Source organism: Spermophilus citellus (assembly GCF_964194105.1).
Source record: "Spermophilus citellus genome assembly, chromosome: 18".
Classification (NCBI taxonomy): domain Eukaryota; kingdom Metazoa; phylum Chordata; class Mammalia; order Rodentia; family Sciuridae; genus Spermophilus; species Spermophilus citellus.
Window position 1 is genome coordinate 33,695,283 of NC_138200.1, and position 144,179 is coordinate 33,839,461.

The window sequence follows — 144,179 nt, forward strand, 5'->3', positions numbered from 1 at the left end:
CTCAGACACATTCTTTTTGTCTCTGAATTTGATTGGGTACTTCATATAAGGTATTTCTTTGAGATTGATTTATTTTACTTAGCATAATGTCTTTAAGATTCATCCATATTGTAGCATGTCAGAATATCCTTCCTTTTCAAAGTTGAATAGTTAGTCCATTTACTTTTTCCCCATCTATTCATGAGTCAATGGGATGCATGTGTTGCTTCCTCTTGGTGGTTATGACTAATGCTGCTGTGAACATGGATTTATAGATACTTCTTGGCAATACTGGTTTCAGTTCTTCTGGCTATGTACCCAGAAGTGGTGTTATTGAAACGTGGTTATTCTATTTTTAAATTTTTGAGGAGCCATCATATTGTCCATTTTACATTTCCATCATTAGTTCCCATCAGTAGTCCCTACGTGCTCACCAATGCCGATTATTTTTCTTTTATTTTCCTGTGTTGGTTTCGGTTTTATGTTTTTTTCATAGTTGCCTTCTTAGTAGATGTGAGGTATTATCTCATTGTGATTTTAATTTGCATTTCCTAATGATTATGTGAAGCATATTTTCATGTGTTTAGTAACTCTTCATATTTTCTTTGTAGAAATGTCTATTCAAGTCCTTTGCCCTTTTTTCAGTAGGGTTGTTTAGTTTTTGTTGTTGGGTTGTAGTTCGTTATATATTATAAATACTAACCTTTATATATTGGGGAAATTGGAAAATGTTTTATCTTGTTCCTTAGATTGTCTTTTCACTCTGTTATCTCTCTCATGCAGTTTTTAATTTTGATATAATCTACTTGGTCTATTTTTACTTTTGTTGCCTGTGCATTTTGCTCATGTTCCAAAGAAATCATTGCCAAATCCAATGTTATGAAGTTTTTCCCATTTTCTTCTAAGAGTTTTATAGTTTTGACTCTTACTATTAGATATTTCATTCATTTTGAGTTTATTAGCACATCTACTTTGAAATTACACTATTAAGATGAGATTCTGGTAAATCTGAAATTTCTGAGCCTTATTTATGATTGAGAATAAATTTTCTTTAAAGGCAGGTATTAGTAATTATTTTGATTATTTAGAATGTAGCAGGGGGAGTGGGGAATTGCTGAAAGCAGTCTTGGTCCAAATGCCCTTTTAGGGCAGGAGTCCTTTTTACAATTTTCCAATACATTCACACCCCAGTGATGGAAGATTACACCCCAGTAATGGAAGATTACTAATTAGTAAATCCATCTGTTTCAGTACTGTTTTTGTATAAAAAACTTTTGGAGGCTCAGCTCTATCAAATGTGAAACTTACAATTAAATTCCCTCAATGACTCTGAATTATCTTTTTACTTTTATTCAAATAAAAGTCCAAACAAAGTCCATACTTAATATTAGGTTGCTAATTTTTAGTTGTAAAAGCAATACATACATGTTCATTGCTTAAAAAAGGAAAAATTCAAATGATTCAGAAAGTTATGAAGTAAAAAGTAGAATATCCCTTCCCACTCATCCATTTTTTGGACCATATTGTGAAGTTTTTTGCATATCCTTGAATTTTTAATGCACATATAAGCATATGTCTCTTCAAATGGGTTGATGCCATACATATGTTCTATAATTTAATAATTACATATACATATATATGTATATATATATATAATTTTTTTTAACTGTAGGTGGAATCAATACCTTTATTTTATTTATTTGTACATGGTGCTGAGGATTGAACCCAGGGCCTGACACAGGTTAGGCGAGTGCTCTACCACTGAGCCACACCCCCATCCCATGTTCTATAATTTTTTAAATGAGAAGATGACTTTTAGTAGATCTAGATCTATCTTTAATAGCTGTGAATTATTCTATATGATTATGGCAAAATTTATTTAACTAAACTCAAACTTTCATTGAGTCATTAGCAACAGTGCTATAGTAAAAAAAAAAAATTGTATAAACCTCTGCATATTTGTTCAAGTACTAAGAGATAAATTTCCAAAAATAGAATTGCTACATAAAGTGTGGGTAAAGGTGGAGAAATGACATTTTTCCCACACCCTTACAAACTTTTCACCAGCCTTATAAATGAATAAGGTAGACCCTGATACCTTTTAGTTTCTCTGCCCAAGAATTTCCAATGACTATTTATCAAATGATTAAAGTCCCATTAGAAATAGTTGATACTAGCACTGTTCTAATCTAAAATATTTTGAGGTAAGTACACACCGGCAAGTAGAGAACTAAAAATATCCATAAATCCAAGCTTCATAAAAGCTCCTTTTTTTAATATTTATTTTTTAGTTATAGGTGGACACAATATTTTATTTTTACGTGGTACTGAGGATCGAACCCAGTCCCTCATGCATGGGCAAGTGCACCACAGCTGAGCCACAACCCCAGCCCTTATAAAAGCTCCTTTGAGTTTCAAATTGGGGGCTAAATGTCATATTACCTCTTATACTTGTGTGGATTCATATTATTTCCCAAGGATCATATGTCCTAGAGATAAGAACTGTTGTACAAAGGGAAACTACAAAATATTCTAATTCCTTCTTATAGGCTGCCCTCAGAAAACTTTTTCCAGAAAAATAACTGATACTTAAAAAATAAAACATTTTACCAAATTGCTAGTATTGTCTCAGATAGTTTCTGATGTTTACTTATTAATTGGCCAAGTTGGAGCAGGCCTAGAGGTGCTGACACTGAAAATCTGACCTTCCCTAAGAGGGTTAGCTTCCCAGAGGAAAGGTACAACTTGAGAACTGCAGCATCAGGATAACCTCTCCATCTTTTGTTTCCTTCTCTATACCAAGAAAATTCTTTATTCTGGGCGGGGAGAATCCTGGAAAGGCTGTGAAACTGCTGCATGTCTGATTAAAAATGAAAAATCACTACACCAACTAAACTTGAGAAGGTATTGATAACTTGAGAAGGTATTGGGAATAGCACAAGAATCAAAACCAAAAAAATTAAAAAGAATGTTTCAAATAATAAAGTGTTCCTTTTAATCGCTATAAGTTGGGAAACTGTTAAAATATACACAGTTTAGAAGTTAGTAAATATATTGCTTGCTACATTGAGAATAGTGTTATTTCAGTGAATGGATGATTTCATAAATGCTTACAATAGTGTTTAAAAATGCCCCTACATTTTTTGTCTGTTTACAGTATGAAGTGAAATGTCTTTCTGCCCTTTTCACATGAATTGTCTGTTTAAAGAATGACAACACTGAAAGTAGTATGTCCTTACTACAGCAGTAAGAGAGCAGTTTTCCTTTATTGCTTCATAATGTAACATTCCCTTGTTTCTCTCAGCTGAACATCATTACACTATATTTTGTAGATCAGCTTCCAGGCTTACAAAACCAGAGATTCATACCCAAGAAAAGGGAGTCAGGACGGGACAAAATTAGAAAAGAATGAAGGTATGTAGAGTTTAAAAAACACATTCCAAATTATCAGATTTAGCTGTAACAGTTGATATATTTCAAGATTGCAAATGATACTAAAGAATACACATCCATGTTGATTCTCAAAGGGAGCATAAATTAAAACAAATTTGAGGATTACTGTCCTAAGCCCACATAGTTTGACACTAGAGCAGGAAGTTCAAGATAGATCAAACTTCTAGAAATTCTTGTTTTGGCATTCTTTGTACTGGAAGAGATAATAATAATATATCTTTGTGTCTACTGAGTTCTTTAATCACATTAAGTTTAGAATTTAATTTGATTCTATGCAAAGTAGGACCTTTCCTACCTACCTAAGCATGCCTACGCTTATTGTCAAAAGGAGGAATACTTGAAAAGTAAACACAGCATTTCAAACCTAGTGATCTTACAAGGCAGAAACAAACCTCCTAAGATATTTTCTTTTTAGCCACTTTTGTCCATAAGGCAATAGCCAGAACTTTTTTTTACAAAATAAGAGGAATCAATAATAGTAGAAGGTCAGATTACTTAAAATCTTGAGTCATCTCTTCACATCACCACTGGCCTCAATAATTTCTGGGCCCACTGGAGCAGCAGAGTTGAAGATTAGGGACAAGTTGGAAATTTCCTTAACCTGTTCGCAGCAGCCACCACGTAGAAATGTTTCTTGAGGGAAGAAGTTAAAAAAATAAAAAGAGAAAGCATATTTTTAGACCAATGGCTTTAAGAAGATATAATGACTTAAACAAATCTACTACTTGGGTTTGTTCAGAACAAATTTCCAGAATAATTATAGTCAAATAGTTATATGACCTTAAATGGCATGTTTCAAGTAAGTATGAAGTGAGATGTCTTTCTGCCCTTTTCACATGAAAAGGGGAGCACCCTAGAGCAGTGTTTTTCAAACTGAATCACAACTCACCAGTAGATTGTGTAATCAAATTCACGGGTTGTGGGGCTGGGATTGTAGCTCAGTTGGTAGAGCATTTGCCTAGCATGTGTGAGGCACTGGGTTTGATCCTCAGCACCACATAAGAATAAATAAATAAGATGAAGGTATTGTGTCTGTCTACAACTAAAAAACATAAAAAAAAAAAAAGTTCATGGTTGTGAACAGTTTTTTTCCTTATGAAACCAAATGACAACCAAAAATATAAGCATGTGTCACACTGTTACAGTAAATGAAATAATATTTTGCTTCATCTGTGTCTACATGTGCTGGATCCCTAGATAAAGATTTGGGATTTATTTTGTTTTATTATATTTGTGCTGGGGATCAAACTAGGGCCTTGCACATACTAAGCAAGCATCCTACTAATGAGCCCTGCTTTAGTTTTTTTGCAAGGATCTGAGTCCGTACCAAAATGTTGGAAAGCTACTTGTTTTTGATATATTCTATGTCTATGGTATGAATGAGTTCTGTTATAAACAAATTATAAAATTAGGACTTTCTCAACCCCCATTTCAGTAGCTTGAAAAGTAGGCCTCAAGCTACAACCAGTTAGTTCAGGAGCTTCACTACTATTACCACTGAGAACCTATGCTCAACTTCATTCTGCCATTTCAAGTGTCCATATAACTACAAACTAAAAGTCACATTTATTCCAGTTAGTTTTGGTGTGTAGTTTTGTCTTGTTTTGGTGCTGGGGATCAATCCTCAGTGCTTTACCACTGAGCTATATCCCCAGTCCTAAGTTGCTGAGGTCTTACCAAGTTGCCAAGGCTGGCCTCAAACTTGTGATCCTCTTGCCTTGCCTCCCAAATCCTTGGGACTCCAGGCATGCACCACTGCACCCAGTTAGTGTGTGGTATATTTTAATCAAGTAATGGCTTTTGATATGAATAGATTTTTTCCCCTAAATTATTCAAAATCAAAATATAAGTAAAAACTTAGCTAAAACTCTTACAAAGTACAGAAGATAAATGTTGCCTTTACTGAAAGAAAAAAATACCTTCCATTTTCTCTGGGCCATGTATTTCTGCAGCAATAGTTGGGATTTGAGACGAACTTTGGATTTTGAGGCTTTGGCGGGCAAATTATTCAACCATTCGTGTTTCAGGCATTGTGTGGCACTCATTCTGCAGCTGTGAAATCAAATAGGAGTCAAAACTTTTAGTTGAGGTTACCCTTTCTAGTTGTCCAAAACTTCCATTGGATGGAAGCCTGAGTCAGTGGAACAAATTAATGATTCAGACAGATTTGTGCCATATACCAAAAAGGGAACTCCTTGTTATCTAAAATTTTGCTCCTTAAAATTGCCAGTAAGTTGCCATCAGAATGTTCCCTGACCTCTACAGAAGTGATTAATTTCCACCACCCAGAGAGGGCTAGGAAAATTAGAAGGCCATCTGTACCTCAGATTGCTCTTAATAGGTCAAAGAACCTGACACTTAAAGGAAGATTATTTTTCCTTCCAGAGGATAATGTCAAGTGATTCTTTTGAATTAGAATTATTTTTATTCTCACATAGCCTTTCACCATCAGGAAAAAAACTGAAGATCACAGAACAATAAGCTGCCTTAGAGACCAGATTCTTGAGCCTTACTCCTGGGTCACTAATACTTTTGGTTATTTTCAGTTACTATTTTGTCTGAGTATCAAAAAACACAATGGTTCAACCCATGACTTTAATAAGAGCTGAAGAAGTCAGCGTAGGTTTCCATCACTAAGAAATTAGATATTCAGACCTTTATTCTGGAGAATGATGATTTTTTTCTTGACTTTTTTTTTAGTTATAACTTGGAAATGTGACCCATTTGTAAATAATGCATTTTTATAAAACTCTCCTAGAGCTTATGCTTCTAGTTGTTTTAAAATTGATTTCTTTTGTCCCTTCCTCTGCTCCCTTTATTGTTCTGAAGAAATACAGACTAAGAAATCCTAAAGAAAGAAAGGACTCAACAAGCCAGAACAGCACCCAGATTAGGGTAACCATCAGAATGGTCCATGACAATCAGTAAAGGGTACCTCTTCTCTTTGACAAGTAGCCGGGAAACAAAGTCCTTGGCCTCCTCTGACAGCCCTTCAAAGGTGTCAGCATCGAAATCCCAGCTACAGTTCACAATAAAATTCATGGTTTCTGCATCTGTTTCCCCTAGAAATGGGGACAAACCACTGAGTCTATAAAGGAGAGAAAGAACCATCAGTTTATGGAAGCCACATTTGCTGACACTTCAAAAGAATAGAGAAGAAACATGAGGGTCAAGCAGACCTAACCAGAATCAAAAGGCTTCAAAAGAAAAATACTCCTATTATTTCTTCATAGGATACAGTTCAGCGTGTTTGTTAAGAGAAGGAGACAGAAGGTTTAAAACTTTAGAGGTAGGAATGGTATTTGGAATAAGTTCCCTATCATTCTCACCTCTTTTGTCAACTCAGTACATCCAGAACATAATAATTTTTAAAAATTTTTTATTCTAATTTGTTATATATGAAAGCAGAATGTATTACAATTCACGTCACACATATAGACACAATTTTTCATATCTCTGTATACATAGTATATTCACACCATTCATGTCTTTATACATATACTTAGGGTAATGATGTCCATCTCATTCCACCATCTTTTTTACCCTTTTGCCCCCCCCCTTTCACTCCCTCCCCTTTGCCCTTTCTAGAGTTCATCTAATCTTCCCATACACCCACTCCCAACCCCACTATGAATCAGCCTCCTTATATCAGAGAAAACATTTGGCATGTGGTTTTTTGGAATTGGCTAATTTCACTTGGCATTATATTCTCCAACTCCATCCATTTACCTTCAAATGACATGATTTTATTCTCTTTTATTGCTGAATAATATTCCAATGTGTATATATACCACATTTTCTGTATCCATTCATCTACTGAAGGGCATCTATGTTGGTTCCACAGTTTAGCTATTGTGAATTGTGCTGCAGTAAACATTGATGTGGCTGTGTCCCTACAGTATGCTGTTTTTAAGACCTTTGGGTATAGACCAAGGAGTGGGATAGCTGGGTCAAAAGGTGGTTCCATTCCCAGTTTTCTAAGGAATCCCCATATTGCTTTCCATACTGGCTACAGAATACATTAATTTAATTTAAAAATAGTTTTCCATGTCTCTTCAACAAGCAGGGTCATTCAGATACTACCCTCACCTTGAGCCAGAGGGAAATTGGCTTTGTTAGGCTCCTGCTAAATTCAGGACTGAGTGGCAGGGCAACCTAAGTGTCTGACTCTAAAATTCCCCAGCCTGATGCAGCAGACACAAAGTGCAGGGATGTAGGTAGCAGTAACACAATAATGATGAGAATAAGAAGTAAAACATGACTTTTGCCTCTAAAAAAAATAGCAAAGGGGAGTCCACAGTTGTAGAGAAGAAACAAGGAGACAGAGTCAGAAGTGACAAAGTAAGATGACACAATAGTGTCCAACCTGCCCATCCCCTTGCCTTAGCCTCTGATACATTTCAGCCCCCGCTGACAAAGTACCCGCATTTCTTTTCTGAAGCTTTTCCAATTAAATCTTGCTTTACTAACCAGGAAATTAATTCTACCCTCACATACATACCTGGGATCAACCCGCAAACAAGAACAAATAAAAATTGGTATATAAATAACTCAGTAAGTACTCCACAATGATTCCGGAGTTCCCTGGTAGAATTAAATTTCAATTGCCTGAAGATGGGCCTTACCGCATTGGTTATTTTCAGTTATTATTTTATGTCTTGAGTCTCAAAAACTCAGTGGCTCAACCCATGACTATTAATCCATGACTTTGATAGAGTGCTAAATCCTAAGTAAGCCTTCATTATGAAGAAATGAGGTATTCAGACTTTTATTTTGGGGAATGACAACTTTATATCTTAACTTTTTTCCCCCATATTAGCCTATTATAATTGGTAATTTTTGGGGCTGGGGCTCAGCAGTAGAGCACTCGTCTAGCACGTGTGAGGCGCTGGGTTCTATCCTCAGCACCACATAAAAATAAATGAATAAAATAAAGATATTGTGTCCAACTACAACTAAAAAAAAAAAAGAAATAGGATCCATTAGTAAATATGGTTAACTGACTTGATTCACTCCCTTAACTGGCTATCTTCCCATCTCTCTACCCTACTCTTGTATTTGTGTTTCCTGGGAACACTTCCCAAATAAACTACTTGTGTTCAAGTTTTTGCTGCTCCAAAGGATACCCAGAGTAAAACAGGTGGTCTCCAGCCCCACCTCGGAGCCCCTAAGCACTCACAGCATGTAGGTGATGACTCCCACACTCCACATGTCCGTGGGGAATGAAACAAACTCATAGTTGACAACTTCTGGGGCCAGGAACTCAGGAGTACCAAAATTCACCTTCAGCTTTTCCCGAGGCTTGTACCTGAGAATGAAGAGAAACATGGAAAAAGATGTGAATACTGGGACTAATTCCTGGTGGGAGGAAACATTGTTTGACCCTCTGTCCAGCATATTGCCTGGACCTCACACACCACACATGTGGCTTACAGAAAACCACAATCCTTTTCTAGGCACTTACAGCCAAAAAAGGAGAGAATATCAATACATCTTATTGGGCTATTCAGCTATACGAGTGAGTACAAATGGGATAGAAGATGTTGGGAAGGGACTGCTCTGTCAATGTGCACAAAGTGACTTGAGGGATGATGGTAAGAATTAGAAAAAGAAAGAAGCTAGGCATGGTGGTGCACGCCTGTAATCCCAACAGCTCAGAAAGCTGAGGCAGGAGGATTCCAAGTTCAAAGTCAGCTTCAGCATCTTAGACCTTGTCTCAAAATATAAAAAGGGAGGGGGATATGCCTCAGTGGTTAAGTGCCCCTGCGTTCAATCCCTAGTACCAAAAAAAAGAAGAAGAAGAAGAAGAAGAAAATATTTTGTTACTTATCATTAGGGAATGTAAATCAAAACAACAAAGTGATACCACTTTACTGAACCCCCATAAGTATGTATACCTCATAGAAGGTAGAAAGGAAGGAAGGGAATTTCAACTAGATTGTAGAAGTACTAGAAAATTTATGTTGGGAATGTAAAACAGGGCAGCCCTATGGAAAATAGGAAGGGAGTTACCCAAAAAGTTAAAAAATAGAATTACCATGTGATGTAGCAATTCCACTTCTGGGTAAGTAGATCTGCAATAATTGAAAGTAGGGTTTCCAAAAGATATGTATATACCCATGTTCATAGTAGCATTATTTACAATAGCAAAAAGGTAGAAGCCACCCAAGTGATCATTGGCAGATGAATGAATAAAGAAAACAGAATATTATTCTGCCTTAAAAAGGAAGAAAATTCTGGGCTGGGGATGTGGTTCAAGTGGTAACGCGCTCACCTGGCATGCGCGGGGCACTGGGTTTGATCCTCAGCACCACATAAAAATAAAATAAAGATGTGTGTCCACCGAAAACTGAAAAATAAATATTAAAAAAAAAATTTCTCTCTCTCAAAAAAAAAAAAAAAAGGAAGAAATTTCTGATACAGGCTTCAACATGGATGAATGTAAAGACATGCTAAGTGAAATAAACTAGTCATAAATACCATGTGATTCCACTGATGGGAGGTAACTAGAGCAGTCAAATTTATAGAAACAAAATAAAATGGTGGTTACCAAGGGTTGGAGGCAGGGGAAAAATGGGAAGTTATTATTTAATGAATATAGAGTTTCAGTTTTAAAAGATGAGAGAGTTCTAGAGGCTGAATGCACAATAATGCACTACTACAGTTGTACTACTGTACACTTAAAATTAAGATGGTAATTTTGGGCTGGAGATGTGGCTCAAGCGGTAGCGCGCTCGCCTGGCATGCGTGCGGCCCGGGTTCGATCCTCAGCACCACATACAAACAAAGATGTTGTGTCCGCCGAGAACTAAGAAAAAATAAATAAATATTAAAATTCTCTCTCTCTCTCTCTCTCTCTCTCTCTCTCTGTCCCCCTCTCTCTCACTCTCTTTAAAAAAAAAAGGTAATGTTTTCAATTATCTTATCCTAAATGGCAAAAATTGTATATTTATTTATGATGTATAGCATGGTGTTTTTGGTATATGTATAGCTTTAAAATAGCTAAATCAAGCTAATTAACATGTACCTCACTTATTTTTATGTGGTGATAACACTTGGAATCTATTTTCTTAGCAATTTCAAATACACAACATATGTTATTAATTATAGTCACCATGTTGTTCTATGAATCTCTTTAACTTATTTTTCTTCTCTCAAATTTTGTTATCTTTTTTTTCCCCCTGTACCGGGGATTGAACTCGTGCACTCAACCATTGAGCCACATCCCCAGCCCTATTTTGTTCTTTATTTAGAGACAGATCTCACAGAGTTGCTTGCTTTTGCTGAGGCTGGCTTTAAACTCACGATCCTCCTGTCTTTAGTCTCCTGAGCTGCTGGGATTATAGGCATAAGCCTCCATGCCCAGCTGAAATTTTGTATTCTTTATCCAATATCTCCCCAATGCCACTAACTCTCCCCCTAGTAACCACCATTCTATTCTGCTTCTATAATATCATCCTTTTTAGAGTCCACATATTAGTGAGCTTATGCTATATTTGTTTTTCTATGCCTGACTTATTTTACTTAATATAATGTCCTCCAGGTTCATATATTTTCAAATAATACTTCCTTTTTTTAAGGTGAAATAGTATTTTATTTCATATATATTCTACATTTCCTTTATTCACTCATCCAATTATGGACATTGGGTGGTAAATTTTATATTATGTGAGTTTTTAAAATCATGATTCCCAAAACAAAGAATTAGAAGATGTTATGGGCAAGAAGTTTAAGCAAAGCTCGAAAGAGAGTTGATGGCTGAGTGGAAGAGGGTGGCAAACTGTGCTTTTTAGAATCATTCTAAAAGGAAAAGAAAATCTCTAGTTAAAATTTAGTGGGTACTTTCTGTCAGGTACTGTGCTAAAATTTTTACATACCAATATTATACCTTTCATTTCACAATAGCCCTATGAAATAGGTAAGGTAAGGTTATTGTCTTCATCTTATAGATGAGTCAATTAAGAATAAAATGAGGGCTGGGGATGTGGCTCAAGCGGTAGCGCGCTCGCCTGGCATGCGTGCGGCCCGGGTTCGATCCTCAGCACCACATACCAACAAAGATGTTGTGTCCGCCGAGAATTAAAAAATAAAATAAATATTAAAAATTCTCTCTCTCTCTTTCTCTCTCTCTCCTCTCTCACTCTCTCTTTAAAAAAAAAAAAAAAGAATAAAATGAATCAAATAATTATTCTGCCAAAATACCCTGTTTCCTTCAAACCACTTTCTAAAGAATCTTCTCTTCCAATTTACTGGGATCCAGGTAAATACAGACCTAGGGCCAATACAACCTACATTCATCCAGGGAAAGAACAATAAGGGGGTTGATGGGATTTCTACCAAGAAGCTTAGAGAGCATGTAAACCCTCCTCTGGCAATCCAATCTTCCCCTGTACTAGCAACTGGCCCAATACTTTCGGTAAAGGAGGAAAAATGAGAGGACCAGCCTTCCTCTCAAGAAGAGAAGGCCTATTCTCTCAACCCCTAGAACTCACCTTCCCAGATGGCATTATCATTCCCAATGCCTCATTGTGTCCCTTTCACTAAAAGTATAATATATTCAATGACTCCTCCCCATAATGTTGGGGTTGGCCATATGAGTTCCACCCAACAGAATATGGGTGGAAGTGACATTGGACCAATTCTTATCTAGGCCATGAGAGCTTGTCCTCTTGCTCCTCTACCATTATTAATATGAGAAGTGAATGAAATACACATGGAGCTGATGTGACCTCACTGATCACATCTTGGATCTAAGCTCAGCCTAGATCAACTGACTCTCAGCCAGTGGTGTGGAGATAAATGTTTAACAATTAGCTATTAGTTTATACACACACACACAAAAAAAAAAAAAAAAAAAAGCCCTGATTTGTAGCATTTGCCAATTACTGGGGTGTAAATACTAATTTCCTATGGCTGATTTCAAGGTACTATGATAAAGTCAATAATTGAAGACTTGGGAAGAGCTGCTTAATTGCTCACCATTCTGGAGTATTTCTACCATACTGCTATAAGAGACATAAATAACCTCAGGAGCATAGACTGTAGTAAAACAATTAGGTAGGATTTTTTTTAGTACATGTATCTTAGTTTTTAATGTAATTTCTTTAATTATAAAGAAATTTAATTTATAGTTTTCGTTTTAATAATAGCTGTGTTTAACAGCTGAATTACAAAATTCCAACTAGTACAATAGGTTTCAACTGAGTTAGGTTTAGTATACCATTACCTGAAGTAACTCACAAATGTGTATATGAGAATACATCATCAGGGGATGTGGAGAATAAGAAAAATAGTAGAATGAAACAGACATTATTATTGTATATATGTATGTGACTATATGACCAATGTGATTCTATAATATGTATACTCAGAAAAAAGAGAAATTATATCCTATCTATGTATGATACATCAAAGTATATAAGTGCATTCTACTGTCATGTATAACTAATTAAAACAAATTTAAAAAAAGAATACATCATTGTTGTTTTAAGAATACATCATTGTTCTCTGGCTATTCAGAGAAGACTTCCCTGACTCCAGAGGTGGTTGCTTCTTACTCTCAGTTCACAGGGTTTTGGGGTGGTTTGTAATACAGCAGTATTGTGACAAGAGTTAATCTATGCATTCACCCCAAAACTGTGTCAAAATATCCAACAAAACCCTCCCTCCAGATTCCTCTATGACCATAGTCTGATATAGGAAGTCTCATAGCACTTGGAGTAAGCACCCCCTTGCCCTGCTCAGGACCTGATAAAAATGATTTTGTGTTCTAATTCCAATTTGAACCCTGGTCTGGGAGCTGGGAGACTTCCAACATGATGGAGATCCAGCTTAAACAAGATATCTCCCATCCTGTTCTCATCCTTTACCCTTAACAAGTCATTACTTAGATCCACTGATGGCTTCATTGTCCAGCTTGGGTTACCCTGGTTTCCTCTTTCTGAATGCTGGGGCCTCTGAAGATTTCTGTATACCTCTACTCTGCCAGGGACTGTAAATCTAAGCATCTTTCAAATCCCCATCCAAAAGTACAACAGCTTTTTTATAGTTCGTATTGTCTTTATAAACATTTCGTTATTCTGAAGTATAGAACATGCTTTCTGAACCTGCATGCTCTCCCCACAGAGCTTTTGACTAATTTTTGGTAAGTTGACCTTCAGCCCTTTTCACTTCCCTACCAGGTTCAACTCAATAGCCTATAGGATAACATGTAAATTTGTGAACCTAACATTCATTACTCCTCATTTAGCACCCTCATTTTCTACCATATCTCTCTCAGACCAGCCTGCTCATACACAGCATATACACTTTTCTGGTCCCATAACTCACATTGTCTCCCCTGCCTCCACCAACTCTCGAAGCTGCACCAAAGTCTATTATGTGCACCTCCTCCCAACTATTCAGTGATGTTATATTGGTTGCTTGAAATTAGCAAAAATTGGTAAACATTACAAATCAACCTTACATCCTCTCACTTTCCACCTCTTCAGCTGGTGGTTAAACATTTGCCAGCACACCATTGCTCACTGTTAACAAATCCTATCCATCCATGCCTTCTGGCTATTCAGAGAAGCCTTCCCTGACTCCAGAGGTGGTTGCTTCTTACTCTCAGTTCACAGTGTGTCACTGTAAATACCCATGTGGTAAATGGTATCTGACATTCTTTTTTCATTGTAGTTGGACACAATACCCTTATTTTTTAATTTTTTTATTTTTATATGGTGCCGGGGATCGAACCCAGCATCTCATTCATCGCACATTCTAGGCGAGTGCACTACGGCTAAGCCACAATCCAAGCCCAGTATCTGACATTTTGAGGAGTTTTGTCAAAGTATCAAAATAAAATCATCCCCTTACCTTCTGGCCAGCCCAAAGTCAATGATCTTAATTTGGTGTCCTGTCTGATTTACACACAGTATATTCTCTGGCTGAAAAAGAAAAGAGAAGTCTGCTTAGCTCAATCAGCAGCTAAGGAGGTCCACAGCTCCCATTTACTTGTCTATAGGCCTCAGTTTCCCAGCCTTCAAGAGAAATTAATGATTTGGGGCAGCCCTACAAGGGTTATATAATGAAAATAAATGAAAGGGGCTGATGAGCCAAAAGGATTGGTTGTAGAGTATGAGAAACTGGAAGACTTCTGCCTATACAAAAGGCCAGCCACTGCTCAGCTCCAGCCACTGGCCACTGGGCAGACACAACTGTTAATCCTTAGAAGGAGCCAAAAACATGGGGTTTTATATGAAAATTCCATGTTTTTAAATGTCTACAACCAAATCAAACTTAAACACATTCATTATGGGTGGGAACCAAACAGAACACTTCTGTGATACAGATTTGGGTCACATGCTGCTTGTTTGAGACTGTTGGTTTGAAGTAATGGTTCCCAGCCCCAGTTGCCCATTAGAATCAAGGAGTTTTGAAAGTCCCAGTGGCAGGCCCCAGCCCTGGCCCATGACAATGGCATCTCAGGGATGAGACTACAACATCACTCAAGGAAAACAGAGCTGCTAAATGTCAACCTGCCATTTGGTGGCCTTGACATGCTTTTACTTTTAGGTCTTTCTGATCAGCTCCTAGACGCTTAGGTAGCCTGAAACAATGCTTGCTGCTTGAACATGACAAATTTGGGATGGTGGAAGAGCTGAGTAAAGATGGAGGGCTTAAGATAGAAAGGACATAGAGACTTAGGGTCCAGTGCCTGAGGTCCAGGCACCCATTATCTGATTCTGTAGCCCTAAATGAGTCCCTTCCCATTCCTGAACCTCAGTATCTTCATCTTTAAAATGGGAACAAGGGCTGGGGATGTGGCTCAAGCGGTAGCGCACTCGCCTGGCATGCGTGCGGCCCGGGTTCGATCCTCAGCACCACATACCAACAAAGATGTTGTGTCCGCCGAGAACTAAAAATAAATATTAAAAATTCTCTCTCTCTCTCTCTCTCTCTCTCTCTCTCTCCTCTCTCCTCCCTCCTCTCTCCTCTCTCACTCTCTCTTTAAAAAAAAAAATGGGAACAATACCACTTCCTGCCTATATTCCTGGGAGAGTCAGAGGATCAAATGACATGCAGGAACACTTCACATCTTCTAAAGCAAATGTCAGGTATTGACTTTCTCAGCAAAAGAATCAACTGTTTTCTGTTATAAAGTGTGCAATTCCCCAGAAAGGTACAGAAGATTGATATTTTAAAAATCTCTGTCTTCTGGATCTCGGTCTAGAATACCACCATCCAATATAAATATAACATAAGCCACATTATTGAAAGTTTTCTGTAAAAACAGCCAGTCGCAGTGTAATCCCAGCAGTTTGGGAGGCTGAGGCAGGAAGATCTTGAGTACAAAGCCAGCCTCAGCAAAAGCGAGGTGCTAAGCAACTCAGTGAGACCTTGTCTCTAAATAAAATACAAAACAGGGCTAGGGATGTGGCTTAGTGGTTAAGTGCCCTTGGGTTCACTCCCCAGTACCAAAAAAAAGTAAAAAGTAAAAATCCCAGGGGCACTTAACACTGAGCCACATCGCAAGCCTTTTGTTATTTTTTATTTTGAGACACTGTCTTACTGAGTTGCTTAGAGCCTAAGTTGCTGAGACTGGCTTTGACTTGTGAGCCTCCAGTCTCAGCCCCCTGAACCAAAATTCACCACTTTAAAATATATAACTCAGTGACTTTTAGTATAGTCACAGAATTGTGCAATTATTACCACTAATTCTAGAACATTTTCATCACTTCAAAAAATAAAACAAGGGCTAGGGTTGTAGTTCAGTTGTGGAGCGCTTGCCTCACATACATGAGGTACTAGATTCTATCCTCAGCACCACATAAAAATAATTAAATAAAAATAAAATATTGTATCGATCTACAGCTAAAAAATATCTCAAGAAAATTAAAATAAAAATCATTCCCATCATAAGACACTGTCTATTCTTTCCTCCCCCTCAAATACTGGCAACCACTAGTGTTGTTTCTTTGGATTTGCCTATACTGGACATCTCACCTACATGGAATCATATAATATATATGTGGCCTTGGACATCCAGTTTCTTTCACTTGCTATAATTTTTCAAGGTTCATCATGTTGTAATATATATCAGTACCTCATTTCTTTTCATGGCTAAATAGTATTTGCTATATGGATGTGTGCTACATTTTATCTCTTCATTGGTTAATAAACATCCAGGTTGTTTGTACTTTTTGGCTATTAAAAATAAGACTGCTAAAAACATTTGTTTACAAGTTTTCATGCTGACTGTGTTTCAATTCTCTGAGACATATAACTAGGAGTAAAACTGCATAGTCATAAGGTAATTCTATTTTTTAACATTCTTAGGTACTGTCCACCCAGCTCTTTTTTAAAAGTAGATGCACAATTTTATAACCCACCAGTAATGTATGAGTTTTCCAATTTTTCCACACCTAACCATCACTTCTTATTGTCATTTCAATTTTCTATTTTAGTCAGTTTAGTGGATATGAGGTAGTACCTCATTGTGGTTTTGATTTACATTTCCCTAATGACTAATGGTATTGAGAATCTTTTCACATACTTCTTGACCATTATATGTCTTCATTGGATAAGTGTCTATTTAAATACGTTCTTCATTTTTAAAGGTTTATTTGCTTTTCTATTATTGAGTTGTAGGAGTTATTTTTATATTCTAGGTATAAGTCACTTATCAGATATATGATTTGGAAATATTTTCTCCCATTCTGTGAGCTTTCATTTTACTTTCTTTTTTAAAAAATTTGTTCTAGTCAGTATACATGACACTATAATGCTCTTCAATTCATTGTACACAAATGGAGCACAATTTTCCACTTATCTGGTTGTACACGAAGTAGGGTCACTCCATTCGTGCAATCATACATGTACCTAGGATAATGATGTCCATCTCATTGCCCCATATCCCCTCCCATCCTTCCCTTTTGCCCAATCCAAAGTTTCTCCACTTGTCCCCTGCACCCCACCCCCCATTATGGATTAGCATCCACTTATTAGAGAAAATATTAGGCCTTTGGTTTTGGGGGATTGGCTTACTTCTCTTAGCATGATATTCTCCAACTCCATCCATTTACCTGTAAGTGCCATGATTTTATTCTCTTTTAATGCTGAGTAATATTCCATTGTGTATATATACCACAGTTTCTTTATCCATTCATCTATAGAACGGCATCTAGGTTGGTTCCACTGTTTGGCTATTGTGAATTGTGCTATTATAAACATTAATGTGGCTGTGTCCCTGTAGTATGCTGTTTTTAAGTCCTTTGAGTATAGACCAAGGAGTGGGATAGCTGGGTCAAATGGTGGTTCTATTCTAAGTTTTTAAAGGAATCTCCATACTACTTTCCAGATTGGTTGCACCAACTTGAAGTCCTACCAGCAATGTTTGAGTGTGCCTTTTCCCCCACATCCTCGCCAGCACTTATTTCATTTCACTTTCTTGATGGTATCCTTTAAAGCACATTTAAGGTTTTTTCCTTAGATGAAGTCTAATTTGCCCTTTTTTTCCTTTGCTTATGCTTTTTTAAAAAATATTTATTTTTTAGTTTCAGGTGGACACAATATCTTTATTTTATATTTATGTGGTACAGAGGATCAAACCCAGTGCCTCATGCATGCTACATGAGCACTCTACCACTAAGCCACAACCCCAGCCCCTCTTTGCTTATGCTTTTGATGTCATATCTAAGTAACCATTGCCTAATCCAAGATCATAAAAGATTTATTCCTGTTTTCTTCTAATAATTTTGTAGTATTAACTCTTACATTTATATCTATGGCCCATTTTGAGTTAATCTTGTTGTGAAATAAGGTTATAACTTCATTTGTTTTGCACATGGATAATCTAGCATGGTATCCCAGCACTTTTTGATAAGACTTTTTCCCACTATCATGGCACCATAGTCAAATCAATTAGCCATAAATGAAAGGGTTTATTTCCAGACTCTCTGCTGAGTTGCATTGATCTATATGTTTAACCTTACTCCAGTCTTGATGTCTCTAGCTTTGCAGAAAGTTTGGAAACCAGAAAATATGAGTCCTCCAAACCTGGTCTTTTTCAAGACTGTTTCTGCTATTTTGAGTCCCTTGAATTCCATCTGAATCTTAGGATCCATCCATGATTTTTAGGATTATGTTGAATCTGTAGATGAATTTGGGGAGTATTGCCACCTTAACAGTATTAAATCTTCCAACTTATGACAATGGAGTACCTTTACATTTATTTAGGTCTTCTTTACATTCTTTCAACATTTTTTTGTAGTTTTTGGAGTATAAGTCTTACATTTATTTTTTGTAACTTGTTCCTAAGTATTTGATTCTTTTGATACTATTGCAAATGGAATTGTTTTCTTAAGTTGACTTCTACATTATTCATTGCTACTATAGAAATACAATTGTTTTTTTATATATCCTGCAACATTGCTGAGTTTATTAATTTTCCAGTCTTTTCTCTTTAGGATTTTTCCATATACAAGACCATGTCATCTGTGAATATAAATATTTTATTCTGTTCCAATAAAAATGACTTTTATTTATTTTCTTCCCTAATTGCTCTTGTTAGAACTTCTAGTAAATTATTTAATAGAAATGGTAAGAAGAGAAATCCTTGTCTTGATATGAACTTAGAGGGGAAAGCATTCAGTCTTCTACCATTAAATATAATGTTAGCTATAAAGTTTTTCAGAGATGGTCTCTACCAAATTAAGGAAGTTCCCTTCTGTTCCTATTTTATCATGAAAAAAATGTTGATTCATCAAGTGTTTTTCTGAATCTATATAAATGATCATATGTTTTTGTCTTTTATTCTATTTTGATTTTTATATGTTAAACCAACCTTGAATTCTTGGGACAAATTCCACTCCATTATGCGTATTCATTCTTTTCATATGTTGATATATTCCATTTGTTAATATCTTATCTAGAAATTTTTATATCAATCTTCATAAAGGTATAGGTTCTTTTCTTGTGATGTGTTTGGTTTTGGAATCAGGTTACTGACCTCATAAAATGAGTAATAATAATTTTTATTCCTCTTTCATATTTTAAGTTTGTGAAAGCTTGGTATTGATTTTTCTATAAGCATTTAGTAAAATTCACCAGTGAAGTTATATAAGCCTGGTCTTTTCTTTGTGGGTAGTTTTTGATTACTTATTAAATCTCTTTAACTAGTTATAGGCCTATTTCTATTTCTTTTTCTTTTTTAAAATATTTTTTTATTTGTAGATGGACACAATATCTGTATTTTTATTTGTTTATTTTTATATGGTGCTGGGGACCGAACCCAGGGCCTCAGGCATGTGAGGCAAGCATTCTACCACTGAGCTACAACCCTCATCTATTTCTATTTCTTCTTGAGTCAGCTTCATTACTTTGTATCGTCCTAGGAATTTGTCCATTTCATCTAGGTCATCCTTTTTATTTTTCTAAGGCCAGTAGTGATAGCCTATTTTATTTCTGATTTTAGTCATTGGGTGTTCTCTTTTTTCCCCACCTCAGTCATATAACTAAAGATTTGCTAATCTATTGACTTTACAAAGAACCAACTTTTGGTTTCATTAATTTTCTCTCGTTTTTCTATTTCATTTATTTATGCTGTAATTTTCATTATTCCCTCACACTGCTTGCTTTGAATTAACTTGACTTTTTTTTCCTAGTTTCTTAAGGTGGTAGGTTAGCTTATTGATTTGAGATCTTTCTTCCTTTGATTGTTTTCTTTTTTAAAATTTTTTTATAGTTATAGATGGACAGTATGCCTTTATTTTATTTGTTTATTTTTATGTGGTGTCGAGGATCAAACGCAGTGCCTCATGCATGCTAGGCAAGCATTTGCCACTGAGCTACAGCCCCAACTCCTGTTTTCTTTTTTTTAATAGAGTCCTGACGTCAAGCAATCCTCCTGGCTCAGCCTCCCAAGAAGCTGAGACTACAGGTGGTTGACACTATATCCAGCTATTTCTTTCTTTTTAATACTGATATTTACAACTATAAATTTCCTTCCTGGTTTAGATATATCCCATCAGTTTTGCTATGCTGGTGGGGTTTTTTTTCCATTTTCATTCATCTCCAAATGTTTTCTAGAATTTATTTATTTGAATAAAATATTTTATTTAATTCAATACATCCAAAATAGTAACATTTCAATAGGTTATAAATACTAAAATATCAAGGAAATATTTTCCATTCTTTTTTCACATTAGTTCCCTGAAATTCAGTATTTTTTAAAGACAAATATGTTTGTTAATTTTTAATACCTTTATTTTGTTTATTTTTATGTAGTGCTGAGGATTGAACCCAGTGCCTCACATGTGTGAGGCAAGCACTCTACTGCTGAGCCACAATCCCAGCCCCTGGAATTCAGTATTTTAAACCAAAGAATTCATCTCAATTCAGATCCTAAGTTTTCATCAGAGCTATTTTATTTGTATTTAGAGTCCATGAACTTTGTAGATAAAAAATAAACCCAAGTTGTTCCAGACATACTACTAAAAATTTTCCAATAACTGAATCAAGTATCAGTTTTTAAATTAAAATTAATAAACTTAAAATCTTATTCCTCAGTTAAACTAGCCACATTTCAAGTGCTTGATAGCCACTGTATTGGACAGTGCAGCTCAGAAACTCTTCCACCATTTTTAATCCACACAATACTCCTAAGAAATAGTTATTCTTTTTTAAAAAATATTTACTTATTTATTTTAGTTTTAGGTGGACACGATATCTTTGTTTTATTTTATATGGTGCTGAGAAATGAACCCAGTGCCTCATGCATGCTAAGCAAGCACGCTACCACTTGAGCCACATCTCCAGCCCCGGAAATAGGTATTCTTATTCAGGTATTCTTATTCCCCATCTTGCAATTGGTGAGCTCAAGGAACTTTCCCAAGTTTCACAACCAGTCAGGAGAAAAACCAATGTGTCCCATCTTGTCACTGGGAAATGGGCCTTGGTAATTAACTATATTATTGGGGTCACAGAAATTGCCCCCAAAGCTGGTTGGTCTTTGACACAGAACTACAGAGCATATTCCTAAGCTTTCTGTAATTTTTTACCCCACAGAGAAAGATGGACCCAGAAGCCTTGGCATTAGTACTAATGAGCAGAAGAAGACTGAGGCCAGTTCCCCAGCATCTCTGTTATTTTTCTGAGTATCCTAACCTAACAGTTAGATGCCAATTAGGAAAAATGGTCAGAAGGAGCAAAGCACAGCCCTACAGATGCATCAAACCACTTCCCATCTTCTACATTGAAATTCTTTCCCTTCTTGAAATGAGTTGTAGAGAAACACCCTCATGTTTGTCCAATGGAATGGAAAATCACAGAAATTTATCTAACTACCATCCAGGGACTTTGCCTGGGACTTTATGTACATGTCACACCAAGAACACTCCTCAGGGGACAAATGAAAGTGTAATATGTTTATTCAATGGAATATCACATGGCCCTTAAAAAGAATGGGGAAAGATGTCTACTCTGTATTGTTGAATTTAAGTAAGCTTAAGCCAGGCATGGTGGCACATGCGTATAATCCCCATGACTTGGGAGGCTAAAGCAGGAAGATTCCAAGTTCAAGGTGAGCCTCAGAAATTTAGTGAGACCCTGTCTCAAAATTACAAAACAAAAAAATTTAAAAGGCTGGTGATATAGCTCTGTGATAGGGGTAGAATACCCCTGGATTTAGTCCCCAATACCACCTCTGCAAAAAAAAAAAAAAGGAAGCTCAAAACCAAGATACATATATATATGATCCTTTTTGTGTATATTTATAGGTTTGTGTATCATGCTATGTTGCTCATAGAGAGCTCTCAGTGTGGAATGGGAAGAACTTCTATACTGTGTATTTGATATACATTTAGAATATGTAACCTTTTGAACTTTTAAAAAATTAATCTTAAAGATATTTTTAAAGAAAAAAGTTATTGTCTCATTTAATCTTCAAATAATACTTAAAAAGATACAACTATCCACAAGTTACAGATGGAAAAACAGAGGCTCAGGAAGTTGACATGACTAGTCTGCTCTAGGCTCTAGAACTAGAAAATATGGGAGCCAGAAAGGGAAACCAGGATTATCTATTAACAGAGCTCTCAGTGATGGGATGGGAGTACATCAGAGGCTCAAAACTGGGCTCCCACCTACCACATCCCTAGAACTTACCTTGAGGTCTAGGTGCAGAATGTAGTGCTGGTGGAGGTGATGCACACCCTCGCAGATCTGCTTGATGAACAAGACCACGTCCAGTTCCGTCAGATGGTACTTTTCATCTGTGATCCGGTCAAAAAGTTCACCCCCATCCACACTAACAGAGGAAAGGGAGAGGCAGGCAGCTAAATAAGCAAAGTTCTCAAAGGATTTGCCCACCGTTTTTGCCAAGGACCAAAAGACAATGGCCTAAGAGAACACAAAGTTGTCTGTATCCCATGGGTCACAGGGCTACTGCCACTGCCATCTGAGTTTTCTGGAATACCTGTGTTCTAGCCCATTCCTGGCAAAAAGTATGGGATGGTCTTCCAGATTGATAATCCCTGACTCTGAATAATCTAAATCAGGGCTGCAAACTCTTCTACTTAGTGGGGAGCCAACTAGTTCCTAAGTGGCAAGAAGCCTTAATGGGCAAATTTGACCGTATGTGAGATAAAAATTTTATGAAAACACACAATCCTTAGTCTTTTGTTTTTCTTTTGATAGAGACACCATATGACAAATGATTTGCTCTCCTCAGCCCTGCCGAAAGCAAAACAACCACATGAGCCTAATTCTAAATGGCCTCTGAGACCATAACTTCAATGCCCAGGGTAGTGGGAAATGGTAGGCATTGCGGCAAATGAGTGGCTGTCCTGTCCACAAATGGCAGTCACTGAGAGCTCCAGCTCACCGTTTCTAGCAAGGAATGCAGGCCAAGCATTACTAGACTCTTTTCGTTTTCAAGAAAAGCCAGATATCTAGATTTTCCAATTTCTATTACCTAAATTTCCCAATGTAAACAACTCATTCAAAATCAGCAAAAATTCTTTAGGTCAAACTAACAAAATATCTGCAAGTTAAATCAGGCTCAGTAGCCACTTGTTTGTAACAAAATGGCTTTGTCCTCCATGCCCCACACTGGGGTTCAAGCAGCCAAGCCAGAAAAAAAGGGGGATTGCATGGTTGTCTGTGTTCCAGTGAGGGGAGGAGAGACAAAGAGCTTTGCTTAGAATAAACAAAGGCTCTAAGATCCAACCTTGCACCTAACCTGAGGAGAAGCCACTGCCCCGTGTCTATGACACTCACTACTCCATGACCAGAGTAAAGCTGTTCTTGCTCTCAAAGGCATCATAGAGCTGGATTAGGTTCACATGGCTGAGCTGGTTCATGATGTTGATCTCATTCTTCACATCCTCCTTGTAGAACCAGAGGAGAAAGAATTTGCAAGCAAATAGGTCAGAAAGAGGAGAGAGCTGTACCTCCCAAGACAGACAGACAGACACCCCTCATCCTTTTTGAAAAATATCCTATTGTCACACCAGGTCTCCTTGCCTCACCACCCAAACCAGGGTTTTGCAATAGGAAGGACCTAAATTTGATTCACCCATTTCAAAAGATACTAAACCCAAGGCCCAAGAATTAATGAGCCTTATTGCCCAGGGTCCCACAGGCCTCTTGGCAGAAGCCATGCCATGACCCCCACATGTAGGCAGGTGTGTCTGAACTGAGGAGTGTGAGGTGACTGCTGAGTGGAGTATAGGAGTCATGGGAAAGAGGCAAGAAAGTTAGCAGCTTCCCTACTCAGTATGGAGGGGCAATGTGGGTGCAGGGGGCTGTGAAGGAAGTGAGGGAGTCCTGAGCTTGGCTAGAAGGATCTGCTGGCAGATGCCTTACCCGGTCTTTAGCACTCTTCACTTTGATGATCTTGGCGGCCAGTGGGAGATCTGTGGACTTCTCTGTGCACTTGTGAACCTGGCCAAACCGGCCCCTACAGACACATGAACACAGCAGGCTGAGAGTACAAGAAGCTCACCCCACATGTGGTAAGCCATCTGTCCCCTGAGCTTCCTGGTCCTACTCCTTCCCCCCCCCACACACACATACCATTTGCACTATCCTAGTCATAGGCCCCACACCACATGGGCTACCCTGACATCTAGAAAATAACCTGATGATCCCCACTATATGATCTACTCTACACCCTAAGGGAAACCCTCCCTGCCCTACTCCAGTACTGCACCCCAGGGAACATGCCTCTCACCACTCCACACCACATGAGCTATCCTGCACCAGAGAGGGCATACTCACTGCACCTATGTTGGATCTCCTTCCATCTCCAAGATGCTCCCATATCGTACCACATGGGTCCCCCTTCACTTCCCCTCATCCATACAATGTGGGCATCCTGCACTCTAGGGATAGTCTCTTCACCCCATTCTCATGCTCTAAAGGATATCCCATTCCTGGCTTTGGTTCAATTAACCAGTTCCTGAGAATTACCTAGCAGTGCCCCAGTTCATTCTTCAAGTGGTTCTGCCCTGCTATTCCTCCTCCCACCCCTTATCAAGGCAGACAGCCTACCTACCCTCCCAAGACTTCATGCTGGCACACCATGTAACCTGCTGAGATGGAGGTCTCCTTGACACTCACCACCCGGTGTTCAAAAGGGGCTGGTGGAGCTGGGCTGTCATCTGTTTAGGAAACAAGAGATCGGTGAGTTTCCTATATGCAGCCACCCATCCCAGACCCACTCAATTACATTTGGTTTACCAGGTAACAAGCCCTTTGCCTTTCCTACAACCCAAGGATTTGAAAGCCCCTTCTCAAGAATAATCTTACTTGAGCCACCCATTTGGCAGAGAAGGAAGCTGAGTCTCAAAGAGGTGAGGGGACTGGTCCAAGATTACATAGGGTGACAGTGATAGGAGGCAAACCCAAGTCTCCTGGCCACTAGGACAGTGCTGTTTGCAAGGTCAAGACATTTTGGCAGCCTGCTCATGAGGTCTAGAAGGGGAATCCTGGATGGGTTAGTGCAAGCCTGCAGGAAACAGTGCATACTGGAAAGGTTGAGCGAGCAGAGTTTAAGGAGGAGACTATTTTTAAAGGCAAAAGAGGGCTACAGAGATCAGAAAAGATGATGTGATAGGGAGGCAGCTGTAGAAATAAACACCCCATCCTTTCTCTTCTCTCACCTTCAGCTGATTCTAACCAAAGGCCAGACAGCCTGCAATGGAGCCCCTAAGAGGCAGCTCCAAGGGCACAGGTGGATCTGGAGGAGAAATAAAGGATAGCCTATACTTGGAAAGATCAAAACTAATGACTTAGGGTTTTCTTGTCCTTCAGAGGTGACAGGAATTCCTAGAAATGTTTCATGAAATAGAGTAAAGAAATAAAACAGAATCCAGAATATGCATCAAACACAATAACATAAACCAATTTGTACATGAAGGGCTGGAAGATGCTGAGGCAGGAGATCAGGGGCTTGGATTGGCATTTGTTCAGAGCTTGTCATAGGAGAATGCTGCTGGCTCTCTGGCTGCAGGGATCACTCACAATGTTCTGCAAACTCTGACAAAGGAAGATAACCCCAGGGATGGAGGGGTTTAGAGCCTCGGGATCACAAGAACACAAGGATGCCTCCCACCACCCTGGGATGGTAAGCAGGTTAGCAGTCCTAGTACCTCCTCCTTGTCCTGAAGAAAATCAGCTTCCTGGTCACAAATGGCCAATGATGGTTATATATACCAGTTAATGTCATCTTTTTTTTTTTTTTTTTTTGACAGGAGTCTTCCCTGTCTCAAACCAAAGTAATACCAATGGTGAAAGCTCAGGCAGCAGGTGGTTTTGAGAAATATACCCAGATGGGCCACATGGGTCCCTCCTACCCTAATACCAAGCTGATCAGAGTTTTCAGTCTTTCTGTCTCTGTGCCTTGGTGTCCAACCCCAGGATGTATAAGTAGGCTGTTCTCAAGTCTTGGACTCTCCCAGACCTGCTTAACCAACCCTGAAAGCCGCAGAAAGCAGCCCCAGGAATATAGCCTCCCAATCCACTCACTTCTGGCCTTGTGTCAAGTCAGGCAGCAGCCTCACTTACCCAGAACCAGGCTGCCAGCCCCATCATCTGGGGGTGTCCTCCTTCCTGTTTCAGTTCTTGGAGTGACCCCAGCTGCACAGTCATTCCCAGGTTCAGGATGTCCTGCTCCTAAGCTTTTGTCCTGCTGCAGGGCTGAGGTCCCAGCAGGGTCATCTCCCTTGTCCCTCCTGGTGAAGCTTGGTCCTGTGGCAGGCTCAGCCACAGGCCCTTGCTTCTCCTCAGCATCTGCTCCCGCCTCGATGCTTCTCTTCTGCAGTGGGGTAAACTCTTTGGCTTCTTTGGGGTTTTGTTCTCCCAGCTCAGTCCCAGGAGCTTCGGAGCAGCACCTGGGCCCAGGCAAGTCCTGCTCACTGGGATGAGCAGCTGCTGGAACCTCTGCAGAAGGAGTGGGTCTGAGGCTGCCCCGTCGTGTCACAAGAAGTTCCCCGGGAGTATCCATCTCTTGCACATGGATGGAGATTCTGAAGCAGAGAGAAATATGGCCCTGAGATTAAAAGCAAAGACTCCATAGTTAGTACAGACCTGGGTTCAAAGGCCTACTGCTGCCACTTACTGACAGTGGCCTCTTGGCTTCAATTTTCTCATCTGTAAAATTAGAAATTTAGGGCTTATGGTGGGAGACTCCAACTCCTGTCTCCTTGGAGACCTGACCACCACTGTCCCCCACAGGACATCAGGAGAAATAAAAATAGAATTACTCTATGTTCCAGCAGTTCCACTTTGGGGTATATATCCAAAAGAATTGAAACCCATATTTATAGCAATTTTATTCACAACAATCAAAAAGTGGCACAACCCAAATGTCCACTGATGGGTCAAAGGATAAACAAAATGTGGGAAAGACAAACAGTGGAATATTATTCAGCCTTTTAAAAAGGAAGGAAATTCTGACACCTGGTACAAAACAAATGAACCTTGAGGACAATATATGAAGTAAAATAAGCCAGTCACACAAGGACAAATAATGCATGATGTCACTGATATGAGATAAATAGAGTAGTCAAGTATATAGAGATAGGAAGTAGAATAGCAGTTGCCAGGGGCAGGGGAAATGGGAGTGGGAAATGGGGAGTTGTTTAATGGGTACAGAACTTCAGTTTGCAAGAAAGAAATGTTCTGGAGCTCTATTTCCCAACACTGTGAACACATACAACACTATGGAACTGTACACTTAAAATTAGTCAAGATGGGCTGGGAGTGTAGCTCAGTGTTAGAGCACCTGACTGGCATGTGCAAGGTTCTGGGTTCCATTCCCAACACTGGGGGGAAAAAAGTTAAAATGGTAAATTTTTTGGTATATATTTTTCTCACAATGAAAAATAAATAATGAGGCCTTTCTCTAGCAGCTGCAGGCCTACCTCCACTGAGCTGCTGGTCCTCTGAGGGCAGTGCCTGACCTGGGTGGGTTGTCTGAGAAACTTGGCAGCCTGTTCACAGCGAAGCACTGGGCAGGAGGTATAGAAATCCTTCTAAAACTGTGCCCTGTGAGACTATGTGTGGGTCAGTGATGAAGGGTAGGTTGGGAAGGATGGCATCTAAGCTAAGCCACCCCAAACCTAGCCTAGGTCAAGGGACATGGGAACCTGTGACTAGTCAGTTGCAAGAGGAATATCCAGGTAGTCAGTCGACAAGGTCAGCAATCACCACTCCCTCTTATGTCTTCCCTTACAGAAGGACAGAGGATGACCCTAAAACCACTGCCATGCAGTGCCAGGTCATTTTGAGTGTCCCAAACTTTCTCATCTACTGTCTGGCACACCCATGGCAGGCATTTTTAATTAACTGCAACATTCTGTACCACCAAGTTCAGATACTGCCTCAGGATGTACTGCATGCACGACTACAGAGCAGCCCCTACAAATCACAGTTGATGCTTGACTTCCAATCCATTGTCCTCAAAATATATTCTTGTGCTAGGGGAGGAAGGACAGGTAGTGACCTCCCCACTACCCAGACCCGCTGTAAATCCAGTATGCTTGAAGTTCAGCTCAGGGCTGAAACTGAGATACAGATCTTTTCAGAATCGCTTTGGGCCTCTACCGAGTTCATGGAAAGTTCACCCCCAGCCCCAGATACCATATTTACGGCCCTGGCCTGAATCCAGGAATGCCTGCCTGGAATCCCTCCCTGGGGCTGTCAGGTCTCCTGGGAAGCTCCCATTTCCTTCCAGAACAAAAGCAGACAGATGATCTGGACTTCTCTGCCAGTCACCACAGCAAACACAAACCAGGCTTCCTCCCTGAGCCAGGCCTTGGGGTCTCAGTTTTAGGTCAGGGCAGCCCAGGGCAATCACAAAGGGATGAAGTTCATCTGAGAGAAACTTTCAATGCCCAGAAGAGGCTGCTGGGGGATGTGAATGTGCCATCCCACAAAGGTGACAAATACAGGCCTGGGGACAGGGGTTGGGAGTCAGCAGGTTCTTCATTCTCCCACACTGACTGCTGAGCATGGTCAGAGGCCATGTTCTAAGGGTCAGGGTGGCTGCCATAACTCCACCTATAAAACCCCTGCCATAATCCTCCTGAAAGCCTCTGGGTTGACAGCCTGCTATGATAGACTTTTCAACATCTGAAAAGATAGATAGACTTTTCAACATTTTTTCAACATTTTTTAATGGTGCTGCAAAAACTGGAAATCCATATGTAACAAAATTAAATTAAACCCCTCTCTCTCACCCTGTACAAAACTCAACTCAAAGTGGATCAAGGACCTAGTTATTAGACCAGAGACTCTGCAACTACTAGAAGAAAATGTATGCCTAAATCTCCATTATGTCAGCTTAGGAAGTGAAATCCTCAATGATACTCCTAAAGTGCAAGAAGTAAAATCAAGAAATCAATAAATGTGATGGTATCAAAATAAAAAGCTTCTCAATAGCAAAGGAAACAATCAAGAACATGAAGAGAGAACCTACAGAATGGGAGAAAATCTTTGCCACCTGTACCTCAGGGCATTAATCTCCAGGACATATAAAGAACTCAAGCCAGCAGCTCTGGAGGCTGAGGCAGGAGGATTGAGAGTTCAAAGCCAACCTCAGCAAAAGCAAGGTGCTAAGCAACTCAGGGAGACTCTGTCTCTAAATAAAATACAAAATAGGGCTGGGGATGTGGCTCAGTGGTCATGAGTTCAATCCCCAGTACCAAAAAAAAAAAAAAAAAAGAACTCAAAAAACCTAACACCAAAGAAACAAATAACCCAATTAATAAATGGACAAAGGAACTGAATAGGCACTTCACAAAAGAAGAAATACGATCAGTTAATATATGAAAAAAATGTTAAACATCCCCAGCAATTAGAGAAATGCAAATTAAAACTACATTGAGATTTAATCTCACTCCAGTCAGAATGGCCAACAATAAATGTTGGCAAGGATGTGGGGGAAAAGGTACACTCATACATTGCTGGTGGGACTGCAAAATGGTGCAACCACTTTGGAAAGTAGTATGGAGATTCCTCAGAAAACTTGGAATGGAACCACTATTTGACCCAGTTATCCCACTCCTTGGTAGATACCCAAAGGACTTGAAATCAGCATACTACAATGACACAGCCACTTCGATGTTTATAGCAGCTCAATTCACAACAGCTAAGCTATGGAACCAACCTAGGTGCCCTTAAACAGATGAATGGATAAATAATGTCTCTCTCTCTCACACACAAACACACACACACACACACACTGGAATATTACTCAGCCATAAAGAAGAATGAAATTATGGCATTTGTCGGTAAATGAATGGATCTGGAGACTATCGTGCTAAGTGAAATAAACTAATCCAAAAAAACACAAAGCCGAAAGTGCTTTCTGATATGTAGATGCTAACACACAATAAGGAAGGGGAGAGAGAAATCAAAGTTCACTGGATTAGACAAAGGAGACTGAAAGGAAGGGAGGGAGTGGGAACAGGAAAGACAGAATGAATTGGACTTAACTTTCATATGTTCATATATGAATACACAACTAGTTTAACTCCACACCATGTACAACCATAAGAATGGGATCCTAATTAGAATAAGTTATGCTCCATGTATGAATAATAATATGTAAAAGAAAAAACACTCTACTGTCATGTATAGCTAAAAAGAACAAATTAAAACAAAAACCATGTCTAAGACTCATTCCAGAATCATTGACTCAGAATGTCTGGGCGTTGGTATTTTTTAAATCTCCAGATAACTGTAGGGGGCAGCAGGTGACAACCGGTGCTTTAATCTTCAAAAAAACACAGGGTCTTCCCCTCAGCAAGCTAGTCTAGCTCTAGGCATACAGTGGTCATTCAGCATGTGTCACTGGCCCATTGCCATGCTGCCTCTGAGGGACTGTAGTTAATTCTACCCGCTGCCCAGCACAGAAGAGCAACCCTTACCTTAGCGGAGATTCTCCACCACTGTAAGCTGCCCTGGAGAGAGCTGGTGCCCTTGGGGGCTCAGAACTGGGCCCTGAAGTCAACCATAAGACTTCTTCTGAGGACTGAGGATCAAACTTGCTGGATGATGTTCCTTGTCTTGTACTTGGTGTAACATCCTGGCTGGTGGGGGCCTCGATGACCCTGTTAGATGCTGCAGACAATTCCAGGCGAGTCCCAGGGTTCTCACTGGATGTCTCAGGATCTTTGGCTTCAACCTCTGTGGGCAGCAGCAGGTGGCCAAGAGGTACCTGGCCTGGGCCAAGAACCCCATCCACCTGCCCAGGTGAGGCCCCTGCCTGGGAGATGAGGTCAGCACCCATTCCTGAAGTGCTGAAGGAGGGCAGCCTCTCCACTGTCCCCTCTGACAGGTCAGCCTTCTGGCTCTCTACAGGAAAACAGGCAGGGTAAAGATATAGTCCCATTTGGAGGTGTCTGTCACAAAGACATTGCAAAGTATGTGCACCAGGCCATTCGGTCTAGCCGAAGGCTGGAGATAAAGACCATCAGGAGGTTGTGTGAACCATGGAACATCCACACAATGGAGTGTTGCACCACCACCACCAACAACAAAAAGCTAGGGAGTAATCTCAGGATGTTCTGAAAGTAAAAAGAAGCAAGGTGGAGAACAGTGTATAGGGAAGTCTCTTTACCCCAGGGAGAATGTGTTTGTGTATGGGTGATTGTGTGTGTGTGTGTGTGTATGGGTGATTGTGTGTGTGTATGTGCGCACTTGCAATGTGGTCTAAGTAAACCCGAGTTCAAAAGAAAAAAAGATTTTTAAAAAATATTTAGTTAGTTAGTTGTAATTGGACACAATACCTTTATTTTATTTATTTATTTCTATGCGGTGCTGAGGATTGAGCCCAGGGCTTCGCACATGCCAGGTGAGCACTATACCACTGAGCCACAACCCCAGCCCAAGATAAAAGATTTTTAAACAATTATGTATAGAGGAAGAAAACAATGTTTAAGAATAAAAGTAAAGGGCTGGGGATGTGGCTCAAGCGGTAGCGCGCTCGCCTGGCATGCGTGCGGCCCGGGTTCGATCCTCAGCACCACATACCAACAAAGATGTTGTGTCTGCCGAAAACTAAAAAATAAATATTAAAAAAAAATTCTCTCTCTCCTCTCTCTCTCTCTCTTTAAAAAAAAAAAAAAGAATAAAAGTAAAAACCAAAATTCTCTTAATATACCTTGTTATGTTGATTCGACTTTGAAACCATGTAAATATTATGGGATTTTCTAAAGAAAATGGAACTTTTAAAAAAGCAATCCATAAAAATTTAATGCAAAATGAAATTTTAAAAACCTGATTATCAAGTTGGTGGTACAGTACACAGATAGGAGTGATTTCAATTTTTAAAAAGTGATTTCATTTTTATTTTGCTTATTTTACCCAGTCTGATCCCAAACTTCTGGGCACAAGCCTCTCCTTCTGCCTCAGCTACCCAAGTAGCTGGGACAACAGGCAAGTGCCACCACACCCAGCTCCAAGTCAAAACATTACAATTGAGCTGGGTGTGGTAGCACACGCCTATACATCCAGCGTCTTGGTAGGCTGAAGCAGGGGGATAGCAAGTTCAAGACCCTAAGCAAACTTGGCAACACACTGTTTCAAAATAAAAAGATAAAAAATAGCCTGGGGACATGTGAATATGGATCTGTGGTTGAACACGCCTGGGTTTAATCCCTGGCACCAACAAAAATAAAACCTATCTCAATTGACTGTATCCATCTGTAGTGGGATGTGTGTGTGTGTGTGTGTGTGTGTGTGTGTGTGTGTGTGTATAAATTACATATATATATATATATATATATATATATATATATATATATATGAACAACAAAGAACTGTGAATAAGACAAAACAGCTTCAACAGTTTCTCAGGAATCACAATGTGGGTGATACTGTCAATATTTTCATTATGAACGCACTGTGTGTTCAATGTGGGAGGAAGCAAATGGGCCCACTTACCTTCCCAAGGCCCCCTGATGTCAGCTTGCACACCTCTGGTACTCAATGCATGCTTTGGTTTTGTTCCCTTCTCTTCCACTTGCTCTTTGTTCTAAAATGATAATCATAAAAACCATCATCATTATCATCAACATCCTCATTCAGGCCACAAACTTTTATTAACCACCTACCATGTACTTAAGATAAAGTACAGGGTACTAAGGTTATTTGGCATAGTCTCACAGTAATCTTAGAATACTGCTTATCATCATTTTAGAGATAAGGACACTGAAGCCTTCCCAAGGTCATGAAATTTAAAAGAGGAGGAGTTTAGTTTCAAATCCAGAACTGAAGTCTTTTTTTAAGACTTCGCTATATTGGTAGTGAGGGGTGGGCCCAACCCCCAACCCTTGGCCAAGGGTTTTAAATAGACCAAACCTCAAAGGACTTAGACCAAGGATAGAAATAAACTTAAAACATCAATTCAGATCAGTTGTTTCTGGCTAGTACAATGTTGGTTTAGGTTGGGTTCTAAAGTCAAACCCATGCTTAGTGGTGGGGGGGGGGGGGAGGGGGGGGGAGTGGGGGAGTGGGGAAGCACCACAGTGAATCTGCCTGGGGACTGGGTGGTTAAGTCCCATGGTCATCCCCATCCCCCTCTCTAGGAGCAGGAACACAGACTCTCAAAGTAGATTTGCTGGATTTGAACCCCATCTTCACCACTTGGCTGTGCTCCTTAACTTCTCTGCATCTCACTTTTCTCATCTGTAAAATGGGGATATTATCTGCTTCAGAGAGTCAGGGAGGATTAGGGGAGTTAATTTGTGGAATATTGGAGAAGTGTGATCAATACATAGCATTGCTCAGTAGTTCTAGTGATTCCGTCCTGCCTGAGCCAAAGAGCCATCATGTCAAATGACACATTGTATAAGGATGGTTGGTCCTGGCCCAGAAGCACTCCCTGCAGCTTTTCCTTATATCTGAAGTCTGCCCAAGACCAGTGCATGGGGCCCCTATGTTTGCAGTTCTGAAACAGCCTGCAGCACAGTCCAGCCATGAGCTCTCAAGCGAATATTTCTACATGCTCTGACCTCTTGACAGGCCCCCCTGGTGCTTTCAGGAAATTGGAACCACTGATTGACAAGTCCCTAATATGACTCCTGGTACAGGTCACAGCCCTGGTCATAGCCTGGGTTGTGCCATGAGGCACAAGACACTCTAGTAAAGGGTCTTCCCTGCCTTGGAGGTTCTTAACTGGAAGCTCAGAGGCCAAAAACAGCTCAGGATACATTTGGCTTGTGCAGCATTTAAATTTTTTTAATTTAAGCCAAGTGCGGTGCTACATGCCTATAATCCCCGGGACTTGGGAAGCTAAGGCAGGAGGATCTCAAGTTCAAGGCCAATATCAGCAACTTAAAGAGACCCTCACCAGGGGCTGGGGTTGTGGCTCAGTGGTACCCCTCACCTGCGAGGCCCTGGATTCGATCTTCAATACCACATAAACATAAATAAATAAATAAATAAATAAATAAATAAACATAAATAAATAAAATAAAATAAAACTACAACTAAAACATAAATGTTAAAAAAAAAAAAAGAGGCCCTCACCAATTTAGCAAGACCCTTTCTCAAAATAAAGAGGACTGGGGATGTGGGTTCAATTCCTGATTTTAAAAAATTCTTTTTGTTTCTAACATTTAATCTAATTAAAATTATGTAGGATTCCTTTAGAGTTGATAAAATTGTTTCACATACATATACACGTACATGCACACTGTTTTATTCATTTATTTTTCTCCCACAGTGCTAGATTTGAACCCAGGACCTTATACATGCTAGGTAAGCTTTCTACCACTGAGCTATAATCAGCCCAACTGGTCTATATTTTGATAGTAGAGGTGGTTTCCTTGGTAGATATATTTGTTGAACTGTATATTTAAACTGTGCATAGTTTGTGTGTGTAAGTTTATTCTACCCTAATAAAATAATTATTATTTAATTATTATGCCTTAATAAAACTGATTAGGAAAAAATTCTAGGTTTCCAGCTTCTTTTAAAAAATATTGGAAGATCTGGCAACTCTAGGCCCAAAGGGCAAAAACTGGCACAGGCAATTCCCTCTAACTCTTCCAAATGTCTCCCTGCTCTTAGGCTAAGTGTTGGTTCCACTGTTTTTCCTATACTGAACCCACTTCTCTCAATTCTGTTACCTGTTCATCCCTTCAGGATTTCAGGACACCAAGTTTTGTCCTTTTAATGGTAAGCACATAGCCCAGCACCTGACATGTGGTAAGCACTTAATAAAAAAATTGCTAAGCTGCTATTACAATCATCACCAATGTCATCAATGTGGCCCAGAACCTCTGCTGAGCAGATAACTCTCCTTATCCCTTTTCTACAGACTCTGTCCTAACACCCATGTAGCTGGGGAAACTAGAGGCATTATCACAGATCTCCTCTTGTTTCACCCCACCAATAGAAAGAGACCTGTACACACTGTCCTTTGGCAGACCTTGTTGGGCTCAAATCGTCCTCCTTCCCTCCGTCTTTAGCGTAGGCAAACATGTGCGCATGCATCTGCACCCACACACAGACAACCACAGCCGGCTTCTGTCTTTAGGACTCAACCTTCTGGTCCCTACCTTGTCTGTTCAACCAGAAAAAAACATTAGCGACCTCAGGTACCATTCTAGGGGACTGAAGCATATGAACAGCTTGACCATGTGATTCAGGAATACTTCTGGCTGAGCCTGAAGCTGTCTTCCCTGAGAGAGCACCTGGCTTCTAGTAATAATCTAATTCATTGCTACAATCAAATGAAGTGCTACTGAGAACTTCAAAAGATTTGTGGAAGACCATTACAAAGTCCTGGCATAATTTTCAAATTTAACAGCCAATGCCAGGATTTAATTCAATTCCACATATGATTACTATGCTCCTAGGCTCTTAGGAAACACAAAGAGGGTCTTCAGAAAGTCTCCATAATGCAGTTGTCAGCACTGACAATAGCTATATGTCTCTGTTCACTGTCCAAACACTTCCTGTACCCCTGGTAAGTAGAAGCTTCAGGGCAATGGACTGATTAGTAGCTGACATTCCCATTGGGAGGCTGGACCTACATTTGTAGATAGTTATTAATATGTGTATTAAATACAAGGATCAGAGAGAGATCAATCTAGAGCCAATGGGGCAATAAAGACAAATGTTGCAAGAAGTTAGAAAAAAATTCTGTGACATCCCCCCATCCAGAAATGACTAAATATTTACAACATGTAAATCAATAATAAAAAGGCAGAAAAACAAAAGAGAAAAGAAGGAAAAGGACATGAACAGGCATTTCACTGAAAATACTAGGTTTTTAAACATAAGAACAATGTTCACTCTTTTAGTAAAAAAAATATAGAATAAAACCACAAGATAAAACATTCTACTTTTGGTTATGTTTGAAATTCTTCTTAATAAAAAGTTTGAAATCATTTTATGAATTCAAAAAGAACAGTTAGCTTTAAGAGACATATAACCAATTACTTTTCTTGAATATGCTTCAAATAAACCACTAAAAATTTAAAATTGTAATATAATCTGGGTTGGGGTTATTCAGTGGTAGAGTGCTCGCCTATCATGTGCCAGGCCCTGGGTTCGATCCTCAGCAACACATAAAAATAAATAAATAAAATAAAGGTATTATGTTCAACTACAACTAAAAAATAAAATATTTTTTAAAAATTGTAATGTAATCAGGGGTCTTTGAATACTGACTTTGGTAATATTACCAAAGCCAGTATTCAAAGTATAGTATTGTAAGTATGCTTTTAAAATAGTCCTTACCTTTTAGATATAAATGCTGAAACATTTATGAAAGACATCGTTCAATGTCTCATATTTGCTTCAAAAGTAATCTGGAGGGGCTGGGGTTGTGGCTCAGTGGTAGAGCGCTTGCCTAGTATGTGTAAGGCACTGGGTTTGATTCTCAGCACCACATAAAAATAAATAAATAAAATTAAAGGTTTATCCACAACCAAAAATATAAAAACTAAAAAAGAGAAAAAAGTAATCTGGAGAGATAAAATGGGTGGGGAATCCATGAACTAACACTGATTTCCTATTGATGGCTGAAGCCAAGAGATGAACTCACAGGTCTTCTGTATCCATGGGTTCTACTATGAACACTTAACCAAACTCATATTGAAAATATTCAGGAAAAATTTGCATCTGTACTTAACAGGTACAGATATTTTTTTCTTGTCATTATTATTAACTGGTCCTATATCCTTGTTTCTTTCAACCAGATAGTATAACAACTAAACCAGATAGTATAACAACTATTTAAATAGCACTTATTAAGTATTATAAGTAATCTTGAGATGATTTAAAGAATACAAGAGGATATACATAGATTATATGCAAATATTATGTTATTTTATATAAGAGAGTTGAGCATCTGAAGATTTTGGTTTCCAAGAGGTTCCTGGAACCAATCCCTCATGGATACTAAGAGATGACTATAATAATCTCTATTTTTATAAATACCTGAAGTTTTTCATACTAAAATATCCAAAAACATGTGCACAGTAAGATCTCATTTTGGGGGCTGGGGGTTGTGGCTCAGTGGTACAGCATTTTCCTGGCAGGTTCAATCCTCAGCACAATAAATAAATAAACAAACAAACAAATAAATAAATAAATGTATTGTGTCCATCTTCAACAAAAAAATATTTTAAAAATCTGATTTTTTTATTCATCAGAAAAACAATCAAAAAGTTGGGTAATATGCTGTATTAGCCAATGTAGCATCAATAAGCATTCCCATATGTTATGGGAAAAGACTAAATTGTTGGTTTTTGTTTGTTTTTTGGTGGTGCTGGGGATTGAACCCACGTCCTTGTGCATGTGAGATAAGCACTCTACCAACTGAACTATATCCCCAGACCTAAGACTAAATTAGAATAAATTCTTTGAAGATCAGTTTGACTTTATTGATACAAATTTACCCTTCACTACTAGCAGTGTATCATACCAATAAACTCACACCACTTGTGTTCAAAGACATACATCTATGGATAGTCACTACATCATTATTTATCATATTTAAAAATCAGAAAAAAGGATATAGGACCAGTTAACAAATTAAGATATATCCCTCCAAAATGGAGTACTCTGCAACTTTAAGAAATAAGCACAAGGAAATTTTCTAGGCTTAGATACAAAACAATGCCCCAATTACATTAAGATTTAATGTGAACATTACATTAAATAAAATACATTAAGATTTAATGTATTTAATATATCAAGGCCAGAACAAAGTGAATAACATTTGGGAGAAAATAAAACAAAAAACTAAAGGTGAGGTTTTAGGCAGATCCCATATCTAAAAGGATTCAAAAGAAACTGGTACTTGTGATTGCTTACAGAGGTGAGAGGAGTTGTTCTGGGGACTAGGGGATTGAATAGGAGGTAAATATACATTCTTTATACTATATGAGTTGTCTCCAGTTTTTGTTATGTTTGTCTGGTTTGTTGGTTGGTTCGTTGGTTGGTTTGGTTTGGCTTGGATTTTGAGGGGGTGGGGAGTTGGTGTGCTGGGGATTGAACCCAGGGACTTGAATATCGTGTTTTGCTTACCATGTACATAGTAATTTTCCTTTTGAAACTATTAATAAAGTTTATTTTATTAGATTAATGGATTTTCTTTTTTAAAGCCAAGGTTGGTTATCAGTGGCAAGGGCCACTGCAGGGATCTGATCTCCCCTACAGGTCAGGCTCTCAGGGAAAGTCCAGGGCAGACAGCAGAAAGCTGGGGGATGGGCAAACTCTGGGAGGGACTGCAGGGTACAGAGGGGAAGGTATCAGCAGGATGAGCCCTGGCCTGGCTGGGCTGTGAAGGAAGGTACCTTCCTATCCTCCTGTGTCAGCCTCAGTAGCCAACAGGGTCAAGCGCAAACCCTTTTAGACCCCAACTCATCCCCTGGCTCCAGGCTGTCTGAGTGCTACTAAGTGGCTGATCCTCATGTGCCCAAATAGGGTGTCCCCTCTGCACACCTCACCCCTCCACTCCCTCCCACACCCCCCACCAGAAACCGAGCTTCCATTAACCAGCAGGTTTGATTACGCAACCCTTGGGAACAGCCACTCCCAGAAATGCCACCCTCCACCCCCAGGCTCCAGCTCCTGCCTGTTGTCCCCCATAGGTCACTGTCAACACTCATCTCCCCACAGGCAGCTGCACACTCCACCTACTCTGGGACAAAACACACAGTTGGGGACAGGAAGGGGGGATGGGTTTTTGAGTAGGGCCTGTCATAGGAAACTAAGCACTACCCACCTGTTTCCATCCCAGGTGAGGAGCAGAAAGAGGCCCAAAGAGAAAATAAGTGCATGAGAAAGTACAGAAGCTTAATGACCTTCACTCCCTAACTGCCAATTTGTCCCTGACCTCTGGATTGCTTGGAACTGCTCAAGGTCCCACAGTCTTGGCTAGGGCGCTGCTTCTGCCTTTCCCTGGGAGAGCAGCACTCAGTAGTCTGACCAGAAATCTATCCATGACCTCTATGGTTCTAACTCTCCTTTCCCCAGTCAATGCAACACACATGAGGCACAAGAAAGGGACACCATATCTCCAACTCTCCAAACCCTAGCTGCCTGGCCAGTCTCCCCACCAGTGCCCAGGCTTCCCTTTCAGCCAGGGAAAGGAAGCAGGAACCAACCTCCTCATGGATGTCAACCAGGCTGCCTTTTCTCCAAGGAACGCTCCCTTGCATGATGAAATCCACCACCTTTGAGTTCTGGAACACAGCTCCCACCAAAGCGATGGCCCTGTCCACAGCCACCACCATTCTGAAGAGAGCTTCAAGTTTGGCACCATGCTGGGCACCATCCTGTCGCACAGCCCTCACCAGCTCTAGGACCTCAGTCCACCCAGCCTGAGTGTCAGCTGGAGGGGCACTATCAGCTGCCCCTGGGCCCAACCCTTGGAAGGCCTCCAGCCGGTGCAGGCCTTGCTCTAGGTGGCCCATGCCTTGGCATACACACTGTAGCTTCTCTGTGACATCTTCTTGGAAATGCAGGAGTTTGTCGACCTTCTCATTCAGCATGTTAAGCTTTTTGTCCATGGTGGTTAAGCAGGCCTTGCCCAACACTGGTCCCAAACTCTCCTTGGAGGCTCCTGACATCCCAACTCAGGCTTGACAAGGGCAAGGATGAGGAAATGGAAGGGCCACAGACCTCTAGTTCTCACTTCAGCAGTAGTTTCTGGAAGTTCATTGTCCTTGGTAGCTGACAGCCTTACCCTGTAGCACCAACCTGCTTGGACTGCCTGGGCTGTTTGGGGAGCCCAGAGGACCAGGTTTTCTCTGTGCTTTTGCCTTGCTTATCTCCCACTCAGCCTTGGGCTGTGACAGGCTGAGTTTGGCAGAGGCCTTTCTCCTTGGGGCCCCTTTGACATCATGGCAGTGTTTAACATTCCTCTCTGAGAGGCTGCTGACGGGCAAATATTTTAAGAATCTGCCCAGAGCAGGCAGGGGTTTGTGTAACTGAAGCTAAAGACTGAAAGGATCCTTTAGGTAATGTACCTGTCAGATGAACTTGACAAGAGAGCTTTAGGGATTCCAGGCCCTGAGGAGATGGGGTCCCACCTGCCACACATATATCTAACTCACAGTAAAAAGCAAGATCAAAACAGAAAGAAATCTGAGACCATTCAAGCAAGTTCTGACTCTTACCATGATGAAAATTTTGATGATTTTGCAAATTAAAAACATTTTTGGTGTTCCTACTTCACTAATGCCTAAAACATGTACTTAGACTGCTCGTAGGATGAATTTGCAGGTTCCTCCCTACATGGGGCTCTTAGTCACTAGTCATTTGTATCTAAAAATAGAAGTGAGGGAAAATGGCCTCGGCTCCTCACCCAAGTGCAAACCTATAGGTTGTGTTCCTCAGGTGACATTTATCAGTGATCTCCCTGACATCCCAATAAAAACGATGTGGTACCAGGTACCAATTTCTAACTGACAAAGATTCAGTAGGGCCCTATAGAGCAATGAGGACTATGTTCCCTCTGGTTTCCAAATCTTTTAGCCTCAGAAACCCTTGGTTTGAATGAAATTCTTACAGAAGCATCAACAAATAAAGCAGACACGTAGAGTTGCTCAGGATGTCACTGAGAAGGGGCACAAGGTACCAATTCACTGTCTAAAGGACACCACAGAGGAGTCTGAGTTATACCTTTTTCATCTAGAGAGGGAAATATGTACAAGGTCACCCAAGCACAAGGCCTCCTTGAGCATAGGTCAGCCATGGTCAGTGAAGCACCAAGGGAGAGAGGGGCTTTAGTGTTCTTCACAACTTCCCGCTCTTGAATAAAAGCCAAGATGATATACTCTGACCTGGAAATGTGATTTACAAAAGCACCATCAGATGATTTTGCTATTTTAAGCCACAAGTTACCTATCAATACCATGTTCTTGCTATAAAGATGCAGCTTGACCACAACTCCCTCTCTATTCATCCTTCTCCTCAGATAACTGCCTGGAAGCAGCCTACAAAGAAGTCCAAATCCATTTCTGGGGGCAGATCTCAATGTCATTTGTGGAATGACTCTGGAGCACACTCAAAAGAGTGTTGGTCTGCTCTATTTGCTGTGATTAAAAACACACACACAGCCAAGTGTGATGGCTTAATCCCAGTGACTCAAGCAATTTAGTGAGAACTGGTCTCAATTTTTAAAAATAAATAAAAAGGGCTGAGGATGTGGCTTCATGGAAAGCACCCCTAAGTTCAATCCCTAGTACCAAAAATAATAATAATAATTTAAAAAAACATAAACAAAGTGTCCTTGAAAAATGAAATTTGGAGAATACCATGCTCTAGCCCCTCTAAGACCTCTGTTTCCAGAGAAAGGCATCGGTATTGGACCAGGGACCACTATTTTCCTCCATAATTTAGACTTACTACTTCTCTGTGGAACCAGTGTTCTCTAAATCTAACTTTGGGAAATGGCTGCCTAAAGAAATCTTTGGAAGTCCATCTCCCCAGGCCTCCCCATTGCTTCTTTCTAAGTTGGTGACACTAATTTTTATGAAATAAAGTTCTCACCAGTCTACACAGAGAGTTTCCACCAACACATACCACAGGCTGCTGCATCATTATCTCTGCTTTGGAAATCTTTGGAATAACCTGCAAGTCCAGGGTTAATAAAACCTGGAAAGATGAAACCAAACAATCCCAAAGGAAACAAGCAAATTCGATATAGAGGTAGATAGATAGATGATTGATAGATAGATAGATAGATAGATAGATAGATAGATAGATAGATATCATTCAAGTTACAAAAGAATTCACCCCAGGTCTCCCATAAGCAGCAGTTTTACATAGTAGTGTATTTACTAGAAAGGGGCCTCAGCCATCATCCACTGTTCCAGACCACCTTGAAGCTCCCTGAGGGCAGAATGGCACTTCTTCAGCTTGCCTTGTATCCTCAGACATGCCAGTGTGCCTGATGTATGGCAGGTATTCAATACAACTGTAAAGAAGGAATGAATTAACAGGGCCACAGCAGGAAGCACCAGGTTTAGCTGACCATGGGAGATTTCTGTGGGAGGGGGCAGCAGCTGGACTTTGCTAGAACAAACAAAAAAGTACTTGGCAGGGTACCCTGGCAATTCCCAGAAGCAAGCTCTGGGACCTTCTGGGAGGAAGCTTAAAATACACCAACAGAAGCTCTTAAGCCCTCTTTGATGAGAAGGAGTAGCCAAGACAACCAGCTCTGAATCCCTTTCAGAGCTCAGCCTACAAGGAGAAATGAGTGTGTGCACACTGGGTTCCCTGAGGGTTAATGCACGGCTTCTTTCCAACTCTCACTGATGTATAGGACACACCAAGTACTCTGACAATGGTGCCTGCCTGGATAAAAGAGGGATTCTACCCTCTAGGCAAGAGAAAGACCAAAGAAGCAACTGTGCTGGATTTATACAGAGTATCAAATCCACTAACACTTAGTCCCTCCAGGGTGAAGGCAGGCCTGCTGATCCACTCCTGGAAAAAAGGCTGACCTCTCCTTGCCCCAGGGTTGGGTTAGTGTGAACCCCAAGATTCTTGCCTGCTCTTTTGTTGACCTATCTCGAGGCTGCAGAAGTGAAAGAGAATGCAACATTTTCATTTTAAAGTGATATTAAGACTAACTCGGGTAAAAGACTGATTTCCCATATTTATCTCCTTCCCTTGAAGAGATCTGATTTAAGTGGTAGTAAAGCAAGACAATAAATACAGGTCCCCAGTGAGAAAGAATGGAAGCGGAGTTCTTGTTGAATGAGTGTTATTTGTGAATTTCTGGAAGATTGAAAGCTGTTAGGGGAGAGGTAACTGGAAAAACCAGAAAAAGAAAATCACAGCCTCACTGGGCACATGGCAAATACAGACAAATGTAGAGCCAGCTTGCCATGTAAAACCCCAGAGAAGTCTGTGAACCTTGAGAACCCGGGTGGAGTAAACAGGAGCAAAAATGCAACTCTGAGACATATTCCTCTAGTCCCTTCCTCCTTCCCAACTCCTCTGTACAGAAGGGGCATTGCCAGGAATCACTCCCACCCACCCCACTCCCCCTGAGGACCAGACTCTGTTTCTGGAGGAGCTCAGTGGCCCAATGTACAATACCTGGCACTGGGGGGTCCCTCTGGAGTTCCCTACTTGATCAAGCTCAATAAAGCCAAGCAATCAACAAGCCTCAACTAACCATCCAGTTTTTAGTACCTTATTCTGAAATATGCAGAGATAAAAAAATTCACAATTATTAAAAGAAAGACACCAAGATGTAAGATTCCAAGACAACAGAACCATAATCCTGGAGGAAACAAAAAAAAATGAGAAATAGAAGTTTCAAAAAGGTCATCATTTATAGTTACAGAAAAATATGAAAGGCTATTCCATCCAGTAAAAGAGGATGCTATTGGCAGGGGGTGTGGCTCAGTGGTACAGCACTCACACAAAAGAGCACTGGGTTTGAATATCAGCACCACATAAAAACAAACAAATAAAATAAAGATATTGTGTCCATCTATAATAATTTTTTTAAATATTAAAAAAGAGGATGCTACAGAAGAAAGAAGAACCATGGAATGAATATAAGAGAGGTCTTAGAAATTAAATATGAGTCATAAATCCCAAATATGGATTGGGAAATAACCTAATATCCCAGAAAATAGAACAAAAAGTTAAGATATAAACATAAGAAAATATGTTAGATTATGGATCCAGCTGGTCTCACTTCTAATAAGTTAGAGTTTCAGGAATAAAAATAAGAGAGAGGAAGAGGGCATTTATCAAGGAGATACTACAGTAATTTTAGAATATATAATTTTAGAATAAGGGATAAAGAAAAGATCATAAAAACTTCCCTAAAACTAATATAAAAGAACTGAAATCAGAATAATATCAGACTTCTTATCAAAATATTTCCCCTCTGAATTTTAAAGACATTGCACCACTGTCAGAGGACAGAATGATTTGAAAAGATGCATAAAAATGCTGGGCATGCCTGTAATCCTAGCAACTCAGGAGACTGAGACAGGAAGATCCCAAGTTTGAGGCCAGCCTCAGCAAATGAGCAAGGCCCTTCCCAACTTAGTGAGATCCTGCCAAAAAATAAAAAGTAAAAAAGGCCTGGAGATGTAGCAACCCTGGGTTAAACTCCCAGTAAAAAGAAAAAAAAAGGCATAAAAATGTGACTTTTTCTTTCTTCTTTTTTAATGCACCCTAAGGAAGCTGCTTTGAGGATGTGCTCTAGCAAAAGAAGGAAGTAAGAAAAAAATCAGTATACAATGTAACTAAAGATATATGTAGTAAATGTTAAGATCAAGGGGCCTAGAATAAGACTGTCTGAATTTAACTCCTGCCCCTGCCTCACTAGAATTATGACCAGGATTTACTTAACTTCTTCCAAGTCTGCTCTTCCTATTCTGTAACATGAAAATAATAATGATAAATACACTTCACAGAGTTGGCAAGAGAGTTACATGAGAATGCTAAGCCATCAGCATGGTGATGGCAGAAAGGGCAAAAGAGGAATATAAGGAATTAGAAATTCCAAGAAAATCAGAGTTTTTACAAGAGAAAATAAGATTAAAGCACAATAATTCATTTTGCAATGAATATTTGTACCATAATAAAGTAAATGGCTTATTAAGTGAAAACAATAGCATATCTATTGTGAGTTGGGAAGTATGAAAAAGGTTAAGTCTTCATTTATCTGAATAGGAAATCCACAGATTGCATACAGAATTAATATGAAAAATATGGGTATCAAAAGAAGGAACAGCTAAAAGACTCCATGTTGCCTCTGGGGATCAGGAACCAGGAGAATATCTAACTACTAAACATACAGTACACTTTGTTGATTTGTATATTTAATACTATGAGAAATTTCCAAGAGAGGGAAGCCAGGTGTCTAGAAGAAAGGTGCCCTGGCCTACATTATATAAATGCTGTATGAGCTAGATGCATACCTGGAAATTCCTTCACCTCTGCACACAGCCATCTTGATCCACACAGAGGGTTCCTAACAGTGTAATATCCACAGGGCTGAGTGCAAATGTAAGTAAAACCTTTAACACAGTGCCTGAAAATAGTACAGATTAGAGCTGCTGTTCTTAAAATCAATCTCACCTTCTCTCCACCTCCCATTCCACACGGCCAGCCCAATAAGACAGCAATGTGCTCAGTCACCTTATTGAGGAAGGGGGACAGTACCCCAGTCCTAAACAAGCACACCCCTCCTCACCATCCAGCACCTGGCCCAGTAAACAGTGGCCACATCAACTAATGGTGCATGCAGGGAACGTCTGACCCCCCTGCATCCCCTTTAGCTGATGTGCACTCTGAAGGTGCCAATGTGTCCTCCATTGAGCTGAGCTTATTTAAAAAAGGAAAACAGAAATGAAAAAGATCTCGAGAGCCTCAGAGTTCAATGCAGACAACTTTGGGGTTAGCTGCCACTGGGCATTGTCTGCCCAGTATGTCCTGAATCCATGGGGAAAGGCCCCAGCTGACCACCCCCAAACTATATCCGTCAACCAAAGTTTTCTGCTGACTTTCTTGGTTTGAGGGGACCTTAGGTCTGGGGGACAATTGTCACCAGGGCTCCTTTAGTCCCATGACCTTACCAATTGTTTCTCAGCCTTCTACTTCAAAGCATGCTAGCTTAGAGCTGCCCTTACCGCAAATATCTGGGTGCAATCTGATGCCCGCTGCTGGCCTCTGGTGCTGGGACTGTGCAGTGCTGGAGTGGGGCATAGAGTCCCCATCCTGTAGGCCCCAGAGCTGTGCCAACTCAATGTTTACTCTGCCTGAGATGGATGCTACCCAACTGCCTGGAGCTCTGGGAATGAGGTGGGCTGGCCGGCCAGGATGATTTCTCTGGAAGAACTCAGGCAGTAGCGATAAGCCTGGCATTTCCACTTATCTCTGACCCTGTCCCAGGCCCCAGAGGCATCCAGAGGTTTCACTTGGTTATCTGCTTTGTTGGTCTCTATCTGCCTCTTTGGAGGCCTACTTCCTGCATCACTTAGCAGAGTGTCTAGTTGTGAAACAAACACTGTGTGGTCCAAGAAAGAAAGGGAAGGAGTCCTGGTGCAGAGCTGACTTGAGTTCAAGACTCAGAATTCTGGGACAGGGAACCGGATGAGGTAGGAATCCTTTATTTTAAGACAGAAGTCCTGATTGGCAGCAGAAAGGGCAGGAGGGCTATGTTTTTTCAATGGGGCTGCTCACACTCTGGCTAAAGTCAGCCATCTCCAGGCTGCAAGAGTTTAGCTACTGCCTCCCCAAATAAAACTACTCAGGAAGCTACCAAGGAGTACAGAGTCCCTAGGACTGGGACACAAATTAGAAGTCAGGGAGAGTCCTCTGGCTAGATCTTCCCAGAGTGCCCTGAGAGAGGCTAAGCTCTACACACACAGACAGATGACAGGCAGAAACACATCATTTTGGGACCACAGCTTACCTAGTATGGCTGACAAGAACCAGGGAAGTGGCTGGCCCAGTAAACAGGCAGTTGTCAGGCTGTTGATATCAGCTCACTTTTCTAAGCCTAACCATGGCCAGACTCTGTGCTAAGCACTGTAGTAGGCATACCTTATTTAAAACCCGCCGCAGCCCTAAGGGGCAGATAAACCATTCTGCCACTTTAGGAGGGATCTCAGAGACTCTAAGGGTAATTTCCCTTACCATGTACATAGAGAGCCTAAGGACCAGAGAGAAGAGACTTTATGAAGGTCACACAGGAAGGCAGTGGCAAAGATAAAACTGTCGTCCTCATTGAGACCATAGATTCATCCCCCTGTTCTGTGGGTTGAGAGGTCAGGAGGTAAGTAGAGGGAAGAAGATTGGCCTCTGCCCCATAGGCTCAGTTCTGACAGTTATCTAAGGATAATAGGAAGGGGCTTATATCGAGGATAAAGCAAACAAGGTCCCTCAGGGGCAGGGACTCTCAGATATTAGGCTGCTTTTTTCACAGTAAAATGTCTACAACTTCTCTCATGCTGGCCACCCAGAAAGAGAATTAAAACAACAGCTACAGTCCTACTAAGGACAAATCCAGGAACTGTGCTCAGGAATAAAAAACAAAGTTGGCTTCTCTGAAGCAGAGAGGGAGATGACAGCTGTACAGAATCCTATTTCCTGCCATCCCTCAGGTGCTGGTGAGTTTGTTCCCAGAATCTCCTTGTCTTCTGTATTCAGCAGTCCTATCCCTTGCAACCTTTTAATTTCATCTCCTCTTTCCTTACATACCTAGTCAAACTTCTCCCTGACCAAGCAAAGCAAGGTAAAATTGACCTTAAAATACTAGGAAAGAACAAAAAGCACCATTAGGAGCCAAAATCCAGACCAACATTCATTCATTCATTCATTAGTTCTTTACTGAACAACACCACTTATTAGGTAGTAAATACTTAAAAAGCACATTTATATGCCAGGCACTATGCTACATCTTTTACATAAATTATTTATTTGCTCCTCACAACAGTTCTTAGAGGCTTAGAGTGATGAAGGCACTTTACAAAGTAAGAACCTGGATTGATTGGTTGATTGATTTTGTGGCACTGGGGATTGAATCCATGAGATTTCAACCACTGAGCTATACCCTCAGCCCTTTTTATTTTGAGACAGGGTCTCACTAAGTTGCCCCGGCTGGTCTTGAACTTGAGACTTTCCTGCCTCAACCTCCCAAGTAGCTTAGATTTCAGGAGTCTACCACTGCACCCTGCAAGAAAGGAACTTGGATTTAAATGTGGGCAGCCAGACTCCAGTGTCTGCTTACAATTAAAAGCAATCTAACTTAGGGGATGGAGTTGTAGCTCAGTGGTAGAGCACTTGCCTAGCACATGTGAGGTCCTGCATTTGATTCTCAGCACTGAATATAAATAAATAAAATAAAGGTCTATTGACAACTAAAAGAAATATTAAAAAAGAAAAAAATTTAAATAAATAAAATAAAAGTTAAAAAAGAATCTATTTAAACAAAAGCAATCTAACTGAAACTTTCTATTTTCTAAAACTTGAATCTGTCTCTAGAAAGCTACATTTTCCAACTGCCAATTCAGAAAACTCAACTCCATTTGCAAGCTAGAACAAGGCCAATAAGTTTCATGCCAACACAATGCCTCGATTTTCTACCAGCGCACACTGGCAAGGTGTTTCCACCTGTAATGTGCTTTGACATGTGTCCTCACAGTTGCTATTCATCTGAGGAGGGTGGGTTATGGTCCCCATCTGACTAATGAAGAGACTGAGGCTCACAGTGAGTCAGTGGGGAGCTGGAAACTTGTGTCTAGCTCTATATAGTTCACTATGTTCACTCCAAAAAGGGGAGGGTTTCTGGAAGACCCCCTTACCCCCAACACACATACTGCTACAGGACACTACCCCACCTGTCCTGCCTGACAGGAATCAAGGAGATTGGGGGTTTCTGATAATAGGTTGCTTTTTTTTTTTTCTCAGACTGACTATGAGCAAACCTTGTGCTAAGCACTTTACCTGCAATCTCATTTAAACCTCTTGACTCTGTTAACTCTTGTGGGTTTCGAGCTCTGCTATGTTGTGAGAAATACCAAAAGTCTGGATGAGAGGGAGGTTAATATATCAGAACAACAGAGAAAGTGGGACCATCACTAACTGCAAAGGACATGACTGGGGCAAAACTGTAAACCTAGAAGTGTGTCTAGCCCCATTACATTTGATTAAAAGAATTTTATTTTCATTACTCTACTTCTCTCCTTTCCATTTACCCACCTACTTTCTGAGAAGAGCCCAATCCCAAGATATTTTGGTGTTAAATCTGAACAACTGATAGCAGAGGTGGAATATAGTATCATATATATAAGAGGTCTTTGCTGATCTGGGTGACAAAGTCTCAAGAACAGGGAAGCAAAAAGGGGAGAGAGACAAGATACCCAACAGGGTCTGGGGTTTGGAGACAAACAGGTCCTCAAGCAGCCTCAGGATGTGAGACAATGGAGGGGGACGGGAATTTGTAAAAATGTCTGCTGCAGGGTATAAATGGTCATCAGGAATCATGAGCAACAATGGCACTGCAGTTGGGCTTGGCTTGCATGAACTCAAGTCTTTGTAGAAACAGCCACATGGTGCAGGTAATTCAGGATATAAGAGGAGACAAATAAGTTGGGGAAGACTTCTTGGAGGAAATAAAACTTGAGCTGAGCGTTGAATAATGAGTGAGACTTGGGGAGGCCAAGGAAGGGCAGTTTCAGGGAGGACAGAGCAAACAAAGCTCCAGGTAGAGCATGACAGGTGGGTAAGATGGTGCAGGGGCTGTGCTCAGATAAGAATGTTTTAGTGGAGGCACAACTGATTTAGCAGGCATGATCCTTAAAAGAGTGAAGGGATAAAATTAGGGAGTAACATAATAAAGTCAGTTAGGAAATGGAAAGAAATGATTACCTGGGGAAGGGGATTGTGACTTAGAAGGAACACAAAGCTATTTCTGGGATGCTGGAGATGTTTTCTGTCTCTGGTGGTTGTTGCATGGGGGTATTCATATTTAAATTCTATAGGCTGGCGGGCTAGGGTTGTGGCTCAGTGGTAGAGTGCTTGCCTAGCATATGTAAGGCACTGAGCTTGGTTCTCAGCACCACATATAAATAAATGAATAAAGGTCCATCAACAACTAAAAATATACATACATATATATAATTTTTTAATTCCATAGGTTTTAATATGTGTGCATTACACCGCCTACGAGTCATGCCTTGTGTCCTGTTAGCATAAACTAAAAAAGCAAAGGGGGATAGATGAGCCTGGCAGCAGAGTGCTCACGGATTATGAGAGCTGGGACCAGCACTGAGGCAAAGCCAAAATCAGCAAGTGTTTATCACTTCCAGGATGTGTGCTACCATGTTGCCAAAACACATGAGTGCTAAGGAAGTGGAGAAACATCTAAGAGAACAAGTCTTTGAAAGTTCTACTACAAATGGGGCATGAAGTTCAGAGGCTCTCATCCACCACCACACAGCTGGCAACAGAAGCATGACCCCTCCCTGTTGTGGCAGAAGATTCTAAAGATCTGTGATACTCTTCCTAGATCTAGTGGGTGAAGACTTCATCCCAAAAGCAGGACGGTAACAGCAAATACAGAGTTACGTTTTTGTTTACAGCGTACATGGATGCCAATATGGTTAGTTCTGCATTAAGGATTAACTTTTATTTTCTATTTATCTTTTTTTCTAATAAAAAAAATGAAGTGTATAATTTGTGTTACTCGCAAGGTTTGTTTTTTTTTTTTTTTTCTGTAACAGTCATTATTCACCTAGACCCACAAGAATTATTCTAGGCAGATAATTCACACCAGAGAATAGTGATAAGACTCCCTCAGGAACCTTGCTGACGGAAAATAATAATAATATTACAGAAACGTCTCAGGGCAATTGTTTAGTCTCAAATGATCAGAAAATACCCACATTTAGGTATTAGCTTAAGAGACTTTTCAGAAATAGCAAATCCCATGGGCAAAGAGCAACTGTTTGTGTTTTTTTAAGTAGATTCTCCACCCAACTTGGAGAAAAAAATGTTCCAAACTCCACACACAACTCATAAACTATGGAGTTAAATGGGGATTTTTTGAGAAAGCAAATTGGCAAACATTTGGGGAAAATCACCAGTTACAACATTTCCAGTTGATTTAAGCACCGATATTACTAACCACAGTGATAGTTTTGGAAAACACTTCTGAAGTCTGAATTACACATGCAATTCCCCTCAAACCTGTATAAACCAAAGACAGATCCATGCACCCAAAAACAAGAAGCTGTTCATTTTTATTTGTGAGCAGACTCAGAAAGTGTTTTCTGGAGGGTCTACATGTCCCTCATGTGCTGCTAAAAACAAACACACAGCAAATTGATCACCTGCACTTACATACCACCTTCCATCCATGGATCCCAAGTGGTCTGCCAGAAATGCTGTCTTCATAAGTCTCCGGTGAGATGTGTAAATATTGTTACCTCCATCTTATATACAGATAAACTTAAACTCGGGAGCAGTTAAGTGGCTTGTCAACAGTTAGAACCCAAGACAAGATCTGTGCAAGCTGTCCTCTGGTTTCCCTTCCTTGGCTGAGTGTCCCTTTGAGCTTTCTTGTTGGCCCCTGTATAAATCATGTACGCAGACCATTGTTTCCCTAGTGATGGAGGTGGCATTCTATTTCCTGCCCTGAAGCTGGCCTGGAGCCCTGACTGAACCACATTTAGACACAAATACATCAGCTGTGCATGAGTGGGGATAGTTTGGCTCCTTGGAAACCTAAGTGGCATGTGTCAGCTGGCCCTAGCCCACTGAGAGCCATTCCAGGCCATGCTACTAACTTCTCCATCACTTGCCCACAGCAACTCATAAGAAAAGTGATGACATCTCTTGGGGCTAAGTGAACAAATTGGGAACACCTCAAAGGCAAACTCATTGGCCCTACTCCAGTCCAGTCTAGATGCCTGAGACCCAGGCCCCAATACTAGTACAGTTCCCCCACCCTGCTCAGTTCTACGGACAACAAATCAAAGAGTGCTGGTCAATGATTGTATGCCTGACAGGCAAGTGAATTCACCATTCCTGGCTGCAGTATTAATTTTGTATTTATTACTAATGTGTCCTAGAATGACCATTTAGAACCAGAGCTGGAAAAATAACAGATGATGGGGCACTAATAAGGTAAAAAGAGAGTCACAACCTGAACACTATTTCTCTTACAGTTGTAGTCACTATAAAAATTTGGAGATGGAAGCCAGGTGTAGTAGCATACACCTATAATTCCAGTAACTTGGGAAGCTGCAGCAAGAAAATCACAAGTTTGAAGCCAACTTCAGCAAATTAGCAAGCTCCTCAGCAACTTAATGAGACCCTGTCTCAAAATAAAAGTACTGAGTATGTAGCTCAGTGGTAAAGTACCCATGAGTTCAATCTTTGGTACCAAAAAGAAAGGAAAGATTGAAGAAAGAAAGGAAGGAAGGGAGGGAGGGGTGAGGAGATAGATGCTGGGGATGTGATTCAATGGGAGAGTGCTTGACTAGCATGTAAGAAATCTTGGATTCCACATCTAGCACTTAAAAAAAGAAAAAAAATTAATTGGTGGTGTGTGTGTGTGTGTTTTCTCTGTTATTTGGTCAGTAAATGTCATATGTTGTCAATTTAAATTAATTTCAATTTGTCTCTAAAATGCCCTGTTAACCTTACTGGATAGCCATGGGCATCACATGAAATGGAGGCTGAGTTACTGGGGTTGCCCTTCCTAAACTCCATACACATTAACAATCATAATATCTAATCTCTGTTGTGCATTCACCATATGCCAAGTACCCTAACAAGCATTTCAACTTTTTAAAAAATATTTATTTTAGTTGTCAATGGACCTTTATTTTTTTATATGCAGTGCTGAGACTCAAACCCAGTGCCTCACACACCAGGTAAGTACTCTACCACTGAGCCACAATCCCAGCCCCCCTACATTAGTTTTTAAAACACTTAAGTATGTACCATTAGTGTCTTCATTTTACAAGAGCTGGACATGGTAGCATGTGAACATAGTCCCAGCTACTAGTAAGGATAAGGCAGGACTGCTTGAATTCAGGAGTTCAAGGCCAGTCTGGGCAACATAGCAAGACTCTTCCTTCAAAACAAACAAAAAAACTTCAATTTTTTACACAACTTTTTAAAACCTCATATTTTAAGGAGCCGAGGCTAGAAAGTTCACAAAGTCAAGTAACTACTATTAGTTTCTTACAGCTGCACTAACAAATTACCACAAACTTCATGGCTTAAAACAACAGAAAGCAGCTAGGCATGGTGGCACACCTATAATCCCAGGGCTTGGGGGCTAAAACAGGAGGATCACAAATTCAAGGCCAGCCTCAGCAACTTAGCAAGGTGCTAAGGAAATTAGTGACAACCTGTCTCAAAATAAAAAAACAAAAAGGGGACTGTAGCAAAGTGCACCTGAGTTCGCTCCCTAGTACCAAGGGGGTAAAATTAAATAAATAAAAATAAACACACACACACAAAAATGTAATAAAACAAAAACCCTAGAAAGCTATTCTCTCACAGTTCTGGAGGCCAGAAATCCAAAGCCAATACTACTAGGCTAAATTAAGGTGTCAGCAAGGCTGTCTTTCCTCCAAAGTCCCCAAAGGAGAATCTATTCCTTGCATCTTCCAGCTTCTGGCAACTACTGACATTTCTTGCTCTGCAGCTGCATTACTCCAATCTCTGCCTCCATGATCACACTCCTTCATCTTCTTCTGCGTATCTCCTTTTGCCTCCCTTTTCAAAATAAGATTAAAAAAAGGACTGGGATGTGGCTCAGTGGTTAAGTGATCCTGGGTTTGATCTCAAGTACCAAAAGAAAAAAAAAGGAAGAAAATCCTGAATCATGTCTGTTAAAATCCTTTTTTGCCATATAAAGTGACATTCACAGTCTCCAAGAATTAAGATATTTTGAGAGGCAATTATCTAGCTAATCAAAGTTACCCATTTAGTAGATGGTACCTGCAAGTTTCTCTTCTCATATGTTCATGAATGTTCATAGATTAAGTTGTGATTGCGTAGCAAAGAGGTTAAAAGCCCAGGCTTTGACCCTACCAGACTGGCTTTGAAGCCCAGCACTACTAAACCTAACTATGTGATTTTAATAAGTAAATTAAGAGCCCCAGTATCCCCATTAAAGCCTATTACATGGGATTGTTTGAGGATTAAATGAGAGAATGAACACGAAACTCATATACCAGTACCTGCACATACTTAAGTGCTCAGTGAACAACAGCCTGTAGCTATTCTTGTTAAAAGCACAATAGAAGTTTGTCTACCTATCCAACTTCAAAGAGGAAGACCTGGTAGGCACCAAGTTTCTATAGATGAAGAAATGTGATAATAGGGTAGAACTCTCAAAACCTAGCAGAACTGGCCATGTATAAAGGACTTCCATTCTTCAAAAGTGGATACATCTACTTTTCTCCAGGGAGGGTGTGGATCTGAGACGCAAAAATGAATGGTTTTGTCAATAGATGTTCCCATCATTTTAAATATGATTCATCTGGAAATTATCATTCAAAGCACTCTGAAGTTAAACTGATTCTGGCTTCAACACCTAAAATGAGGGGCTGGGGACAAAGCTCAGTTGTGGAGCTCTTTAGCCCTAGATATTCAGCTATTCAGCAGTGCAAAAAGCAAACAAACAAAAATACCCAAAATAAAAATAAAAATAAATGATAAAGCAAGTGCTTAGAGCATGAAGAATAAACTACAAAAAATAGACAGGAAATAGACAATAGGAAAAGAATGTTGTAGGGAGAAACAGGACCTTTCAAACTTGAGTACTGTTATGAAGAATTAAGAAGAAATGTAAACTGGCTAGTTTATTTAAGCAAAATGAATTGTGATTGACTGTTTCATGCATGAACATGGATTTTATATATAAATAAAATTTTGTAATTTATTTCTTTTATATTTGAATTGTACTTCTAAATATTTTCACATACTATACATGATCTGTTTAGCTTGCTGTATTTCATCCAGTTAGATTTTTCAGTTGAATCACTGGGATTCTTTATAGATATGATGAGGATTTCTCAGTTTGAGTGAGAAGCAGGCTAAGGGTCAATGAAATAAGAAAGAAATAGATTTTGAGAAAAACTGTGAACTGGGGCTGGGATTGTGGCTCAGTGGTAGAGCACTTGCCTAGCATGGGCAGGACCCGAGTTCGATCCTCAGCACCACATAAAAATAAAGGCACTGTGTTGTGTCCATCCACACCTAAATAAATAAATACATACATATTAAAAAAAGAAAGAGAGAAAACCTGTGAACTACTTAAATGTCAACTAGTAAGGGAAAGATTGATAGCTGTTATGTCTACTGTCCAAATTATCCAAGGCATTTGGACAAGTTACAAAATTTTTCATAAAAATACTTATTACCTGATCCCTTCTAAATTGAAAAGATGGACTAATAACCAGATGATGGACACAGTTATATAAATTCATAAGCAATATTTGGGAAGGACATACATATATATCTACTACTGGGGGGTTATCGTGGATTGAACTCAGAGGCACTTGACCACTGAGCCACATCCCCTGCCCTATTTTGTATTTCACTTAGAGATAGTCTCTCAATGAGTTGCTCAGCATCTCGCTTTTTGTTAAGGCTGGCTTTGAATTCATGATCCTCTTGCCTCAGTCCCCGGAGCCACTGGGATTATAGGCGTGCACCACTGCACTTGGCGTATATCTACTATTAACAGCGGTTACTTCCTGGGAAAAACGCAGAACTGGGATGAGGAAAAAGGAAGAAAAAGCCATTTACCTTTATAGAATACATGCTTTTGTATTTGCATTTTGATAATTATCATGTTTATGTATATTAATTATATGCTTCTTAACAAAATTATTTTAATGTAAAGAATTAACTAAAGAATTTACAGTTCTTTTGCAAGAAATATTATTTGTGGGATAATAAACATTAAATGTGTGTGAAGTTAAATTTTTTTTTTTTAATGAACCAGACATGCTCCTTCTCTCTGCCTTGAATCCTTTGTATTAAAGGAATAAAAGCACAAAAAGAATAAACCTATAGCTTGAGGACCAAGTAAGTGCAAATAACCATATAGGGACGAAAATGTCAGTACATATCTGGAAGCCAGAAAACTGATGACAGAGGGTTAAGAGATAACCAACATGTGGGCTAGAGAGGAGGGCTGCCAATTAGGCTGTGGGAACCCCGGCAAGCCCTGATGGTGGATCAACTGTCCCCACCTGCTTTTCTCTACCCCCAAGTTCTTCCCACCCCAAGTCCCTAATGCACAGACTGAGCAAGTACTGGCAGCTGGCATTTACCTACAGGCAAGAGTAAACAAGTCCCTGACAACTCTTCTCCAAAGAAATTAAACAATTCATATAGAAAAATCCAAGGCTTTTATAAGTCATTATAAAATGGGGAATTTGGGGCACCAAATTCCCCATTCTAGAGTTCTAACTACCTCTCCCTAGCTACACCCAGAGCATCTAGTCAAAATTCTCCCCAGAAAGAAGTCAGACAGTTACACAGACATTCTTCCTCAAGTATTATTAGACAATCAAAGAACACAAGATATTAGTAAAACTAGCAGCCTAAAAAAGAAACACCAAAATATTCAGACATGAAAAACAAACTCTAGCAGGAAAAGATAATAGGAGAATAGAACACACCTTCACTCAAATAGTTAAGGAAGGTTTTATAAAACCAAAATAGGTTAAACTGAAAAAGAATAGAGAACAAAGGAAGTGATTAGAGATTTAAGGTATGTTAGCTAAAAGAAAATGCTTGAAAGAATGATAAAAGAAGAAATCTCACAGAACAGAATTTTAAAAAACCAAAAAAAATGTGAAAGAACAGATAAGACATAAAGGGCAGATTCAAAGTTCTAACTTCATTAAATGGAATCCAGGAAAAAGCACAAAGAAGTCTGGAGTGAGAGTGGAGAAATGCATTGACTCCAGCGATTTTCCCATTTTTGTATTGCTCATTCTGCGGGGGGTGGGGGGGACTCTGATAGAAACTTACTTGACTGCCACTGTGGGAGATTAGTTCCTGAATTTAATCCTGAATCCAGGAGTTGATGAAAAGTGGCCCAAAAAAGTGACAAATGTGTGTCATTTCCTTTTGAGATGGGATCTCCCTATGTTGCTTAGGATAGTCTCAAACTCCTAGGACTAAGAGGCTCCTACCATCTCTGCCTCCTTGGTAACTGGGATTATAGGTGTGTGCCATCATTCCATTTATACCACTTTCTTACAACAGCCTAACAACATAGAGGATGCCAGGACTATAGCTTCTGTACTACTAGACACATGCACTCTGAGGATGACTCATCTGGGTCACTGAGAGAAATGCTGAAATCAGTGTGAAGTGAGCAGAGCCCTTCAGCTCATCATTGATGACCTGCTCCAGGTTGGTATCAGTCTACCTTCTTAGGATCAGGATGTTCCATTGCCTGCAATTACATCCAACTCTCAAAATTCAGATCATGTTTTTCCAACCTGTATATATATATATATATATATAAACACCACTGTGTTTGGAATATGAAGTACCTACAAAGACTGATGTCATCCTTAATGCAGCAATGTTCAGAGAAGAGGCTTTTAGGAAGTGACTGAATCAGGAAGGATCTACCTCATCAGTGGATTAATTCATATTTGTTAGCTGAATGGATTATTGGAAGGTAGTAGAAACTATAGGCAGGTGAATGTCATTGGAGGACACAGCTTGCTAGGGATGTACCGCTGGGGACTATGTTTCTCACCCCCTTCTCTCTCTCTCTCTGCTTCCTGGCTGCCATGAGCTGAGAAGCTTCCTACTACCACATCCTTCCTCCATGATGTTCTGCCTCACCTCAGGCCCAAAGCAATGTAACCTGCTGACCATACATCCAAATAAACTGTGAGCCAAAATAAAATTTCCCTCCTTTAATATGCTTATGTCTGTCTGGTATTTTGGTTACAGTGATGAAAAGCTGACTAACACAAACATCACGACTTTTCAAATGCCATGGTCTACAGATGTGGCAGACATCTCTTGGGTGGGTTAGTGGCTAGCAAATATTCTTGCCTTTTCTATAAATGCCCCTAATATGATCTAAATCAGTGGACTCCCATAGCCATGTCTGTACTATGGAACTCTTTCCCTCACCAAACTGACCATGGTTAACTGACTCACGAGTAGATTTTTCAAACTAGGAATCTGAAAATTGATCTAGTAAAAGGAATTCTAGAGTCAGTCTACAGACTTCAACTTACAGAGAAGGAACATGAACTTCTATAAATCAAAAAATTAAGGGGTGGGGGACAACTACAAATGAAGAAGTATAAGACAAAAGGCTCAAAAGTATATTTGTCAAGAACCTTTTGATAGTAGGGCTCTTATACGGTCAGAATAGATAACTGAAGAAATTTAAACTTCAAATGAAGAAATAGAATCCATTAAATACAGGTTTAGGCAAGTCATCAAGGCTTAGAAGTATAAAAATAAGGACATGGTAAGAAATCTTTAGGAAATGAAATATTTAAAAGGACATTTTGTTTAAGAGGAGATGGTGAGACCAATGAGGAGAAAATGGAGACAAATGCCAGTCAAAATGTAAACAAAATACCCAAATTGAAACTCTGAATCTGGAAAGAAAACCTGCATTAATCAGAAAAGGTTAACATGGCTTTCTGCACTTTTATGTAATATTCTCAAGGGTTTAAAAAAAAAAAAAAAGTCTTTGGGCTCATTTGGTAGAGTGTTTGCCTTGCATGCACAAGGCCTGGGTTCAATCCCCAGCACCACAAAAAGAAACAAAAAAATAGGAAGTCTTTGTAGTATATCCTTTATTGTCTAAATATCTATATTGCTTTCCTAGCCAGTGACAATAATATTAAGCAATTTGAAATGTATTTCCTGTTTCTCTTTTATCCAATAGGCTATTAGCACTTTTGTTAACAAAACTGGGGTCACACTGTAATTGTATTCAGACTCCATCATTTACTATGTGACCCTAAGCAACTTTAATTAATCCTCTGAATCTCAATTTCCTGATTCATAATTATTAAAATACAATCATATATACAGAAAGCATTTGGAACAGTGCCTGAGACACAGTGACTACTCCATAAATGGCAACTTTTTTCCTGTTTTAATTCCTTTTAATCACACTCAACTGTTTGCACTATTGTAAAAGAATGAACTGCACTAAAATGTGTTCAGCTGCTTTTTTGTTGTTGTTATCATAAACATGAGTTTGACTTTTTTGAGGTGTTTTATATTTCTAAAGGCTTTAAACCTTTTAACTCTGCTGGTCATGGTAGTGTTAGAGAAGCACGTGGCATACCTATGTCAGAGCTGCTACTATGGAAGCTGAAGCAGATTTTCTTACTTTGAAATTAAATTAAGTGCATTTCTTATTTGCAGGTCTTAGAAACCAGACATTAAGAAGTGAGAGGGTTTGTTTGTATTTTCCTACAGACATAAATTTTTCCAACCAATTAAAGTGAAGTTTAGGGTTCTTACCTAGCACGCAGAAGGCCCTAAGTGCAACCACTAGCATCACCAAAGGGGGAAAAAATTGAAGTTTAACAGGTCTATTGGTAGAGTTCTGGGACATCTTACCCCCAAATTATATCCCTTGAATCCAGACAGACATTGTTTTCTTGAAGTGTGCCATATAGAAACAGAAGGAGTATACTCTGAAACAGCCCAGATACATGGAAAGCAACTTGGAATCACCATCTGCTTCATCTATTATAAAGAAAGATATGTCACGTATGGGCAACTATGGAAACATGAAACCATTTTTAAATCTCTTGGACTGCAGAAAGATTTGGGCATTATAACATAATATCTCCCTCTATTGCCCAAACCGCAAACTCAATTAAAATATAGACAAATAGACATTTCCCCAAAAATGATATATAAATTTCTGGTGAGCACATGAAAAGATGTTCAGTTATACTAGTCATTAGAGAAAGCAAATCAAAAGTCACAATTAAGATACCGCTTCACACCCATTAGGATGGTTACTATCAAAAAGCTGGAAAACATTGAGTGTTGATGAGAATATGGAATCCTTTGGAATCCTTTCACATTGCTGGTGGAACTATAAAATGAGGCAGCCACCATGTGAAACATTTCAGTGACTTCTCAAAAAGTTAAACAGAATTACTATACAATTCAGCAATACTATTCCTAAGTACATACCCAAAAAAATGTAAAGCAGAGACTCAAACACTTTTACACCCATGTTCCTAATACAATTCAGCAATACTATTCCTAAGTACATACCCAAAAGAACGTAAAGCAGAGACTCAAACACTTTTACACCCATGTTCCTAGTAGCGTTTTCACAAAAGTGAATTCAATCCAAGTGTTCAACAGCCTAACAAAACAAAATATAGGCTATACGTACAATGGAACAGTAAGAATGAAATTAATGTGCATCATATATGTAACACTGAAATCATTACCTAAGTCAAATAAACCAGATACTATAAGACAAATAGTGTATGATTCCACTTACCAGAATAGCCAAATTCATAGAGACACAGAGTAGTGGTTACGAACGGCTGGGAGAAAAGGGTATGGGGAGTTACTGTTTAATAGATTCAGAGTTTCAGTATGGGAATGCTGAAAAAGTTCTGGAAATAGTGGTGATCGTTATATAACATTGTGAATGTATTTAATGTCACTGAATTGTACACTTAAAATTATTAAAATAGTAAATTGTATATCAGGTAGACTTTACCTCAATTTTTAAAAATGTAACTCTACCTCAACACACATTCTAAAGTTCTTAGGTCATGTATAACACCAAAAAAAAATGACTGATAACTACATCTGAGAAGCTGCATAACCCAGGAATGTGATACCATAACAGCATTGATGTGCATCATACATGTAGCAAAAGACTTTGAAGACAAGTTCTCTTCCTGATTAATTAAAAAAAGAGAAAAATATCATATCTTTTTGGTAATTATACTGCTAAAAGACTCTGAACGAAGATTGGTATAGAGATCAAAGTGATGGCATGAGCTTTACCATACTCTAGGAAAAAAGTGTACCATCAAACTTTAAAATGTTTTCTATTGACAGTAACCTAAACAGTGGCCTTCTTGAACAAAATGAAACAGAAGGGCTGGGATTGAAGCTCAGTGGTATATAGCTCACCTAGCACATGTAAGGCACTGGTTCAATCCTCAGCACCACGTAAAAATAAATAAAATAAAGGAATAAAGGTACTGTGTCCATCTACAACTATATATATATTTTAAACCTAACAGTAGATATGAGCTAAATAATAGAGGCAAGATATTTTCATATTCATCCAAGAGAGTACAAACTGTCTGAAAGAATTAAAAATCTGAACAAGATATATGAAAAATCAGTTTTCAAGACACTGAATAGCAGACAACAGTGGACAGTGATGTGAGAGACAAAGAACAAATAAGGTAAAGCCTCTGATTGCTCCAGTTTCCAGGAAGCTAGAGAAAAAGTGTGTTAAACAGAGACATGGAAGAAATAATCTTTTCTTTAAATCTCAAATTGAAATTCTGGAGATGAAAATTCCACCATGAAGATGAAAAAAATACACTTGATAGGACTAAAGGCAGGTTGAATGTTACAGAAAAAAAGATTAGTGAACATGAAAACAGTAAGAGAAACTATACAAAAAGAATACAAAGAAGAAAATACTTAACAATAAGCTGCATGCCTATTAGGCCCAGCTACTCAGGAGGCTGAAGCAGGAGGACTGCCGGAGCACAGGAGTTCAAGACCAGCCTGGGAAACATAGCAAGACCACCACAAAACAAAACAAAAATGAACAAAGCGGGGAACTGTAGGGAAGAAAATGACCAATTTCCAAACTTGTTGAAGCCTATAAACTCACAGATGCAAATTGTTCAATGAATCCCAAGCATTAGGAACATCATTCCCTATCATCAGGTCTCAGCTAAAACGTAAACATCTCAGAAAAGCTTCCCCTTACCACCAAACCTTGAGTATCATTATATAATTATCTGACTTTTTTATTGTGTATTCCTACCCATACCCCAATATACATGCCACAAGGACAGGGATCTTGTCTGCAATATTTACCACTGTGATCCCAAAGCCTTCACAGAGTACCTAGTACTCATCAAGTTCTCAATACACATTCATGAATTAATGAATGAATGACCTCACCCATTCTTAACTTTCAGGAATAAATTCCTATGTCAAAATCCTTCTCAAATTATCAAAACAACCCTATGCACATGTATGATTGCATGAATGGTATGACTCTGCATCATGTACAGCAAGAGAAATGAAAAGCTGTGCTCCATATGTGTATGATGAGTCAAAATGCATTCTGCTGTCATGTATAACAAATAAAAAATACTAAAATAATTATTTTTTTACATTCCCAACCTTTCCTTTTATTCCCAGTCTAGTACAATGGTGTATTCATTAGCACTTTCTTTTTGCCTAACAGTAAAGTCACTTTTTTTTTTTTTTGGCGGCACCAGAGATTAAACCCAGGGGTACTCTACCACTAAGCTACCGCCAACCTTTTTTTTTTTTATTCTGAGACAAGGTCTCTTTAAGTTTCCAGAACGACCTCAAACTTCTGATCCTCCTGCCCTAGCCTCCCAAATCACTGGAATTACAGGAATGTGACTCTGGACCTAGTTACATCATTTCTTGAGGAGTGGCCTATATAAAAACAATTCTTCTATTCTAGATTGACTCCAAGTAAGGCTTTGGCAAACCTACCATCAAGCCTGACATACTGATCTACAGATTTTGTACTCTCAGTTCTCCAGTAGAATATCAGTTGCATCATAACAGTGTGATTTACTAATAACCACTGCTTATAAACACTTTAAACACATTATCTATTTAATCTATGTTGAGTTTATAGAGGAGGAAACTTGAGGTCTAGGAAGGTGAAGTAACATACCTAATCTCAAAGCTAGTAAATAGCAGAGTCAGAATACAAATTCAAGTCTGTTTGACTCCAAAATGTTGCTCTTTAAGCCATCCCAAGATTAAATTTAAAGTACTATAAAATTGTAGCTAAGAATCAAACAACATATAACTCTCCAGGAAGGAGTTCAAACAGTTTGGTTGGTCAGCTGAACTATGGGCTCAAAGGTAGCCCAAACTAAGTAAGTTGAAATGCCAGAATTGCCTCAGCATACTATCATAGAAAGTATCCAAAGGCCTAGAGATATGGTTTTCTTCCCTCCCTTATCCACTAATCATCTCTAAGTTATATTAATAATGGTTACCATTGCATCACAGTATTTAAGAATAGGGTCAAAAGACACACAAGAATATCATCTGGGCACTTCGATTCCTCTTCTGAGGTAAGTTAGAATGTTTTCAGTTTTATGAAGAATAGTAGTATCATGTTAGGCAGAAGTATAACTTTGTTCTTGTCTTCATTTGGAAATTATGTAGGGCTTGAGGAAATGTATATGGGTGGCAAATTGACAAGGGGTGGACTATAATGCATATATCGACTTAAGTAGTTATTCAAACACTAATCTGGGCATTGTTGTGAAGGTATTTTATAATGTGATTAAAGTCTGTGATTAGACTTCTAGTTTCAACTCTGACATATAAAGAGCTTGGAATTCAGTGCTTCCATCCTTGTAAGAAAAGAGCTAAACAACTAGAAAAACAAACAAAAAAAAGCAATGCCTTTTCCTGGGCTTGTCAGAGAACTGAAGTCATAAGGCAAATTGTCACCCTGAAATCTGGATAGAAAAGCATATACAGAGAATCACAGTCAAGATCCACTTACCTGGAGCAGAAACTTCTGAGGCCATAAATAAACATTTGAACATCTGAATGGTAATTCTGATCAATGCTAGATGCTGTATGAAGTGTAAGAAACTTCCAGAAGCTGTAATCTTGAAAGGAGGGAGGCCTACTTTTATAAGTACTCCAAAAATATCTCTAGGTTCTAAAGTTTAAGAACCAATGGGGGGGGGGCCTTCATATACCTGGCAGCGGGAGGAGAAAAACAACTCTTCTGAAATACACCCAGGTCATTTTCTATAATAAAGGCCCACAGAGGAAAAGCCTTTACCAGATTCTTATCCATCTAGAGGACAAGACATTTACCCAACATCTTCCCTCTATAGCCTTCCTTAGTAAAGGAGAGGGCAGGGGATAGCTAAGAAACTCTTATGCCAAGAGGCACTGTCCCTCAACTAAGATTGAGATTTAGTCCTAAGGTTATAAAAAGCTTTCTTTTCCTTGCACCTTATCACATCAACAGGGTTCTAGTATGATAACAGCATAGTACAGCTGAAAGAACTCAAGGGAGTTCTTAATCGAAGAGATAAAAACAAAAATAATGAAGGAATTTGAAGCACCACGTACAAATAAACAGAAAATAAAAGGCATTCTGTCCATCTACAACTACAAAAAAAAAAAAAAAAAGTTCTTCAGTGAGAAGTAGTATGATATAGGTCAGAAACCTGAATACATAAAGACAAGAAGCACTTTGGAAAAGGATTAAATGAAAGTAAAATAAAATGTTTATTTTTATTATTCTTAATTGATCTAAAATATATCTACTTAATTAACAATATACTGGGTGATTAAAGCATATAGATAAATGAGACAAATAACAGCAATGTTACAAAGGGACAAGAAGGAAGAATTGGGAATACTGTTATACCTGTGCCACACATGAACTGGTAGAGTGTTATTTAAAAATGGACTCAGAGTACTGTGAATTTATACTGCAAACTCTAGGGCAACAACTAAAATTATTATTAATATTATTTGAGAGGAAGTCTCACTATGTTGCCCAGGCTGGCCTCAAACTTCCAGGATCAAGCAATCATCCTGCCTTGGCCTCCCAAGTAATTGGGACTGTATGCATGTGTCATTGTGCCCAGCCACTAAAATTAATTACAACTAATTTTAAGTTTAAATGAAATATCATTGATATGCCAAGAGAGGAAAGAAAAGAGTCACATAAAATGTTCAATCAGAGAAAGCAGGAAAAGAGGGGAAGCAAAGACAGATAACAGAAAACAACTACTACATAGGACATTATATAAGTGATTATACTAATTATTATATCAATAATCACTTTAAATTTTAATGGTTACTCAGGAGGCTGAGGGAGGAGGATCACACATTCAAGGACAGGCTGGGCAATTCAGCAAGACCATTTCAAAGTAAAATAAATAAAAAAGGATGGGCATGGTGGCGCATGCCTATAATCCCAGTACCTCAAGAGGTTAAGCCAAGAGGATTGTGAGTTCAAAGCCAGCCCCAGCAACTTAGCGAGATCCTTAGCAACTTAGTGAGATCCTGCCTCTAAATAAAATATAAAAAAGGACCAAGGAGGGCTGGGGTTGTGCCTCAGTGGTACAGCACTTGCCTAGCACATGTGAAGCAATGGGTTCAATTCTCAGCACCACATATGAACAAATAAAATAAGGGTCCAACAACAACTAAAAAATTAAAAAAAAAAAAAGAACCAGGGAAGGAGTTCAGTGATAGAGGCCCTGCCTACCATGTGCAATGCCCTGATTTCAATCTCCAGTACTGCAAAAAACAAACAAATACCCTGCGGTGGCCTCTAAGGTTCAAGTGAAGAGTCACACACTTTTCACATGATATTAAAAACCAAAATGTTTCAAAGGAAACCATGCTGAAAGCTGAGCAAGATAAGCTAAAAGCTAGGCCCCTTGAACCAATTAGCCAAATTGAAAATGCAAAGGCAATGTTCTTAGAAGAAACTAAAAGTGCCACTCCAGAGAAAATACAAAGCAAAGTAGGTTTATTGCTGGTATGAACAAAATTTTAGAGATCTAGATAGAAGATCACAACAGCTATGACATTCCCATAAGCCAAAGCCTAATCCAGTGCAAGGTCTTAACTTCTTCAATTCTGTAAAGTCTAAAAGATAATGGAAGAAAAGGTTGAAGGTAGAAGAGGTTGGTTCATGGGGTTAAAGGAAAGAAAGCCATCTCCAAAACCAAAAGTGGAAGGTAAAATTGCAATTACTGATGTAGAAACTGTGGCAAATTATTCAAGGATTAAGCTATTATAACTGATGAAGGTGACTACTACACTAAACAGATTTTCAATGTAAACAGTCGTACACTGGGAGAAAATGCTATATAGGACTTTCACAGTTGGAGAAAAGTCGATGCTTGGCTTCAAAGTTTCAAAATCATGTTAGAAGCCAATGCAGCTGATTTTTAGTTCAAGTCAATGCTCATGACCACTGCAAAAAATCCTAGGACCCTTAGGAAATATACTAAATGTACTCTGTCTGTGCTTATAAATGAAACAACAAAGCCTGGATGGCAGCACATCTGTTTATAACATGATAGTTGAGACCACTACTCAGAAAAAAAAATTTAAAAGATTCCTTTCAAAATATTACTGCTCACCTGTTCACCCAAGAACTCTGATGGAGATATTTGAGATTAATGTTCTCATGCAGAGTCTATGAATCAAGCAGTAACTGTGATTTTTAACTTAAGAAATTTTAGAAGGCTATAGCTGGCATAGATAGTGATTCCTCGAATAGATCTGGGCAAATAAACTGAAAACCTTCTGGAAATGAGTCACCATTCTAGATGCCATTAAGAACATTCTTGATTCATGGGAGAAGGTCAAAAAATCAACACCAACAGGAGTTTGGAAGAAGCTGATTCACACTTTCACAGTTGACTTGCAGGGGGGCTCAAGATTTCAGTGAAGGAAATAACTGTAGCTGTACTGGAAATGGCAAGAGAAATAGAATTAAAATGGAGCCTAAGGATGTAACTGATTTGCTACAATCCCATGACAAAAGTTCAATGGATAAGGAGTTACTTCTTAAGAATGAAAAAAAAAATAGTTCATTGAGATGCAATCTACTCCTAGTGAAGATGCTATGACCTTTGTTGAAATGGAAATAGAGGACTTAGTAATGTTAAATAAACTCAGTTAATAGTAACAATAATTGGAGGATTGACTCCAATTTTGAGGGAAGTTCTATTAGGGATAAAGTGTTATCAAACAGCATCACATCCTATGGAGACATATTTTGTGAAAGAAAGAGTAAATAGATACAGTAAACTTTGTTGTCTTGAGAAAATGCTACAGCCATTCCAACCTTCAGCAGGAAAGACCCTCCACCAACAAAAGGACTTTGACTCACTAAAGGCTTACATGATCATTAGCATTTATTAGCAATAAATATTTTTAGGTCAAGGTACATATTTTAGACAATGTTATTACACAGTTAAGACTATGATATAAGGTAAACATAATTTTTATACGCACTGGGAAGCCAAAAAATGCAAGATCAACTTCATTGCAAAAAAATATTTTATTATACTGGTTTGGAACCAAATTTGCAACACCTCTGAGGTATGCCTGTGATATTCAGCAAGACCACCAAGAAGACACAACAGAGAAAGGAAAGTTTCTTCAATAAATGGGACTGGGAAAATTAGATATCACCATGCAAAATACTTAAACTGATCCTTTATATCATATACAAAAACTAATTTGAAATAGATTAAAAATGTAAATGAAGACTTAATATTGGAAGAAAAATGGGGACAAACTCCTTGATATTTCAAGGCTTTGGCAATGATTGGGTATCACAGGCAACAAAGCACTTACAATAAGTAAGTGGCACTATATCAAACTAAAAAGTTTCTGCAAAGGAAATAATCAACAAAATGAAAAGGCAACCCACAGAAAGGGAAAAAATATTTGCAAGATATATATGTAAGGGGCTAATATCCCCTTACAATACATAAGGAACTCAAAACAATATTAAGAAGAGAAATAATTCAATTTCAAATTTGGCAAAGAAGCTGGGCACAGTGGTGCATCCCTATAACCCCAGTGACTTAGGAGGCTGAAACAGGAGGATCACAAGTTCAAGGCTAGCTTCAGCAACTTATTTGAGACCCTGTCTCAAGATTAAAAAATAAAAAAATAAAGTGTCCTACACAGACACTTCTCAAAAGAAGATACACATGGATAACAGGTATATGAAAAGGTGTTCAACATCACTAATCAGCAGAGAAATGCAAATCAAAACTACAATGGTAATTATCTCATATCCATTTGGATTGCTATTACCAAAAACACTAAAGATAACAAGTGTTGATGAGGATATGGAGAAATGGGAACCCTTATACACTGTAATGGGGGAATGTAAATTAGTCCAGTCATTTTGGAAAACAACAAGGAGGTTACTCAAAAAACTGAAAACAGAGCTACTATAGGATTCAGCAAACCCACTTCTGTGTGTATATATCCAATAAAAATAAAGTCAATACTTGAAGAACATCTGCATTCCCACGTGCACTGTAGCACTATTCACAATAGCCAAGTATGAAATCAACCTATGTGTTCAACGATGAATAAAGTATGGAATGCTTTATGTATGGAAAAAAGGGAATACTATTCAACTTTTAAAAAGAAGGCAATCTTACTAATTGTGGCAACAGGGATAAACATTGAGAATGTTAGGTAAAATAAACCAGGCAGAAAGACAAATACTCTATAATATATTCATTAAAATGTGAATCTAAAAACGCTAAACTTACAGAAACAACAGAATGATAGTTATGGGGGCAGTGTAGGTCAGGGAGATGTTGGTGGAGGGCTATTTCGGTGATCCAGGAGGAATAAGTTCAAGGGATCTATTATATATCCTGGTGCCTGTAGCTAATAACAATATACAAAGCAAATTGCTAAGTGTTATAGCCACTAAAAATAAGTGTATGTGGTAGTATAAATGTTCGTTATCTTGATTTTAGCCATCTCACAATGTACACATATACATCAAATTGCACAGTACAAATACATACAATTTTTATGTCAATTGAATACTTAAAAATGAAATAAATCAATAGCACCTCTACAAAACAATAACAAAAAGTATAACATTTTGTGTCACTGGACTCTCAGAAGAAGAGAAGAAAGTGAAACAGAAAAAAAAAAATACCTAAATGGTTGAAAACTTAGCATATTAGGTCAAAGACATGAACCTACACATTGAAGCTCATTAGCCCCAAACAGGATAAATTCAAAGAAATCCTATATGCAGGCACATCATAATAAAACCAATAAAAACAAAATACAAAGCCTCCTGATGTTGCCAGAGAAAAATCAGGTTTTATGTAAGGGAAAAATTATTTGAATGGCTATACATTTCTCATCAGAAATCACATGACAATTTTTAATGTGTTAAAAGTAAATAACTGTTGACACAGAGTTCACATCCAGCCAAAATATCTTTCATGAGGTAAATTAAAATAAGGATATTCTCAGATGAAGGAAAATTAAGACCATTTACAGCATACTAGCTCTAAAAGAAATGCTGAAAGAAGTTTTCCAGATAGAAAGCTCATAACACCAACACAAACTTTGGAACATCAGGAAATTTAAGAAGAGTAAGAGAAATGATAAATATCTGGGTAAATATGATGGAGTATTGTCTTGAATTTAAAAAATCTGTAATAGATCAAAGCAAAAATTATAATATTAACTGACAGGTTTCATATTTCTACTTAAACTTATAAAATACTGATTTTAAGTGAACTGTAAACATTAAGCTTCTTTATGGTAATCTCCAGAGCAAACACTAAAAATATTATAGATACATTAAAAAAAATCACAATAGATAAATTAATATACTAAGAAATATTCGAAAAATCCAGAAGTGGGTCAAAAAAAGAAGAGGAAGGGAAAACAAAAGGACTTAAAAGAGAGGGATCATACAGAAAACATAAAGTGGCATATTTAAATCCAAATACATAAACTAATTAAATGTAAATGGTCTAAATAACAATAAAATATTGTCAGAAGTAAGACAGGAAACACTATACACTGTTTACAAAAAAATTCACTTTAAATATGATGATATAGGTAGTTTTAAAAATGATTTAGGAAAAAACCACCATGCAACATGAATCAAAAGGAAAAAAAAATGGGTCAGGTATGGCGCATACCTATAATGCCAGTGATTTGGGAGGCAGAGAAAGAAGAAGCCAAGGGTAGCTCTGAACTAGGCAAGGCCCTAATCAACTTAGCAAGACACTGTCTCAAAAAAAAAATTTAAAAAGAGCTGGGGATGTGACTCAGTGGTTAAGTGCCTCTGGGTTCAGTCCCTGGTACCAAAAAAATAAAAAAGAAATAAAATGGATTGGTTCTAAGTATTAATATCAGACAAAGTATTATAAAGTAAAGAAAATTAGCAGTAAGAAGGACATTAAATAATGACAAAAGGGGTTAGTTCATCAAGAAGACATACCAAGGATATTTATGCACCCAACAACAGAGATCAAAATACATACAGCAAAAAACAACAGAACTAAAGGGAGAAATAGATTCATGTAGTTGGGAGATGTCAATACTCCTCTCCCACTATAGGAATCTAGTAGAAAATCATTAAGGAAACAGAACTAAACAATATCAGTAGCATCTTCATTTTTTTCAAGTGTACATGGAACATTTACCAAGACCAATCCATATCCTAACAATTTTAAAAGAACTGAAATCATACTAAATATATTCTGACCATAATAAAACAAACAAATCACTGACAGTTATCAATGAAAATCAGAAAATATTTGGAATTTAACAAAAATGAAATTGTAATACAACAAGATTTGGGAAATAACAAAAGTGCCTAAAGGCAATTTTATACCATCAAATGTTTTTGTTAGAAAAGCATGAAATCAACAATCTAAACTTCTTCCGTAAGGAACTAGAAAAAGAGGAACATATAAAACCAAGGCAAGTAGAATGGAAGAAACAATAAAGAAAAGAAATCTATGAAACTTAAAACAGAAAAACAACAGAGCATATCAATAAACTACAGGCTAGTTCTTAGGAAAGAGCCATACAATTAATAAACCTATAGTAAACTGTCAAAAAGAGAAGACATGATGAAATAGGCCAATTCCTTGATAATCACAGAACTCAACCAAATAGAAATACATCACTAAAATTATTCATGACCATTAAAAATAAATTTAATTCAGGAGCCAGGCACAGTAGCACAGATGCCTGCCTGTAATCCCATTGACTCAAGAAGTTGACGCAGGAGGACACAAGTCAGCCTCAGCAATTGAGGAAGGCCCTAAGCAACTCAGGGAAACACTGTCTCAAAATAAAAAATAAAAAGGGCTGCCCAGTTCCAAAATAATAATAATTAATCCACAGTAAAATCCTTTTCAAACAGAAATCTATATGCCCTGATGGTTTCACTGGTGAATTCTATCAAATATTTAAATAATAATTCAATTCTACAGTCTTTTCCACAAAATAAAATGGAGAAAATACTCCCCAACTGAGTATATGAAATTAGTATCACAAACAAAATTATTAAAGTTCTCAAGAAAATATTAACCAAGTTGAATTTATTAAATAAAAATTCTAATGTAACACAACTAAGTGAAGTTTTTCTTGGGAAATGTAAGGCTGGCTTCAATAATCAAAAATCAATGGGAACTTCCATATTAACATGTTAAAGGGTTCTGGGGTTGTAGCTCAGTGGTAGAGAGCTTGCCTTGCACACGTGAGGCCTTGGGTTGGATCCTCAGCACCATATAAAAATAAATAAATAAAAATAAAGATAAATTCAGCATATGTTCATCGTAAGAACTTACAATAAGAGGACACAGAAGAGAATTTTTCTCAATCTAGTAAAGAGTTTCTTTCAAAAACAAACAAAATAATGATAATTAGCAGTATATTTAGTGGTATAAGACTAAATGTTTTACCCTCTACAATTGGAATCAAGGCAAATAATCTCCTCTTTCACCAATCTTTTTTGATACTACTGCAAGTTCTAGCCAGTGCATTAATGCAAGCAAAAGAAAAGGCACACAGATTGTAGACAAAATGTCAAAATAACAAAAACCAGCAAACCACAACGAACTGCTCAATCAGAGGATAAGATACTTAAGATTTTTTAACAATACAAAAGGCAATTTTGATTATGGTGAAAAGAATTATTCAGTCCATCCTAAAGCCTTTTAATTATGGAAAGTTTGCTTTATATGTTAGATATTCATTACTACAACTGAATTCTTTAAAAATAAACACTAATGTTCAGACTGTAAGAACTGAGTTAAAGGCTGGAGATGTAGCTCAGTAGCAGTGCGCTTGACCAGAATGCCCAGGGTCCTCGGTTCAATCCTCAGTTTTACAATGAATAAATAAATATTTTTTAAACTGAGTTAAAACAGCACAAAATCAGAAAAAAAATAGTAATTAAATTTGTAAATACATACACGCCTCCAAATGTAAAAATAGAGCTTGTAAAATAATATTAAGTTGTTTAGAGCCTTGCTAAGTCCAGCCTCGGCAACTTATCAAGGCTCTAAACAACTTAATAAGATTCTGTCAAAATAAAAAAATTTAAACAACAACAACAACAACAACAACAAAAATGCTGGAATGTGGCTCAGTGGTTAAGTGCCCTGGGCTCAATCCTGGTGTACCAAAACAAAAAATGATTATAAAGAAGAAAAAAAAATTGTTTAGAAAAATGTAAGTTTTAAAGTCTAAAAAGACAGAAAACACTAAAATTTTTTTAAATTAGAAAGAATGTAAGGCACCAATCCAAAACTATGAGTTTAAATAGTTTAGGGAAGAATACATTAAATTTGACAACATGGGAAAAAGCTTCATATCACTGGATTTCACAATTATGTCTTGTATATGACAACAAAAGCACAAACAACAAAATAAATAAATTAGAATAGAATAAATCAAAATTTTAAATTTCTCTGCATCAGAAGACTCAACAAAGTGAAAAGGTCACTCACAGAATGGGAGAGCATATTGCAAATCATGTATTTGGTAAGGACCAAGAGAACTCCTACAACTCGACGACAAAAAACAATCCATTAAAACATGGCAAAAGGCTGAGTAGGTCAGTGGTAAAGTTCATGCTTTGCAGTCCTGGTTTCCACCGGTGAGGGAGCAGGGACTAACAGTATGATTTCTTGTATCTAGAATGCTCTTTGAAAGATGAATCAATTTTATTAATATTTTTATAATAAATATACAAAGAGCTTAAGTTCTTCAAATTTAAGATGAACACACAGGTTGAGACAAGTCACAAATAAAATATATTATAAAAGTCATTTTTATAATCAGATTTGGATAATCAAGTACAATTACTAGAATTTAGGAAATCAAGTATTTTGTAATGTAAATTCTTAGGAAAAAGCACTGAAATAATTACCTTTAGGAAGCAACACAGATGTTGTTGACTTTTTCTTAAATATTTCTGAAATTTAAAGAACTAAGAATTTACTTGAATTAATTTTTTAAGTCATTTGTAATTGTAAATTTTTTTATTATTATTTTTGGTGCTGAGGATCTGAAAACCCAGGACTTCACATATGCTAAGCAAGACCTCTTAAAAAGGTACATCCCGGCCCTACAGTTGCAATTTTTATCTCATTAGAACATAAACTGCCTCAAGCTGCTTGGTCACTTCCAATGATTACTACTTTAGAAATAATTTGCAAGACTGAAGTTGCTAAACTGCTCCCCTAAACATTTTAGAATACTATGGAGTTAGGAACTTGGGGGGGGGGGTAACATACAATTTTTTTTTCTTTAACCTACCCTCCAAATTCTCCCATATTATTATTATTTTTTTTTAAGAGAGAGTGAGAGAGGAGAGAGAGAGAGCGAGAGAGAGAATTTTTAATATTTATTTTTTAGTTCTCGGCGGACACAACAACATCTTTGTTGGTATGTGGTGCTTAGGATTGAACCGGGGCCGCACGCATGCCAGGTAAGCGCGCTACCGCTTGGCCACATCCCCAGCCTCTCTCCCATATTATTTTTATTCTTGCTTACATTTAAAAATAAACATTTTCAACAGACCTTATCTAATCATGGAACCATCAGGACATTCTGAATGTAATCATACAGATATTACAGAAGAACAAATTTTATATCGAGTAATTAAAGGACTATAATTTTGTTCTAAGGATATCTGCTTTCACAAGAGGTTTTTTCCAACACCAGGGGCAAAGTAATATTTTCTGGGGCTATTATAAAACATCTAGACAGGGGCTGGGGATGTGGCTCAAGCGGTAGCGCGCTCGCCTGGCATGCGTGCGGCACGGGTTCGATCCTCAGCATCACATACAAAGATGTTGTGTCTGCCGAAAACTAAAAAATAAATATTAAAATTCTTTCTCTCCTCCCTCTCTCTCTCTTTAAAAAAAAAAGGATTTTCTTTAAAAAAAAATCTAGACAAATTTTTTAGCTTTATACCAAAATTTATAAATACATCTACCAGAAAACACAATTTTCAGACAAAATGGTAGAATGACTTTTGTCACTAACAAAAACCTAGTTTATATCTTTGCCAAAGAAATATTTAAATAAGCATTATTTTTAAATAACCTCATGAGCATCTAAAGTAAAATAATTTGCTATACAGTAAGCTCAGGTCAGTATCTTCCCTTTTCCTTTCAATGAGTATTTTAACACAACTTTTCTCTAATAGTGTTCAGTTTTAAATGGATAGACTCTGACATGATAATTCTTTAAAGAGATAACTCTCCATAAGTTGTTCTTGTTTTTCTGAGGACATAATTATGTTCATAAGGAATCTCATGTTAATCAGGTTTACATTTTCTTGCTCAAAATAAAAATAGCTTTCATATAGTATGTTTCAAAGATAAAATCACATTACATTCTTGGGAAACCTTTATTTAAAATGCATACAAGATAAGTGCAGTAGTACCTGCAGGTATATATATGTATTAAAAGAAAAAAAATTCTTAGGAAAATTCTACAGTTCATCTTGAGTACCTCATAAGCTCCCTCTGCTGGCTACCAATTTAAATAGAGAAAAAAAATGTAGTCCTTTTTCCTTTAAGGAAAGGAACCTTTGAGGGTGACAGGAGATACAAGATGAAGAATAAAATTGACAATGCTGTTGTTTAAAGGGAAAGGGACTATGATTGACAATAATTATATATTTCAAAATGTATACAAGAGAGGATTTTGAATGTTCACAGCACAAAGAAATGATAGGTTTGAGATGATGAATATGCCAATAACCCTGTGCCTCATAAATATGTAATTGTGTTAATTAAAAAATATGTATGTATGTGTGAGTATTCACATGCATGTATGTGGGGGAGATATATATATACACATATATACCCAAAAGGGGGAGTTCTCTTTAATAGGGACCAGGTCTAATTGGTAACTAACTTCCCTAGTTAGCTTGGGACTTCCAAACAGATTGGGTGAGGAGGAATTGAAAAGAAGGGGAGTTACTGCCAACTTTGAATACATTAGTCATTAAATTGCCAAATAGAAAACATTTAGTATAAAATAAGTCAATTATAAAAACTTAAGATTTGACACTAGAAAAATTAAGAATTGAAATAAATTTCACAAACTTCACTAGGACAAAAAGCTTATACCACACTATTTAATCTACTTAGCTTCAATATTAAGATTTATTTTTTCTTCCAGGAGATTAAGTAACACTTTAAATAATCATCAGGATGTATGAATGAACATCCACTCAGATAAAACATTACTGCTTAAAAGTGGCTATCTAAGAAATATTTTGCATGTAATAATAATAAATATATTTTATGTTTAGGTTAACAGGCACCATCTTGAGAGCAGAAAAGTTTGTTTTTTTTTAACCAATAAATAAATTACATTCAAGAAAAAGAGGTGTTAATATCTGAAGTATGATATATCTTTAAATGTTTTTCTTCATATAGCACCCAAACTTCCAAACTGTCTGGAAAGTATCTCCTAAAATATAACTCATACCTTAAGTCATAAAAAAATAATGGCCAAGAAAAAAAAATCAATGTAAGACAAAATTTACAGTTTATATTCTTAATTCCCCATTCAATAAAATATCAATTGCCAATTTATTAAAAGTAAATGAACTGTATATATGCAGTCCGTTAGAGCTGAAAATCTGAAATATATATATTTAAAAGTCAATCTTTCTGACAGTATTTAAAATATTGCATCTCTGGTGGCAAACCTGAAAACTATCAAACATTTTATTTCCCTAGTTTTCATACTTCAGCAGTTAGTCCTACCCCTTTTTATCCTCTTAATACCCATCCAGCACTTTGTTTTGTAAATACACTTACTTATATGCCAACACAAAACACTGACAATTCTCCTTGGTAAACAAGGAAATACCAAAATAGTCCAAGCCTACAGCTTTGTTTCCAAAGTGTGGCACAGGCTAAATGACAGAAAGGGAAAAAAAAAAAAAAAAAAGAAAAAAAATCAATGGCCCTTATTGATGCAGTCAGAATGCTCCTGAGAGTCCACAACTGTTTGACAATTTGCTGATGTAATCCTGAAGAAAGTTTCAACAGATTGTGCAGACAAGTATCAGAGAATAAGTCTTTGATTGATAATCTTTCTATTTATTTCTGCCAAGGCGACTGAAAACACGAAAGCCTTTTCATCAGAGAGGTTAGCATAGATGTCAATTTCCTTTTCCTGTTTCTCTGTTAAAAGAAAAAGGGAAAGCTTAATATAAATGCAGCAACTTTAAAAAAAATTATAAAGCTTTCAAGTATTTCTTTTAATGACAATAAATATTATACATAATTGTACAATGTTTAATGTTATGCTACTAATTTTTTTTTAAATTACACAAAGGTATTGAAATGGAGACTCTATTTCTATACATACACAGTCCAATAGCTACATCATTTCTATAAGAATCTCATCTATTTCTTTTTCCTCACTACTATTAGTTCAATCAAAATTTCTAACCCTAGATGTTTATTTCTGAACATCAATGATAATATATTAATATTGTTACCTTATAGCCCTGCTATAGAAAACAAGAACAACATTTATTTCCACCCTTCCCCTCCTCATTACAGATGAAATCCAAGTTCACAGTAAGAAAATCTGAAAAACAAGGTGGGCATGGTGGATCATGCTTGTAATCCTAGTGACTCAGGATGCTGAGACAGGAAGATTGCCAAATTCAAGGCCAGCTTCACCCAATGAGAACTATCTCAATACAAAATAAAAATGTAGCTCAAAAGCAGAACATTCCTAGGTTCAATCCCTAATACCACAAAAAAATAAAATTGAGAATTTGAAAAATAAAGATAAAAAAATAAAGATAAAAAAATAAAGATAAAACCCCCTATTAAATTATGAGCCAGCCAAAACCACAAAAAACATCTTGGTGGATTTTTTTCCAAGTGCCCTTTTCAGCTTGTACTATGATTTTGTTATTTTGACATTTCAATCAAAATTAAACACGCAAATAATTTAGTCAAATTATTTTACAAAACTTGTTACAAAAAAAAAGAAGTCCATCCATCCCTCCATGCAAATTTCCCACTTTCCAGATGCAACTACTGATTTTTTTTTCAGTTACTTCTCTTTGTTTTTACAAAAACAAATCTATCTCTAAGTAACTTTTTTTAGAAGATGCTAATTCAATTATTGGTTTAGACATTACATATTCAGTTCCCACCATGAAAAATTAGGATTTTTTTTGTTTTGCATCTCCTGTTCCCACCACAAACACTCTGGTTTTGTGCCCTCACCTTCTCATTCTGAACTGCAATTTCAGTAACACCCATTTTTCAATGACTATGTGAATGATTTCACTCTTCTTGCACATTGTTTTCCCTGAATTGAATCTTTTTTCAAAACTTTTTTATAGTTATTTTTTAAAATTATCACTAAAGTTACATAACAGTGAAATACACAAATACATTAAGAAGACAACTGATGAGTTCTGATAAATGCATACACTCATATAACCCACAAAATGATGATATACAAAATTTCTTTTACTCCAGAAAATCCCTCATGCTTTTATAGTTAGTCCCTTCCTACGCCCACCAGTAACCACTGTACTGATTTCCATTTCCATAAGATTCTCTTACTAAACTTTATATAAATGGCATCATATAATATGTTCTCTTGTGTCTAGCTTCTTTTAATGTTTTAAAAATTCATCAATGGTATTAATATAATAATAATTTGTTCCTTGCTAGGCAATATTTCACTGTATTCCAATATCATTTTGATTCTTTCCTCTTTTTCTGAAAACCTAAATGATTTTTCTCTTTCTAGAGATACATAATATGAAGAAACACTGAGGTATCATTTCTATTTTTAACCATCCTTTAGACTGGGAATTTCACAGGTTCTCTTAATATAGAAACTAAAGCTCCTTCAGGTTTGGGAACATTTCTTGAATTGTTTCATTGAAGACTTCCTTCTCTCCTCCATCTTCTGTGTTTTTTAGGGTTTTTTTCCTTTCTGAAACTGATTATTTATAGATGTTAGACCTGAGAATTTATTATCTTTTCCATCTTATTTTTTTAACCTCTTTTCCTATTACTATCCTTTCTGGAACTTTTCTTCAATTTTATCTTTAAATTTTCTATCAAGGTTTTTCATTTCTGAGAATCATATATGCTTTGGGTGCTTCTGAATATTTTCAAGTTTATATTTTGAAGTTCCTCAGGTACCTTTTTGACCTCTGTAATTGCCTTTCAAATATTATTTGGTCTAGTTTCATGATTATATCTTCTTTTGCTAACGATTATTAATGATAGTTTTGATTTTTTTTCTTCTCAAAGCAAAGACTTGTTTTCTCTAAGTTATTTCTTCATACCTTTTGATTTAGTCTCAGCCTTTCACATATTAGATACTTTCTTCCAGGTATCTGGGCTATTCCTGGTAAAGTGTTCACATTTAGAAGTATTAGCAAAAAAGGTGATTAGAAGCATGTACACATATGTGGAACTTGACTGTGAAAGAATGAATGACAGTATTTTTATTTCAGGCTTTTTCTCCTGGGCTCTTGAGATTCCCTAGAGAAGATTATTTCTGATCTCTTATTTGGAACACAACTCAACATTTACCAAGAACTCAGTATCTACCAAGAACTCAATATTTACCAAGTCAAATTTTCACCTAATGTTCCTAAGATAAATATAGTAGCCCTCCCTCAACTATGTCTGGTGTTCCCTAGACTAGAGACTTTGTTTTAACTTATACTTTTCAAAGATAAACTTGTAGGAGGCGGAGGGAATAAGGATACTTTCCTTTTCCATTTTTCCTTCTTCCTATCCTTTTTCAAAATCAAAAAGGATAATTTTTAAAGTTTTGGTTTTTTAGACACATTGTAAGATTTTTTCCTTAAATCATATGTTTAAAATGAAAGTTAAAACTTGCTTCTTTAAAGAGTAATGACTCAACAAAAACAGAATTAAACTAAATAGCTACTCAGTCACAAGAAGCATTACCAAAGAATCTATTCCAAAATATACAGACATTTTAATAGTTTGTAATTTCTATCCATATATTTAGAGAATAATGGTCTACATTAACAACTGGAAAACTACAATCTGGGTGCCAAATCTCACCCATCTCCTGTTTTTGTAGCTAATTTCCAGCTATTATGACAAAGTAAAGTAGTTGTGACAGAGATTGCATGGTACACAAAGCCTAAAATATTTACTATCTGCCTCTTTACAGAAAAAGTTTGCTGAATTCCAGTCTAAAAGTAAAAGATTCCAGATTATGCTGTAGAAACTGCTTTGAGCATTTTCCTACAATGTGTATCAAAGGTAAATAAATTTAAAAAGCATATATTACTCTTGAAATAGCTTCCTTAAAAGTTTTCTATAATACACTAAAATACCACCTGAGAAATTTTACAGCCAAATAAATGCTTCTTTTTTCAAGTTATCATGAAATAAATATTCAAGCCTGTATATGTAAAGTCTTAGCAAAACTATTCAGACTTTATTTCCTCAACTAAAAGACTGTCATTATGTTTTCTTATCTCTTCTTACCATCAGAAGAATTTCCTTCTCTATTCTTTCATTTACATTCCCTTTACATCAACTGAAAAAAATATGTTGTTCTCTGGACCAAGCAATATTTCCCTTTTTTTCTTCTCTATTGACTTTTCTTTACCCAGTTTCCTTTCTAAAATAACCTTTGACATAAATATTCTGATGATCTGTTAAATAAGCACATTCAAATTAAGCAAATAACTCAAAACGCTCTAGAAGAACATAATTGAAAAAGGAAAGAGAAAAAAAACAGTAAAATTATCCAAGGAATTAAAGATCCCAAGTAAAGTCTTCATGGATAGTCAATTTATGATATAAACATCATTCCTTTAGTCACACCATATTAAGACACCTTTGATAACAATTAGGACAGCTATACCAATGAAGTTATTTTCTCCAACAGTACTAACTTCATTCAAATAAAAACATACAAAACCTAGAGAAATGGTAAACAGAATATCCTCAGTGTTTCAAATAACAGCAGTATATATTTATGCAGGAAGCACTTGAGTATCTAACACAGAACAACTAAAAAAAGCAAAGCATAATTCACAAATAATATTAAGAAACTATAAATGCATTTCACTACAGATGAAATCATTTTGACAGAGATTTTTAAAGAATTATAAAGAGTATCCCTTTTTCATTAATTATTGGCTTTGAAAATCTCAATTAAAAAAAGACATGGGCATATAGGTATTCATTTTACTAGTTTCCCTATTGTTGAATATGTTGAAATTTTCCATGATAAAAAGTTTTTTAAATGACATATACATCAAAGAAAAAAAAAAGTTGAAGTTTTAGTTCAAGTTATTTGTAGACTACTTATAAGGAAAAAGGAGAAGAGCTATAAGGAGAAACAGAAATACATTTTGGATCAAGAAGAATTCACCTAATTTTAACAAAACCTGCCTCAATGCAGGGAGCACATAAATCTCCCAATAAACATTTTAAAAATTCATACCAAAAACACTTCAAACATTAAATGTTTAAAACTCATGGCATAATAGTTTAAAATAAGTCTTAAAAGAACTTTGACTTGAGTTTTTTTTAAAAAAAAAAGTACAATGATTTTAATATGCTTCTCAAGGATGTTATATACAAATTATTATCTCTGGCTGGGCACAGTGGAATGTCTGTATTTCCAGCAACTTGGGAAGGCTGAGGCAGGAGAATCACAAGTTAGAGGTCAGCATGGGCTACTTAGACTCTTTCTCAAAATAAAAATTTTATTTTATTTTTTTTTTTTTCAAAATAAAAATTTTAAAAAGGGCTGGACATATATGTAGCTCAGTGGTAGAGAGTTCCTGGGTTCAATCCCCAGTACCATGAAACAAACAAACAAAAAAAAAACTTATCTGTGTATTTTACTAATACCAGTTTATAGCAAAGTGGATTTTACCTAATCTAAATCTTTCCAATAAGAATTTGTGTGAGTTTTTTAACTAAGCATCTACCATAGAGGAAATATTTCAAACTAAAATACAGATGTGATTTTAAGTCCAGAAGCTCATGCCGGACTCCACTTTCTTCACTACTATCTAAGATCTCTGACCAATTTTAATACTGGGGGGAAAAAAAGCTGCTTGAATTTATTCATACCTCTTTCTTCCTCATGTTTTTTGGCAGATGCACTTTTAGGTCTTCCTCTTCCTCGTCTGATATGATCTGAATGGCTGTTACTTCGAGACCTCTTTCTGTTTTCTAAATCTTTATTTACTGTAGAATTTATCTTCTCTCTCCTAACTCTCTCTGTTCGCCTCCTCTTGGCCTCATGCTTGTTTTCTGTATGGGTGAATAAAAGTGATATATTTTAGGGCTTAGCAAGACCTGTTTGTCCTAGACTTGTTTATTCTCTCTTTTTCTTTCTAAATAGCACTAGAATATGCTTCCTGGCATATTTTATAAAACTACAGCAATATATATTCCCCTAACCCACCAAGAAAAAAGAGAAGCTCAACAGAATTCAGATCCACATTACACATGAGAGGTAGAAAAACTTTGAAAGAGAAAACAAAAGTTTCATTTGACAGCTTTAATTTCAGCCCCTAAAAGTTTGAACAAATCCACAGCAACCTTTCTGCGTTTCTGTTTCCAAGCTAAAAATTATAAAAGAAAAGGAATAAAAAGAACTCCATTCCTACCTGAATTATATACTGAAATATGTCAAATATGCAGAAGCAAAACTAATCTTATGTATAACATGCTAAGGTTACAATAAAAATCAAATAGAGGGGCTGGGGTTGTGGCTTAGCGGTAGAGTGCTTGCCTAGCATGTGCTAGGCCTTGGGTTCAATCCTTACCATATAAAAATAAATAAATAAAATAAAGGTTGTGTCCAACTACAAGTAAAAAATAGAATATTTTAAAAAATCAAATAGAGAGCACCCACAGAAAATCTTTTAAAAACATTATAAAACTGAGTAGTTTTCACGTACGCCACATAAGAGGCAATTACTGATATAAGAGAATGTTGCTCCATAAATAGAATGGCAATAGAGGAACTTTACTAATTTGGTGATTTAATTAACTCAAAAAACCACCCACCCCACTCCAAACAAATCAAAATGCTGGATAAAAAAAATAATTTAAAGAACAAACAAAAATTCTTTTAATACATACCTGAATTCAAAAGCAAGAAAGAGAATTCCACAAATGCCTAAGATCACAATGGTAAGAGGGCAAAATGAATGGAAAAATTCATATCCCCAGAACTAAAGAAAAACAATTTAAAAGACTATACAGTAAATTTAAAAAGCTATTGTTAAAAATAATAATTATTATCTCTTAGTACTATACTTTTAGAGAATTAGTAAATTCTAGGTCAGAGATTCAACATATACTGGATGATAAAATAACATTTAATTATTCTAGATGGGAAAAAGTTATTAATCAGGGCTGTTAAGACTCAGGGTCCAATTTGAAAAGGCTCCCATTGACTATAAGACAATATGAACATCAATAAAATAAAAACAACAACAGACTAAACATACCAAATATACTTAAAGCCCTGAGTATACAACATTAAAAGTAAAAAACTACATGGCCACTGTAGGAAGTTACTGTAAGAATCAATTCATTATTTTGAAAATTTAAAAGGAAAGACAGAATTAGAGTCTCGCCATTTTTCAATCTGATCTGAGCACTAAACATTAATAACTGTTAACATCACTCAAAGAGAAATAAGCAGACTTTAAATGCCTACTAACAGAAATACACATTACTACCTACTAATTATGTAAAAAAAAAAAAAAATCCAGTCTCATCACCATTAGATCCAACTTACAACATAAAAAAAAAAAAAAAACTAAAAGAACCTATACCATGGCTATAAGCAGTACATTCAAAGGGACAGGTAAAGCAGCTTTTCAACATACAACTTATAAGGGGAAAAGAAAGAAAACAGTAGATAAAAAGAGAACTAAAAATACATCACCCATATGAAGACATGAATCATGTGACTCTACTTTGTGTACAACCAGAGACATAAAAAATTGTGCTCTATATGTGTAGGAGTTGAAATGCATTCTGCTGTCATATATAACAAATTAGAATAAAATTTTAAAAAATACACCACCCATATGTAATTTATGGAACATACTTGGAATCTTTTTTTTCAAAACTTTAAAATCATTTAAGAATAAAGTAAAAATTTGAACACAATTTGGACACCTGATATTAACAAATGATTGTTAATTTTTTATGTTATAATGAATGGTATTATGTTAGTTTTTAAAGGTCTATCTTTTAGAATCCTGAAATTATATGATATTTGCTTCAAAACAATAATCAAGGGAAGAGGTTGTAGGTATGGATAAGTCAGGGTTGATTACAGTCTACTTTTTTGTATGTTTAGAATTTCTCAAAAAAAAAAAAAGGTTAAAAGAAAGTGATAAGTAATACTTTACACAGTACTCCTCTCAAGGTTTAACAGTGAATTCAGGTTTGTTTCTTCAGCTACCCGCCCATTTCTGCAAATTTCTTCACAACCACACTCTCAAAGAGGTGCCTGTACTTTCTCACCTCCCATTTATTCTTCAATCCATGCTAGTAAACAGTTCTCAATTCAGTAAAATTGAAAATCAAGCACAAAAAAAAAACCTTCTATTTTCAAATCAACTTCAATTTGAGAAACTTCACTTTTTATCATCTTAAACCATCTTTCAAAAAATTCAATAAAGATGACCACTCCACTCCTTGAAATTATTTCTTCACTGGATTTTCAGGCTCTTTAGATTTCCCAGCCATTCCTCTTTATTACTTTTGCTGTGTTCCCTTCCCTAGGTGTTTTCTCAATCTCTAATGTTAAAGCCCCAAGGACCTGTTCTAAGCTCTTTTTCCTTTATCATTTTATTTTAACTTTTACAGACCCATAGTATCAAATACTACTGTTATGGTAGCTTCAAAGTTTATATCTTCTGCTCTAATCTCTTCCCTATACTGCCAGACAACTTCACTTATATTAAGTATTTTAAATGTATTAAAAATAATTTGCTTCCTCTTTCCAATTTGCTTATTCTCCAACCTTCATCATATTAGTAAAAAAAACACCAACCAGTTGCACAAGCCAACTGATTCGTCTCACTTCTTATACCACCATAAAGGTCCATTCATACTCTTTCCAAAATATATCCATAATCTTCATTTCTCCATGTGCAACATCCTAATCAAACCCTTTCTCTACATAGCAGCCAATATTATCTTTTTAAAAAAATTGTATATCTTTCCTTCATGAAGGCCTTTCATTAGCTTTGAAAATGATGAAAAGACTTTCATTACTTTTCCACTGTTTAAAACTAAGATTCCTAACCACAAGTTCCTATAAGATCCAACATTCATCTTTCTCTCCAATTCTACTGAATACTACACCACATCATTAACTACAATCTAGACATACCTTTTTTTAAGATAAAACAAGCTCCTCCCTCTGTCTGAGTCTATAATAATCCTGTAATTATAATTAATCCTCCTGCCTAGAGCTCTCCTCAAAGAGTCTTCATGAGACTGGCTTTCTCCCTTCAGATATCCATCTATATGTTCCTAAATGTTTTGGGGGGTTATTTGTTTTGTTTTCTATGATGCTAGGGATTGAACACAGGGCTTTGAGCACATAAGTAAGCACTCTACCACTGAGCTACACCTCCAGCCCAGCCATCAATTTATTTGTCACTCCCTCTGAATCTCCCAACCAACTTACTTCCTATCATCTCCTATTGCAATCTATAATATATTTACTAATATGTTTAATGTCTCCCCCATCAAAATATACTTTATGAAAGTGGGATTCCGTTGTCTTTTTCACAGAATGTAGAACATAAACTCCACATATTAAGTATTACCAAATAAATAAAATCAGACTCAGTATACGCATTTTCCTCACCACCACCTCAAAATTCCACTGAAATGAAGGTAAATGTGAGAAAAGGGAAAATAAATTTGTGCTGGAAACAAAGAAAAGGTGCTACTAGTGATCCAAAAATTACATAATTTCAGCAAAGTAGAAAGCCAATGGTTCTGATTAAGAAATCAGGATAGAGGGCTAGAGCTGGAGCTCAGTGGAAGAACACTTGCCTAGTACTTGTGAGGCACTGGATTCAATCCTTAGCACCGAATATAAATAAACAAATAAAATAAAGGCATTTCCAACTACCAAAGCAAAAAATGAAAAAGAAATGAAACTAGATAGAAGTATAACCCAAAATAGGAATAAATTATAGCTCCTATAGAAGGGAGAGAGTTGTTCTTACTAAGAGAGTCCTAAAGATATTTCCAGAACACAATAAAAAGTACAGAAATGGGGAGCAGGCCACTGCATGATCATCAGAAAACTATAGAACTACTGCACAATAACTGAATCTATATACAGAGAGCAACTAACATTAGAAATAAAATGCAAAAAACAGAGCAATGTGCAAGAGAACTTTAAGCCTTAACAGAAAAAAGGCAACTCCTCACAAGAATGAAATACTCTATGAGATTTCACATCCTGTTCCAGGATGAAGCTTTGCTTATTTTAGTAATAATAAGGATATTACTAAGCAGTATCCTGCATGCTCACCTAATGCACATCCAAAACTGCTGCTAAACTCCTCCCAATTATACACTAATAAAAACTGTTATTAAAACAGACCCTTAAGGGGGCTGGAGTTGTGACTCAGTGGTAGAGTGCTTGCCTGGCATGTGTAAGGCCCTGAGTTCAATCCTCAGCACCACAAATAAATAAATAAATAAAAGATAAATCGACAATGAAAAAAACAGACCTTTAAAATAATGTTGAATTTTCATGCAGTTATCCATAATGATAAACTGCGCTTCACATATAAATATTATGTAAACAGGCAATCAAAGATTACCAACAATTTGAGGAAAATAAAAAGTATGAGAGAAGGATCAAGGAAACAAGAATAAAATTTTAAAACATTCTATTATTGTGTATCTTCCGAAAGCTATGAAAGGGGTTTATATTGTTAAGAATAAAGATTCTTGTGCATAAACAGAAAAATCTATTCCAAAATTCATATGAAATCAACCTTAAAAATGTACAAGTAAAGAGATTTCACACTCCCTTCTTTTCAAAACTTACTACAAAACTAGAGTAATCAAAATAGTGTAGTATTAACATAAAGACAAACATACAGATCAAAGGAAAACAAAGAGTTCACAAACACATATATGGTCACATGACTTTTAATAAAACTTCAAGAATCCTTCACTGAGGAAAGGACAGTATTTTTAATAAGTTATGATAGGAAAACTGGATATCCACATGCAGAAGAATGAAACTGGATCCTTACAACATATACCAAACTCAAAATGAGTCAAAGATCTAAACATAAACTATTAAACATAAAACTCATAAACATAAAACTCTTAGAAAAAATATAATGGAACTGTTTCATGACATTTAATTTTGGCAATAACTTCTTTAATACAATACAAAAAAACACAGCAACTAAAGACAAACAGACAAACAGGACTTCATGAAAATTAAAAGGTTTCTGGAGCTGGGGTTGTGGCTCAGTGGTTTAGTGCTTCTGTAGCATGTGTGAGAAAATGGGTTCAATTCTCAGCACCACATATAAATAAATGAACAAAATAAAGGGCCACCAATGTCTAGAAAAATATTTTTAAAAAAATTAAAAGGTTTTGGGCTGATGATGTGGCCCAGCTGCAAAGTACTTGCCTAGAGCATACACAAGTTGCAGAGGCTCAATTCCCAGCAAACAAACAAAGAAACAAATTATCATGGTGTAAACTTGTAATCCCAGCAGGTCAGGAGACTGAGGCAGGAAGATGACCTGTCTCAAAATAAAAAAATAAAAAGGACTGGAGATGTGGCTAAGCACCCCTAGGTTCAATCCCTAGCACCCCACCCCACCCCGCAAAAAAAACTAAACTAAAAACTATTGTGCATCAACAGACACTATCAACAGTGAAAAGTCAACACGTGGAACAGGAAAAAAAATTCAAATCACTATTAACAGATAAGGGATTAATATCAAGAATATATATATGTACATATATGTAGAATTCCTACAACTCAATAATAAATAAACGACTTAAGAATGGGCATGAGGGGGCTGGCATTGTGGCTCAGTGGCAGAACACGTCTCACACATGTAAGGCACTGGGTTCAATCCTCAGCACCACATAAAAATAAATAAAAAAATAAAGATTAAAAAAAAAATGGGCAGAGGACTTGAATAAACATTTCTCCAAAGAAGATCTACAAATGGCCAACAAGCAAATGAAAAGATATTCAACATCACTTATCAAAATAAAAATACAGTTTCCCCAGCTCAGTGTACCCAAATACACACAGGTTCAAAATGCCTAAGGAGAAGGGTTATTTCTGTTCAGCGTCCCCAGCCTCAACATAATGTTCATCCTCAAGGATTGCAAAAGTATTCAGATTTTATAAATCCAAATGTCTTAAAAACTTTATAAAAGAAGCATAATTCTCACAAAGTCAGGTGGTCTAAAGCATTCCAGAAAGCTTTAGTGGTAAGGATCTGGATAATTTATTTGAATTTAAAAAACAGACATTAACCTGTCAAATACCAGCAAGAGCTTCAGAACAAAAACTAATAATATAGTGAAGACAATTAAAGATATTAATCAGAAATGGCAAGCTAAATTTATAATGAACAGATTAGAGAAAAATAAAGAACTATACAAAGTTCAGGACATCAAAGAAGTCAAGGCAAAATATCCACCTTATCCAGGCCTCTCTTGCAGGCAAGGCAAAACAGCTGAAACAAACAAACAAAAAAAAAAAATGGTATAGCAGTACAAAAGGATGTGCACATGCAGGACGTTTTTTAAAAATCTCATTGTATGTAGCCATTTCTACAATAGGCGCATTTAAAAATCTCCTTTGGAGACTTAGAACTTCTAAATTATTGATTTTTACATAAGGCCTCTCAAATGAAAAGTGATTAAAAACCCTTCTTTCCTACACTTTCTGCAAAGCATCAGATTATGGATAACAGATACATCTCAGTCTTAAATATTCACTGGTAGATGTGCTTATATAAATAATGAAAATTCTGTTTGTAAATGCAGAAGTGAATTGTGGACAAAAATGATCATGCCAATTGGATAATTGGAAGTAGTAAGTATTTATGTAATAACCAGTTATAAAAATTCATAGCCAGTGATCCATAAAATACAATTTTCTTTCCAGTAAAATGTTCCCTTCATTAATGTTATAGAAAGGGATTTACAACAAGGAACTAACAATTTATAAGAACCTCAGTATTTTCTATTTTGGTTTACTAGCTTCTTAAAAGAGCCTGATAATATACAAGAAAGAGAAATGAAGGAAAGATCCAAAAAATCTAAAACATGAAACAGAATTGCTAATTATCTACTATACATTATCCTACAGATAAGATGGCCAGGAAACTTAGTTTTGACCAATAACGTGTAAGTGGCACTGGGTTAGGTTTCCAGATTTTTTTTCCCCAAAGATATAAGGATGGTTAGTCTCTCTGCCCTTCTCTCTTCTTCTTGCTTAGAATGTTTATGGGATTCCTGGAGGTATAATAGTTAACTTATAACAAAGAATATGAAAGCCACATCTTCTCAGGACAGAAGAAAAGAACCTAGATATTTATCCTGTACAGCTTGGCTTCATCCTTCACTGAATGGGAAAAATAAACTATTTGTCCAACACTGTATCAATTTCTGTGGTCTGTAATACTGACACATCAACCAAAATATCAGTATATATATTGCAACAAGAAAAGAGAAGAAGGAAAAAGAAATAATAGATTAAAAACTGCCTTGATAGGAAGATTTTAGCCTTCAGATGAAAATAACCCACTTTCTTCTTCTTCTTTTTTTTTTTTTGTGTGTGTGTGTGTGTTTGTATGTATGTGGGGGTGGGTGTTGGTTATGTGTTGCTGGGAATGGAACCTGAGGCCTTGCACATGCTAAGGAGGCAGGCATTCTACCACTGATCTACAGGCCCAGCCCCAGAGAGTACTCACTGAGTACCAAGGAAGAACATCAAAGTGAATGCAAAATATTCACAATGAAAGATAGAATGTACCATCACATTCCTTTTCTGAAAGGTTTTTCCCATATATATAACAATTACTGAGAAATGTATTCCAGAAATAAAAATATGTGAAGAAAAACATGTGTATATGAGAAAAAGCAGAATTATCTTGGGAGCATAGTAGAAAGAAATCCTAATCACACAGCTGTGAAGCAAACTTAAACAATCAGTCTTAATTACAAGTCAGAGGAGTCTATGAAAATGTCTTCAAGATGAATATAGACATCTCTATATATCATTAAAAGCCTAAAACTACAGGTTCAGAGGTGAAGGTATTTGGTTTTGTTTTTTTTTAATCCACAAGTGAAAAGTAAGTGTATAAAAGCTATGTTCCATATTTTAATGTATAGCAATTTAAATATATAAGGAGAACAACATTTTCTGAAATAACAATACCACATCTCCTTTTCAGAGTTAAGGACTACTTCTAAATTATTAATATTCAATCACTTTGAATTTACAAAAGGGACTGATGATTTCTTCATTTTTAACTAAAGTGAATTTGCCATTTTCAGACATTTTATCAGCTTTGCCTGTTAATTTATCTTTAAGAATAATTTGAAAAATTTGGGTTTAATTACTTTCCTTTATTTTCTTCTCCCAATTAAAAATGGGGAGGTATTTTGACTAAGTTTACAGTAAAACATATACTCACTGAGAAATATAGAGTTAAAATACTAATAAGCAATTTCTTTTTGTACCAGGTAAACCCTTTTTCCTCACCTATAGAGGAAGTCTTTTGTGGATTAGTACCTCATTTAGAATTTCATTTTACTTTTGCTTTCATAAGGCTTATAATTAAATTTTAGAAAGGAAAATATATAGCCACAGTAATTAAATGCAGAATGGCACCTCTGATGTTACTAACCACTGAAATCTCCTCTGGTAAACCAAACTTAAAAGATCTAGAACAAAATGAGTTAATTAATAGTCCCTTGAACAAATATTTGATTAGAAACTACCACAAAGCTCAAAACTCACAGTACAAACACTCCCAACACAATGTTTCTTTAATTCCTCTTTTAACCTATTTTATTCTATAAACAGATGTGGAACACAAAGATTTAAATTGCACAAGAAACATAACACTTACGGTAACTGAAATAATATTTGAATATTCACTGAGTTGAAAAATTGGGACTTGATGGGTCAAAGAAATTTCTTCAAATTGCCAATTTCAAGTTAAATTTCAAGGCTACTTTTTAAATTCTCAACTATTCAATTTAAAAATTAAATCCTAATTTCAAAAACTTACCTCAATTTCATACAAAAATAAATAAATAAATGAACTGACATATATTTAACTCACTTGGAAAGGCATAAAAGAATAATTAATTGTCTGAGGTTTTAGGAACTTTTACAAAACACTGTGCATTTTTTTTTCTTTTTGATTGTGGGGATTAAAATCAGGAGCACTTTACCACTGAGGGGCATCCCCAGCCCTTTTGTTTTTTATTTTGAAACAGGGTCTCACTAAGTTGCTTAAGTCCTCACTAAATTGCTGAGGCTGGCCTCAAACTTGTAATCCTCCTGCCTCATCCTCTAGAGTCACTGGGATTACAGGCATGCTCCACCTGAATGCTCAGCTGAAAACACTGTAGTTAGTCTGTAATACTGACATATCACCCAATATACTTCTTAACACAGTTTTATTTGTAACATTCATTTCTCCCTTTCACCAAAATTAATTTTAAACCTTTAAAAAGTCTTAATTTCTACAATAGATCATTTATACATATTTTCAATTAGATTACATTTTATAGTGTTATTCTACTTTCTCTTTATTTCTATGTATTATGAAGGTATATTTCAAAAACAAGAGTTCTGAACAATTCATACCTAAATAAATCTATTCGACCTATCAGATTCTTTTCCTCCCACACAACATAAAAATTGTATATGAAGGGCTGGGGATGTGGCTCAAGCAGTAGCATGCTTGCCTGGCAGGCGCGGGGCGCTGGGTTCGATCCTCAGCACCACATAAAAATAAAGATGTTGTATCCACCGAAAACTAAAAAATAAATATTAAAAAAATTGTATATGATAATAGTTACATGGCCCACTAAAATTTAAAGTATCTTTTACAGTTTTAATTTCATTTTTAGAATGAGTAATTATAATTTGAGCATTAGTAATGATTCACTTTTACTGATTAATATCACATACAGAAATCATTTGGTGGGGCTGGAGGTATAGCTCACTGGTAGAACACTTGCCTAGCATGTCTGAGTCCCTGGGTTTTATAGCCAGTACGGAGAAGAAAATTTTCAGTGGGGTTTTAAAAATTAAATGAGCTCATGCTACAAATATTCTTTTGTACTTTTTTCTTAAATTGACAAATTAACACTGTTTTAGAGGTTTTTCCATGTCAGTACATAAAAATCTATATTATTTTTTTCTATACTGTTCCCTAAAAAACATATCCTACTTTATTTAACCATTTTCCTACTGATGATATCTGGTTTATTAATAATTTTTGCTATTATAATGTTCTGCCTTAAAATCCTTATACATACTTCTTTGAGTATATAAATAATTATGCTGTTATAAGTCTATTCATAAAAAACCCTCAGATTCTAGGTTATGTGTCTTTAAACCTTTACTATTTTAAGACTGCTCTCCAAACTGGAAATGATAGTGCATGCATGTTACCACAGCAACTAAGGAGCTGAAGCAGGAAGATTCCAACTTCAGCCTCAGCAACTTAGAGACCCTAAGCAATTCAGTGAGACCCTGTCTCAAAATAAAAAACAAAAGAGTCTGGGGATGTAGCATACTGCTGGATTCAATCCCCAGTACCTCCCCGACACCACCTCCCAAATTGCTCTCTAAAGAAGTTTTGCCAAGTTATGCTCCTATTAATAATGAAAGTACCTAGGTTTGCCATGTTCATAAAGACAAAGTTCTTTACATTTCTGTTAGACTGTGGTCAAAAAAGAGGTATTTCATTTCAACCACACTATTATTAATGAAGTAGATTATCTTTCAGATATTAGCAATTGATTTTCCTTGTAGTGGTCTAGATCCAATTTACAACATTCATTAAGCACTTGATAAACTGTAGTGACTTTAAAATTACACTATTCTCACTCAAGATTCCTTCATGATGGAAAAAAGAATTCTCAAAAATTAGGTGTAGAAGGTACATACATCAACACAATAAAGGCTACCTATGACAAACTTATGGCCAACATCATAAAGAATGGTAAAAAACTAAAACTGTTTCCTCTAAGGTCTGGAACAAAACAAGAATATCTAGAAACACTCTTCTTAGCAAGAGCAATTAGGCATGAAAAAGAAGTAAAGAGCATCCATATCAGAAAGGAGGAAGTCAAATTATCCCTGTTAGCAGGTAGTAACATTTAATATGGAGAAAAACCTAGACTCCACTATAAAACTGATAACAAATTCAGTAAAATTTCAGGATACACATTTTATATACTATAGCATACTTGATGAAAAGGAAATTAAGAAAACAACCCCATTCATACTAGCTACCAAAAATGCAAAACAAAACATCCTAGGAATTAAATTTAGCCAAGAAAGAAAAAGAGCTCTATGGGAAAATTAAAAAACACTGATGAAAGAAAATGAAGATATGAAATGAAGAATGAAAAGATATCCCTTGTGTTCACAGATTAGAAGAATTAATAATTTTGGGGGGGAATGTAGTTGGATGCAATGCCTTTATTTTATTTACTTGTTTTAAAATATCCATATCAAAAGTGATCTACAGATTCAATGCAACCCCCATTGTATTGTGGGGTTGTGGCCCAGTGCACTTGCCTAGCACATATGAGGCACTGGGTTCGATCCCCAGCACCACGTGAAAAAAACTAAATCAACAAAATAAAGGTATTGTTTCCATCTAAAACTAAAAATATTGTTTTAAAAAATGCTAGTGACAGGGGCTGGGGTTGTAGCTCATTGGCTGAGTGCTTGCCTCAAATGTGTAAGACACTGGGTTCCATCCTCAGCACCACATACAAAAATAAATAAGTAAGAATAAAGATACTGTGTCCATCTACAACTAAAAAAATAAAATATTTTTTAAAAAATGACATTCTTCACCAAAATAGAGGGGAAAATATCATAAAATTCATATGGAAACACAAAAAACCCTGAATAGCCAAAGCAATTCTGAGCAAAAGGAACAAAGCTGGGTGGAGGCATTACCATAGCTGACTTCAAAACATACTGCAAAGCTACAGTAACCAAACAGTGCGGTACCAGTATAAAACTAACACAGAGATCAATGAAACAACAGAAAACCCAGAAATTAATCCATATACACAGAGTCACCTGATTTTTCAACAAAGGTTGCCAAGTACATTGTAGGAAGGTTAATCTCTTTATAAATTGTACTGGGAAAACTGTATATGTATGTGCAGGAGAATTAAACTGGATCCCTAACTCTCACCATATATAAAAATCAACTCAAAATGGATCAAAGACCTAAGACCTGAAACTAAAAAACTACTAGAAAAGAGAGGAAACACTTTAAGACATTGGTACAGACAATGATTTTTTTTTTTTGGGGGGGTAGATAAGATCCCAGAAACATAGGTAATAAAAATCAAAATGGACAAGTGGAATTATATCAAACTAAGATGCTTCTGTACAAGGAAAAAAAAAACCAATCAACAGAATGAAGAGACAACCTGAAGAATGTAATAAAATACTTTGAAGTTATTTAACCAACAGGGATTGATATCCAAAATATTTAAGAAACGCAATTCAACAGCTAGAAAACAATCTGATTTTTAAAATGGGTGAAGAGCCAGGTGTGGTGGCACATGCCTATAATCCCAGCAGTTCAGGAGGCTGAGGCAGGAAGATCACAAGTTCAAGGCCAGCTCAACCATTCAGCAAGATGGTAAGAAACTTAATGTGACCCTGTCTCAAAATAAAAAACGGGTCTGGGGATGAGACTCAGAGGTTAAGTCCCTTGGGTTCAATTCCTGGTACCAAAAAAAAAAAAAAAAAGGAGGGGGCAAAAAAAATCTAAATAGGCATTCCTCAAAAGAAGATATACAAGTGGCCAATAAGTAGATGAAATGCTTAATATCAAAATCATCAAGTAAATGCAAATTAAAACTACAATGAGATACCATTTTACCCATGCTAGAAAGGCTATTATCAAAACAACAAAAAAATTAAGAAATGTTAGTATGGATGTAGAGGAAAAAAACTGTTAAATCCTGTTGGTGGAAATGTAAATTAGTATAGCCACTATGGAAAACACTTTGGAGGTCTTCAAGAAACTAAAACTAGAACTATCATACATGATCCAGCAACCCTACTACTGGGTATATATCCATAGAAAATAAAATCAAATGTATCAAAGAGACACCTGCACTCCCATATTTATTGCAGCACAATTCACAATAGTGAAATCCGTATCTTGAAAATCAACCTAAGTGTCCATCAGTGTACAAAAGAGTAGAGCAAATGTGGTATACATAAAATGGAATATTATTCAGCCATAAAAAGAAAGTCATGGCCAGGTGAGGTGGCACACCTGTAATCCCAGCAGCTTGGAAGTCCAAGGGAGAAGGATTGCAAGTTCAAAGCAAGCCTCAGCAAATGTGAGGCACTAAGCCACTCAGTGAGACCCTGTCTCTGAATAAAATAGAAAACAGGGCTAGGGATGTGCTCAGTGGTTGAGTGCCACTGAGTTCAATCCCTAGTATTCCTCCACAAAAAAGAAAAGTCATTTGTGTCAATATATATACAATTAGAGGGCATCATGTTAAGTGAAATAAACTGGACACATAAAAGACAGTATTGCAATATTTTCATCACTCATGTGAAAGCTAAAAAAGTTAATATCTCAAGAGTTATAGAACACTGGTCACTAGAGACTAAGAAGGGTAAAGCAGGAGGAGGATAGACAGAAGGTTGGATAAAGGGTACCAAAGTACAGTGTTACACAGGAGGAATTAATTCTAGTATTCTATAGCATAGTAGGGAAACTATACAAAAATTTATGATATATTTCAAAATAATTAGAAGGGTCCAAAGATTCCAAAAACAGAGAAATGAAAATGCTAGAAGAGACAGAAATGTTAATAACTCAGATTGAGTCATTATACATTACACACATTGCTGTTAAATTTTTTTTGAAATTATACTTTTTAGGGCTGGGGACTTAGCCCAGTGGTAAAGTGCATGCTTAGCATGCTTAAGGATCTGGGTTCAATTCCCAGTATTACAAATTAATTTTAAAAAATACTTTTAAATTTCTCCTATATACTACAAATTATCTGAAGTAAATCTTTTTTTTTTTTTTTTTAGTTTTTAGTTTTAGGTGGATACAATATCTTTATTTTTATGTGGTGCTGAGGATCGAACTCAGTGCTTCATGTGAGCTAGGTGACCACTCTACCACCTGAGCCACAATCTTAGCTGCCCAAAGTAAATCTTACTTTTAAGAAATTTAATTATAAATTAAAATCCAGGGATAGCTTCTCCCAACCTTTTAAAAACAAAATTCAAATTTGTTACTCTGGTTTACAAAACTCTACATAATATGGCCTGCCTATCCCTCTGGACTCTCAGTCTTCTTATTTTACTGTCTAGGATGTAACCACAGTGGGCATTTTTGTTTCTAAAATTTAAAAACTTTATCCAGCCTTGGAATTTTGCATTTGCTATTTCCATCTGTCAGGAATGTTCCTCTCCCTGACCTCATCATGGCCCACCCCATCTTCCCAGTCAAGCTCAATTAAATATCACCTCCTCAGAGATGCCATCCAGTCAAAAGTAGCCTTCTAGTCACATGCTAGTATGGTACCTTAATTTTCTACAAAGCATTTATCACAAGGTAATATTGCCCATTTATCTGTTCATTATCTTCCTCTGACGAGAATATAAACTCTATAATAGCAGTGAACCAGCATTTAGAGTAAATTCACAGATTTATAATCAAGATTTAGAACAGCACCCAGCATGAAGGTACTCACTGTGTCATTGTTATCAGTCTAATCTTATTTTGATACCAGTGTATGAGGCTATCATTTCATCAAAGAATGCTTAACAAAATTTTGTCTTTTACTGAATAAACCCATTTGTCTATATTAACAGAAAAGTAATAAATTCAAATAAGATTATTTTAGACAGTCTCAGAGAATTATGAATAAACAATAAAAAATATATTCACACAAAACCAAGATGTATTTTTTCAGTGACTAGATTAAAAAACAACACCACCACCACCAAAAAACACTTTAGAAATGTTGCAAATTTTACAAGAGCTTTTGGAGGAAAAAACCCAACAGATGAGTAGATAAACAAATTGTGGCATATCTATACAAATATTATTACTAAGTAATAAAAAGAAATTAAACCTTATTGATACATAAAACTTGGGTTGAATCTTAAATAATTGTGATCAGTAAAAGAAACCAGGTTAAGAGTATCATACATACTATATGATTCCATTTAGATGAACAGAGGTAGAAAACAGCAGTGGTTACTTGGGATGGGGGAAGCAGGAAGGTGGAATTTCAGAGGGAACTAGGATATGTATAATTACTCAATATCAATTACTGCTTAGCTTCTCAAAAAAATAATAAAATTTAAAATAAATATTATTTTATAAACTTTATCAGCAAGGTAGTTAACCATTTAAATGAAATGAACCAATCATAAGCCAATTTCTAACAACTCTTTTTGTGCACACACTGGCATCAAACCCAAAGCCTCAAGCATGCTAAGGCACTCTACCACTGAGTTACATCCCTCTAATAGCTAATATTTTAATATTAAACTCTATTACCTGTAGAAGATGGTGATTTCTCTGAGTGTTTTGCATTTAAAAGTTTTCTGCTAATAAATATGTAACCACAGGGACATGATTTACATGCAACAGGAACCTGTGGGGAAAAAAAAGAAAAATATATTACTTTTTCTATTAGATTTTCAGTGCATATTATCTCCACAAATGAATGATAAGTGGAAATCTGATTTATTTAAACCTCACCTCCTTACAACAAATTATATACATATTCACATTCTCCTAGTGCTTTCTATAAACTCCATACTATACTAATACCATAACAGTAAACGCATGACAAATATGTGCGGATATGAGTAATCAAGAGAAAACCTTTTCAGGGTCAAAACCAGGGGAGGTACATAGGAAAAAGTATCATTTCCTAAAATGTTAATTGATAGCAGTTTATGTTACAGAACAAACTGTAATCCCAGTATAAGATTATGAAGGCTCAACTGGAATAGTGAGAATGAAAATGGAGAAGAGGTAGATTTACCAGATGTTTCAAAACCAGGAAAAACAAGACTTAGGACCAAACTGCCCACAGTGGGAAAAACCAAAAATACCTCAGGGTTCTAACAAGAGAGGGGACTTTAACATTTTATAACCACCAGGTTTTTTTTTTTTGGAGGAGAGGAGGGATGGGGGGGAATATAATATAATTAAAGTAGAACGTAGGAGTTGAGATCTAAGATGTTAAAGTCTCAACTCCAGGAACAATCTTAGAGTAAACACTTTAGTTCTTTTATAGGCTTCTGTTGCCAAATCTGCAAAATACTTATGATTCCTTTCTCAATTTCATACCTAAAAATATTTCAATAGATACATTATTAAAAATCATTTAAATTTTTTTAGTTTCCCCACCATAAGCATTTCATTAATATTTAGTTAATAATCCTTGGAATCACAATTTCACCAAAAGTCAGAAACTAATCTTAACAAAAAAGTACTCTCTGAGTAATTATAGCCAGAAAACTGAAATTCTCTGGGTAAGATAAATTCCATTTGCCAGTTGCTCTGCTTAAGTTATAATTATAAAGCTTTTTATCCATATATGTACAAAATGTCTCAGATTCTAGAATATATTCCATCTCATTAAGCTAAATTGAAACTTTGGCAGAAGAGTTCTTTTTCTTTGCATAAAAATACCCAACAAAGGATCTCTAATTTGCATTTAAGAGATATAACAATGATCCTATAAAAAGATATGTCTAACAAGCTTATTTTATTAAGATTGTAATGAGATTCCTTCAAACCTTGATGAAAAATGTAATGTTACATTTTTAATAGTGTAAAATCTGCCAAAATTGATTATCATTTTTAAAATTCACATTGTTTGGTTTTTCTGAATAATAAGACGATAATAATAATAAGGTACTTATTTCCTTTATACCTAAACATATCACAAGGGCCTCCACAATAATGTAAACTATTTAATGCTATCCAAAAAACACAGAAGCATGATGTTCTTACTCAACATCAACAGCTCCTTTGCTAATCCTAATCAGCAAGCATTTTCTTCCAGCTACGAGAATCCAATAAATTTAGGTGTCTGTCATACAAAAGAAAATCATATCAACCTATGTTATATCCAGAATTAGGAGAGTGCAGCAGTTAGATGAGAACTACTATAGGGCTTTGGGATCCAGATGCACACACACTAACTCAATTAATAATTTGATCTTCATCTCTTAATGAGTTCTGATCAAGAAATCTTTGTGTGTATCAGCTAATTTACTCTAAAGTCCTGTTTAAAATGGAAAGTCCCTCTCAACTACTGCCCTAGAAACAAAACCACCAATCATCACCACACCCTAGATTCTGTTTAAAAAAAAAAAAACTATGAAATAGGTTAGGTAACTTAAGCAATACTAATCTCGTTATATTAACTAAAATAATTTGGATCTTATGCAAATATCCAAAACTTCCCTTAAATTTCAGTTGATAATACTGAAGACAATTGTAATAAAAAATCTAATGCTAGGGCTGGGGATGTGGCTCAAGCGGTAGCGCGCTCGCCTGGCATGCGTGAGGCCCAGGTTCGATCCTCAGCACCACATACAAACAAAGACATTGTGTCCGCCGAAAACTAAAAAATAAATATTAAGAAATTCTCTCTCTCTCTCTCTTAAAAAAAATAAAATAAAAATATTAAAAAAATCTAATGCTATACTTTCACAATTTTAAAATTTAAAAAAACCAAAAATATTGTTTACTGATGATTTATTATTTATCAACTCATTTCTTCAAAAGTACATTTATTTGTTATATTTTCTTTTTAAAGTAAAACAGTTTTTTTAAGTACTGAAAAAAAAATCCTGGTCCTACATTGCTTTACTGATATTTCAAAAGCTCTAAAATAACCATATTACAGAGAACTCATTTACAGTAGTTCCACCTTATCCAGTTTCACTTTCTGAAGTTTTAATTACCTAAAGTAAAAAAAGGGGGGGGGGGCGGGTGAACACAGTACAGTAAACTATCCTGAGATCCAGATAAACTACATTCACATAATTTTTACAATATATTTGTTATGACTGTATTTTATTATTTCTTATTGATTTCTTACTATGTATAATTTATAAATTGTTTTAGCAGAAGTATGTTTATATGTATAGGAAAAAATATTGCATTCAGAGTTTCTTACTATCTGAGGTTTCAGGCATATGCTAGGTAATCTTGGAATATATTCCCCTATAAATGAGGATAAACTACTACAATTATTTTTTCTTGAAATACCTGGGATTGAACTCAGGGACACTTTACCACTAACCTACATCCCCAGTCCTCTCTATATTTTTTATTTTGAGACATGGTCTGGCTAAATTGTCCAGGCTGAACTGGAAGTTGGCAGTCCTCCTGCCTCAGCTTCTCTAGTAGTTGGAATTACAGACATGAGCCACCACATCCAACTGTATATTCTTTACTGCTAAAAGAACCAAAGTTATGTAGAGCAGACACATCTATTTTACAAAAATGAAGGTAAAAAAGTACATAAAAGATACCAGAAAACTGGCAAGAATCTTGAAAATTACTACACACAAAATGGCTTAGTAATTGAGTGGTCAGTAGATGTGAAACTCCACTGAAAATGAAGAGCACGGTGATTTAGATGTCTTAGAACTATTATTTTTGAGAGGCCAATGAAAGAGATGTTATAGAGCAGGTGAAAATCTAGCTCTTTCCTGTTTGCTTCTCTGTATCTGTTTTTTTAAACTTGAACACAGGATATGCAAAATTAGTCAAGTAGAGAAATCTCAGACTTAAATATTTTACATTTATGTTTAAAAACTAAATTCAAAGTTAATGTTCACTAGGTAATTTAAAGTTATAAAAGTAATAGCATTATTCTAATGTTGTTTAGAAAATTGCTTTCTTGATTGCAATTTTTTTCCAATTTATAACTAAAGAAGCTTATACTATAAATTGGTGGGGGATATTGAGTATTGACCCAGGGGCACCTTACCACTGAGCTACATTCCCAGGCTTTTTAAAATTTTTAAATTTTGAGACAGGATCTCATTAAGTTGCTGAGGCTGACCTCAACTTACAATCTTCCTGCCTCAGCCTCCCAAGTTGCTGCAATTACAGGCATGCACCATAACAATGAGCTTGGTGATTCTTAAAAAGTGATTTTTCTTTTAGTAAAAATAATTTAAACTTATCTTCTGCTTATTTAAAAGTATATGCTTCTTTTTCACGGGGTGTGTAATCCCAGCAACTCAGGAGACTGAGGTAGAGAGTTGAAATTTAGTGAGACCCTATCTCAAAGTTGAAAATAAACAGGGCTGGCGTGTGGCTCAGTGGTAAAGCACTCCTGGGTTCAATCCCCAGAATCACCAAAAAAAAAAATCAACAAAACTTTTAGTTTGTCAACATGCATATTATACTCTTTTAAGTGATTAAAGAACAAAACAACCACCAACATATTGTGTAATAGCTTGCTATGACCACATTTTGTCCCTCCCACCATCCACTCAAAAATTCACATACTAAAGCCCTAACTTCCAATGAGATGGGTTTTGAAGATAAGGCCTTAAAAGAAATAGTAAGGTTTAGATGAGGTCAGGAGATAGTACCTTCATAATCAGGTTAGTGACCTTATGAGAGTTTGCCTTGTCCCTGCCACTCAGAAGACAGCCAGCTAAACCAGATGCAGTAGCACATGGCTGGAATCCCAGCTTCTCTAAAGGCTGAGGTAAGAGGATCACAAAATAAATGCTAAATAAAAATCATAATCATCATCTTAAAGAGAGCCAGCATCTGCAAGCCAAGAAAGTCCTCACCAGAATACTGATCTTGGACTTGCAGGCTCCAGAACGATAAGAAAATTAATTTTTGTGGATTAAGCCACCCCATCATGGTGTTTTGTTATAGCAGCCACAACAAACCAAGATACAGCTATTTTTATACAAGCAAATATATGTGTATAATGAAATTAAAGTGATCTTTCAAAATAAAACACTGTTCATGTTTTGCTGAACAGTGTCAGGGTCTCCTACAAGTTTATTATCCTTTGCTCTTTCTTTAACCAGGATATTAAAAATAGATTATTTTCCCCAAAAGATAACTTTTTGCCAAGTAAAACAAGAACAGGATTTGCAATGACTTGTGCCCTACAGAAACTGGATTGCACAATGGATACCATGTAAACCTTATACTTTTAAACAATTAACTGGAATAAGTTAAAATTATTGCCAACACACTTAATTCACCATGTACAATTCTGTTAGAATTTAACAAATTTAGTTCAATGGTAAGTGAAAGTAACTATTTTAGAAAACATGACCAAATTGTTTTGATGCTGTATACTTGTAAGGCTCAACAAAATGTATTCTTGCACAACCTTTCTCTCATCACATTTTTATCCCTACTATAAATGATACTAAAATATTTAACGTGTTTTCTGTTACAATATTTGGTCAACCTACAAGACCGCTTCTGAAAGAATGCATCTAAAATCAGCTTCTAAAATAACGAACGTCTCCAGCCATTTCAAATTACTCTTGATTTTTTTTTTTAAAGGGGGAGGAGAAAGAGGTAGTCATTTTGAAAAAATTCACTCTGGAGAAGGAAAACACACCCATATATGCTGGCATGAAATGGGGGTCTTACGAATGGTTTTAATTGAGGAAGTTTTAACTCATTAGATGGAAAGGCTTAGAAGAACATCTGCTATTATAGTAAAGAATGAGGCATGCTTAAATTCGGGTTTTTTTAATTACAACCATTGCAACATGAATCTGGTGCAGACAAGAATCATTTCAAATTAATAAAACCACATGAAAAATGTTTTAAAAGATCTGGAAACAGAAACGTCAAATTTATAAGTGATTATTGCGATGGGTGGGATGAGGAACTTCCAGGAGGGAAGGGCTTCAACGTGGACGTTGTTCAATCATGTTCCATAAAAAAACAATGTAATGAAAGAATCAGAGATTACACAACATTAAAAATATAATAAACAGATCTAGAAGAAAAAAAATCCAAATTCGCAAAAACTTAATATTACATCGCGGCCCCTTTTGTCATGTTAAAGCGTCCGCCCAAGACACTGTCTGAGCAATTTTGGGAGATCACCACACACAACTGAAATGGGAACAAAGCAGCCCTGTGTGGCAGGACGGAGCCTTCAGAGCCAGGGGCCTGGACTCACTCGGAGTCGGGCACACTGGGCATTCCCGCCAGCCCAAGGAAACTAGAAGGGGCCGTGTTCCTCCACTGGGGCCGCGGCCCCCAAGGTCCCAGCGCTGTCACCCGTGGCCCGCAAGGCGACTCCGTTGGGTCCCGACACAAACCCACGCCCCCTCCCGCGCAGCTGGGTCAGACCACTCGGGGGCCTCTAGTCTGACCACCGCCAGGCTGAAACCCGCCGGTCACCGGCTCCGGGCGTTTCCCCGGCAACCCCTTGGCTCCGCCCGACTGGTCCCGGGATCCGGCCGCTGCCACCAAGAATCGGGCCGGCCCACCCGCTCCACCGCCAGGACCCAGGCAAGGCGGCCTTTGCTTAGCCAACGGCCGCCAAGCAACGGCCGCCGACTGCGCGCCCCCGCCCCGACCGCTCGTGCGCTCGGCCCCCGGCGCCCACCTGTTGGTCGCACTCGGGGCATGATTTGGTGGCCATCTTCACTTTCTTGGCTCGAGTTGCAGACATGCTCCTCTCCTTCGGCAACGACGGCTCGGGCTCCTCCCCTAAGTACCTCAGCAGCCCGGCCTCCGCCCGCCCCGTCCCCACTCCAGCAGGTCTGACCAAAGATCTGGCGGCGCGCGCGCACGTGCGCGAGCTCGCGCTGGGCCTGCGTGCTGAGGGGCGGGGCGCGGCGTTGGCCGGCGGTGGACAGCGGGTCCCCGGTGCCCGCTCCTCGGGACTGCGGCTCCCTCTCCCCACCACGGTGGGTCAGCTTGTGCCCTGCCCTTTGCCCGGCCTGGAGCTCGCCTCGAGTCTCACGGGGAGACTGCCTGGACAGTCTGGCGTGGCAATGGCCAAGTCTCTTCAAGGCCTGACTGTGGGGGGCGTGGCCCAGGGTAACGGGCGTCGAACTCAACCAATAAACGCCCGGGTATGTGCTTAGCACGCCCCCTCCCTAGTAGTAGAATTCTGGAGTGAAAGGGTCTGCGGACGGTGAGGGGCTTAGCTTAGCACAAGTCCCGGGATTAATACACTTCAGTTAGCAAAGCGAATCGGTGAGGAATTATAAGTGTGCTCCATGCCAAGCACTGGGCTTGGCACTACACAGGGCCAGTTCGACCAGGCAAATGTGAAAATGTTTGCTCTCAAAAGAACATGCAGTCTAGTGGTGTAAATGGTCTAACATGAGAACACTGCAAAGTTGAGATATTATTGGGAAGAGTAAATAGGTTGACTATTAAAAGCCAGTTAGACTTTGACCTAGCAACCCACCTTAAGGAACTGAATAAATATTCTCCTCCTGAGCTCACATTTATTTGTGCAAAGATTACTGCACTATAGCACTCTGGTTAGAACAAACTTTTGGGAATAACCTGAGTATCCAATAAGTTACATGAGGCAGTTAAAGAGTAGACATATAAAAAGAATATCATTACAGCTCTTAAGAAGAGACCTATATGAAGATCACCAAAACACTATTAAAAAAAAAAAACACACTGTTTAAAATGTAACTCTGGGGAGGGGCTGGGATTGTGGCTCAGCGATACTGTCTCGTCTAGCACGTGCGAGGCCCTAGGTTCCATCCTCAGCACCATGTAAAAATAAAATTTTTAAAAAAGGTATAAAAAATGTAACTCTGAGGTAAAAATGTGATATTTATTCTTGTAGATGCATTAAGAAACTGCAGGACAATAGTAGGAGACAGATTTCTTTATTCAGACTGGGACAGTATGAGCAAAGGCAAGGGAGTCAGTAGTTCTGTGATGTAGGTATACCAAGGGCAGGGCAGAGTCAAGGCTGGAGAGGTAGGTTATATCCACCTCTAAGGGAATTTGGGTTTTATTCTTAGAGCATTGGGACAACAAGGTAAGACAGAATTAGGTTTGAAGTTGAGAATGATTATCAGGTATCAAACCTGAGGCAAGGACAGTAGGGAAGAATAGGGACAGGACTGAAAAAATATGAAGGTCATAATATTAGCAAAAGTGGGATGGGGTAGGGCTGCAAGGGATATTTCTTGGATGGCTAAAATCTCTATGAAAAGAACTGGGGAGAAGAGGTAACAAAGGAAGGGTAGCACTTCAGTTTTCCTCTGATGAGAATGGTGTAGGGCATAAATCAGAAAACTAGGCCCTGAAGAGAGTTTTCTGAAAATGTCATCTGAATGTGTTTCTTTCTGTAAATTTCCTAGAAAAGCAACTTGGCTGGAGTGGGTTTTAAAGAAGAGGTCTTTAACACTATGGGGTCTATGTAATAGTTAAACCAAATACACACATAGTCTGTGACCCAGTATTCCCACTCCTAAGTATTTAAGAGAAATGAAAACATTTTCACAAAAAGACTTATGCAAGAATATTCATAACAGCTTTATTAATAACACATACAGAATGGGGAAGGGGGAACCAAAGACTATCCATCAAGCAGGTAAGCAGACAAATTGTGGTATTCATGGAATACTAACCAGCTTTAAGAAGGAGCAAATTTTTGATATACTAACAAATTGGATGAACATCAAAATGGTAGTAGCCAGGCATGATGGCACACAACTGTAATCCCAGCAACTCAGGAGGCTGAGGCAAAAAAAGAACAGCCAATTCAAGGCTAGCCTCAGCAACTCAGCAAGGGCGTGAGCAACTCAATGAGACCCTATGTCAAAATAAAAAATGTGCTGGAGATGTAGCTCAGTGTTAAAAGCACTCCTGGGTTTAATCCCCAGTATCCAAAAAAAAAAAAAAAAATCTGTGTAGTAAAGGTTTTATGTGTACTATGTGATTCCATTTATGTGGAAAACTATTCTATGGTAGAAAAACAATCAAAGCATTGTTTGCCAGGGTGAGTGAGGTTATGAGGGAACTTTCTAGACTGATGGTAACAATCTGTATCTTAATAGCAATTTGTGTTACAGAAGTGTTTGCATTTGTTAGTACCTACAAAATGGTACACCTAAGACTTTACTGAGCTAAACTTTACCTCAAATAAGAACCTTAAGCAAATATTGAACATTAAGTGGTGATGTATATGCTGCAGTATTTAATTACTTCATATATACTTTTACCTTAAAGTGAAATGTGCTGATGCACAATTTATGTTGAAATGCATTAAAAATAAGATGAATAATTGATAGGTAGATATGTGGATAAACGATCAAGCAATTGTAGTAAAATATGGGTACAATAGAAAAATCAGCATTTAGAATTTACTATAAATTTCAAATATTTTACATGTCTGAAGTTTCCATAAACTATAGGAATCAAAAACCTACTTGTTTAAGCCATTGTTCATTAGATTTTTAATTATTTGCTGTAGGATATAATCCTTACACTGATACCAACACAAAAGTTTTCTACAAAGTGAATTAATTTGCCTTTACATTTACTATTCATTTAACAAATATTGAATAAATATATACCATGTACTGGATCTTGTGTTCTTGATGAGGATATTATCTTATAAACAAAATAAAGTCCCCATGCTTGTGAATATTATAAACTAGTGGAAAAGATAGACACAAACACATAATCACTGGTATTAAAATTATGAAGGAAGCACATCCAGGCTTTAGGGCAGGAAGGACCTAACCTGTGGTGGCTAAAGGAATCAGTAAAGACTTCCTTGAGGGAATTTGAATGATGTATAGGTTTTATATGTACTGTGTGATTCCATTTATTGAGCTAAAGGAATTAATGAGATGGAGAGGGATAGCAAATATTCAGACAGAACAGTAAAAGTGAAAGAAGTCTCTGTGGCTGCAGCACCAATGGAAAGAGGACGAAAGATGCACCCTGCTGAGGATGGGTACTCTTTTTTTTTTTTTTTAAGAGAATTTTTTTTTTTAATATTTATTTTTTAGTTCTCGGCGGACACAACATCTTTGTTGGTATGTGGTGCTGAGGATCGAACCCGGGCCGCACGCATACCAGGCGAGCGCGCTACCGCTTGAGCCACATCCCCAGCCCTGAGGATGGGTACTCTTTCAATTCACTTTTCACTAGCTTTTGATGCTATTACTTACTTTGCCCAAGTTCTTGCATGTACGCTGCTAAAGTGGCTATAGGTGTTCTAGTCTCAAAATATCCAATTAGACTAGGCAGGAACTTTAATAACAGGTATTAAATACTTGATAAAATAAAATGGCTATTAAATGCCACTTTTTATTCTTCTTTTGCTATTAGGACTCAAGATACTATACTGCAGGGACACGGTAGCAGCCTTCATCTCCATTCCTTTCCTTATTTTGACATTCGAAACAAATTTTCTACCAAAGATTCTTTTTAAAGCTTTTGCTTTTTTTTTTTTTTTTTGGCAAAGGAGAATGAGAACATTAGGATGCTTGGTAAGTCTACACAGGTATAAATTTTCTCCTTTGTATTGGAAATCCAACATAACTATTAAATTTAAAAAATTATAGATTTAAATCCCTACTCTTCCAAGGCAATGGAGAGAGGATTATCCCAATGATAAAAATCTAGTCATTTTGTGTTGATTCTTTTACATGTACCCTCCATACGCCTAAAATGAAAGGCTGCAATAAAAAAATTTAAAAAAAGAAATAACTGTCAAGGACAAAGGCATAATAAGCCTCCACTCTTTCCTAACAGCTTTTCTTTTCTTCCTACATGACTAATAACACACTGGGTGGGAACATTCCCTGGAGAAAAGCCACAGGGTCTAAGCAACTCAAAGTGGAAGTGTAACTGATGTGACTCTGCAATCTGTATACGCGGTAAAAATGGGAGTTCATAACCCACTTGAATCAAAGTGTGAAATATGATATATCAAGAACTATGTAATGTTTTGAACAACCAATAAAAAAAATTTTTAAAAAAAAAGGGCTAATGTGCCTTTAGAGCTGGGTAACTCCGATCTGTGCAAGTCAGGCATCAGCCTTCATTTGAGCACTGAACTCAGCCCACTGGCCTTCCTTGGATGCCAGAGGGGCCTCTAGGAGCCCCATACCTTACTTTGCCTCAATTGCTTTTTCTTTCATATATTACTAAGTACTACTTATTGGACATCTAGTCTTGTTCTTCATATTGTCACTCAAACCCTACATAGTGGTAGCAAACTCTACAATTAAGGAAAGCAAGATTCAGGAAGTATATGAAGAAAGAATGTTTCTTTTGTCAAAATAGAAAACCCAATTCAAAGTGGCTTAGGCAAAATAGGTATTTACTAGCTCACATCCAAAGTGGCTCAGGCAAAATGGGTATTTACTAGCTCACATCAAAAAACAAAAACAAAAAAAAAAAAACACTAACAGTAGTACTGGTTTCAAACAGAACTGTATCCAAGCTCTCACAAAACCACAGGGCCCATTTCTGTTTCTCTTATGGGAGGTAGTAGGTAAGATCACTGGGATAGTGTAAAACCCTATATCTGTTCCTTTTCCTGTCTCATCATGTTTCACTGCTTCTGTTTTGGGTTTCCTACCTATCCACAAACCACCACACTGAATTGGATAAGAATATCCCCTGATAGTTTTAGACCAAAGCCTGACCCCTGCTCTGCAGTTTGAGAAGTCTAAAGGGGAAAGACAGATGGCCATAAAATAACAACTGCCATTTACTCTAAAGAAACTAAGTAACTATACATCATCACATTCTTTCACATTGGTCAAGCTACTTCTCTTATGCTCTGTGACCACTAAGCTTCACCCTCATGCTGATTTGAAATAAAAGTCCTTCCCACATTTCTGGTCTCGGCTCTGTACCAGAATGGCATGATTTAATCAGAGGCTTCATTCTCTCTGCAGCAAGGCAGAGTCCACCAAAACAAAGGATTTTCTTTGACAAACCCAAGGATAAGTAGTAAATAGGCAGATGACTCCAGATCAAAGCACGCAGCCAGGGAGATAAATTAGACTATAAGCAGCCTAGGCTCTACTCACCAAAGTTTGTGTCACCATGTGGGACTGCTTCAACCCAAAAGAATGAGACTTTTGTTTTTTTAATTTTCACTAAAGTATCCTGAGGTTCTTACAGTCAGTTCTATTTTAGGTGAACTTCATTCCATCTTTCCCTCCATGCCTCCCTCTAGGTAAGACCCATTCCAGATGTCCATCCCTCACCCTTTAGGCTTTATTGACTCTCCTCTCTCTCATGGATGAGAAGACTTTAGCAGGCTGTTGAGGGAGAGGCAGAAGAGTACCAATTCAGTTTCTTTACCCCAACATAATCTCTGGATGCCATAGAGTAACTATAATCTGGATAGCCATGTCTCCACTATGTGAATGGCTTTCATTGTTAGTAATATGATTTCCATTTCTTCAAATACTGTTCTCTGAGAGCCTGGAGGCACTTGCATAGGCTTCTCATCTCCTTGGAATCCTTTTTATACCCAGATTTTTCCATGGTTGACTCCTAAGTATCTTTTGCATACATATACAATCGAAGTTGTTGCACATTCCTCCCATGAAGAATCCCAAAAACTCATCACCAAATCTAAATTTTCTACCATGCCAGTACCTTTCAGTCTTCATGTTCTGCCAGAGGCTGGGAAGGTATCAGGCTAAACTACATGAAAGTGCCATTTTATATGTCAAAATGAAAATGTTCTATTTTGAGAGAAACACATCAATTTGAATGTGGTGTGTGTGTGTGTGTGTGTGTGTGTGTGTGTGTGAAAACATGCACAGGTGCACACAGGCACACATGCTACAGCTCAAACCCAGGGACTATACATGCAAAACATGTCTCTATCATAGATATACCCCCAGCAAAAAATAAATATCCAACCAAAATATGTATTGTTAGCATTAACTACTGTCACCAAGTGATTAGTATTCCCCAAAAGATAAATTTCTCAAAATAATGTCGTAAAATATTAAATGACATATACAATGTTCATGAAATTCAGCACTGTTTAAAATTTATTTAAATCCTCTGAAAAAGGTCTAGTGAGTAAAAATGAATGTGACACAATTTCTCAGTCCAATTCTGTTAACTTTGCTATGATGGCTTGTGCTGTCTGTGACTGAATGCTATCCCAGAAAAGTATAGATCCAAGTCTGCTAACCAAATGCAGAATGATTCTAGATCAATTTTTATGCATAATGTCAACTTCTTCACAATACAATGTTAATTAGATTTGCCCAGGTTAAAGAAGCAGTAATGAAATACCCTTTTTGCAGACCACCTACAGTTACCAGGATCTTTTTTGGTTGTAACAATGGCTTTAACAAATGTTTGGGAACTTCACCAACATCAATTGTTGATCAGATCACTTTCAATTGCCATGTATGTATCCATTTTTTTCATTAAAGCTGATGATCCTCTCCAAAATTTTAACCATCTCAGCCTGTGATCATCCATCAACTGGTGTGGTACCTACCCACTTGTCCAATTTTTTCACTTTCCCTATTGCAGCCAGGTGACGAGCAACTGTTGTAGCAGAAACTCCTAAGTCTGCAGCAAGGCCTCGAATTGCTGTTTTGGGGTTAGCCTCCACCAGAGCTCTCAGGTGATCTTCATCTAAAACAGATTTGGGTCTCCCTCAAGGCTCATTTTTCAGACTCAGATCCCCAGAATGAAAATTTTCAAACCACTAACGGATGGTCCTTTCACTAACAGAGCCTTCTCCAAAGACAGAATTGATGTTCCTACTTGCCATGGCTGCACTATGTCCTAGTTTAAATTCATATAAAAAAAGTATTCGCAAATCTTTCAAAGATATGGTATTATTCACCTCTGTGGAGAAAATAAACCATAAAAACTCAATCAAATAAAATTGAAGAGTACAGTACTATTAAAAATACTAAAGAGCACAGGTAAAAATAGACCTGATATCAACTTTACCGATTGTGGTAAAGTTTCAACTGATCAAACATCAGCAATTTCACTTGGAGGATACAACTTTTTGCCACTGTATTCAGCTGCTGTCAGTTCATATTAGGTGGGTATTTCTTTTAGGCCTTTTGGCTTTCTCTGACATGAATATAATTTTTCATAATTTTATAATCATCTACCATAGAAGACAATGCTTTCAAACTAAAATATGAGTTGTGCTTTCGAATTCAAGAACTCAGTGCCTACCAAACAATTTTTTTAGTAGTAGGGATCTAGTACAACTTAAGATTTGGGGGTAAATTCTCCCATAATGGACTGATAAGCCTATTTCTTATGCTTTTTGAAAAAAATTCATTTTTACATCTGTCTCTTCCCCATTTCATATGTTCTGAATGACTGCTACTTCACAACCTTCTTTTTTTCTAGAATTTTTTTTAATATTTATTTTTTAGTTTTAGGTAGACACAATATCTTTATTTTATTTTTATGTGGTGTTGAGGATCGAACCCAGTGCCTTGCACATACCAGGCGAGCATGCTACCACTTGAGCCACATCCCCAGCCCCACAACCGTCTTATGTTCCCTAAATCTTTATGTAGAATTTATCTTCTTTAACCTACCTCTCTATTTTGACCTTTTTGGTTCATTCTTACTTTTGGTGTACATGAATAAAAGTAATATTTTAGGGGAATAAAAGAACCAACTGTCCAAGTTCACATTTTTTCCCCCAGCAGGCACATATGGCACTAGAATCCACTGTCTAGGGTGTTTCTGAAAACTACAACCATAATAAACTCATGCCCAAGTCCACCAAAGGGTTTTTAAAAAGTACAGAGTGATTTAGCAGAATTTAAATCTGGTCAACATGTGAGTTGAGAGGAATCTTGGAGTAGGAGGAAGGGAACTTTACTTTTTAGCAACTTATAAATACATATACAGCCCCTTATACATATCCCTCCATGACAACTTTCCTGCCTCCAAAATGGAGAAGAAGAAAAAGGAAAGGTCTCGGTTCCTTTTTGTCCTCACTTAAAACTCCAGTTTAAACTTTGAAATAAATTGGTAATTAATCTTTTATTACCAAGGCAGGGAAAAAAAATCTGATCTCAACCATAGTATATTGTTACTAAAAACAAAAAATAGGTATATGGCAACAGTAAGACAATGAGAGAAGTGAATAACTTTATTTTAGTTTCCAATATAAAGAAAGCAATTACCCTGTTGTTACTAAATGAACAAAAATGGAGGAACAAAATTTTCCAAAATATAGATTTCATTAATATGAGATGCTACCTCTCCTACTCCAAACACACTAATTAAAAACAAAAAGCCAGGGGCTGGGATTGTGGCTTAGCGGTAAAGAGCTCCTATCTCAGTATCCCAAATAGCTAGTGCAGCATGTGCAAGGCCCTGAATTCAATCCTCAGCATCACATAAAGATAAATAAATAGAATAAAGGTATTAAGTCCAAATATAACTAAAAAACAAATAAAAATAAAAAATAAAAAGCCAAACTACATAGCCCAAAATATACATAAAAATAATGGATCTGAAACAGATATGCTTAAAATGTTCAAAAGGAAAACTTCTGACTTCATTAGGCAAAACTGGATACTGTAAAAAGAATATTTATTTATTTAAATCCCAATGTATATTTAGTTGTCATGTCTTTTTAGTCTCATCCAATTCATGACAGTTCCTCAGTTTTGTCTTTCTTTTTTCTTTTCTCTTCCATTTTTGAGTGCTGGGGATTGAACCAGTAGCACTCTATCACTGCATTACATCCTTTTTATTCTTTTTAATTTATTTTTAATTTTTTTTAGTTATTGATGGACCTTTATTTTTGTTCACTTATTTATATGTGGTGCTGAGAATCAAATCCAGTGCCTCACACATGTGAAGCAAGCACACAGTCCCAACCCCAGTCCCCCTTTTTATTTTTGAGACAAGGTCTTACTATGTTGCCCAGGCTGGCCTCAAACTTGTGATCCTCCTACCTCAGTATCCCAAATAGCTGGGGTTATAGGAGTATGCCAATGTATTTAGGTTCTTTCTTATCTGTTGACTTTGAGTTTTCTGAAGAATTATCTCGACAAATGTTATTATCTCATTTGGGTTTGGCCCATAGTTCCTTTTTTTTTAAAGGGGGGGGGGAGAAAGAGAATTTTTTAATATTTATTTTTTAGTATTCGGTGGACACAACATCTTTATTTTATTTTTATGTGGTGCTGAGGCTCGAACCCAGCGCCCCACGCATGCCAGGCAAGCGCTTTACTGCTTGAGCCATATCCCCAGCCCTGGCCCATACTTTCTAATGACTGGCCTGGGGCCTATGCATTTTCAGCAAGAATGCACAAAAATGCATTCTTTCAGTGCATCACATCATAAGATCCATGATACCAGTATGTTTTATTATGATACTGACTTTGGTAATTTGGTTAAATTAATTTTTGTCAGATGTCATCACTATAAAGTTACTGTTTCCTTTTGTGGTTAATGAAGATCTTGAGGAAGATACTTGAAGATTATAAATTTTGTTTCTCCTCAAATTTTCACCCACTAATTTTATGATTCATCAGAGAATCGTATTTGTGGCAATTATTTATGTGTTTTGTTAATGCCAATTTCCTATTTCCTGTGTTCCTTCCACATTTATTAACTGGAAATCTCCTATAAGGAAGAACTGTCCCTTCTACCCTATTTATTTATTTATGTATGCAAGGATATTTACTTTATTCTATGGATTATGATTCAATGGTAACAGTATTTATTTGTTTGTTTGTTTGTTTATTTATTTATGGTGCCAGGGATTGAACTCAGGGGCACTCAACCACTGAGCCACATCCCCAGCCCTATTTTGTATTTTAATTAGAGACAGGGTCTCACTGAGTTGCTTAGTGCCTCACTGTTGCTGAGGCTGGCTTTTAATTTGTGATCCTCCTATCTCAGCCTCCCAAGTCACTAGGATTATAAGTGCTCACCACTAACATTATTTATTTTGCTCAGGTTGTTTCAACTTTAGCTATTAGTAGATTCTTCAGCTGGCTCCCATATTCTTTCAACATTATTGGCCCTGAAATGTTTTTTTAAAGAATTTCATTGTTTTCATGCATACTTCATGATATTCCAGCTTTCCCTAGTATTTTCCCTGTCCCAGTCCTGGAATTGACCACTTCCCCAAATAGCTCTGATTCCTTTTATTAGAGAATTGTGTTTAGAAACAAAAGTCTACTCAGGAGACTGAGAGGCAAGAAGACTGCTTGAGCCCAGGAAGCCAGCCTGGGTAACATAGCGGGACCCCTGTCTCAAAAAAATAAAAAAGGAAAGAAAAAGAAAAGACAAACGTGGGTGCAAGGATTCTTTATTACTACTGGGATGTTAGTTAATGCTTCTAGTCCCTCTCAGTGGACACAGTTAGGAAATACATATATTCATATTAACCCACACATATACAAACTATCTCAAATTTCCACCCAGTACAGTTTATTTTAGTTACCCTTTTCATTATTTATAAGACACCAAGTTCTTATCTAAAATACATTTACCTATGTGCAATTTTAGTACATATATAGTTTCAGAATCTCTAATTCATATCCCTATGAGAAATGCATTTATTGACTATATTACAGCATTTATATTACTAAATATTATTTATAATAATTTAATAACATTATTAAATATTATTTGTTTGTTGAACTTCTGGGTTCAATCCCCATTACAAAAAAAAAGGAAAATAACAAATGTTGGGATATGGAAAAATTGGAACTCTCATATATTACTTGCAGGAAAGTAAAATGGTGCACCTCAAAAAATTTGAACATATAATACCATATGATCCAGCAATTCCACTCCCACCATATATCTAAAAGAATTGAAAGCAGGGACTCAAACAGAAACTTGTATAATGATGTTCAGCATCAGAGGCATTCACAATGTGTGTATACAATAGAATATTATCCAGCCATTTAAAAATGAAATTCTGATATATGCTACAATATATATGGACCTTAGAAACATAATACACAGTGAAATAAGCCAGACACAAAAAGACAAATATTGTATGATTCCACTTATGTTAAGACCCTAGAGTAGCCAAAATCAGAGAGAGAAAGAAGAATAGAGATTACCAGGGGCAGGAGGGAGTAAGACAAGGGGAGACTGTTTACTGGGTACAGAAATTATGTTGGGAATGCAAAAAACATTTTGAGTATAAACAGTGGTGATAGGTACAAACATTAAAAATGTTTTCAATGCCATGGAATTATACACTTAGAAATGGTTAAAAGGATGAATACTATGTCATGCATATATTACCACAATAAGAGAAAAAAAAAGTATACTTTTTTCCCTAATGATTTGTCATCTGTCCATATAAATTTGGGTCTAATCCTGTACTTTTTTTTTTTTTGAGGTGGGGGTAGTGGGGATTTAACCAAGGGGCACTTAACCACTGAGCCACATTCCTAGCCCTTTTTATTTTTTATATTGAGACAAGGTCTCACTAAGTGGCTAAGGCTGATCTTGAACTTGCAATTCTGTCCCAGCCTCCGGAGTCTCTGAAATTGCCAGCATGTGCCACCACACCTGGTTATTTCTGTACTTTCCATTCTTTTCCTCTATTTGTCTATTTATATGCCAATTCTACAATATTTTCATTTAATATTTCATATAGTATTTTAATGATTGGTAGGACTGGTCAACTCTCATAGTTTTCATAAGTATCTTCCTGACTTCTTTTTTTTTTTTTTTTTTTAAAGAGAGAGAGGAGGAGAGGGAGAGGGAGGGAGGGACGGAGGGAGAGAGAGAGAGAGAGAGAGAGAGAGAGAGAGAGAGAATTTTTAATATTTATTTTTTAGTTCTCGGCGGACACAACATCTTTGTATGTGGTGCTGAGGATCGAACCCGGGCCGCACGCATGCCAGGCAAGCGCGCTACCGCTTGAGCCACATCCCCAGCCCCCTGACTTCTTTTTTTAAAATACTTTTACTGAGATATACTTCACATACCATACAATTCACTTACTTAAAGTATACAATTCAACAGTTTTTAATATACTCCACAAGGTTGCAAATCTGTATTTTTTTACAGAAAGGGTTTTCAGAGTCATGGTGTATTTTACACAAACTCTACCCACTAGCAGTCATTCCCTATTCACCTTTGCCCCTTTCCAAGAGCCCTAAGCCAATAATATGTTTTGTTTCTATAAATTTGCCTATGTGAACATTTCAGAGCATTGGAACCCTACAATAATACATAATTGGCTTTTTTCATACAGCTTGTTAAGTGTCATCCATGTTGTACCATGTAGCAGTACTTCCTTTGTTTTTATTGTCACAGAGTATTACATTATATGGCTATATTTCAATTACATCATGTGAGATGTTCCCCATTTTGAAGCTATTTATGAATAAAGCTGCTAATGAACAATGGTGTATAAGTATGTGTTAAGAATCTCTACTTTCAGGGGCTGGAATTGTGGCTCAGCAGTAGAGTACTCGCCTAGCATGCGCGGGGCCCTGGGTTCAATCCTCAGCACCACATAAAAAAATAAATGAATGGAATAAAGGTATTGTGTCCAACTACAACTTAAAAAATAAATATTTTTTAAAAATCTCTACTTTCAATTCTTTTGAGTATATACCTATAAGAAAATCGCTACATACTATTGTAACTCAATGGTTAACTTTTTGAGGAACTGCCTCTTTCAAAAAACAACTGATCTATTTTACATTCCCACCAATGTATATAGGGTGCCAATTCTTCCACATTCTTACCAAAATGTCATTTTATGTCTTTTTTTTTTATTGCAGTCCTAATAGGTGTGAAATTATCTTACCATGGTTCTGACTTGCATATTCTAAGGACTAATATGTTGAGAATCTTTTCATATACTTTTTTTTTTAGTTTTAGGTGGACATAGTATCTTTATTTTATTTTTATGTGGTGCTGAGAATCGAACCCTGTGCCTCACTCATGCTAGGCGAGAGTGCTACCACTTGAGCCACATCCCCAGCCCTTTTCATACATTTTTAAATATCTTCTTTGGATAACTAACTATTCAATTTATTTTCCCATTTTCAGTTGGGTTATTTCTCTTTTTACTATTGAGATGTAAGAGTTCTTCATATATTCTGGACACAAATCTCAGATATATAATTTGCAAATATTATTTTCCCTATCTTGTGGCTTGCTTTTTCACTTTCAAAGATAGTATTGTTTGGAATATGAAGTTTCAATTTGGGAGGTGGGGTACTGGGGCTTTAACTCAGGGGTGCTTTATCACAGAGCTACATCCCCCAAGCCCTTTTTTGAATTTTTCATTTTGAGACAGGGTCTTACTAAGTTGCTCAGAGACTCACTAAATCACTGAGGTAAGCTTTGTACTTGTGATCCTCAAGCCTCAGTCTCCAAGCTGCTGGGACTGCAGATGTGAGCCACAATACCCAGTTAAAGTTAAGTTTTGATGCAGTCCAACTTATCTATTTTTTTCTTTTTTCGCTTGCACTTTTGGTGTCATATTTAAGAAAACACTATCTAACCCATGGTGACAAAGATTTGCTGCTAGGATTTCTTTTAAAAGTACTCTTATTTTAGCTCCTACCTTTAGATCTATGGTATTTTCTTTTTATGATCTATTTAAAGTTAATTTTTTAGTATTTTCAAAGATTAGGGCCCAATATCATTTTTCACATGTAGATATGCATCATGGTATCTCAACACCATCTGTTGAAAATACTATTCTTGGCTCTCGGAAGATGGCGGCGATGGGAGTGCATCACCCCAGTACACCGCGTCACTGTGCGGGAGAAAGACGAGGTGAAATGGCTGAAGGCTACCTTGTTGGGAATTTCCAGTGAAATTGAGGTGCTCCAGAATCTAGAGGACGGATTTACATCGCGCGGGGTTCGGCTGCGGGGGCTCGGTCGCGGGCGATTTCTCCACACGGAGGGTAGCAGAGCCTGGTCGGCGGACCGCCCCGCGGATGGAGTCTGCGGCGCGCGCTGAGTACCAGCGAGGTGCCGGAGCGGGAGTACAGCGATGCGGATTCTGGGGGCTCCTGCCAGCAGTGCAATGGCCGTGCTTAGTGCTGAGTTCCGGCTTTGAGACAGAGGAGAGAAGCGGTCCACTTTGGTTCTCGACACCGGTCGGACCACGGAGGAGGACAGCAGCCGCCATCTTGGAGAGCTGATGTAATCATCCCTGTTTTCTACTGATCTCAGTTCATTCAACTACGGAACAGGTGATTTCAGGCTGGTATTTGCCTGCATCTCGCAGACAGATCGCTCAGGCTCGGGGCTGGAGAACCTGAGGAGAATACTCCTCGGGGCTCGCTCCTGGCAAGGCGTGCACCGGGCTTTGAGAGGCCAGATTCTGGTTCCCCGGGCTGCTTTGGCCCAGGGCTGGGGAACCTGCAGGGACTGCGTGCTGAGGCCAGCTCCAAGTGGAACGTGCGCTGAGGGGTGGCTGGGCTCTGACTCCCGTAACAGTTTTGACCCGGGGCTGGGAAGCCCGCGGGGACCGCGTCTTTGGGCCTGCTCCTAGCGGAGCGTGCACCGAGCTGGGAGAGTTTGGAGCGGCTGGGCTCGGGCTCCCAGGGCTGCTTTGGCCTGGGGCTGGGGAACCCGCGGGGGTCGCTCTGTGGAGCCTGCTCCTAGCGGAGCGTGGCCGGGATCGGAGAGGCCGGGTTCTGGCTCCCGAAGCTGATTTGGCCCAGGGCTGGGGAACCTGCGAGGACTGCTTCTCGGTCCGGGTCCTGCTGGGTGCTGTGGGGGCCTGGGGGGCAGAGTGGAGCTGCCGCCTGCGCCCAGAGCAGGCCAAGTGACCCGCCGGCATGGTATCACGACACCCCAACTGCAGCTGGGGCCAAGGAGAGTAGCCACCCTCGCCTGGAACAGGACCAGCGACCCGACGGCGCGGTAGCCAAATCACCCCATTTGGAGTGGGGGCTGTGCAGAGCCGCCGTCTGAGCCTGCAAGGTAGGCAGACCTGCGACCCACTGGCAGGACAGGCCCGGCCCGGCAGCCTGCCAGTGTGGCGGACAAGTAGCACTGAGGCAGTCACGTCACACTGGTTGGAGTGGGGGTGGAGCAGAGCCGCCGCCCGTGTCCGGAAAAGGCCCAGCAACCCGTTGGAGAGGCAGTCAGGTACCCCCGCTGGGAGTGGGGGCTGGCTGAGCAGAACTGCTGCCCGAGCCCGCAAGGTAGGCAGAACTGCGACCCACCGGCGGAACAGGCTTAGAGGCCGACCAGCGTGGTAGACACGTCACACCAATTGGAGTAGGGGCGGAGCAGAGCTGCTGCCCACATCCGGATCAGGACCAACGACCCGAGGGCGTGGTAGTTACATCACCACAATTGGAGTGGGGGCAGAGCAGAGCTGCCACCCGCGCCCGCAGGGTGGGCAGACCTGCGACCAACCAGCGTGGTAGATAGATCACCCTAATTAGAGGAGGAGCACAGCCACTACCCACCCTGCAAGGGAGATCTCCCAACTATACAAGAGCAATATAAATAAATAGGGGGAAAATTTCAAAAACACAACAGTTTCACCAAGCAGAAAGAAACGCGAGCAGTATGAAAAGACAAGGAAAGAAAGGACCACAAGCAATGCAGGTCAACTCAACTTTAGAAGAGGTAATAGCTGCAACAGATGGAATGTCAGATAAAGAGTTCAGGATATACATGCTTCAGATGATCTGGAGTCTCAAGGAAGACATGAGACAGCAAAATCAGACAATGAAAGATCACTTTGACAAGGAACTACATAAACAAATACAGGAAGTAAAAGATCAATTTCACAGGGAGATAGAGGTAACAAAAAACAAACAAATAGAAATCCTAGAAATGCAGGAAGCAATAAACCAACTTAAAACCTCAATTGACAATACTACCAGCAGAGTAGATCACTTAGAAGATAGAACATCAGACAATGAAGACAAAGTATTTCAACTTGAAAAGAACATAGACAGCTCAGCAAGTCTGCTAAGAAACCATGAGCAGAACATCCAAGAAATATGGGATAACATTAAAAGACCAAACTTAAGAGTCATTGGGATACAGGAAGGCACAGAGCTCCAAACCAAAGGAATAAACAATCTATTCAATGAAATAATACGAGAAAACTTCCCAGACCTGAAGAATGAAACAGAATCCCAAATCCTAGAAGCCTACAGGACGCCGAATATGCAAAATCATAAGAGATCCACACCTAGACACATTATAATGAAGATGCCCAACATACAGAATAAGGAGAGAATTTTAAAAGCTACTAGAGAAAGGAAGCAGATTACATTTAGGGGTAAACCAATCAGGATAACAGCTGATCTCTCAACACAGACTCTGAAAGCTAGAAGATCCTGGAATAACATATTTCAAACACTGAAAGAAAATGGGTTCCAACCAAGAATCGTGTATCCGGCGAAATTAAGCTTCAGGATGGAAGATGAAATTAAAACCTTCCACGATAAACAAAAGTTAAAAGAATTTGCAGCTAGAAAACCATCTCTTCAAAAAATCCTTGGCAAAAAATTACAGGAAGAGGAAATGGAAAATAACATTGAAAACCAACAGTGGGAGGTAGGACAGTAAAGGGGGGAAAGTAATCAAAGAGGAAAACAAATCAGGTTTAGTAACATTAATAAACAAATATGGCTGGAGGAACAAACCATATCTCAATAATAACCCTAAATGTTAATGGCTTAAACTCACCAATTAAGAGACACAGGCTAGTTGAATGGATCACAAAACAAGACCCAACAATATGCTGCCTACAGGAGATGCAGTTGATAGGAAAAGATATGCATAGACTGAAGGTGAAAGGTTGGGAAAAATCATTCCACTCATATGGACTGCGGAAACAAGCAGGAGTGTCCATACTCATATCAAATAAAATAGATTTCAAGCCAAAATTAATCAAAAGGGATAAAGAGGGACACTGCATACTGCTCAAGGGAACCATACACCAACAAGACATAACAATCATAAATATATATGCCCCAAACAATGGTGCAGCTATGTTCATCAAGCAAACTCTTCTCAAGTTCAAGAGTCTAATAGACCACCATACAATAATCATGGGAGACTTCAACACACCTCTCTCACCACTGGACAGATCTTCCAAACAAAAGTTAAATAAGGAAACTATAGAACTCAATAACACAATTAACAACCTAGACTTAATTGACATATATAGAATATACCACCCAACATCAAGTAGTTACACTTTTTTTCTCAGCAGCACATGGATCCTTCTCAAAAATAGATCATATATTATGTCACAGGGCAACTCTTAGACAATATAAAGGAGTAGAGATAATACCATGCATCTTATCGGATCATAATGGAATGAAACTGAAAATCAACAATAAAAGAAGGAAGGAAAAATCATGCATCACTTGGAGAATGAACAATAGGTTACTGAATGATCAATGGGTTATAGAAGACATTAAGGAGGAAATTAAAAACTTCTTAGAGTTAAATGAAAACACAGACACAACATATCGGAATCTATGGGACACATTGAAAGCAGTTCTAAGAGGAAAATTCATTGCTTGGAGCTCATTCCTTAAAAAAAGAAAAAAACAACAAATAAATGATCTCATACTTATCTCAAAATCCTAGAAAAAGAAGAGCAAAACAACAGCAAAAGAAGTAGAAGGCAAGAAATAATTAAAATCAGAGCTGAAATTAATGAAATCGAAACAAAAGAAACAATTGAAAAAATTGACAAAACTAAAAGTTGGTTCTTTTAAAAAATAAATAAAATCGACAGACCCTTAGCCATGCTAACGAAGAGAAGAAGAGAGAGAACCCAAATTACTAGCATACGGGATGAAAAAGGCAATATCACAACAGACACTTCAGAAATACAGAAGATAATCAGAAATTATTTTGAATCCTTATACTCCAATAAAATAGAAGATAGTGAAGGCATAGATAAATTTCTTAAGTCATATGATCTGCCCAGATTGAGTCAGGAAGATATAGACAACTTAAACAGACCAATAACAATAGAGGAAATAGAAGAAACCACCAAAAGACTACCAACTAAGAAAAGCCCAGGACCGGATGGGTATACAGCAGAGTTTTACAAAACCTTTAAAGAGGAACTAACACCAATACTTTTCAAGCTATTCCAGGAAATAGAAAAAGAGGGAGAACTTCCAAATACATTCTACGAGGCCAACATCACCCTGATGCCTAAACCAGACAGAGACACTTCAAAGAAAGAAAACTACAGACCAATATCTCTAATGAACCTAGATGCAAAAATCCCCAATAAAATTCTGGCGAATCGGATTCAAAAACATATCAAAAAAATTATACACCATGATCAAGTAGGATTCATCCCTGGGATGCAAGGCTGGTTCAATATACGGAAATCAATAAACGTTATTCACCACATCAATAGACTTAAAGATAAGAACCATATATTCATCTCGATAGATGCAGAAAAAGTATTTGACAAAGTACAGCATCCCTTTATGTTCAAAACACTAGAAAAATTAGGGATAACAGGATCATACCTCAACATTGTAAAAGCAATCTATGATAAGCCACAGGCCAGCATCATTCTGAATGGAGAAAAATTGAAGGCATTCCCTCTAAGATCTGGTACAAGACAGGGATGCCCTCTCTCACCACTTCTGTTCAACATAGTCCTCGAAACACTGGCCAGAGCAATTAGACAGACGAAAGAAATTAAAGGCATAAAAATAGGAAAAGAAGAACTTATATTATCACTATTTGCAGATGATATGATTCTATACCTAACAGACCCAAAAGGGTCTACAAAGAAACTATTAGAGCTAATAAATGAATTCAGCAAAGTGGCAGGATATAAAATCAACACGCATAAATCAAATGCATTCCTGTATATCAGCGACAAATCCTCTGAAACGGAAATGAGGAAAAACACTCCATTCACAATATCCTCAAAAAAAAAATAAAATACTTGGGAATCAACCTAACAAAAGAGGTGAAAGACCTATACAATGAAAATTACAGAACCCTAAAGAGAGATATAGAAGAAGATCTTAGAAGATGGAAAAATATAGCCTGTTCATGGATAGGCAGAACTAACATCATCAAAATGGCGATATTACCAAAAGTTCTCTATAAGTTCAATGCTATGCCAATCAAAATCCCAACAGCATTTCTTGTAGAAATAGATAAAACAATCATGAAATTCATATGGAATAATAAAAGACCCAGAATAGCAAAAACAATGCTAGGCAGGAAGTGTGAATCAGGCGGTATAGCGATACCAGACTTCAAACTATACTACAGAGCAATAGTAACAAAAACAGCATGGTACTGGTACCAAAACAGGCGGGTGGACCAATGGTACAGAATAGAGGACACAGTAACCAATCCACAAAACTACAACTATCTTATATTTGATAAAGGGGCTAAAAGCATGCAATGGAGGAAGGATTGCATCTTCAACAAATGGTGTTGGGAAAACTGGAAATCCATTTGCATCAAAATGAAACTGAATCCCTTTCTCTCACCATGCACAAAACTTAACTCAAAATGGATCAAGGAGCTTGATATTAAATCAGAGACACGGCGTCTGATAGAAGAAAAAGTTGGCTATGATCTACATACTGTGGGGTCGGGCTCCAAATTCCTCAATAGGACACCCATAGCGCAAGAGTTAACAACTAGAATCAACAAATGGGACTTACTCAAACTAAAAAGTTTTTTCTCAGCAAAAGAAACAATAAGAGAGATAAACAGGGAGCCTACATCCTGGGAACAAATCTTTACTCCACACACTTCAGTTAGAGCCCTAATATCCAGAGTATACAAAGAACTCAAAAAATTAGACAATAAGATAACAAATAACCCAATCAACAAATGGGCCAAGGACCTGAACAGACACTTCTCAGAGGAGGACATACAATCAATCAATAAGTACATGAAAAAATGCTCACCATCGCTAGCAGTCAGAGAAATGCAAATCAAAACCACCCTAAGATACCATCTCACTCCAGTAAGATTGGCAGCCATTATGAAGTCCAACAACAACAAGTGCTGGCGAGGATGCGGGGAAAAGGGTACACTTGTTCATTGTTGGTGGGACTGCAAATTGGTGCAGCCAATTTGGAAAGCAGTATGGAGATTTCTTGGAAAGCTGGGAATGGAACCACCATTTGACCCAGCTATTCCCCTTCTCGGTCTATTCCCTAAAGACCTAATAAGAGCATGCTACAGGGACACTGCTACATCGATGTTCATAGCAGCACAATTCACGATAGCAAGATTGTGGAACCAACCTACATGCCTTTCAATAGATGCATGGATAAAAAAAATGTGGCATTTATACACAATGGAGTATTACTCTGCTTTAAAAAATGACAAAATTATAGAATTTGGAGGGAAATGGATGGCATTAGAGCAGATTATGCTAAGTGAAGCTAGCCAATCCTTAAAAAACAAATGTCAAATGACTGCTTTGATATAAGGGGAGTAACCAAGGACAGGGTAGGGACGAAGAGCTTGAGAAGAAGATTAACATTAAACAGGGATGAGAGGTGGGAGGGAAAGGGAGTGAGAAGGGAAATCACATGGAAATGGAAGGTGACCCTCAGGGTTATACAAAATTACATATAAGAGGAAAAGAGGGGTAAGAGAAAAATAATACAAGTGGAAGAAATGATTTACAGTAGAGGGGGTAGAGAGAGAAAAGGGGAGGGGAGGGGAGGGGAGAGGAAGGGGGATAGTAAAGAATAGGATAGACAGCATAATACATCAGTCACTAGAATGGCAATATGTAAATCAATGGAAGTGTAACTGATGTGATACAGCAATCTGTATACGGGGTAAAAATGGGAGTTCATAACCCACTTGAATCAAACTGTGAAATATGACATATTAAGAACTATGTAATGTTTTGAACGACCAACAATAAAAAGAAAAGAAAAGAAAAGAAAAGAAAATACTATTCTTTCCCATTTAACTTCCTTGGCAAATTGAAATTTCTCATTAAAATTCTTTACAAGCTTAAAAAATAAAAATAAAATTCCTTACAAGCTTTATCAGCATTGTGAGGGAGTTAACACAGTGGATAAAAAACAAACCAATGTCATAAACTGACTTATTATATCTAACAAAAAGCAATAATATGTCCATAAACTAACATTTTAACGTCAGTAGCATAAATAAACTTTTAACTCACAAAAATTAATCTTAAATTTATATAACTGAAATGAAAAAAGTGGAAAGGTAGTAAACTCTCAAAATTACCTGTAAAAGGTGATGATTTCTCTGAGTGTTTTATTTTTAGAAGCTTCCTATTAATAAATATGTAACCACAGGGACAAGATTTACATGCAACAGGAACCTAGAAAGGGGTGGGGGGAGGAAAAAATATTTTACTATTTTGCTATTCATTAAATGTCTCAAGTGTGTTCTCTTTGACAAAACAATGTTACAGGTAAAAATCACATTTATATTTAAACTCCACTTCTCTACCACGCGGCCTGCGCAGTGGTTTCATTAATGAGGTTCTAGGCATTAAGTTAGTTAGAAGAGATCAAAATAAAACACACAAACCAGTACCTTATTTTACATTGCTAGGTCCGAGACGGCTCGCCTCCCTGGTTCCCACCTCTAGCCGCCCAGCAGGGCAGCGAGGATTACTCAGGGCTAGCAGGAGAGAGAGAGAGCGAACACGCCGGGGAGTAGCCTTTTATTTGGGGGACAAGAGATTCAGGGGAGAATTCCATCCAATGAAGGTTGAGGGGGGGCTGCACTCTAAGGTCAGGGTCAGTGATTGGGTCTCCGGGGTCAGTGGTCACGCACACCCCCACACGGATGGGCTCTCTCATCAGGAAAGGGTCGGGATAGCTCCGACACAGCCAGAGCGCCTCAGGCCCTTAACGGGAGTCACCCAATCACGTGTCAGAATGGCTCCCCACACACTTCTTCATAAATATTATTTGAGATGGGGCTGGTAGAGCACATGCTTATTAGCATTCTATAGACCCTGGAGTTCAACCCACAGCAAAATAAATAAATAAATAAATAAATGGAAAGTATCATATCCTTTTCAGCTTCCCATTTTCCTATTCCTAATCCTTTGCAGTTCCATTCACACAGTGGATGCTTAGTAATGCTAACATGAGTGGCCTGCTGAAAAATGTGAAGCACAACATTATTTTCCCAACTGTTAGTCTGATAACAGTCAGAAAATGGATTAGACGAGAAAAGGACTGGTTAGGAAATTATTACATTAATCCATGAATGAAAGGTTGTTGACCTGTTCTGTAATGATGATAGGTATTTAAAAAGGATTTTTTAAAAAAAAAAAGATAAAATTTGATGGACCTTTCAAACTGGGGAAAGGGAAAAGACTTAAAACACAGATTAATTACTGATGATAAAGCATAAACAACTGAAAATGAGCCTGAGTTCAAGCATAACAGAAGAGGCAAAGTATTATTTATTATTATCTGGAGGAAAGGAATAAGGTAAAAAACGTTCAAAAAAAAAAGTTCTCCAATTCTCTGCTCTAGGAAAGATCTAGAATATCATAAAAATCTATTCTACTTGAAGCAGTTTATAATTTATACATATTTTTAGAATTTTTATTCTATTATTTAACAGCCTTATTAAGGTATACTGAACACACAATAAACTACACATATTTAAAATATACAATTTGGTAAATTTAGGCATATGTCTATACCTGTGAAACCATGACCACAAGCAAGACCGGGAATGTAACCATCATCATACTGAAATCATTCCCTCCTGCATCTCTTTAACTCCCTTTCTACCATCCTCAGACAAGAATTAACCAGCTGTCAGTATAGATTAGTTTAAATGTTCCAGTTTTATCTAAATGAAAACAAGTTCATAATCTTTTTTGTTGTTGTTGTTTAGCTTCTTTCATTCAGCATAGTTATTTTGAGATTTGTCCATGTTGTTGCAAGTAACAAGTTTTTTTTTAATTGCTGAAGAGAACTCCATCATAAGGATATGGTCCATTTATTCATTAAACATTTGGACTGTTTCCACTTTAGGGCAACTACAAATAAAGCTTCTCTGAACATTAACATACAAATCTATATACAAGTCTATGTGCAGACACAGTGTTGTTGTTCTGGTGTTGTTGTTTTTTTGTTTGTTTGTTTGTTTGCTTTAGGTTTTTGGTTGTTGATAAATTAGCTAAAAGTAGAATGGCTAAATCATATGGTAAGTAGGTGTTTAATATTTTAAGAAATGCCAAACTTTTTTTAAAAGTAGTTGTACCATTCTGTATTCTCATCAGCAGTGTTTGCGTGTTCCAACTCCTGCACATCCTTAACAATACTTAAAAGTCTTTTCAATTGTTTGGTCTTTTCAATTTTAGCCATTCTAATAAATGGGTAGTGAGATCTCTTCATGGTATTTGCAGTCCCCTAATGATTAAGATGTTGAGCATCTTTTCATGTGCTTATCTGCCACTATCAACTTTGGTGAAGTTATCTATACAAACATTTGCCCATTTTTTAATCAGACTGTTACTATTGAGTTTTGAGTTATTTATTCATTCATTTATTTATTTATGCTGGGGATTGAACACAGAGGCACTTAACAACTAAGCCACATCCCTAGCCCTTTTGGTCCTTTTATTTTGAGACAGGATCTCACTAAGATGGTTAGGGTTTTGCTAAGTTTCTGAACTTAGAAAGCCCTGAACTTGTGATTTTCCTGCTTTAGTCTCTCAAATCACTGGGATTACAGGTATCCCAGCACCTGCCCTGGCTGAGTGTCCTTTAAAAGTACACGTCCTCTATATGATATATGCCTTGCAAAAGTTTCTCCCAGTCTGTATCTTCTGTTCATTCTCTATGAATGAAGTTTTAATTTTGAAGAAGTTCCAATTTACCTTTACCCAGATTTACCCCATTTTTCTTTTATAATTCATACTTTTGGTGTCATAAGAAATATTTGCTGGGCTGGGGATTTGGCTCAAGCGGTAGCGTGCTCGCCTAGCATGCGTGCGGCCCGGGTTTGATCCTCAGCACCACATACAAACAAAGATGTTGTGTCCGCCAAAAACTAAAAAAAAATAAATAAATATTTAAAAAAAAAAGAAAAAGAAATATTTGCTTACTAACCTGAAGTCACAAAAAATTTCACTATTTTTTAGAAGTTTCACAGTTTAGAAAATTTTTTCAGGTAGGCCTGTAGTCTTATTTGAATACAACCTAAGATAAGAATCAAAATTCCTTTTTTAAAATATCAAAGTATCTTCTGTAATCACAATAAAATGTAGTAATCAAAAACAGAAGGAAAACTGGAAAAATTACAAATTTGTGCAAATAGTCAACATATTCAAACAATCAACATAGCAAAGAAGAAATCACAATGGAAATTAGATAATACTTAGAAATAAACAAAAATTTATATACAACATATTTACACTATGTAATACATTGAAAGCACTGTAAAAGAGGAAAGTTATACACATCAACATTTATGTTGAAAAAGAAGAAAAATCTAAAATCAACAACCTAACTTTACAGTATAAGATGCTGGAAAAATAAGAACTAAACCAAAGCTAGCAGAAGGAAAGAAATAAAACTAGATCAAGAATAAATGAAATTTAAAAAACCAAAAACTAGAGAAAAAAATCAATGATAAAAGCTGATTTCTTCAAAGGTCAACAAAATTGACAAACCCTTAACCAGATTAAGATAAGAAGAGAGATCATTCAAATTACTTAATCAGAAATCAAAGGGGGAAGGCATTACTATCAATTCTACAAAAATATGAAAGATTATAACTATGAACATTATGTGCCCAATTGAATAAGCTAGATGAACAAATTCACCAACACACAAAACCTACCAAGGCAGAATCTTGAAAAAATAGAAAATTTGAGAGGACTTACAACTATCAAGGTGACTGAATCAGTAATCAAATTTCTTCCAAGAAAGAAAAGCCTAGGACCTCATGGCTTCATTGGTAAATTCTACCAAACATTTTAAAAAACCAATACTAGTCTCCCTCAAGCTTTTTCAAAAACTTAATAAAACACAGGCCTAAAGGGACTCATGCTAAATGAAATAAGGAAGTCACAAAAAAAAAAAAAATAAAATAAAACAAATACTGTTTGATTCCACTTATAGAAAATACCTAGAGTATTTCAAATTCATGGAAATAGAAAGCAGAATGGTGGTTGCCAGGGGTAGTTGGAGAGGGAAATAAGTTACTGTTTAATGAGGATAAAACTTTAGTTTTACAAAATGAAGAGTTTTGGGCTGGGATTGTGGCTCATCAGTAGAGCAATCGCTTAGCCCGGGCGGGACCCGGGTTCGATTCTCAGCACCACATAAAAAAAATAAAGGCATTGTGTTGTGTTCATCTACAAAAAAGATTAATATTCTCTCTCTCTCTCTCTCTCTCTCTCTCTCTCTCTCTCTCTCTCTCAAAAAATAAATAAATAAATAAATAAAATATTCAAAATGAAGAGTTCTAAAGATGCATGGTGGTAGTGGTGCCACAACAATATGAATATATTTAATAGTCTAAACTTCCAATTTCCAGTCCAGCATATAGGAAGCTTTAAGCTGGTACCCCATCCTAACAAAAAGTAAAAAAACAAACTGAAAAATCAACAATTCTTCTTAGATCCATCCATAAGTTGTGGTGATGGCAGCACATGCCTGTAATAATCCCAGCCACTTGGGAGGCTTAGGCAGGGAGATCACAAGTTCAAGGCCACTTTGGGCAACTTAGTGAGACCCTGTATCAAAAAAAAAAAATTTTTTTAGAAGGGGTTGGGGATGTAGTTCAGTGGTAAAGGGCCCCTAGCTTTAATCCCCAGTACCACCAAAAAAAAAAAGAGAAGTGAGATCACAGGGCAAACTGTTGCCTCCAAAATTGAAGAGCCCAACAGGTGAATTCAAAGAATCACACTAGAGCAGAAACTCATGTGGTAGGAAAACCTGAACTGTAAATGATGAATTGCTGTAAGCTCAGAGTGGACAACTCTGAGAGTTAAATACTTCAGGGAAATCCAGTATAAGGGACCCACACTTTTATGAGTTTTACCTCCTAAAGCTCTAAGTCCTCCCACTGAACATACTACAGCAAAGGCAAGTTTTGAAAGACACCATTATTCTATTCTTAAAAAGGTCTGCCCTCAGGAGAAATGTTTAACCACAGCTTAACACACTGGTTGTTAGTTTGGGAGGTTTTTTTGTTTGTTTATTTTGGTACCAGGGATTGAACCCAAGGGTGTTTAACTACTAAGTCACACCCCCACCCCTTTTTGTATTTTATTTAGAGACAGTGTCTCACTGAGTTGCTTAGGGCCTTGCTAAATTGCTGACGCTGGCTTTGAACTTGCGGTCCTCCAACCTCAGCCTCCTGAGCCACTGGAATTACAGATATGTGCCACCAGGCACATCCCAGGTCATTTCATCAGAGCTTAACTGACCTGTGCAAAGGAAAATTCCAACTCCAACCCACTCAGATAATCCTGATCCAATTAAGAGGGAGAGAGAAAAATTGAAATTCACAAATGAAGTTCACACTCCAGAGGCACAGGCTACAGAATATCTCCCTTCCCCAACATCTTACACCATGTTATTGGAGACATATTTACAGCAATTTCTTTTACTCAGTTTATCACATGTGGCTATCAAGAAAAAATTAAGGGGCTGGGGTTGTGGTTCAGTGGTGGAGTGCTTGCCTCTAGCATGTGTGAGGCCCTGGGTTCGATCCTCAGCACTGCATATAAATACATAAAATAAAGGTCCATCTACAACTAAAAAAATATATATTTTTTAGAAAAAATTAAAATACTACAGAGAAATCAGACAAAAGAAATTATAGGGATACACATAGGAAAAGAAGAACTCAAACTGTTTGCCGACATGATTCTATATTTAGAAGATCCAAAAATCTCCACCAGAAAACTTATAGAATTAATAAATGAATTCAACAAAGTAGCAGGATATAAAATCAATACCCATAAATCAAATGCATTTCTGTACATAAGTGATGAATACACTGCAAGAGAAATTAGGAAAACTACCTCACTCAAAATAGCCTCAAAAAATATAAAATACTTGGGAATCAATCTAACAGAAGAAGAGGCGAAAGACCTCTACAATGAAAACTACAGAACACCAAAGAAGGAAATTGAAGAAGACCTTAGAGGATGGAAAGATCTCCCATATTCTTGGATAGGCAGAATTAATATAGTCAAAATGGCCATACTACCAAAATTGTTATACAGATTTAATGCAAGTCCTATTAAAATCCAAATGACATTCTTCATAGAACTAGAAAAAGCAATCATGAAATTCATTTGGAAATATAAGAGACCCTGAATACCCAAAGTAATCCTTGGCAAAAAAAGTGAAGCAGGAGGCATCACAATACCAGACCCTAAACTATACTACAGAGAAATAGTAACAAAAACAGCATGGTATTGTCAAGAAATAGATATATAGACCAATGGTACAGAACAGAAGACACGGAGACCAACCCACATAAAAACAGTTATCTCATACTAGACAAAGGTGCCAAAAACATACATTGCAGAAGGAATAGCCTCTTCAACAAATGCTTCTGGGGAAAACTGGAACTCCATATGTAGCAAAATGAAATTAAACCATTTTCTCTCCCCATGCACAAAATTCAACTCAAAGTGGATCAAGGACGTAGGAATTAGATCAGAGAACCTGCATCTCATAGAAGAGTAGACCCAGCTCATCATATCAGATTAGGCCCCAACTTCCTTAATAAGATTCCTATAGCACAATAATTAAAACCAAGAATCAATAAATGGGATGGACTCAAATTAAAAAGCTTCTTCTCAGCAAAAGAAACAATCACTGAGGTAAAGAGAGAGCCTACAGTATGGGAGCAAATTTTTACCACATACACATCAGATAGAACGCTAATCTCTAGGTTATATAAAGAACTCAAAAAACCTAATACCAAAAAAACAAACAACCCAATCAATAAACGGGCTAAAGAACTGAACAGACACTTCTCAGAAGAAGATATATAAGCAATCAACAAATATATGAAAAAGTGTTCATCTTTAGTAATTAGAGAAATGCAAACCAAAACTACTCTAATATTTCATCTCACTCCAGTCAGAATGGCAGTTATCCCCAGGAATACAAGCAATAGTAAGTGTTGGAAAGGATGTGGGGGAAAAGGTACACTCATACATTGCTGGTGGGACTGCAAATTAGTGCAGCCAGTTTGGAAAGCAATATGGAGATTCCTTGGAAAGCTGGGAATGGAACCACCATTTGACCCAGCTATTCCCCTTCTTGGACTATACACAAAAGAACTAAAAAGAGCATACTACAAGGACACAGCTACATCAATGTTTATAGCAGCACAATTCACAATAGCTAGACTGTGGAACCAACCTACATGCCCTTCAATGGATGAAAGGATAAAAAAAAATGTGGCATTTATACCCAATGGAATATTACTCAGCACTAAAAAATAACAAGATCATGGCATTTGCATGGAAATGGATTGCATTAGAGCAGATTATGCTAAGTGAAGTTTGCCAATCCCTAAAAAACAAAGGCCGAATGTCTTCTCTGATATAAGGGGGGTGACTCAAAATGGGATAGGGAGGAAGAGCATGAGAAGATGATTACCATTAAATGGGGAAGAGTAGTGGGAGTGAAAGGAAGGGAGAAGGGGAATTACATGGAAGAAGGAAGGAGACCCTCATCGTTATACAGACAATGGAATATTATCCAGCACTAAAAAGAAATGAACTATCAAGCCAAGAAAAGACATGGAGGAATCTTAAGTGCATATTACTAAGTTAAAGAAGTCAATTGAAGAAAGTTGCATACCATATATGCCATTCTGAAAAAAAAAAAACAAAAAACTAAAACTATGAATACAGTAAATGCATTTTCCCCACAAGCTGGAGGAAAGAGGAATGAACAGGTGGAACAAAGAGCATTTGGATAGTAGTGGCACAACTCTATATAATACTACAGTGTTGGATATATGTCATTATAAAATTTGTCCAAACCCATAAAATGTACAACACCAAGAGTGAATCACGAATCATAATGCAAACTAGGGACTTTAGGTGATAATGGTATGTCAAAGTAAATTTATCAGATTTACCCATTGGTGGGAATGGTCCTGATATGAACAAGGCTATTCTATACCTTCCACCTAAGTTTTTTTGTGGGGAGAGGTACTGGGTTTGAACCCAGGGACAGGGTCTCAACTAAATTGCTGAGGCTGGTCTCAAATTTGCAATTCTCCTGCCTTAGCCTCCCAAGTCGCTGGGATTACACATATGCACCACCATACCACACACCAGGTTCCACTCAATTTTGCTGTGAACCTAAAATAACTCTTAAAAATTAAGTCCAGTTTTTAGAAAATGGTTAAGATGGTAAATTTATGTTATGTATATCTTAACACACACATACACACAAAAAAAGGGAGGTGGTTCAGTGAGTGGTTTAGTGCTCTTGGGGGTCAATCCCCAGTACCAAAAAAAGAAAAAGAAAAGTATATAATAAAATATTATAAAAGAAAATAATTTTTTCAGCTTGTTCTTTATTAATGTTTCTAGTATATTTGTTCTCTACTGTTAATAACAATATTACACACACTTGGAAATTGCTGAAAGAGTAGGCGTTAAGTGTTCTCACCACAAATAAATAAGCATGTGAGGTAATATGCATGTTAATTAGTTTAGTTTAATCATTCCATCATTTACACATATTTCAAAATATAATGTTATACTATAAAGATATATGGTTTTTGTCAATTTTAAATAATAAAAATTTTAAAATGAAGTTTATTATGTTCTATATAATAAATATATGATAGTTTTTAAAAAAACAAGGAGAGTTTTGTTTGGGTTTTATCTTTCTTAATATTTATTGAAAAGAAAAAATCCTTTCTCTATTGTGGTGACCCTAAAGAGATAGATGGACCTCCCAACCAAAATTCAGTTTAGGTATTGACACAGATGACACCACACCACCTTTGTACTGACAGGATATGAAAACGTGGCTCCATACAGATCCAAAACCATCCTGACAGAGCAAAATCAGGAGACCTTCTCAATTTTTATTGTGACTGGAAGATGGGGCTTAACTGAGAGTTCTTACATATGAGCTTCAAGGGGCATGTGTAGTTTGAATATCCTGTAAGTTCTAAAGGAAGAAGCACCTGGGCTTTCTTAACGACTTCATCAGATGAGAGACAGAAGGAAAAATAAGTGGTGAAGTTTCAAGGATATCAGCAATCAAGCATCAAAAATAGTCAGGCATGCTGTGGTTATACACAACTGTAATAACGTTTACTTGGGAGGCTGAGGCAGGAGGAGTCCAAGTTAGAGGCCAGCCCAGGCAACTAAGTAAAACTCTATCTCAAAATAAAATGGGGGAAAAAAGATCTGAAGATGTAGATGTAGCACAGTGCTTGCCTATCACATGTGAAACTCTGGGTTCAATCCCCAGTACTGCAAAAATAAATTTATTACAATTCACTCCCTAATGTTTACCTGATCACTAAAGTGTGCAGTTTAACTGAATGTGAATTTGTTTATAAACAAGTCATTATAGTACTATATGAGACCTGCAGAGGAGTTAATACCTGTTTCTAGACAGTCAGGGTAGAGCTGGCCTCAGCTAACAAAATAATTTTTCAAGAATTTAACCAAGATGGCAGGGCCTTATACTATGTTTAGGGCAACAACCCATGCTCTTTTTGTGAAATCCTTTTAAAGTATTTGTATGTCTTGAATGAGTTTGTCAAGTCAATCTCTTGGGGGTTAGAGATGTAGCTCATCAGGCCTCTTTCCCTGCACACACAAGAGCCTGGATTCAAGCCCCAGCACCACACACAAAAAAAGTTACACATCAATCTCTTCAGAGGAAGATAACATCAATGTTATGTCTTACCTGTGTTTTTGGAAAAAGCTGTATATTTTTAAGATCTTGCTTATAAAGATGTATATGATGGCAGGGCTATTGAGGAGTAGGGACCTTATAGGTGGCTAGGAAGGTATTATATTTCCTGAAAATGAAAGCAAACTACAGCTGAGAGACTCCTGTAATAGGGACTGTTCAAAATATGTTAGCCAAACCTATGCAGAGTGTTTATGAGTTATATAGTAGAAAGACTCAATAATTTCAATAATATTGGGTATGGAGGTCTTGACAAATAGAACTATAGCATTAAGGGGCAGCAATCAACTGTGAGGCAATATTTACTTTTTCCAAGTTTAAAAAGAAAGTAAAATTGGATTATTAGATGGGCAAGCCAAGAAGATTACAATCCCTTCTCTAAGTGGGTCTTATATACCAATTTTCAATCCATCAAGGCCCTTTTTTAATTTATATTGGGCCATATTAACTGCTTTAATTAGCAGGGAAGATCTTCAGGGTTTCATGTGCTCCAGCTGGTGTTAAGTGCCATATACTTAAATGCCCTTGGGTTCAATCCCCCATACCACATTAAAAACAAAAGAACAAACAAACAAAGAAAAAAACACACCAAATTTTGGAACTTTTTCAGTTTTTTTGTTTCATTAGTCTCTCTGGAGGTTTAGCTCCATCTCCTCAACTTGCAGAGTCTTCCATGTTACTGCTGTTTCCTTTCCCTGTGCCACAACAAAAAATTCTCTCAAGGGCATACACAAGGCAATAAAAGAACTCTATTTTCAAATTTTCAAGGTCAATATTATTTCACTACATAATGTCCAATGCCTTGAAAAGAATCATTTGGGCTGGGGATGTGGCTCAAGCGGTAAGGGCGCTCGCCTGGCACCGTGCGGCCCGGGTTCGATCCTCAGCACCACATACCAACAAAGATGTTGTGTCCGCCGAGAACTAAAAAATAAATATTAAAAAAAATTCTCTCTCTCTCTCCTCTCTCACTCTCTCTTTAAAAAAAATTTAAAAAAAAGAATCATTTCAAATATTTCACCTGTTTTTTTACAGTTGTTTCAAGGGGAGAAAAAATCTGTTACTATGACTCCACGAAAAATGAAAGTCTTTTCTCATTTTTTTTCCTTTAAGAAAATTTTGATTCACATAGTTGTGAGAAACACTTCAGAGACTCCTTATATACTGTGTCTAGTTTCCTCCAATAGTAACACCTTTCAAAAAAAATAGTATAATAAATATCACAACTAGAATTTTTTTGGGGGGGTTGTTGTGGATTGAACCTAGGGCCTTGTGAATACATACTCCTAGTTCCTACAACCAGGACATTGATATTAATACAATTCACTGATTTCATTCAGACATTTCCATATTCTAATATTTAAATTCCCTATAAGAGAACTTGTTGAAGAGATGTTACCCCCAAATAATGAAGATCCTTGAATTAAGATTTATCAAACACAAAAATGAATTTCAACAAAACAGTATCTGCAAGAGTAAGTACAATTCTCCCTTATTTGTAATAGTACTTTCTCCCGTTTTAGTTACTGGCAGTCAACCAAGGTTTCAAAATATTACATGAAAAATCCCAGAAATAATTTATAAAATTAAAATTACATGCCTGAATAGCATGAAATCTTATGCCAACATGTTTCATGCCACATGAGATGTGAATCATCCCTTTGTTCACTGTTTCTATCTACCTATTAGTCAATAGCTGCAGGTTATCAGACCAACTGTCTTGGTACAGCAATGCATATTTTCAAGTAACTCTTATTTTACTTAATAATGACACCAAAGAACAAGAATAGTGATGCTGGCAATTTTATTTCAGTTTATTCCTTTATCTGTTCTATTTTATTAGTTCTTTTAATATCTTACTATGCCTAATTTATACATTAAAACTTACCATAGGTATGCATATATATAGGGAAACAGCAGTAAATATATAAGGCCTTGGAACATATCCCGTGAGAATAAGGAGGGACTGCTATATAGCCAAAAAATTGTAAAAAAGCCAATTCTTCTCTGTTTTTATCTAATAAAGCTTAGCTGTCATATTTTATATTCATGCCTAATACTCTACTGTATAACATGTTGTCTAATTAGCTAACAAATTCTAGTATTCCTTTTTCAATAAAAATATTGTAAGAGTATTTCATTGTACATAGACATACTGTCTATTTAAGATGCTGCTGAAATTGTAAATATAGCCAAAACAACAATGAACAATAATAGTTTTTTTAAAAAAAATACTGCAAGAGCCTGTATTTTAGAGAATAAAATCCTTAATAACTAATTTATAAAACACAACTAAACTCCAGATATACTCAAGTCCATATTTTATTAAGTATGACATGTGGCTCTTTCAAACTACAACTAAAAATTATTTTTTAAAGTAAAATATGCCATAGACAGGTGTGGTACGTTTGCTTGTTTTTCATTTTACATCTCAGTTCAAATGAAATTCAAAGACAATTAACTCACTGCTTAAAATTCAACATATCAGGACTGGAACTGTAGCTCAGTGGTAGAGCACTTTCCTAGCACATGTGAAGCACTGGGTTCAATCCTCAGCACCACATAAAAATAAACAAACAAAGATATTTTGCCCATCTACAACTAAAAAAAAAAAGGTTGTTTTTTTAAAAAAGATTTTTCTTCAAGTAAGATATACAAATGGCCAATAAGCACAAGATGCTCAATGTTCTTAATAGAAAAATTCAGTTTAAAACCACAATTGATCTCATATCACACACACTAGTGTGACTATTTTCTAACAAAAACTAACATAAGTATTGATGAGGATATGGAAAAATTAGAACCTTCTTACACTGCTGATGAGAATTTAAAATAGAACAGCTGCTGTGGAAAACTGGCAATTCCTCAATAAGTTAAAATTATCATATGACTTTGCAATTCCACTTCTAGGTATATACTAAAAATAAAAATAGGTGTTGAAACAAAAACATGTACATGAATGTTCACAACACCACTATTCACAATAACCAACAAGTATTATTTATGTCCCTCAATAGAAGAATATATAAACAAAATGTCATTTTACTATGAAAAGGAATGAAGAACTGATACATGCTACATATATGGATGAGCCCTGAAAACAGTATATCTTTTTACCATAATAAAAAGTTCAACACTACATATAATCCGCAATGAACGAAAATTGTAAACCAAAGGCTAGGGTTGTGGCTCAGCAGTAGAGCGTTCACCTAGCAGGCACGGGGCCCTGGGTTTGATCCTCAGCACCACATAAAAATAAATGAATGGAATAAAGGTATTGTGTCCAACTACAACTAAAAAAATAATAAAAAAAATTGTAAACCAATTGCACTTAAAATAGCATCCAGAAAACAAATTCACAGGGATAAATTTAATAAAATATGTATAAAACCTGTACACTGAAAATGGAAAACACTGCTGAGAGAAATAAAGAGGAGGCAATAAACTTCTCTTGCTGAGAGAAAGCTAGAGAAGAGGTAATTATTTAAAAAAAAAAACACAGAGTAAGGTTCACATTGTGGCATGAAAGTAGAGGCCTTAAAAATGGTTTTAAGAGGGAGTTTTAAATGAATAACTTTTCTAGTCAAGAATAATTATATGCTATATACTTTCACAGAGGATACAGTTTAAAAGATTTGGGTTATGACATATGAGTAAAGGGCTAACAAAACTTTTATGTGAACAAAGCCATTTGTGAACCTTCCTCTGGTACTATTAGAATGATAGAGGTGGAATGTCAGCAATGCTACCAGGCAACTCTGCTTTTGGAAAAAATGACCTATTTTGGCTTCTGCACTGAGGATGCAGTTTTTCTGTGAGGATAAAGTTTTGATCAAGGGCTAAGAAACGGGGCTGGGGCTATAGCTTGGTGGCAGAACATTTACCTAGCACATGTGAGGCACTGGGTTTGATCCTTATCACCACATAAATAAAATAAAATAAAATCATATTGTTCATCTACAATTACAAAAAAAATTTAAAGGCTAAGAAAAACAAAATTCTGAGAATAATGGATCTAGCACCTCTACAATGAAAATTATAAAACAATGAAGAAAGAAATTGAGTAAGACAGTAAATGTGGAAAATCTCCCATGTTCATGGACTGAGAGAATTTAATAGTTAAAATTGCCTTATAAAGTGATCTACAGAGTCAGTGCAATACCTATCAAATACCAATGACATTTTTCACAGAATTAGAAAAAACAAACCTAAAATTCATATGGAAGCACAAAGACTTCAAATAGCAAAGAAATCCTGAGCAAAAAGAGCAATGCTGGAGACATCATAATACTTGATTTTGAAATGTACTAGAGTCATAATAACAAAAACAGAATGGTACTTGCATAAAAATAGGAATGAAGACCAATGGAATAGAACAAGAATACACGGGAATAAACCTACACACTGAAGGTCATCTGATTCTAAACAGGAGAGTCAAAAAAAATTTTTTGATGAAAATAGTCTTTTAAACAAATTGTGCTGGGAAAATGGGATATCCCTCTGTAGAAGATTGAAATTCAAATCCTTATCTCTCACCCTGTACAAAAATAAACTCAAAATGGATCAAAGATCTTAAGTCCTGAAACTTTCTAATGACTAGAGGGAAACAATTCAAAATATGAGTATCACCAACCATTTCCTACATAGTGCTCCAATAGCTCTGGAAATAATAGCAAGAAATGACAAGGGGGGTTACATCAAATTAAAAAGCTTTTTGCACAGCAAAGGAAACTATCAACAGGATGAAGACAGCCTACAAAATGACAGGAATTAATATCCAGAATATACAAAGAACTAAAAAATTGTAGTCCAATCAATAAATGGGCAAATGAGTTTAACAGACACCTTCCCAAAATAAGCACAAATGGCCAATAAGAATATGAAAAATGCTAAACATCATTAGCCATTAGGGAAATGCAAATCACAAAAACTACACTGAGCCAGTGTGATGACTGAAGCACCCCTGGAACCCCAGCTGCTACAGAGGCTGAGGCAGGAGGACCTTGAGTTCAAACCCAAGCCTCAGCAAAAGCTAGTGCTTCATATATATTTAATTTAAATAAATAAATTTTAAAATAAATAATTTTTTAAAACTTAATTTTAAAAAAAAAAGCTAGGCACCAAGCAACTCAATGAGACCCTATTTGTAAATAAAATACAAACTAGGGCTGGGGACATGGCTCAGTGGTCGAATGCCCCTAAATTCAATCCTTGATACCAAAAAAAAAAACCTACATTGAGATTCCATATCACCCCAAACAGAATGGTTACTAGTAAGAAATCAAAAAATAACAAATGCTAAGAATGTGGGAAAAAGGAGTCCTTACACACTGCTGATGGGAATGTAAACTAGTAGAGCCAAAACCAGTATGAAGGTTTCTAAAAATATAATCATCATATGATCCAGTTATATCATTCCTGGTATATAGCAGAATGAATCAATGCTAGCATACAAAAAAAACTCTGCATTCCCAATGTTTATTGCAGCACTGTTTACAATAGCGAACATATGGAATCAGTCTAGATGCCCATGAATGAATGGATTTTAAAAATGCTATATATAATACAATGGAGTATTTTGCAGTCATAAAGAAGAATGAAATTATGTCATTTGCAGGTAAATGGATGGAACTGGAGATCATCATGTTAAGCGAAATAAGCCAGACTCATACAAGTATTCCACATTTCCTCAAATGCGGCACAGAGAGTGAAGGTTGGGTAAGGAGGACTACAAAAAGTGGTAGGGAGTGTGTCAGTAAAATATGTAAACAGAGAGAGTGGTTACCAATAAAGCACGGATACTTCACAATGAAACTCGTTATTCTGTACAATTAATATGCGCTAATAATTATAAAGTATAAATTCAAATAAAAACTTTTCAACAGATTATTACTGTGGTTATTAAATTTAAAAGTATATTAAAATCACCGATTTACTGAATTACGTCATTACATCGGGGTCCCTTTCGTCACGTTAAAGTGTCCACCCAAACACTGTCTGGGCAATTTTGGGAGATCACCACACACAACTGAAATGGGAACAAAGCAGCCCTGTGTGGCAGGACGGAGCCTTCAGAGCCAGGGGCCTGGACTCACTCGGAGTCGGGCACACCGGGCATTCCCGCCAGCCCAAGGGAGCTAGAAGGGGCCGTGATCCTCCACTGGGGCCGCGGCCCGCAAGGCGACTCCGTAGGGTCCCGACACAAACCCACGCCCCCTCCCGCGCAGCCGGGTCAGACCACCCGGGAGCCTCCAGTCTGGCCACCCGCCTGGGCGTTTCCCTGGCAACCCCTCGGCTCCGCCCGACCGGTCCCAACGGTAGCCTAGCAACGGCCACCGCCTGCGCGCCCCCGCCCCGACCGCTCGTGCGCTCGGCCCCCGGCGCCCACCTGTTGGTCGCACTCGGGGCATGATTTGGTGGCCATCTTCACTTTCTTGGCTCGAGTTGCAGACATGCTCCTCTCCTTCGGCAACGATGGCTCGGGCTCCTCCCCTAAGTACCTCAGCAGCCCGGCCTCCGCCCGCCCGGTCCCCACTCGCGCAGGTCGGACCCAGGATCTGACGGCGCGCGCGCACGTGCGCGAGCTCGCGCCGGGCCTGCGTGTGGAGGGGCGGGGCGCCGTGGTGGCCGGCGGTGGACTGAGGGTCCGGTCCTCGGGACTGCGGCTCACGCGCCCCAGTGCCTCAGCTTGTGTCCTGCACCCCGCGCCCCCGGAGCTCGCCCCGAGTCTCACGAGGAGCGTGCCTGGGCAGTCTGGCGTGGCGATGGCCAAGTCTCCTCCCGGGCGGACTGCGGTGTGCGTGGCTCGGGGAACGGGGGTCGAGCTCGACCCACGGCTGCCGGGGTAGGGCGGGCCGTGGTGCTGGGCACGCCCCCTCCCTGGTAGAAGAAAATTTTAACTATTCCTTTGCAGGACAAATTGTTTGAACTCCCTGAAGGGAGAGGGGACGGTACCATGTTTAGCACAGGTCCTGTCATTTAGTACACTTCAGTAAATATTAGCAAGGCTAGTTGGCGAGCAACTATAATAGATATTTGACGAAAGTCTTGGACCCGAGGCAGTAGTTGAAAGTTCATTCATTTAGTCAAAAAATAATTGTTTAAGGCCCATTGTCAGACACATTGAGTAATAGTAAATGTCTGCCTTAGAGGAGCAATCTCCACTCTGAGCGGGTGCCTAAATTGCCCAGACTGTCCTGGAACTTGTGATCCTTCTGCCTCAGCCTCCCATCCCAGATAGCTGGGATAACATCATGAACCACCACACCCGCAAGGATATTCATTTTTAAATTTCTATTCAAAATGAATTGATACCGGGCGCAGTAGCGCACGCTTGTTATCCCAGCGGCTTGGGAGGCTGAGGCAGGAAGATTGCAAGTTGAAAGCCAGCCTCGAGGCACTAAGCAACTCAGGCTCTGTCTCTAATAAAATACAAAAAGGGGCTGGGGGGCTGGGTATATGGCTCAGTCCTTCAGTGCCCCTGGGTTCAATCCCCAGTACCAAAAAAAAAAAAAAAAAAAGGTGATGTATTTTGAAAATTCATATAACAATCCTCATAACTGGCCAGTTCTAACAATTTGTCCTGTAAAGTAGTAAATTTTAAATCATCTTTCCTTGAAAGAAATGAATTCCAAAGCCATGATTTCCTATGCGTGAATTTTCTTTTAAGGGAAAATTAAATTCAAACTGTTGTCTCTTATTTGTAAAGTTTTTAGTTATAACTTTTCACAATGTGTGATGTCAAGCTCCTTGCCTCTTTCATTAATAAAAATTGTTAAAATATGGAACATTTCATAACTATTTAAAATCTCTGTTCTTCCAAGTTAACTTAAATTTGTACCCTTGATCCTAATGGAAAAACATACTATGTTCTTCCTTACACTAAATTATTAAGAACCAAAAATCCTCCACAAAATACTAGCAAACTATATTCAGCAGCATATTAAATGAATTATACACCATGACCAAGTAGAACTTATTCCTGGAATGTAGGAATGTTTCAACATATAAAAATCAATTGATGTAGTATCCCACATTAATGAAAGGAAGGGGAAAACCATATTACCATTTTGATTAATGCAGAAAAAGCATTTGACAACGTTAAACACTCTTTCATGATAAAAACACTCAATAACAGAAATTAAGTGTTCACCTGGATGTGGAAAATTAGAACTCTTGTCCACTGCTGATAGGAGTATAAAATGGTGCAGCTACTGTGGAAAGCAGCATGGATGTTCCTCAAAATATTAAACATAGAATTAGCATTTAATCCAGCAGTCCAACTTCTAGGTATATGTACTATATTAATCCATTCTCTTTTGGTAATAAAACAATACCACAGACTGGGTATGTTATTTTAAAAAAGAGAGAGAGAGAGAGAGAGAGAGAGAGAGGTTTATTTTCATTCACAGTTGTGGTCCAAAGTCAAGGGACCATATCTGGTGATGACATTTGTAACAGTCAATTTGGATTAAGGAGTAACACATTGTTTTTCATGTGTCTGTGAGAGTGTTACCAGAGAAGACGAGTCTGAACAGACTAGTTAGGGAATACTTGCCACCAATGTGGTTGGACACCATCCATTAGGCTGGGGTCCTTTGAGAATAAATACAGAGGGCAGATTGGTAACTCCCTCTGATACTTGTCTTCTGCCTTAGACATCAGATCTACAGGTTTTTGTTTTTTGTTTTGTTTTGTTTTGTTTTGTTTTATCTATAGATTTATTGGCCTTTACACTCCAGGACTTAACTCCGTCAGCTCCCTCCAAAGGTACTAAGGTTTTTGTAGAGAATTAACACCAGTAACTTCCCTGATTTGAAGGCCTGCTGATGTGGGCTGAGACATGCTACCAGCATTCCAGAGTCTATAACCTGCAGAGGATCTGTCTAGACTTTTGAGCTTCTATAATCACATGAGACAATTCTCTAATAGACAGTTCCCTCTACGGCAGAGTCCCCAGGCAGTGCAGGCATCATATGGCAAGAGTTAGGGAGCACACATGTTTATGTATCCTCTGGTCTCTCTTCACCAATATTCGATCATGGAAGACCCATCCTGATGATTTTATCTAATTCAAAGCTCCTCCCAAAGGCCCACCTCTAAACACCCATAATCAGATTAAGTTTCCACACTCTTAATACCTTACAATAGAGGTTAAACTCCAGTGTGAGTTCCTTAAAATTTTTATTGGGCATTATAATTATATTTAATAGTGAGATTCATTATTACTTATTTGGACATGCACACAACATCCTTTGGTTAATTTAATTTCCCAATACTTTCCCTTTTTCTCCCCTTCTCTACTCTACGGATCTCCCTTTCATTTTCATAAGATTCTTCCCATTTTTCCCTCTAACTTCCACATGAGAGAAAACATACCCCTTCTAGTATGAGATTGGGTGGGGGAGAACCACATTCAAATCATAGCATACACATAATATGAAAGCTAAGACTCAAACAGATACTTGCACACCAATGCTTAGAGTAACTTTATTCACAAAACCCAACACGTAGAAATAACCCAAATGTACATTGACAGATGAGTGGATAAACAAAATGTAGGGTATGCAATACAATGGAATATTATACGCCATAAAAGGAAAGAAATTCCAACATGCTATAACTTGGATGAATGTGGGAGACCAATCTAGGTATAACTGGGTCTGACTCCCCTGCTGAGTGGTGTGGCATCCTGTGGGGTCACGCTGCTAGATAGCCCCGTCCTCTAGGGTTCCAGCGACTGTG

The 144,179-nt window shown here is 37.4% G+C and overlaps 2 protein-coding genes across 5 annotated transcripts; both read right to left on the bottom strand.

The window, feature by feature from the left end:
* Window positions 1-1,360: 1,360 nt before the first annotated feature.
* Window positions 1,361-103,225, bottom strand: MYLK3 (myosin light chain kinase 3). 3 transcript variants are annotated; one of them, XM_081273848.1, is made up of 14 exons: window positions 103,185-103,225; window positions 97,100-97,196; window positions 32,866-32,956; window positions 30,849-31,275; window positions 26,482-26,942; window positions 24,971-25,076; window positions 24,280-24,373; window positions 23,692-23,801; window positions 22,579-22,720; window positions 14,290-14,360; window positions 8,612-8,740; window positions 6,368-6,520; window positions 5,352-5,484; window positions 1,361-4,065 (listed from the first exon to the last, which is right to left on the bottom strand). In XM_081273848.1, exons 2-14 carry the CDS (start codon window positions 97,133-97,135, stop codon window positions 4,006-4,008), a joined length of 2,013 nt encoding a protein of 670 aa, XP_081129974.1. In that variant the 5' UTR covers window positions 97,136-97,196; window positions 103,185-103,225; the 3' UTR covers window positions 1,361-4,005. The 3 variants fall into 3 exon arrangements, with proteins under 3 accessions (XP_081129974.1, XP_081129973.1, XP_081129972.1); XM_081273847.1 differs by lacking the exons at window positions 97,100-97,196; window positions 103,185-103,225 and adding an exon at window positions 51,268-51,512; XM_081273846.1 differs by lacking the exons at window positions 97,100-97,196; window positions 103,185-103,225 and adding an exon at window positions 39,549-40,028.
* On the bottom strand, window positions 64,503-103,316 carry LOC308637480 (UPF0547 protein C16orf87). 2 transcript variants are annotated; one of them, XM_081273852.1, is made up of 5 exons: window positions 103,185-103,316; window positions 97,100-97,196; window positions 81,357-81,539; window positions 73,721-76,418; window positions 64,503-73,520 (listed from the first exon to the last, which is right to left on the bottom strand). In XM_081273852.1, the coding sequence occupies exons 1-4, from the start codon at window positions 103,248-103,250 to the stop codon at window positions 76,300-76,302; spliced, it is 465 nt and encodes a 154-aa protein (XP_081129978.1). In that variant the 5' UTR covers window positions 103,251-103,316; the 3' UTR covers window positions 64,503-73,520; window positions 73,721-76,299. The 2 variants fall into 2 exon arrangements, with proteins under 2 accessions (XP_081129978.1, XP_081129979.1); XM_081273853.1 differs by lacking the exon at window positions 81,357-81,539.
* Between the last annotated feature and the right edge of the window lie 40,863 nt (window positions 103,317-144,179).

Coding starts and splice junctions, on each gene's coding strand:
- MYLK3 (XM_081273846.1), bottom strand. CDS start 40,013: ATGTCAGGAGCCTCCAAGGAGAGTTTGGGACCAGTGTTGGGCAAGGCC. Junction 26,943..30,848: donor GGTGGAGAATCTCCGCTAAG/GTAAGGGTTGCT, acceptor TCTCTGCTTCAG/AATCTCCATCCATGTGCAAG. Junction 8,741..14,289: donor GACTTTGGGCTGGCCAGAAG/GTAAGGGGATGA, acceptor CTTCATTCTCAG/GTACAAGCCTCGGGAAAAGC.
- LOC308637480 (XM_081273852.1), bottom strand. CDS start 103,250: ATGTCTGCAACTCGAGCCAAGAAAGTGAAGATGGCCACCAAATCATGC. Junction 97,197..103,184: donor GCCCCGAGTGCGACCAACAG/GTGGGCGCCGGG, acceptor TTTTCCCCACAG/GTTCCTGTTGCATGTAAATC. Junction 81,540..97,099: donor GAAATCACCATCTTCTACAG/GTAATAGAGTTT, acceptor TCACCCATACAG/AAAACAAGCATGAGGCCAAG.